This window comes from Pogoniulus pusillus, chromosome 35 (genome assembly GCF_015220805.1).
Source record: "Pogoniulus pusillus isolate bPogPus1 chromosome 35, bPogPus1.pri, whole genome shotgun sequence".
NCBI lineage: Eukaryota > Metazoa > Chordata > Aves > Piciformes > Lybiidae > Pogoniulus > Pogoniulus pusillus.
Genome location: NC_087298.1, coordinates 3,939,895 through 4,084,073, shown reverse-complemented (window position 1 = coordinate 4,084,073; position 144,179 = coordinate 3,939,895). Strand labels below are relative to the sequence as shown.

The 144,179-nt window shown below is 44.7% G+C and overlaps 1 long non-coding RNA gene across 1 annotated transcript; it reads left to right on the top strand.

Moving 5' to 3' along the window:
* The first annotated feature begins 67,458 nt into the window (after positions 1 to 67,458).
* LOC135190209 (uncharacterized) lies at positions 67,459 to 139,192 on the top strand. The gene is made up of 3 exons (XR_010308455.1): positions 67,459 to 68,054; positions 137,938 to 138,093; positions 138,485 to 139,192. It is a non-coding gene; the product is annotated as an uncharacterized LOC135190209 (long non-coding RNA).
* Positions 139,193 to 144,179: the final 4,987 nt, after the last annotated feature.

Here is a 144,179-nt window from a genome sequence, read left to right as displayed (position 1 = left end):
ACATTTGCAACAGATTTGTATAAACAGAGCTTGGTTTTCCCTGTACCTGCTACAGTTCACTGATTGCCCTTTAACCTGGCTCTCAGCTTGCACTAGGGATGTCAAGTAAGCAACACTGCTTGGCACCAGGCAAAGGCTTGGTCCATCAAGCCCTTCCTGAACAAGCTTCTTGTTTGTACATCATAACTACCTACCTGCTCGGTCAGAAATATGAAGTACCTGAAGAATTTACAGTTTCTTATCATGCATAAACTTCCCTCTCCCTTTGGAGATGTAAATGTTTGATACCTTCCAGCATCTCAACTCTGTACTGGGCTCAGAAGAGAACATTTCTGGATAATGCTGTCATATTTCCTAAAGCAAAACAAGTAATTCAGAGCAGCAGATAAATTAATTCACTCAGGAAGTTGAACTGTGTCTTGATTTCCACACAGCAACATGTACCAGTATGAGCCCAGGGATTAAGTGACTGCATCCAGCATTCCTTGCTGGGAATAACAAAGTGATTTCTTGGGTATCGCTTTAACTTTCCTTCCTCAGAGCCACATACTGAAGATTTTGCTGTGAAGCAAATCTCTGTGATTCTGAGTTTGAAACAGAGCTTACAGAACAGAAACAAGTTTCAACCAGAAGTCAGCAGATGGAAGATGTATTTCCACATATGTGCCAAATGACTGGGAAGAAGCCAGGAAAAGCAGGTGTATCTCTTTTCATGAGCATTCAAGCAAATGATAACCACACTCAGGAACCAAAGCAGTGCTGCACATGGACGCAGCTGATGCCTGCAGAGTGTCACAAGCTGAGGTTGTGACCTCCCTGTATTGCTAGAAACAAACATTTATTTGATCTTCTGGAAGTTAAGCTCCAGAAAATCATTGGAAATCAGGGATGTTGGTTAAGTTTAATGTCATGTTTCTGTCCCACTTAAAGCTTCCTTGGCTGTATAATGTAACTATTTGCTCCTTGTTTCGAGTTCTGTGATTTAAAGAACATATTCCATCTTTCATCCCAGAGGTAAGTGAACTGCAATGGAAAGATCCTTTCTTTCCACATCTCGAGCAGAGGGTGAAAAGATCAGGATAGACACTAGCAACACTGGGACTGCTGGGTAAGGAAACAGGAACTTGCTCTTTGCTCACAAAATATGTGCAGCAGTATGGCACATTTCAGTTCTGCTTCAATCCTGTGTTGCAGCCATCTGGGAGAGCTAAGGCAATGCAAGTTCAAGCTGTGAGTACTCTCCTCTGCGACTCATCTGCTGGTGAACGGTGCCAACACCACCGGAGGGCTCTAGGGGGAGATTTTTGCATACATCCATCAAGAACTAGCTCAGAAAGGATGCCCCCATGCTACTGAAAACAGCTGGAGTGCTAACTACCATCATCATGCAGCAGCTGAGCACCGAAACAGACCCTTTGAAGCCTTCCTGATCCACCTCACAGCAGAGCCAGCTGTAAGCAGCAGCCCAGAGCACAGCAGAAGCATCCAAAGGCCACTGCAAGGCTTCAGTCACAGCAGGGAGCATGGTGTGGATGCATCATTGGGTACAAATAAGCCACGTTAAGAGACTACAATGACAGACCTGTAGCTGTTCTGGAGGCAAAACAGTTTCAGGCACTGGGTACAAATAAGCCATGTTAAGAGACTACAACAACAGACCTGTAGCTGTTCTGGAGGCAAAACAGTCCCAGGCATTTCCAGTGGTTTTGCAAGCAGTTTGTAATCATTCTGATCAGAAGCAAGCAGAGTGAAACATGAACAATGGTCAGTGGCAGAGGCTATGCTGAATGCAAGGGTGCTTGCAGACTTTCATTTATGATCCAGAAACAAAACTAGAAGTCACTGCTGATGAAAACGTTCAGGGAACAAAGTTTGTGACAGCACCATAGGTCTGCAGTGCAAAGCCTATCACAGTCATATCCCTGCTTACTACAGGGGGGCTGCACTAGATGACCTTTAAAAGGTCCTTCCCAACCCAAGCCATTCTATTGTTCTATAATACCCAACGGAGACACAAAGATTTGAGTGAGAATGAACTAGGACTGTCCATTACTTGATGTTGAGTGCTACTGAGCACAATGCAGATGGAAATAGAGTTCCTTTGTTTGTGAAAAGAATTTGTGGGGAAAGAATTTAGGGGTGTTTTCTGAGGATACAACCTGTCCAAGGGGTGGTTATTTCCTGGACATGTATGTTGGGCAATGCAGGAAGGTGGTAAGATCAAGTGTGTTCTACAGAGGATTTTTGATTTGGACTGAGACAATTTGAGTTTAAACTATGCACAAGTTGTTATTGAGTCTCTTTCAGACAGTTGATGTCATCTGAGAAGTCCCAGTCAATGAGGAAAGCTGGGTCCAGGATCTGAGTGACAGATGGGTTTGAAGAAGAGCACTGGAAAGATGCACGATTTGGATGGCACTGTTCACTATAGAGAGTCTGTTTCTAGTTAGATGAGTAGTGAGATGAGCAGGAATTAGGGGATTGAATAAGGAGTGGAATGTCCCAGGTTGAGAATTATAGGGTTAAAAAAAAGAAAATCTTCTGGGGACTAGGAGATTGTTATTCAATCCCATAATTCTGCTATCTCTTTTTAAACTCACAACAAGACCAACTCATTCTGCTTTCCTCCTCTTCCTGCCCTGGGTCTGGTGGGAGTCACTTTATTGGGAAGAATATGTAAGCAGTAGGCCTGTTTTGGGGCTTCCAGAGGCTTGTCTTGGCCTCTTGGATGGTGGAGACATTGGGGTGGGGGGGATTGGAGCATTAAGGAGTACAGATTTAGTTTTTGGGTTGGGGGAAAATTCAAGTGAGTTTGCCAGGAATGTGGCAATTGCTTTGTAATGTCTCTCTCTCTATCCCTTTCCAAATATAATTCTGTGGTTTCTCTCCAATTTCATTTGAGAGATTCATTTCTGTCATCTCTTAACAACCACAACAATATGGATGCCTCAAAGGGCAAGGTTGGCATAGTAGAACATCAATCTGCCAGACAACAGTGACAGGCAAAAGCTGCAGAGACCATGAAGCCTCCAGATCACTATGTGACCTCTGATAATGCTTCAGAAGACTTTTGGAATGGGAAATAGGAAAATACTCTCATTTGTGTAGACATACCAGTTCTGGGCCCCCCAGTTTAGGAGGGACATTGAGATGCTTGAGCATGTCCAGAGAAGGGCAACAAGGCTGGGGAGAGGCCTTGAGCACAGCCCTACGAGGAGAGGCTGAGGGAGCTGGGATTGGTGAGCCTGGAGAAGAGTAGGCTCAGGGGAGACCTTATTGCTGTCTACAACTACCTGAGGGGTGGTTGTGGCCAGGAGGAGGTTGCTCTCTTCTCTCAGGTGGCCAGCACCAGAACAAGAGGACACAGCCTCAGGCTGTGCCAGGGGAAATTTAGGCTGGAGGTGAGGAGAAAGTTCTTCCCTGAGAGAGTCATTGGACACTGGAATGGGCTGCCCGGGGAGGTGGTGGAGTCACCGTCCCTGGGGCTGTTCAAGGCAGGACTGGACGTGGCACTTGGTGCCATGGTCTGGCCTTGAGCTCTGTGCTAAAGGGTTGGACTTGATGATCTATGAGGTCTCTTCCAACCTTGGTGATACTGTGATACCTTCATTCTGTTGTTAAAATAAGTGAGCAGCACCAAGGTTAATGAAGCTTTGGTAAAAAAAGGTTACCCTGACAAGTAGCTTAAGCATTCATAGAATCAGACCACAAGGATTATCCAGTTCCAACCCCCCTGCCATGGCCAGGGACACCTCACACTAGATCACGCTGTCTAGAGCCTCATCCAGCCTGGCCTTAAACACCTTATTGGATGGGGCTTCCACCACCTCCCTGGGCAACCCATTCCAGAGTCTCACCACCTTCATGGTGATGAGCTTCCCACTATTGCTGAGATAACCTGAGGCATTTCCTGGAGGTGTCCACCCTGCAGCCAGCTGATGCTTCTGGATTTCTTCCCTACAGACCTTGAAGCTGCTGTGCAGATACAGCTAAACACCAGGGTTAGGCTGAAGTCTCACTGAACAGTGGCCGGTCACAGCACATAGCAGATCTGGCAAAGAGCCTTTTAGACCACATGGCTTTGCAGTGTCCCACTCTCAGGTCTCTCTTGTGGATGCAAACTGCTTCTGCAAGCATGCTGAACTACCAAGTGACATCTAAAGTGATTTCATACTTTGCCTAGAACATTGCTGCAGTGTGACCCACAGTTGAAGTTATTCCTTTTCCCCAGGAACTATGGGTCAGGATCTGTCTCCAGACTGGTGAAAAATTGTGCACTTCATGGCAGCTACTGCCTTGCTCTACACAAGACCACAACATGACTCTCACAAACCCAATGAGGAGAGGCTGAGGGAGCTGGGGTTGTTTAGCCTGGAGAAGACTCAGGGCAGACCTCATTGCTGTCTACAACTACCTGAAGGGACATTGTAGCCAGGTGGGGGGTGGGCTCTTCTCCCAGGCAACCAGCAATAGAACAAGGGGACACAGTCTCAAGTTGTGCCGGGGTAGGTATAGGCTGGATGTTGGGAGGAAGTTGTTGGCAGAGAGAGTGATTGGCATTGGAATGGGCTGCCCAGGGAGGTGGTGGAGGCACTGTCCCTTGAAGTCTTCAAGAAAAGACTCGGTGTCATGGTCTAGTTGACTGGCTAGGGCTGGGTGCTAGGTTGGCCTGGATGATCTTGGAGGTCTCTTCCAACCTGGTTGATTCTATGAAAGACTTGCAATGGGCGTGAAAGAAAAAGAAGAGCTGACAGTGCAGCCCAGCAGCATCTCTCCCCTCATGGGACCAGTTCTCATGCTCATCAGCACAGCCTGCAACACAACCCTTAGTCCTGCCCTGGAGCATATGATCTTTCCTCTGTAGTTCTCTCCCTCAAGCTCTCATCACAAACACCAGCCTTAAAAGCTATTTTGCACAAAGACATTTTAAAACTCATCTACTTCTGCCTCCTTCCCTGCTACACCCATAACACTGCCTGACCCCTCACCCCTACACAATCAGGCTGCTGCTCAAACTGTGTCATAAAGCTGGATGATGTCACTTAACACAGACCCACTAACTTACAGCAGGGTTAAAGCTGGAGTCAGCAAATTACCTCATTTTAACAGATTATCTGCCTTCAACCTCAGGGTAGTCCAAAGAGACTGCAGGAGCTCTGTTTAGAAGATAAAGATGGGTAATTACAGAATGCAGTTATTCCAGCCAGAGGTCTTCTATCAGGGGCAAGAGCTGTCTGGTTGTGGGAGCCTGCAGAGAAAATGTGCTTCTCCTACTTCACTGTGGGTGGCAGAAATACCCTTGGCATGTCTGAAGTAACCTGAAGTTTGAAAAATGCTGAATTTTGCACTTGGATGCATCTGCTGCAAGATCACCAGAGGCTACTGGTTCACAGATACTGAGGCTGCCTCATATCTGCTCCTGTAGAACAATCTCCCTGGGAAAACTGAGACATAAGAAGAGGAGAGGGCAGCCTGCATTTGGGAGCTTCCCTCATACAGCAGTGGTGGCACTTAATAGCCCATGTTCCACGTTATTGGTTTCCACTGCAATGTACTGGGACTAAAAATGGTAAGGATGTTGGGTGGAAGTTGAGGCACAGGAGGTTCCATGGGAGCTTGGGGAAGATTTTTTTTTTTACCCTGGGAGGGTGACAGAGCACTGGAACAGGCTGCCCAGGGAGGTTGTGGAGTCTCCCTCTGTGGAGATAGTCAAGAACTGTTTGGATGCATTCCAGCGTGGTCTGCTCTGGCATAAGGGCTGGACCAGATGATTTTTTGAGGTCCCTTCCAACCCCTGACATTCTATCAAAAAGTAAAGCAAGCAAAAAACCACAACCTATTATCTTATTTGTACAATGGCTGTATCTATTTTAACTCAATGTGCAGCTCTTCAGCAGCAGGGCAAAGACAGGACCTAGAGTTTTCTCCTTTTATCATGCAAGAAATGAGAGCTGTGCTCTGGGAAGAGCAAAGGACATCCCCTGGCTTGAGAGGAAACAGCCAGAAAAGCCACCCTTACTAGTCTACCTGGACTTCAGCAAGGCCTTTGACACTGTCTGTCATAGCAAACTCCTGGCCAAGCTGGCAGCCTTTGGCTTGGACAGAGGCACTCTCTGCTGGGTTAGGAACTGGCTGGATGGCCAGGCCCAGAGAGTGGTGGTGAATGGTGCCACATCCAGCTGGCAGCTGTCACTAGTGCTGTGCCTCAGGGATCCATGCTGGGCCCACTCCTGTTTAATCACTTCACTGATGGTCTGGATGAGGGGACTGAGTCCACCATCAATAAGTTTGCAGACAACACGAAGTTGGGAGCAAGTGTGGATCTGTCAGAGGGCAGGAGGGCTTTGCAGAGGGACCTAGACAGGCTGGATGGGTGGTCACAGTCCGATGCTATGAGTTTTAACAAGGCCAAGTGCCAGGTTTTGCACTTTGGTCACAACAACCCCATGCAGTGCTATGGGCTGGGGACAGGGTGGCTGAAGAGCAGCCAGGCAGAGAGGGACCTGAGAGTGCTGGCTGACAGCTGAACATTAACCTGCAGTGTGCTCAAGTGGCCAAGAGGGCAAATGGCGTCCTGGCCTATGTCAGGAGCAGTGTGGACAGCAGGAGCAGGGAAGTCCTTCTGCCCCTGCACTCAGCACTGGCCAGGCCACACCTTAAGTACTGTGTCCAGTTCTGGGCTCCTCAATTTAAGAAAGATATTGAGGTGCTTGAAGGTGTCCAGAGAAGGGCAGCAAAGCTGGGGAGGGTCCTGGAGCACAGCCCTGTGAGGAGAGGTTGAGGGAGCTGGGGGTGTGCAGCCTGGAGAAGAGGAGGCTCAGGGCAGACCTCAGTGCTGTCTACAAGTACCTGAAAGGAGGCTGTAGCCAGGTAAGGTTGGTCTCTTTTCTCAGACACCCAGGGACAGAACAAGGGAGACACAGTCTCAAGTTGTGCCAGGGCAGGTTCAGGCTGGATGTTAGGAAGAAGTTCTTCCCAGAGAGAGAGCTTGGCATTGGAATAGGCTGCCTGGGGTGGAGGCACCATCCCTGGAGGTGTTCAGAAAGAGGCTGGATGAGGCACTTAGAGCTGTAATTTAGTTAGAAGGGGTAGGTGACCAGTTGGACTGCATGATCTCAGAGGTCTCTTCCAACCCTGGCTATTTCTGTGAAATCCTGCAGGACTAACACATTGTTATCTGCAGGAGGAGAACAGGGACAGATTTTAACTCATGGTCAGCAAAAATAAAACCCAACACATTTTTGCAGTTTGGCACATCAAATGCCTAAAAAGACAACTGAGTTTCTAACAGAGGAATGTCCTTTGAATTTGCTACCATGCAAGTAAAGGTATTTTTAGTTAGCTTCCATTTTGTAAATCACTCCACTCATTGCCTCCTGAACCAAAACAGAAAGAAATTAAGACTCTCTACTCACCTTTAATATCAATATTGAGGCTAAGCAGCACTGATTAATCATTCCTAAACCACCAAAAATGAACAGATCTCTCCTACTTGGAAAACGACCAAGGGATGGCTGAAGGAGATGTGCTTAACCTCTTCTCCTGGTCTGACTTTTGAGCCCTCCATTTCTTTTTAATCACTCCTTGCTCATTTAAGCCTTTACTACACTGTGGTGTCTGAAAGCATGGCCATGAATAGCCAGATTCTTATTATCGAAAGGAGGTCATCATCTCCCTGTTGTGGTCACAAAGATAAAGATCTTTAAGAAAACAGTTACAGGTTCAGTTTCAGACTTGGGCTTGAATTGAATGAACTGGGAGTGCAGAGAGGTCCTGGCCAAAGTCAACCAAGACAAGGAGGGGAGGAATGCAAGAGAAACTGGAAAAAATTAGTTGGATGGAGCTGAGAGTTCAGAACGTACCAGGGATGCAAAGACTGGGATCATTTATACATCAGAAAGCTTCAATTTCATCCTTTTCTGCCCATTTCAAGACCAACATCAGCACCAAAGAGCTTTAAGTGAACCACCTTATTTTGAGTACATGCCACACCAGTGCCCAGATTTCAAGTTGCTCCACTTCTGAGAACTGCCCACCAGGCTTTGGGCCATAATGGCACAAAGAAAGACTACAGCCACTGCCCTGTCAGCATACTCTCATCTTTGAGATATTGCCAGCACCTACACACAGCATTTCTTGGAAGCAAAACTGACCACAGCACAACTACATGTACCCAAGACTGTCATTACAGAAATCCACCAGCACCCTGCTGGCAACTAAGAGCACAAACCAAACAATCACAGGCTTTCATTACAAACAGAGGGTTTTGATGAGGCATGAAAATCGACTGATTTCTGCAGAGGTAGAAGCTAAAGATAGGCCTGACCAAACCAACCAAATCAGCAGTGCTGGGTTAGCTCCCTCCATAGAGAGACATCATGGGAAATGGGATGAGAGAGTGGTTAAGGAGGTCTCAGTCACTTCTGATCTACCTCTCTCAGAAACCACTCATATTCCAAAAGCCTCTAAGAAAGACTTCCTGTGGAATGCTTTGCACTTGAACAGTGGAGGACCTCACTGTCACCAGCTCCAGACAGCTCCAGTCCCTGTGAAAGCAAGCCTCAGCAGCAGCCCCTCACCAAGAAAGAAGTGGAAGAGGGCAGTGGAAAAAAGTTGCCTATAGAAGGCCTAAGATAGACTAAAATAGTAACAGTCTTACTGTAAAAGAGAATGGAAAGGAAAATCTGCAAGTCAAAGAGAGAATTGAGGCATATAAATAGAGAAGGCAGATGTGAATGAGTCACTGCTCACAGAGAAATCAGTGCTCTGCCTTTTCTTTGAGTCACTGGCACATCCTGCGGCAGCTCTGACCTCTTGACACGAGCTGGATTTAACAATTCATTACTCAGTCTTCCAGCCATTTAAAAGCTCCGTGAAGAATTGAAGCCCATGACATCATCTCTTGTTCATGCTCTTCCCTACCTGAAATGCACGCTGCCTGCTGGCAGGGAGTTAGCCCTTGTGTACGAGCTGAAAGGAATAGAGCTTGTAAGATGACAGGTTTTGGGATCACAGATAAGGATGCCCCTGCTTGCATCCCTTGGTAGGCACCCTGGGACTGTAGCTCTTCAGGTTTAATACAGACCCAACATCACTTCAGCAGCAGAAGAGTTGTCTAGGCTGGAAAAGCCTCCAAAAAAAGTGTGAAGTTCTTGTCAGCTCCACCAAAAATTACCAGGTCCTCACTGTAAGGCTCCTGCAGTAGCTCAATAAAGCCCTTAAAAGATACATACAAACAGGCATCCAGAGGTGCTCTGCTGTCCAGTTGTGAAGCTGAAGGGATGACAAGAGGAAAGAAGTGCTAGGAGACAACAGGAAACTTCACCAAGTGCTTACTAACTCCAGGCATGGTGGGCTAGCCTAGCAGAGTTTGGTGCTAAACCCTTGATTCCCTTCACCTATGGACTGAAGTTTTGTGTCTGTAGAGTATTTGAGTGGGCTTTTATTTTTTCCCAGGATCATTTCAGGCTGCAGGGTGAATTCTGTACAACATGTGGAGCACAGAACACACTGTAGATAGTGATGAATAAACAAGCATTTGAAGAATGCAGTTAGAATAACTTATTGAAATCATATGGTATTTTCAGATTGTGTATTTCCAGGCCAGCTTCCATCAGCTCTGCTCCCTTATTTTTTGGTCTGGTTATCAGAGGCCATCTCAGAGTTCCTCTGCTTGCCAGACTTCTGCGTGAGCATTCCACTCCACAGCTTGCTATAAAGGACAGTCAGTCCCAGGGCATCTTTGGGTCACAACTTTGCATTTAACCTCAGACCAATGTAATTTTACTTCCAGTGTTTTTTTTTTTCCTACTCTGCAATCACTCTTAGCTGCTTTCCCAAGGACCATGATGCAGTTATGTGAATTAGAAATTGCCTCTCCCAGACAAGGACAGGTGGTCATGGTCCTACAGTACTACTACCTCTCATGTTGCCATCATTCCTGACTGCAGGGAAGAGGCACTGAGCATTACATCAGAATCAGTACTGCATCCTGAATGTAGATTCCAAATTTAGGACCATCTCCATCCCAGAAGTAGCTCCAATGCTTGTACAAAACAAGTAGTGGACATCATAAGGAATTAGGATGGCAGAGAAAAGAATTCATTTTTTCTTGAGGTCTGTATGAAGCCAATAACAAGCTGTGGGACAGCCAAAAGGTATGTTTGCTGCTAGGACATGAGATGGACACGTGCTTTGGAAAGGAGAGGGCTTCCATCTCTCAAAACTTGCCAAAATAAAGCATTTCTGGCATGAACTGGTCAATGTTGCTTTGTCCAGTGAAGAAGCAATGGCTCCTTCCTGTCCTACAGGATGGTCTGCTTATGGAGAAGCACTGGGACAAAGCAAACATGACTTTAAAAAGTGAAATGGAAGGGCAGCCACTTAAAAGCCATGCTGCAATTCAGCAAGGCTTGGACCAGCTGGAAAGTTGGGCAGAGCTGAACCTCATGAAGTTCAAGGACAAGTGTGGAGTCTTGCACCTGAGGAGGAATAACCTTCTGCACCAGTCCAGGTGAGGGGTTGAGCTGCTGGAAAGCAGTTCTACAGAGAAGGACCTGGGAGTGCTGGTGGACAAGTTCACCATGAGCCAGCAATGTGCCCTCATGGCCAAAACCATCTATGGTCTCCTGGGGTGCAGTAAGAAGATTGTGACCAGCAGCCGAGAGAGCTTCTCCTGCTCCTCCAGTGTTGGGCTCCCCAGTTCAAGAGCAACAGTGATTCACTGGAGACAGTCTAACAGAGGGGCACCAGGATGATTAGGGGACTAGAACATTTCTCTTATGAGAGGCTGAGACACCTGGGCCTGCCTAGCCTGGAAAAGATCAGAGGGGATGAGGATGGGGTTGGGCTCTTTCCATTGGTGGCCTGTAATAGAACAAGGGCAGATGAGCACAAACTAGAACATAGGAGGTTTGTGCTGGTTTGAGGCTAACTGGAATATTTTAATGAGAAGAATTAGATTATAGGCTGTGAAAAGGAAATAGTGGTGATGTCTACTTCACTCACAGGCTTGCTGAGATGTATAAAAACAAGAACACAAACACAGATAAGATAGTGAGAGTGTCTGTGTCACAGTCAGTGCCTGTGCTTTTCTCCCTCTGTAACCAAACTAATTCTGCTTCTAACTTCCCTTGCCAATCCTCCAAACTCACCTTATACACAAGGTATACTCTGGGGTAAGTTAGAGGGGTGGAAAGAAGGTGGAAGGGTGATTGGGAGTCCCTCCTGGGGACTGATTTCCAGAAGGGCTGTTGTGTTTCTGTACTACCTTTACCTTGTATATTGCTGTCTATAGCTGTAGATATTGCAAATATCTGCTTGGATATTGTGCTAAGCTGTAAATATAAAGCTTCATCCCTTAACTTCCAGCCAGCTGAGTCTAGCCTGGGCAGTTTCCTAAGTGTGAGGGACAGGTAACTCCCAAACCATCACAAGGTTTCAAGGTTGAACATAAAGAAGAGCTATTTTACTGTGAGTGTGCCAGAACCCAGGAGTAGGATGACCAGAGAGGCTGTGGAGTCTACTTTGGAGACTTTCAAAACCTGCCTGGTTGTGTTTCTGTGCCACCTGCTCTAGGCATAGCTTCATTGGCAGGGAGGTTGGTCTAGATGATCTCCAAAGGTCCCTTCCAAACCCCACCATTCTGTCCTTCTATGACTTGTTTCTTACACACCATCTGTCCATCCACTCAAACTAGACAAGGCTGCCAAACACACTATCCAGGGGACTCCTAGAATGAAAGGACAATAATGAATTCTTTTTTCCCCCAACCTGAAACCCAATTATAAGTTTAGGAGTACTGCTCCATTAGGAGGATGAAGGTCTCTTGTGGGACATCTTGGGCAAAGATTGTTGGACACTTAGCATGGAATGCAATGTTACGATTGCTAGTTCAGAAAAATTTAGGGGGAAGATGGAGATACTCTGTGATAGAGTCTAGAAGAAGAAACTATGAGGCAGAGGTTGAGCAAAATAGGTTCTTTCCATCTCAGAGCTGCACCCAGACTAGTTCTGGCACTTTGATTACATGAACAATTTAACCCAGAGAAAAGGGTCTTCTCCCAACAGACTCTTTCAAGCAGAGAAAGTGAATTGTTTTTGAATGTTAGCACTTAGTTACTGCCTCCTACAAACTGACAAACATCAGCCCAGACTTGTAATTGCTCTCAAACTTTAGCCAATTGCCACAGGGAAGGGGTTGGAAGACCATAAATACTGGCTGACAAAATCATGGAATGCTTTCAAGCTCCTACGCACAGGAACACATTGGGTAAGATCTCCCTGTGACTTGGTTCTGACTAGAAACTGGTTTTGTTCCCATTATTCAAGCTATTCACAGCCTTGGCCACTGAAACAAACAGAAAGGTTAGAAATCTTGCAAACAACCAAAAAGCAAACATCTCCTGAGGTCTCTGGGGACTCAGACAAGTTTGGTCAGCTTGCTCACAATCCATAGACTCAGCCTCTGCAGACTCTAGAGCTGACTGGACATGGGCACTCACTGTGGTCAGCAGGAACCAGAAGGTAGGCATCATGTAACAGATGTGACAGTCAAACACTTGCATTTAAACATCTAACAATGTAGATACGAAATAAACTAGACAAAAAAGGGCAGAGGAAGGACTGAAAGACAAATCAAGCTGAGATACAGTTTCCCCTAAAGGTACCAAAGAAATTTCCCCATGGGATAGGAGCTCTACCTAGGTCTCAACTCTACCTCCAGTCTACACTACCTCAAGTACCTCAAGTCTACACTACCTCCAGTCTCATGAAGTATAGTTTTGCATATAAATATGGAGATGCTGTGGATGCTCCCTCCCTGGAGGTGTTCAAGGTCAGGCTGGAAGAGGCCTTGAGTGACCTGTTCTAGTGGGAGTTGTCCATGCCTATGGTGAGTGGTTGGAACTGGATGATCTTTGAGGTCCTTTCCAATCTAAACCATTCTATGAAGCTAAGTGACCCATAAAGAAAGCCTCGTGTAAGTCTGCTGTTATCAGATGTACTAAGCTGCAAGCAGAAATTATCCTACCAGACCACAACAGCTTCTGCACCAAACTGGCAACTCAAAGTTACAGGTTTCACCACAGGTCAAACTGCTTGTAGAGTTGGATATGTTGGATGCTGAAATGCAAGCATAAGCAAACTAAAAGGTCTTTGCATCTAAGTGTATCCATTGCCTCTTGTCACGTGGAAAAGACAAGGGGCAAAGAGTACAAGTTACTGCTGGGGATATTCTGACTGGAATCCAGAATTTTTCATAGTTAGACACTGGAATAACTCCCTAAGGGAAGCAGTGGAGTTCCCCACACTGGTCAGTCTTAAGACTCAGCTTGACAATGCTCTGGGCCAGCTCACTTCAACTACACCATCACCTGGAAAGGTTGGAGCAGGTGACCCTTGAGGTCCTTTCCAACCTGGCATTCTGCGATTCAGTGAAGGGTTGCTGGAATGTGTGGTTGTAAAAGCAGCTTAGCATACACCAAGGCTGTGATTTGGTAAGCAGTATGTGCATGTTCAAGCACTCCCTGGAAACAATTCTCCATCACTATTATCTCCCACAAATACACACTCTCTGTGGAAGGAACAGACTGCAGGAGGGACAAGCAGCGAGACAATTTTCCCTTCTAAGTAACTACACAGACTCTGTATTTGAAGGCAATTTATTTGCTGAACAGGAATAAGCCAAAGGTCTATGTTGTGCTGTTTGTGGGAAAATGTCCAAGTCAGCTCAAACACCTTAATAACACTCCCAGGAAAAAAACAAAATCGTATTTGTTATTAATTTCTGCAGTAGAGGTGACCTCTAGGCCAGCATGGAACTGTGCCTCTCATGCTGGGCAATCGTTTAGTAACACCTAGTGACCCACCCCTGCTGCAAACAGGCAGAGCTTTTCATCTCCAGGACTGGTCCCATACCTTTGAGGTCACCCAAGTGCAAAGCCAACAAAACAGTTTCCTGGCATTGGTGCTGTGGCCTTGCCTTTGAACTGGGGAGTGCCTGAGGGCACTCAGCGGTGAGCCACAGATGTGGCCGAAAGCGGTGACCTCCATCTCTGCTCTGCCCACAGCTGAACTGCTGTTTCAGTTCAAGCAGAGCTCTGGTAAACTTGAGTTTGGTTTAAGGTTAGCAGTGAGACATTCAACCACAGCAACTGCTAAGTTATTAAATAGGTTATTTGCTTCACTGTTACAAAGCAGAACATCTCTAGTCCGGTCTTGTCTAATTGTGATTCCTACTGACTGGCAGCTGTAAACCCAACAATAAACAGGTTCCTTGAACAGCTCTTCAGGCTTTGCTCTCCCACCCTATGTTTTCCTTTCAGTTTTCCATGGCCACCACTATCTTTTAGTCATTATGAGTGATTATTGCTTTCCAGAAAGAAGTCAAAACTCCAGAAGTGCTAAGCACTGTAGAAAGAGGTTGGCTTGTGGTTAGAGGTCCAGGAATAGAGAATCCACAGAACAGACAGCAAAGCGACATGAATGTTATTGCAGAGGTAAGCAGATGGCTGGCATTAGATACATGGAACCAGACATTTCAAGGCACAGAACCATAGTCAGTACATTTACCTTTCTACCTATTTGTTTTGATAACCAATGTCTGCAAACTGACTACTGAGATGACTCAGTGCCTGCCCTTTGCTGGTTAAGGCAGAAACCTCAAAGCAGCTCATTCATCTGCCACTTGGAAGTGGACACTTAAGTGAGCATTAGTTCAACCTTCTGAGGCCATTCATAAAGTGCATGACCAACGTGACCCCTCCAGTACACAAATACCTTCCTTGAGAAGCATCAGACTTAGTTTGTTCTCTCACATCATTGCAAAAGGAGGAATATTTGGGATACACCAGCAATAGTCAAAGCAAAACCTGTAGATGTGACTCCTTACATGAGCTGTCACTGAGCATGGCAATTGGGAATAGTCCAAGCCATCTTAAACACTAATAGCCAAGAAAAAACAAACTGCCTTGCCATGTCACAGGACACTTCATAAGAACTCTTCTTATCCATAAGCCTTTGCAGATGAAGTGATTTGCTTCTCCTCCCTTCACCAGTCCTCCAGCTGACTGTCCATGTATCCAAGTCATCCTTTCGGAGCAAGGCCTTCTAAAACTACTACAAAGGGAATGAGCAAAATACCACAAGACAAAGATGGCAGAGAGGTCTCTGGAATCAGGGGCAAACACAGCAGGACAGCAGAAGCCACGAGAAGCCTTTTTGTGTATCAGTGCCAGATCACTCCATACCCTTTCTGAGTTTCCACCCCTCAGGAAGCAGAACCATTGGGAAGTAGTAACACACTCCTGCCAGAAGAAAACTAACATTAAGAAGGCAGATACAAGCTCAAGACATGTCTCCTTCTGTCCTTCCTCTCAGCAGCTCTAACAAGAAGCAGATGATTCCTGTGCTTAGCCAGGTTACCTCCTTCAAAGCTGCTGACTTTCATCTAGCTCTGCCATGACCACACACTATCCCCCTAACTCCAAGTTACTTCATGCAGGTTAAACAAAGCAAACCTGTCCTGTACCAAATCAGTGCTGTACAACAATAGAAGCTGGAAGACTTCTACTTCATTTCTAGGAAGACTCACATGATACACGAGGAGGGATTTGCTGGAAAAGAAAAGATGATCTCATCGCTCTGGCAACAGGCTATAGACTTCAGCTGGATGTCAGCTTAGTGTGCTTGGTGACAGAAGTCTTTTCAGCAAGGTGGTCACTCTGTGTGCTCCTTGTGTGACCCAGGTCCCAAGAGCCTGATATACTGAAGTGCTAAGTACTGACAGTTGCAGCTGAACTCAGTGGGAGCTGGGAACAAATAAAGTTCTCTATACTGCAAAGTGCTCTGAAAAAAAATCAGCCATTGCACCCAGAAGTTAGAGGTTACTTACACTCTGTGTCTCTTCCCTGCCCATTAGTCCCATCACATCCAACCATCATGTAAATGAATACAAGAGGGTTCTGTGGTAGCTAAAATGTTATAGTGGGTGCAACAGGGAAAAAAAAGCCAATCTGAAAAACTCAGAAGAGTCTTGACAATTATCCAGCAAATAAAGCATGCTACTGATCTAAACAAGAAGAACAGTTACTCATCCTCATCATGAGAAACTCTGAGACACAAGGGAAAAGTCATGGTCTTTGAAACCACTATAGTGTGTGTATTTATAAAGAGACTAAATTCAGGTTACTTCAAAACTATGATTCTGACTTTTCCCAGCTTCAGAAGGTTTGCCCTTGCAACCTGAAATACATAAAACAACTCAGATGGCATTAATGGCTATAGTAGCTATAGAGGTGCTAAATCTTGAGCAACTCTTGCAGCTCCTAGCTTTTGCATTTAACAAAAAGGAAATCCATCTCAATGGCTCTCTCTAGATTTCAAAACAAGTTTTGCTGAAAAAAAGCCACCACAATACAAATTTCCTCAGGCATAGTGGGAAGAGGAGAAAGATGCCGATCAGGGCAGAGAAGGTAAAGTGGGTTTTAAGCCAGGAGGCTGCAGTTTGATTCATTACTCTGTCACAGAATTTGTGTAGCCTTCTGAAAGCCTTTTGTTCATTTGATATTTTGAGATCCCAGGGCTACAGCTGAAGGTGCAGTCTGTAACCTCCAGAACCCACCTCCTCTCCCTCCCCACAGCTTAGGTCATTGAATGGCATTATCAGGATACACTCTCTCAGGTTTCAGAGTGGTAACCACCTTTGAAAAGCCTCTCTACTCTTGACAAACCAAGGCAAGGAGCCACAGAATGTGTGATTATTTTTAGTCAATCATCAGAGAACTCCAAGATGTAGGGCGGCTGAGTGCAATGTCTGGAGCGTCAACCTCACATTTCTCATTGCTCTGCACAAGACTAACCTCCCTGGTCAGGGCACACAAGAGCTTAATATCCAGTCACATTCAGAAAGGGTGGCTTTTGTGTTTCCTCTCTTTCTGATCAATCTGGAACCTACACTCACACCTTGTCAGTCTGTAAAGAGCCACATTCAAGTTGAGAACTCAAACTTCTCAATGTCTAAGATGAAGATCTGTAGCAAAGGCAAGAGCCACTACAGCTCACATACCCACACAATTCTTTTTCTCCCAGTGCACCCTCATCTATAACTACTTTTCTGTGTAGTAAACTGTGATTGGTCTCTTACTTGAAATTCTAATCTTTGACAGATTCATGCACATATCTGAAATGACCATCACTAAGAGACAAAGCAATGGCATGAAGACAAGCATATTAAGCCTAATTATTTCTGGTAACACTCTCACTTCAAATAGATATTAATAGTTCACCAGCCCTACTTAGCTTTCCAAAAGCAGAATTGCAAAACACTTCCTTACCAAGATCAAGGCCTCTGACCTCAGATCACTGCATCCCCAGACAAATTCCATGATGTCAGTGCAAGCAAGTCTTCTTAACAGGGCTCCAGGGAGTGATTTCTGGGCTGGTACTTTCCATTGGAAGTACCCTCTCTTTTCTCTCAAGACCTAGGGAAAACACATCTTGCCTTTCTCCCTCACACAGAGTTAAGAAAGCTCATCAAAATATTCATGAAGCACAAGAGGTTTGTTAGTTACATCACTTGCCAATTGTTTCTGTTTTAATTTGTTGCTTTGTATGCAGAACCAAAATGAAATATAACCCCCAAATACAAACATTCATTTTCTGTGCTGGCAGAGCTCTTTTCTCATGCCTGCAACAGCTGACTGACCTACTTTTATTTGCTGATGTCTCTCTGCTTCCATGGTAGGAGGCACAACCTGATATTAGCACTGTGTAGAAAGGGGTAGCTGTCTGCATAACTAACCTGACCTGGGTTATCTGTGAACAGATACAATACAGAAGCCAACAACAACATGACAATGTAAAACCCTGGTTCATAGATCTAATGATTGGCTTGGGCTGGAAGGAACCTTAAAGATCATCCAGTTCCAACTCTCCTGCCACAGGCAGGGACTCCTCCTACTAAAGCAGGTTGCCCAAGGCCTGATCCAACCTGACCTTGATACATCTCCAGGGAGGGGGCATCCACAACCTCCCTGGGCAACCTGTTCCAGTGTCTCACCACTCTCACTAACAAATTTCTTCCTACTCTCCAGTCTAAACTTGCCCTCCACAAGGTTCAATCCATTCCCTCTCATCCTGTCACTACAACCCTTTGTAATGAGTCCCTTTCCAGCTTTCTTGTAGCCCACTTCAGGTACCAGCATGCTGCTCCCTGAAGCCTTCTCTTCCTCAGGCTTAACAGCCCAAACTCTCCCAGCCACAGGGAACATTCTCTACCCCTCTGATGACCTTCATGGTCTCCTCCAGACCTGTTCCAACAGTTCCATGTCCCTATTATGATAGATGTCCCAGAACTGGATGCAGCATTTTAGATGGGGCCTCACCAAAACAAAGTAGATAAATGTAGGAAGGGAAGAAGACATCACTTTAACTAGAGTCTGCATCATCTCCTTGATGATTTGAAAACCTTCCTGCTTCACCACAGCACGAATCAGCTCTTAGCAGCTGTTGCCAATGTAATGTCTTCTAGTCACTGATTCCAGAGGCTACTCATGTTTAGTTTAAAAGGATGAAGCACACAGCATCTCCAGTACTAGCTGGGAAGTAGCTTAGCTACCCTAGTTTTCCTCTTACACATCCATAGACCCCCTACAGCCTTTGTATTAGACTTCAGGATTTGGTGTAACTAGAACAATCACAAGGACACTACACAGAGGAAAACTCATCTTTTCATCCCTCAGATGTAGCACAAGGTAAATCTAACAAGGAACAAACAGAGAGGCAGAACATTATTCATGTGGTAGATGGTGCTAACAAAGAAGCTGAAGTAGTAAAGAAGTGGGCAAGTCTGGCAAATGAACTCTATACTTGTCACATCCTGATCTTTCTCACACACTCTTCTACTTGGAAGCATTTTTTTGCTCAGCCTTGTGATGAAGGAAGAGACCATTTTCTTTGTTGGCAACAAGTTCACTGACTTCTGTGAGTTTATGCAGGGAGTGAGTTTGGATCAGTTTGTGGAAAACGCACAGCTTACCCTGAGTAAATATTATAAAGTGGTTGGCAGGAAGGAATTCCCTCTGAAAGGCACTGGAAACATGGTGCATCTAGGAAGGGGATTTCAAACCTGGCAAAATAACCCACAGTAAACACTCACTTGTGCCAGACTTTATGCAATCGACTCAGTAGGACAAACAAAAGTGAACTGGATTTGGTTTCCCCATAGCTTTAGTTTCATCTTGAGCAGCCCAGTATGTCTTCAAAATGCAGCAAGTTGCATCCCACTCCTCTTGTTTCAAGAACAAAAATTCCAGGGCTAGTGAAGGGTTCTGTTGAACAGACTCTCTCTGACCCTACTGTGGTATGCAGTTACCTTTATCACGCCTGAAGTGCTGCTGCTGACAAAGATTAGTATTTGGCTCTTGGAGATTCCCCATCCCTGAGCCTTTACTGCAGCCTGGACTATTCCTGGTTTCTGTGAATTATCCAGACCAAAAAATATTACCCTTGTTAGAGTGGAACTGAAGAGGTGCTGATAAGGGCATAGACAGTGACATATTTACAAATTCTATTTCAGGGTTTCCTTCAAAGACATCATTGATATGTCTACATGCACTCAAAATGGACATGAATTTGTAATGAAGTCTTCCTGCAGACTGGCTCTGTGAACTGCCACACAGCTCAGCCACAGCTGGACATTAAGCAATTGCCATTGACCTCAGATGGTATCAAAGCCCTTCCTCAAGTCAGCCCTTTGGTACATCATCTCCAAACACCCCAAGATCCAATGTCCCCTTAGTCCTCTTGAAATGAATAATCAAACCATTACATGTTCAGTTCATCACTGCCTGGTAACAGGCTGTTAAATGCAGAACTCTCAGGTTAGGAAGAAATCTGATTTTGCTTTCTGGCATCAGAACTTATTTAAAGCTTTAAATATAACAGAACTTAAAAGTCTGACACAGCTTGTGGTACCTCTGCCCCATGGAGGTGAACACCAGCAGAATGCAGTACAGCACACAGCTCATCCTAAAATTCCTAAATGCTTAATGTTTCTGCAAGCCCCTCCTCCCCATAATATTCTGGGACGGGGAAACAGGCTTGATTTGCATGATAAGGAATTGCTACAAGCACCTAGAAAATTGGATATGCTTAGATTTCCACATGACTGTCAAACTGCAATGATATCTCTTCAATGCTCACCACAACCACCAAAGCTAGAAAGAGAAAAGCTCACTGGGTAGATTATTGCATGATAAAAGAAAAAGGAGTAGGTACAGCTCAGAGAGAAGCATGGAAGCTTTGAAACTCTTTTGCATTTCTTTTGGGACAAGAGGTGAAAACTTCAGACATTCACATGCAATATGAATTACCAAGATTTGTAACAACCTATTGCTGAGGAGAAAGGAGAGGCTTTCCTTCTTAGCCCCACCTCCTTTCTGCATTTTCATAGAATCATAAAACCAACCAGGTTGGAAGAGATCTCCAAGCTCATCCACTCCAACCTAGCACCCAGCCCTATCCACTCAACTAGACCATGGCATTAAGTGCTTCATCCACTTTTGAACACCTCCAGGGACAGCAACTCCACTACCTCCCTGGGCAGCCCATTCCAATGCCAATCACTCTCTCTGCCAACAACTTCCTCCTAACATCCAGCCTAGACCTCCCCTGGCACAACTTGAGACTGTGTCTTTGTTCTGTTGCTGGTTGCATGGCAGAAGAGACCAACCTGACTTGGCTACAGCCTCCCTTCAGGTAGTTGTAGACAGCAATGAGGTCATTCCTCATCTTGAGATGAGGGAAACCTGCAGCAGCAAGATTTCAGAGAGAGGCTTCCATTGCTTCCAGAAGGTGTCAATTTCCAGATGACTGAAAAGATTTAAGAACTCTGATGACTTGTCCTAGCTCCTCCTCTGTTTAGGGATGTTTTAAGATGCCTTCACATCATTACAGAACTCTTCAATTAATTAGGATAAGCCCACACATGTTTGCACTGGGGAGCCAATAGCTAACTTGGCTATTTCACTGCTTGTGTTGATCATTTTGTAAGCTTTTATGTCTGCTTGATGACTTTCACTTCTTGGTGCACTGGACAAGTATGAGTGTGGTCCTTAACATGATCCAATAGAGAAATAAGATACTTAAAGAACTTCAGCTGCTTTCATCTTGAAAAACATTAATTTTTAAAGATATTAAGATTTTTTGGCTAAACATTTAATGCCTATTTTGGCAGATTACAGATGAAAGAAAAAAAAAATGCTTTAGATAGAACTACAGTCTTTTCCAACCTTAATTCTCCTAAAATCATCAAGTCCTACCACCAACCCAACACCACCATGCCCACTAAACAATGTTCTCCAGTGCTATGTCTGCATGATTATTTAACACCTCCAAGGTCAGCTACTCCACCACCTCCCTGGGCAGCTGCTCCAATGCTTGATCACTTCTGCAGGAAAAAAACTTTTCCTAATATCCAACCTAAACCTCCCCTGACACAACTTGAGCCCATGTCTTCTTTTCCTATTGCTAGTTCCTTCAGAGAAGGCACCAACCCCCAACCTCACTCCAACCTCCTTCCAGGTAGCTGTAGAGAGCAATGAGGTCTCCTCTCAGCCTTCTCTTCTCCAAGCTAAACAATCTCAGGTCCCTCAGACATGTCTTGTAAGACCTGTTCTCCAGATCCTTCATCCTCTGTTCCCTTCCTCAAAGGAAAACATTCCCTCTAGAACATTACAGGAATGGGTTCACAGAACAATAGCTTAGTCACACTGCTTATACATGCTGGATACACAACATCTCCCATAGAAGGGAGCTTCCCAGCTGGCTACTGGCAGCCAGGGATGTGTTTTCCTCCACTGTCACATACACATCGTTCTAGAGTTCCTAATCTTGGAAAGTCTCTCGTGTACTACTCCTCCCACACAGTTTTCCCTTTATCCACTTGGTTTCCATTTGGTAACCCAGCTCCAGCAAAGACATCCTGGTTTGCAGGAAAACAACTGCTACTCAATTGCTTCCCTTTAGGCAAAAACAATTCTTTAGAAACCTGTTTGCTTCTACCTTATTAATTTTTCCATGGCATGGTAATGGTCTGGTAACCTGAGAAACAAAGGGGCCTCTCTTGTGCACAAACACTCTGACAGTGCTCTACAGCAAGGAGTCACCAGTGGAAGTGCTGTGTCCACATGCAGAGGCTCAGCTTCCACAGGAACACACTGACTTGATTCCTCTTCTGTCTGGAGTCAAGTGAGGCACGTTCCAGTTCAAATAATCACTTCAGAAAATCCCTGAAACTCTGGGCTTTCTGGAAGAGTTTTGGAACACCCCCAAAGGCAGAGGGATTTTGCAAAGCATTCCAATGCTCATATGAAAATAATTTGAGGGCAATACAATGAAAGTCACTCTAGGGATTACCAGTCCTCCAGCAAAGAATTCCTTCTGCTTTGCATTTCTTGGATAAAAGGTTTCCAAAGTAGGAAAGTATTATAATCTCATTTCAGGGTTATTTGTTCTGAGTGATACTCACTGACAGGTGAGGTAAGTGCTATGTGCTCTGCTCACAAGTATGTAATAGAGAATTGGCTTCCATTTCTCCCAATGTATACTTCCTTCCACTGCTTCTTCCTTCTCTCTCCATGTGTCTCTACTTAGCAAGCTAAACATCAACCCCCCTGGTTCTCCCTTCAAAGAGGAGTAGGGTAAATCAGGAATAACCCCAGTGAAATCACTGTCTTAAGCCAGTTTAAGCTGAGAATAAGGCCTGAAAAACCAGTAGTGAGCTTTTCTGTCTCAGGGTGAACACAGAGGGCATGTGATACACTGCTGGGTCTGACAGGCTCTTTTCATTGCAAGTCATTGACACCAAAAAATCAGATTCACAGACTGCATCAGGTTCAAAGGGACCCTCAAAGTTGTGCTAGCTTGAGCCTAGCTGGATAATTTGGTGAGAAGAATCAGACCACAGGCTGTGAAAAGGAAATGAAGGTGATGTCTGCTTCACTCACAGGCTTGCTGAGGATGTATAAAAACAAGAACACAAACATAGATAACACAGTTTTCTCTCTGGCTTTGGGCTGCACTTCTCTAACCTGCTGTCTGTGTGACTAATCCTTCTGCTGCCTAACCCCCCTGGCCAACTCTCCAAGCTCACCTTGAATGTAAGTCAAAGTCTGAGGTAAGATAGAGGGGTGGGAAGAAGGTGGAAAGGTGGTTGGGAGTCCCTCCTGGGGACTCTGGTTTCTGGGAGGGCTGGTGTGTTCCTGTATTAATTTTTAACTTGTGTATTTTTGTCTATAGTTGTAGATGTTATAAATATCTGCTTGTACATTGTGCTAGGCTGTAAATATAGCTTCATTTCTTTGATTTCCAGCTCAGCTGAGCCTAGTCTGGGTGATTTTCTTAAGGGGGGGAGGGGGCAGGTAACACCCAAACCATCACAAAATGTCACCCTGTCCAGCCCCTAAGCAGTCAGCAAAAGCATCTCCAACTTCATCAGGCTGCCCAGGGCCACATCAAGTCTGATCCTGAATGATCTTCATGTCTTCCTCAACCACACATGCCTGGGCAACCTCTTCCTGTATTTCGCTGCTCTCATTGTAAAGAGCTTTGTCCTTGCATCCAAAAAAATCAGACCCCAACTTTTGCCACCCATACACACACGCACAAGGAATACCTTCATCTGCCTGTGTAAGACTCTTCCTGTCCAACTAGAGAGATCTGTATACAAATTAACCCAGAAACACTAACAAAAGGAGACATCTCAGTGAATTTGTTGCAGGCAAACAACATATGAACATTGAAATGAGCCAACACATCTTTGGTAGCCTATCTGAAATGAATTGTTTGGTTCACTGCATTTTCTAAGTATCTGTTTAGATCATCCACAGCAAGAATGTGCAAAACAGACAGAAATGGGCACAGGCCCATCAGCTCAGGACTTTTCTTGTCATTTCAGCTATGATTTTGAAAACCAGTCCACTCTGGCAAAACCAATCCATTCTGTATAAAAATCTGTTCAGCAGAAAGGGATTTCTTCCACAGCAAGCCCTGCCACTCTCACACAAGCCAACTGCATATCACAGAGTGACCTTCAGCACAGGAGTGATTGCTCTTTCCTCCCGATGTACTAAGAGGGGAGAATGTTTAAGCAGTATGTGGGAGATAACTGAGGCTAAATAATGATTAGTTCCTAGACTAGACCATGCCTGGTCTTTCTGCCAAGTGCCTTATCTAAAATAATTATTCTTTTTGAGGAAAAGACCAACATATCATGTTTTTTGGTTTCTAATCTATTGTTTGTCTCATTCTTTCCTGGATGCTAAATAATGACCTCATCTACTCTGTGGTGAAAGGAGAAAACTTAGCGGCTTTCATTTCAGTTCTGTTCTCAGACTTTTTATCTCCATTTCAGCAGTCCAAATAGCAGAGCTTTGGCTCCTTAGGGCAATGCATGAAACAAGAGGCCAGGCATGGGTGCTTGAAGGAGGTTCCAGCTTTCACACAGGTGTTCCACCTTAACAGTTGATTATACAAATGAGAGGTGAAAATGACCTGCTGCTTTGTGGCTAAAGAAATCAGGTCTTAACTGCACTGTCTGGCCTGTGGACACTTTCATGTAAGCAGAAAACAAGACAAAAAACAACAGAACAGTTAACTTCCCCTGGAAAATAAACTCTTCCAAGATACTAAAGGAAACAAGATTTAAAACACAGCCTGTCCCCAGTGGTTCCCAACTCACTGAAAGTGATAGCTCCCTGTTCAGAGCTTTTCTCTTCTCATCCAAACCTCTCCAAGCAGCATATACCCAGAAGCAGCACTTAATTCCACAACCCACCAGACCCTTTTGGAACTTGGGTCATGGTACCTACCAAGAGAAATTGCTTCAGAGAACACAGCTGGCAGAAACAACTATCAAGAGGCAGAGGTAAGCTGCCTTCAAAGTGTAACCTGAGTTCTTATGATGTAACCAAAAGTCTACCCTGGCTCCTGAAACTCATGAAACACTTCATCCTCAGAGTGTTGAGACATGACACACATTATCCAAAGCCTCATTTAATCAGCTTAGAAACCTGAATCGGGCTAAGAGTAAAACCAGCTCCCACCAATCCACTCTCCAGAGTTTTTGCTTTCTAAGCAAACCAGAAGAGTTACTCCCCAATACTCTGTAATCACACAAGAAGCTTTTATCAAACACACACTTTCACAGGTGCACTTCTCAGTGGTAAACACACTAGTGTCAGTCCTCCCATTTCACTGGCCATTTCTTTAGACACTGTAGGTCACTCAGAACTTACCTTCAAAGGCTCTCCATCCTGTTCCAGGGCAGCTTAGCAGCACGCAGCCAGGAGGAATCACTCGTGAAGACTGGCTCCCTGCTACTGCAAGCAAATCCATAATGGAGTCTCTTTCAGAAGTTCATGTCCAATGAGCTCATGAATGTACTGATATAGATATCCAAATTTTTCTACAGTCTCCTCTGTCAGGGCATAGCAATGCCAACTGCTTCCAAAGGGACAAGGAGGCAGAAGAAACACCAAAGCCAGAAAAGCAGAAGCCCCACCAGCAAGGCGAGCAGGACAAGGCAGGGGTTGGTGGCTCAGCCACAAGTCCTAATCACCACACAAATTCAGCCACGAATCGGGTTCAGAGCCAAGTCAGGAGCAAGCACACATCAAGAATAGGTTTAGCAACGATGAAGGTCAGATAGAGCCCAGGAATCACAGAGAAGTCCATAGGAAAAAAACCTGACGGCAGCTACAGAGAAGAAACCCCACAGCACAGCCTTCCCGAGAAGCAAAAGGCTGCGACTGAGCTTGAACAAATCCCCTCCTGAGCACGTGAGCAGGGTGGGAGCCCCAGGTGAGGCTGGGGAGGGTTGTTAAGGCGACTACAGGTGAGGCTTGTTAGGGCTGTTAAGGCCATTACAGGGGAGGCTTGCTAGGGCTGCTAAGGCTATTACAGGTGGGGCTAGTTAGGGTCGTTAAGGCTATCAGCACCCACAGGCGGCTCACACGCTCACAATTCACATGTATATATCCTTCTCTTTAGTTCTGTTTTTCTTCTTTGCTATGGTAGTCTACAGTGCTTCTGGAGGGGATGTTGCTTTGGTAAGACCTTCTCAAACCCACAGACAGATCTTACATTAAGAACTGAAAGGGGCCAAAACCAGACACTAGCTGATCTTGGCAGGGAATAGCCATGGTGCTGGTGGCCTAACACCATCACACTTTGCTTCCTGGGCTGGAAGGCTCAAGTCCAAGCCAGTCAGTGCAGCACAGGTGTAGGTGGCTGTGCTGCCTGCAGCCTTTGAAGCAACCCAGGCCCAGGCTTTTGGATACCTTAGTTCAAAGACAGGACATGTCCTGGGGCCTGCTGAGGATCAGCTGCAGCATTGCTGAGTTGCTTTGCTCAGTGAGCAGGTCACTGCCTGCCTCCTAAGCACCCGTTTACACATAGGCAGTGACTCACAGGCATCCTGTTTGCTTTCAAAGGCATCCCTCTTGTGCAGGGCAATGGAAGGAAGGCAGTGAGGTTCAGTAATGTGAAAGGAGCACCACAGTGGAGCTTTTCCCAGCTTGTGTGAGAAATAACTTGACCTTCTGGTGGGGTTAGTATGTTGATAACGTTACTATGCAATCCATACACTAAATGAAACACAACAGCATCTTGCACTATGCCAGAGCAGAAGTCAAGCCACCACATCTGCACAGGCTCATGTTTCCTCAGTACTGACAGGAGTAGGCCCTCTGTATGTGCTGAAGAGCAAAGGTGACTGCAATGGACTTTGTTTACAAAACAGCCCATGGAAGCAGCGTAACCAAGTCCCATTGAATCCTCATGGAATTTAGGAGCCTAATTCCCTGATGCTTTTTTGAGGACACCAAACATTAACAAATTATGTGAGATGACAGCAGCAGCATTCTTAAGCAGTGAGTATTCCCTCTATGGCTTTCTATTCTCCCAGATAGCTTTTGTCTAGGACTTATCCATGCTGTAATTCACTCGTGGATTTCCCTCTGGAACAAAATACTTAATTAGCATTTTGCATTCTTAAACCCCCTAGAATGAATGTTTAGATTATTTAAATCCAATCCCTAAAACAATCCAGAAAGAACAGAAAGCCCACAAAGAAAGGGCATTTGTAACCAGGACTCACAAAGCAGACCATCTGAAGGTGCTAGCTCAGACTGTGCCTAGTGGTCCTCCACCATCTGGGACAAGCCAATACCTTTCCTTAGTGCTGCAGCACTCCATGACACATTTCTTCAAGGCAGTGGTTAATGGTTAATCAAGTTCTCCTGAACACATACAAAGAAACTGCAATCATAGAATGTTAGGGCTTGGAAGGTAGAGATCATGAAGTCCAACCCTCCCTGCCAAAGCAGGATGACTCGAGGCAGGTCACACAGGAACACATTCAGGCAGGTTTTGAATGTCTCCAGAGCAGGAGACTCCACAACCTCTCTTGGCAGCCTGCTCCAGGGCTCCAGCACCCTCACACTACAGAAGTTCCTCCTCATGCTGAGGTGCAGCTTCCTGTGCTCCAGCTTATGACCATTGTTTCTTGTCCTATAACTGGGCCTCACTGTACAGAGCCTGGCATCTACACCTTGCAACAGGCAACTAGTAACAGAACAAGGGACATAGCCTCAAGTTGTGCCAGGGGAAGTACAGGCTGGATGTTAGGAGGAGGCTCTTGCCAGAGAGAGTGATTGGCATTGGAATGGGCTGCCCAGGGAGGTGGTGGATATTCATAGAATTATAGAACCAAGCAGGTTGGAAGAGACCTTCAAACTCATCCAGTCCAACCTATCCCCCAGCCCTATCCAATCAACCAGACCATGGCACTAAGTGCCTCATCCAGGCTTTTCCTGAAGACCCCCAGGGATGGTGACTCCACCACCTCCCTGGGCAGCCCATTCCAATGCCAATCACTCTGTTAAGAACTTCCTCCTCTTGGAGGTCTCTTCCAACCTGGTTGATTCTATGATTCTATGACCTTGACACCCACCCCTCAGGTATTGATAGACATTAGTAAGATCTCCTCTCAGCCTTCTCTTCTCAAGACTGAACGGCCCAAATTCTCTCAGTCTTTTTCAAGTCCTTTAGCCACCCTTATAGCTCTCCATTGCTCTCCTTCCAGTAGATCCCTGTCTCTCTTGAACTGAGGAGTCCAAAACTGGGCACAGGATTTCAGGTTTAGTCTCATCAAGGCAGAGTAGAGGGAGAGGAGAAGCTTCCTAGACCCACTGGACTTTTCTTGATGCACCCCAGGATAGCACAGGCCCACCTTTAGTTTTCACACTGCAGATCCAGCTGAACATACCTCTCCAATCTGTGTCACTATGAATGGTAGAATTTTCCAGATGAGGAAAATATAGATTGCACCACTGCAAATACAGATTTAGTCTACTGTGCTGTGACAAGTTCCTGAGAAATCCCTTGCTCAAGGCTGCCTGACAGTGCCAAGGTTGCAGTGCTGTCTGCTGCTGTGCTTTTTCTGGACAGCCCAGGAAGGTCTCGCCTACACCCAGCCTGCTCACTGCACCCACCACATTCCTTCTGTGTCCATACAACGCCTTCTGAAGCCACACACTGACCTGGCTGAAAAGCTCCTGAAACAAAAATAAGTTATTTTTAGTCAAGATCACTTCAGCAATCTTGTTCAGAACCACGTGTGGACAGTCGCCTCGGTGTTACCAAAGGCAAGTAAACTGCAGCATGTGATTTGAAATGCCTTCAAGGAGCTTTCCTGCCAGAGAAGATGTGTCTGGTTAGTCCTTTTCCAGGAATCAATGGGAAATGGTGTCCTGTCTTTCTGCCCTGATGTCTCCTTGCTGTTTGTTCAAACCACTAAACAAATGACCTGCTCTCCCTACTGAAAACCAGAATGAAAAGTGCAAATGCTGATCACTTTTCTGAACTTGCAGCCTGTTGTGTCAGTCAGCTTTGTAGAATGTCTCAGGTGCTGTTCTGGATTCATTTTATATGTTGGGTTTATTTCAAACCCTAGAGAGAAGGATAGAAACCCCATAGCTAAGTGCTACAAAAGAGGGTCAGGGTGAGTTTCTGCTCTTCCAAAGCTTTTATCCACAAACTCCATGAAGATTCATTCTGCAGTACTTAATAATGCCTGATGGTTCCTAAGCACTTCTACCAAAAGCCAATTCTTCTGTTATGACTCAAGTTCCAGTCAGACTTTTAGATGCCTTTGAAAGAGCACTGAGTTAACCCAATTAACCCAGAGAAGTTTTTTTGGGGGACAATGAGGCACATTCAGCACTTTTATAATTTCATCTTGGCTCCTTCTTAACCTGACCTTGTGCACATAAAGACTCTATATATTAGATGATGGATGGTCCACAGGCCTTGTCAAAGCTTGTGCATCATTCACAACCCATTATTTCTGAAGTGCTGCTAGCAAGCAAACTCAAACAATCTTTTTTTCCCAAGCTGTCCTTTCACCCATTGCCTTGGCAAGCTCTAAGTGCAGAGAAAGCTGAAAGCCTCTTCAGTTAAAATGACAAGTTCCAAATGGATTTTCAGCTCTTTATTTCAGTGTGAAGATTCCCTTCTCCTGGGTTTTATTTTTCATCTCTTTTCTCCTTTTCCTGAGAGAATTTGTGGTGCCCAGATGGTTTTTAAATTGAAACGAATTTCCTCTCCCTGCTCTGTCTCCCTTTAATTCTCCCCTCCTTTTGAACACACTGGGATAGTCACAAGCAATAGCTAAGAGCTAAAACCAGGAGGCAGCAGTCTCCTGGATGGAAATGAGCATGAGCCAAGGCACCCAGTTTAATGGTGGGGGAGAGGCCTCTGCTCTCAGACACCAGGAGGACGCCAAATAATGAAGTCAGCAGTTGTATAGATGCCTTGGGTTTGAGGCCATGTTCAAGATACCAGATCAACTAGAAGTTTTTTTCAAGTCTCCTCAGAAGTGGACTGAGTAGTGCTTCTTGTACTGTCTAGATCCAATCTGACTGGACTGGCATCCTGCCTGTCACTTAGGAGACTCTTGCTATTGTTACAGCATTTTTTTTCCTTTCCACAATGAAATTCAATGTTTTTTTTAATGTCTATTTTTAATGAAGAAGAGTGATTTCACTGGACTCCAGGAGCAAAAGATGGTTCACCTAACCCTAAATCACTTTTGTCAGGGAGAGAAGTATTGGCCCACTTGGAGAATAATTATAGAATCAGTCAGGATTGGAAGGGACCACAAGGAGCAGCCAGTTCCAACCCCCCTGCCATGGACAGGGACACCCTACCCTAGAGCAGGCTGCACACAGCCTCAGCCAGCCTGGCCTTAAACACCTCCAGCCATGGGGCCTCAACCACCTCCCTGGGCAACCCATTCCAGCCTCTCACCACTCTCATGCTCAACAACTTCCTCCTCATGTCCAGCCTGAATCTCCTCACCTCCAGCTTTGCTCCATTCCCCCCAGTCCTGTCACTCCCTGAGAGCCTCAAAAGTCCCTCCCCAGCTTTTCTGTAGGCCCCCTTCAGATCCTGGAAGGCCACAAGGTCATCTGGGAGCCTCCTCTTCTCCAGAATGAACAACTCAAACTCTTTCACTCTGTCCTCCTGTTCTGAAGCTGTCTAGGCAAGGTCACACCAGAAGTAACCGTTTGAACCAGGAATTTAACACTGTGCTCTTGGGTTGCAGCCACTTCAGATGTTTCCTTTGTTCTGATGAAATGGAGAATCTCCTACTCATTTCTAAGAATTCTAATCTTAGGTTCTATAGAAAATACATTCTGACCTTTTTATTACCCACACTAAGACATCATTACTGACCACTGGAAGTTCTTAGAGCTGTGCTAGCAAAGTTGCCTTTCCTAAAGCAGCGACGCACACTTGTCAGGAGAATGAGGGCTTCCTAGCTGCACAAGAGTGAGGGAACTTTTTAAAGGAAGGCAAATTTGCAGTTTCACCCTGAGGCTAAACAATCAGAGGTAGACAACCAGCAGCTTGGATTTACAGCATTGAGTCACTCAGGAAGAAGTCTGCACCTTGCAGCTTTTTTCTGAAGGGTTAAATGTGAGTGGGACTCCTGAGGGCTACTCTTCTACAAGATGAATGTTAAAGGAAATTTTGATGCAGATCAGAGAGCCAGTTCAGCTCTGTTCCCATTACATCAGTAGTTCCCAGTCTCACATTATGACTATGCAGAGAAAGACTCTGTCACAAACACTTCCCTTGCACTTCCCTTTAAGGAACAGGCAGTGCATCTATACAGAGCTGCTGCTGTTCATAATGCTGAGGCAAGCAAAACTGTGAGGAGAAATTCACCCAACTTTGCTACCTGTTCTCCTGATTGGCTGTCACAGGTTTCACTGAGACAGTGAATTATATCTCAGGCTTTCTGCTTGCTGCTGCTGCTTGCCTCTGGGAGGGAGTGTGACCTCTGGGAGCTCCTTATATCCAGCAGCTCAGGCACAGTTTTGTTTCTGCTGTATCACAGATGCTCTGCTCCTACTGGTCACAGTAGAACAGTTGCCAAGGTTGGTACCATGGCTATGCTACCTGTTTTGATGTTTCAGCTGTAGTCTTGGTCATATGCTCAGGACTGTCAGGTTCAGGACTGATAAAAGATCGAGGTGCAAACCTGGCAAGGTTCCCCCATCCCAAGAAGCACAAACAACCTGCACAGACCTGGCAAACTGCCGTGGCAGCTTATGGTACTGCTGTCACCTATTCCCTCCTGGTTCTGTGCCACACAGCAGGTCAACTTCTACCTTAAAAGTAGTGGAAGAAGGCAGACAATCAGGAGCAGTATGAATCTGTGAACCAGAGGAATGTCCTTTTGGAGGATAATAACACACTGAGCAAATTCTTCCTTTTCTCTTGCCAGTTTCAATTTGAAACATCAAATGTTATTGGCAGACACAGAAAGACAGTCAAGGTAAATAAGATTGTTATGCTTTGGGAAATTAACTTGCTGATGTACCACCCATGGAGGAGAAAAATCAAGCTATTCTTCTTAGTCCTGACTGAAATAAGGTTAAAGGAATGTTTTTAACACTCCCATAATCTAATACGTGAACAAATGTACAGATGCTGCATTCGAAAGAGCTGTAACAAAGTAACCGTATTGCTGTTGGCTGGAAAATCGCCAAGGTGTTCACTGCCCTGAAAACAGAAGACTGAAATATACACATATGGAATTAAACTAAAGAGTTATGTCTCCCAGAGGCAGGTATCAGCAAAAGGAACCCCTAGGAGGCACAAATAATGAACACATTGCCTGTAAGAGAAGTGTTTATTTCTCCTTCCAGTAGGAGACTATTTCATAACAGAGATCATGAGAATCTGATATTCCTCCCAACATTTTGAGAGGCTTACTGATGCTCCCCAGAGGACTGCCTGTCTGCAAGGAGGCTACTCGGTAAGGGCAGCAGGTAGTGTCTCAGGCAGCTGCATCTGTAACTGGGTGGGCTGGCTAGGAGCTGGCAAATTTGAAAAAATGCTGATTGAAGAATGTACTGGAAAGCAAAATAACCAAGGGAAAAGCATGGCTAGGAAAAGATGGGAATAAGGTGACTCGCTAGAGAAAGGTCACAGCAAAGTACACAGCAGAAGTTTCCAGAAAGTCCAGAGGAGTAAAAGTATTTAGCACAGAGCTGCCTAAAGAGTGAAGTTTTCCTGTCCACCACAATGCATCCTCCCCAGACAAAAGTGAAGCTGAGGGCTTAGTAGAGCTGTTTCAGGTAGCCCTGATAAAGCAAAGTAGCAAGTGGAATGGTATGCTATCTTGGCAACGTCTTACTGAGCTCAGGGCACCTCTGCATGCCACTGCACTCAGCTCATAAACCTAAAGTGTATCTCAGCACACAATGTAACTCCAGCCTCAGGAAATCTCTCTGTAGTCAACACAGGTTGTGGCTGAGCTGCTATACGGAAGAGGGCAAGTTCCAAGGCTTAAGCACTGGAGGTTACAGTGAGTAACACGCAGCTTTTGGCTCTCTACAGGCACAATCCTGTGTGTGCCACCTAGCAGTCTTCAGGGTAACATCCAGACTCAGTTCTGGGAAGAACAAGTTGCAGGGCTTATTAGGTAACATAATCAAGAGTACACCAGGCTGGGTTCCTTACCTTACACTGCTCCAAGAGACTTTCCACTCTCAGGAATTCCCAGCATGCATTCATGGCACATCCCTCCCAAGACATGCAGCATTCTTATGTTCATATTATGGAAACACCATTTTGATAGGCTAGGAAAGAGTTCTCCCACTGCTTCCAGCAACTTGAACTGAAAAAAAAAAAAAAAACAAAACAGAAAGAATGACCTAGTAACTGTGTGTTCAGAGCCATATGCACATGCACCAGAAATCCCAGCTCTGTGAACATAGCCAGCCTGTCTTCTTTGGCATCTGCACAAGCAAAGCTGCCTATGGTTTGTTTAGCAAGCAAGAACAGGCACAAACTCCAGGAGCTTTCAATCATACAGGAGGAATCATAAATCTTTGTTTAAAGAAATGCCCAGAAGAAAAGACTCTACCCACCAGCAGGCTTCTTGCCTGCAAGAAATGGTTTCTGATACCTCTGTTTCATGGCAACTTGGAATCCAACTTTACACTTACATTAGTGGTATGTGGTTATGCTTTAAGATGGACTTAGAATATCCAGCAGCCTATAGCTGTTAACAGAGACACAGGATGTGCACATCCCCAAGCAGGCACATCCCAGGCTCACACAATGACCCTGAAATTCCATTAGGAGCAGCTTAATGCATTGTCGAGAAGCACAGGGAGAGCAATGTTCTTTACACATGTGAAGTAGATGCTAGAAAAGCAACATCTATGTGGGATGAAAAAAAGAGAGAACAAAACCTCTTTGAATAGATATGAAACAGCTAATAATAGCAGTATTAGATCACAGGAAAGAACATTTATGATATCAGAAACCACCAAGACATCTGTTTATTTTAATATTAAAGAAGATCTCTCCTAAAGGACATGTGCTGCAAGGACTCCCAGGCCAACTTCAACCAGAAAGGCAGCAGGCTGCAGGATAGAGTTACTCAACCACAGATTGCCTGCAGACAGTGAGTCAGACTGCAGAGATCCCTACTCAGCAGCCCCTGTCACAGCCAGTCAGATCCTGAGCTGCAGTCTGGCCATGCAGGTGGGACACATTCAGAGTCTGTATAGACTGGTTATGTCTGGGTTGTGACCTAGGCAGACCATGGAGCTATCAAAACTGATTTTGAAGCCAGAATCTTTCTTGCTCATGCCAACTGAGGATGACTGGATGATAATTGTAGCTTATTGTGCTGCAAGCTGGCCCGTGGTGATAACTGTTAGTGGTACCCATACAGATTCATGTGGTACTGCGATATGAAGTGCTGAGGTTTAGTTAGAGTGATCAGAGGGGATCTGGCAGAGTGTAAAGTCACACCCAAGCTTATGTTATGTTAATCACAGAATCACAGAATGGTTTGAGTTGGAAGACACCTCCAAAGTTCATCTAGTTCAACCCCTCTGCAGTGTGCAGGGACATCCTCCATTAAATCAGGTTGCCCAGAGCTCTGTTGAGCCTGATCTGGAATACATCCAAGGATAGGACCTCAACTACCTCCCTAGGCAAGTTGTTCCAGTGATCCATCACCTTCATGGTAAAGATTTTCCTCCTAATATCCAATCTAAATCTCTAATTTCAAACCTCATCCTATGACTGCAGGCCTTTTTAAACAGCCCCTCTCCAATCTTCTTGTAGGCCCCCTGAGGTACTGGAAGGTCATTATTAAGTTCCCTTGGAGTCTTCTCTAGGTTCACAATCCCAGCTGCCTCAGCCTGTGCTCATCAGAGAGGTGTTCCAGCCCCCTGATCATTTCCATGGCCCTTCTCTAGACCCACTCTATCAGGTCCCTGTCCTTCTTGTGTTGAATGTCCACATTCCTCTGATCTCTTCACCTAGCAAAAGCCAAAGGCAATTCCTGGTATGACTTCACTTCGGCCAGGCTGTTCCATGAATGAATTTAGCCTATGACCTACCACAGATGCTGGTGCAAACACTTCCTTCAGATGCATAAATACAACTCCTGCTAAAGCCCTCAAATCATGGATATTTTAACAAGCTGGTAAGAGAAGAATTTAAAAGTCAGCCCTTAAATATAAACTTGCTTGTGCAGGCAGTGAACTGTTTCCATGGGCACATGGCCAGCTGAAGTGTAATCCATGCAGCTCTGAATGTGCAAGACTTGCATAGCACAGGGACAGTGACTTTGTGCTTCAAGCATACATTGATTGCAAGCTGTAGCCAGAAAGAGGTTTCTTTATATGAGATATTTTAAAAACATCTTTCTCATGATCCCAAACAAGAAAATAAAGAGAGAGAGAAAACCAGTGGCAGTATCAATTATTGTTCAGCCCCTGGACATTTCAGAACTGCCGTGGTCACACTCATGCTGTGATGCAGACTGACTCAACATGAGCAGCTCCTGCTCTGGTTCCCAGCAAAGCTCCATAAGCAGCTGTGGATGGAAAAGGAAGAACATTACCAGTAAGTTTTGATACTCTGTATGCATGAACTGGAGTAGGAAGGAAATATTTATCAGGGAGATAGAAAAGAGTAGTGGGGCTGCTGTTCTGTTCTGCTGTTACTGAGCTTTCATTTTAGAATCACTGAATGTCAGAGGCTGGAAGGAACCTTGAAAGCTCAACCAGCCCAACCCCTCTGCCAGGGCAGGATCACCTATACCAGATCACAAAGGAACACATTCGGGTGGGTTTTGAATATCTCCAGAGAGGGAGACTCCACAAGCTCCCTGGGCAGCCTGTTCTAATGTTCTGTCACCTTTACAAAACAGTTAATTAAAGCAAAATCTACTGAAAGTACAGCTTAGGAGTTGCTCTCTGAAAACTGGGAAATTTTGCTTTGGAAGGAAGAGGCACAAAGACAAGAGGACACCACACAGCAGATGTCAGTCAAGTTGGTTAATACACTTGGATACCATGGCATGAGTGTGATACAGGAAGGTCTATCATCAACAGATCATCTGCTTTGGTTGTCTCCACACAGCAGATGGGCAGAATGAGGCTCAATGTTCATAGAATCATAGAACTGTTAGCGCTGGAAGGCACCTCAAGGATCATCTAGCTCCAACCCCCTGCCATGGATAGGGACACCTCACACTAGATAGGTTGCTCAGAGCCATATCCAGCCTGGCCTTAAAAACATCCAGGAATGAGGCTTCCACCATGGTCCTGAGCAACCTGTTCCACTCTCACAGTGAAGAACTTCTTCCTAACATCTAATCTGAACCCACCCACTTCTAGTTTTGCTCCATTGCCACTAGTCCTATCACTACCTGACAACCTAACAAGTCCCTCCCCAGCTTTCCTGTAGCCCCTTTCAGACACTGGAAGGCCACAATAAGGTCTCCTCGGGGCCTTCTCCACTCCAGACTGAACAGTCCCAACTCTCTCAGTCTGTCTCCATAGCAGAGCAGCTCCAGCCCTCTGATCATCCTTCTGGCCCTTCTCTGGACACATTCCATCATGTCCAGATCCTTCTTGTAGCAGGGGCTCCAGAACTGGATGCAGTACTCTAAGTGGGGTCTCACCAGGGTGGAGCAGAGGGGAAGAATCCCCTCCCTTGACCTGCTGGCCACATTTTTCTTGATGCAGATCAGAGCACAACTTGCTCTCTGAGCTGCAAGTACACACTGGTGGCTAATGCTGAGTAGCATTTGATTTCAGGTTGTTAATGTTTTGGATTCTAGAAAGATATTCAGTTTCATAGGAGAGAATAGACAGATCATAACCAGCTGTGATGAGATGTGTGAGGCTGAAGTTTCAAAAAGTAATTTTTAATTAAAAAAATGTTGTTAAGATCCTCAGAATTTCCCTGTAGACCACACTGGATAAATAATCAGAGCTCTCCAGCACAAGCCTGAGAATTTACATAGCACTTCTGATGTGGCCAGTATCCAGGATTGGCATTATTTTACAGATAGGACCCTTTTGTCAGGTACTTATTTTATTTATCAAAACACTCTGTAATGTGCTGAGAGCAAGAGGTCTCTTTCAACCTGGTTGGTTCTATGATTCTATATGTTGAGACACTGGAAGGTGTCCAGAGAAGGGCAACAAAGCTGGTGAAAGGCCTGGAACACAAACCCTATGAGGAGAGGATGAGGGAGCTGGGGGTGTACAGCCTGCAGAAGAGGAGGTTCAGGGCAGACCTCATTGCTGTCTACAACTACCTGAAGGGAGGCTGTAGCCAGGTGGGGTTGGGCTCTGCTGCCAGGCAACCAGGGCCAGAAGAAGGGGACACAGTCTCAAGTTGTGCCAGGGCAGGTTCAGGCTGGATGTCAGGAGGAAGTTGTTGGCAGAGAGTGATTGGCATTGGAATGAGCTGCCCAGGGAGGTGGTGGAGTCATTGTCCCTGGAGGTGTTCAAGAAAAGCCTGGATGAGGCATTTAGTGCCATGGTCTGGTTGACTGGATAGGGCTGGATGCTAGGTTGGACTGGCTGAGCTTGGAGGTCTCTTCCAACCTGGTTGGTTCTATGATTCTATGAATCAACTTAGGTCACAAAGGGAACAGATGTGCTCATGAAGTCTTAGCATGCATCCATTTTTCTCCTGTGTAGAAAGAATCCAACTAAGTTTATGCTTTCTACTGGGCAAACTTCTAAGTTTTCCAATTGGTCATCTTAAATAAGCAGCTGGGGGTTGGTTGTTTGGGGGATTTGGTTTGGTTTTATTCAGAAGCTTGAAGAACTTGATTTCAAAGGACAGGCACTTTCTTCAGGTGTCTGTGTGGGTTTGAATACAAAAGTCTTACTAATTTATCACTGTCAACTCCCTATAATCTCTTTTTAGACTGTGAGAGCTCAAAAACTGTTCTAGCATAGAGTTTTAAATTAACAATTCATTTTTTTTTCTGCAGCACCACTCACCATAGGTACATTTAAGCCCATCCACTGTATTAAGGCGTTGGCAGATGTGAAGATCAAAGTGATCAGTTAGGAAACAGTGCTGGGACCAGTGCTGTTTAACATCTTTGTCAGTGACATGGATAGAGGAATCAAGTGCACCCTCTGCAAGTTTGCAGATGACACCAAGCTGCATGGCATAGTCAACTTGCTAGGGGGCAAGGATGCCGTCCAGAGGGACCTGGACAGGCTGCAGAGGTGAGCCTGGGCCACCCTCATCATGGAATTAAACAAGGCCAAGCATAAGGTCCTGCAACTGGGTCAGTGCAATCCCAAGCACAACTCCAGGCTGGGTGGGGAATGGCTCAGAGTAGCCCTGAGGAAAAGGACCTAGGGGTCTGGGTTGATGAAAAGCTCTACATGAGCCTGCAGTGTGAGTGCAGCCCAGACACCAACTAAGTGCTGGGCTGCAGCAAGAGCAGTGTGGGCAGCAGGGCAAGGGAGGGGATTCTGCCCCTTACTCTTGTCAGACCCCACCCGGAGTACTGTGTGCAGTTCTCGTCGTCCCCAACACAAGGAGGACATGGAACTGTTGGAGTGAGTCCAGAGGAGGCCATGAAGATGCTCAGAGGGCTGCAGCAGCTCTGCTATGAGGACAGGCTGAGAGAGTTGGGGCTCTGCATCCTGGAGAAGAGAAGGCTTTGAGGAGACCTTATAGTGGCCTTTTAGTATCTGAAGGGACCTACAGGAAGGCTGGGGAGGGACTACTGACAAGGTCTTGTAATGACAGGATAAGGAGTAATGGGTTTAAACTGGAAGAGGGGAGATTGAAACTAGATGTTCTTTCCAGTGAAGGTGGTGAGACACTGGCACAGGTTGTCCAGCGAGGTTGTGGATGCTCCCTCCCTGGAGGTGTGCAAGGCCAGGCTGGATGAGGCCTTGAGCAACCTGTTCTAGTGGGAGGTGTCCCTGCCTATGGCAGAGGGTTGGAACTGGATGAGCTTTGAGGCCCCTTCCAACTTAAACCATTTTATGATTCTATGAGAATTATGAAGAAGGTGACCAACACACTGAACTCTGTGGCACTGACCCAGGCTGGTCAGGTACTGGGAACTGGGTTCCTGTATGGGGCTTAGGTACTGAGTCTTGACCAGCCTGCTGCTGGTTCTTGATCAGAGCCAGCCCAGCTGCTGATACTTTGCACTGCACTGCTCAGTGTATCTGCAGAGAATTTCTAGTATACTGCAGAGGTTTTTTACCTTTTATGGTTTGTTTTCTCTAAAGTAGGTAACACTGGAAGAATCCTGAAGGTTTTGACTTCAGAAATCAAAGTCATTATCACAACTTTCACCATTATGGTGGCTTGTAGGTTGGGATGAAGAAAGAGGACACTTCCACTGAGCCTACAGCACTTCTTCCTGAAGAACAGGCATAACCAGCTGAATGTACTGCAGATTTCAGGTGCAACATCCCACAGAGGGCTGCCAAGCCAACACTTGGTGTTATCAAACATAAACGTATCATTCCCATTTAGAATGAAATGAAAACTTTGCTCTCTCTGTCTGGTCACTACAGATTATCATCTCCCATAATTGGAACAGATTGCCCAGAAAAGCTGTGGAAGCTCCAAGCCTGGATTGTTCAAAGCCAGGCAGGATGGGGCCATGAAGAGGCTGGTCTGGTGGAAGATGGGCAGGGGGTTGGAACTAGATGATCTTTAAGGTCCCTTCCAACCCAAACCATTCTATTATTCTTTATCAGGAGTAACAGCTCAGAAACCACAGATGTGTTAAGTGTCTGGGCTATGTTTTATTATTCTAGTTCCCTGGTGATGCTGACATCCCTGGCATTGTAAAAGACTTTACCAAGACAAAATAACATATCCCATGAGTGTTAAAAAACAAATCCACTCATTCACCTCCAAAAATTCCCCCAGATAGAACATGTTTTACTTTAAATGGGATACTTAAGGCAGCAGTGAAATTACTGTGCAGTGGGCCGACAGCACTCAGTATGTCTCTGTGAAAGGTGCAGTACCATTTTTATTTGCTGAAATAAGCTAAATCAAACACCTTGCTGCATTCACAGTTCTGTGATAGATGAGCTGCTAGGACAGCATTCAGCTCTCTGGTACAGAAAGACTCACAAACAACACATCATTAAAATTCAAAGGGAAGCCACTGTGAAGCGTATCCATCTATTGCATAATCACATCCCCAGAAAGAGCTGTTTGTTATCTTGGAGCCTAGAACCACCTGAAATAAAGGCAGGTATGCCAAAAGGTCTCAGATGCAGAATGATATCACAGGATTTCTTAGAAGCTCCTTTAACATGCTGAGCCTGCCCTCACTCACATTGATAAAAGACATTGAACGTATTACAAAGGATAAAAGCCTTGTCTTGGAAGGCCAAAAGTCATGGTAACTGCAGGGAAGGCTGAAGAATGAAGCTGCTTTGAACCTACTGGGAAAAAAGTCAAAAAAGAAAATCTGTTGATAAAGTATTGGGTAAGAAATGCATGAGAAGGAGAGAGCCTAAGGGTAGAGAAAACAAGCTGCAAGGAAATACCTCTGCATAAAGTTTATAGAGGGTTACAGAGGGTTTTAACTAGCAGAAAATGTGATTCAGTTGCTCTCAAGCATAAATAGACCCTGTTCCTCTGACTTCAGGGAGCTCCTGCCATAGTATCTGGGTTTAATAAATAAAAATGAGGTGAAAATACCCTGGCTTCACTCATGTTAATAGGATTCTTTATATTGAGTTGTCCTAGGAGCCAGAATTTCGCTTGAAGGTTTCTTGTATTTGCATTGACCAACAGAAAGGGAAAGCTGAGAGCAGAGTTCATGATTCGAGTATCCTATAGCCAGACAGGAATCATCCACTTCCTTTGCAGCACTGGCAGGCAAGCTTGGAAAGGAGATGCTGGGACAGAGCTAAGGAACACTGTATTTTACTTATTGTCTAAACAGGTATCAGATCCTTTGGGACTCATTGCCATGTAGGGCACAACTGAGGTCCCATCCCTGGAGGCATTCAAGATCAGCCTTGATGAGGCCTTGGGCATTCTGGTATAGCTGGAGGTGTCCCTGCTGAGTGCAGGGGGATTGGACAAGATGACCTTTGAGGGTTTCTTCCAACCCAAAACAATCTGCAAATCTGTGTATCCCCCAGCTGCCATGCCATAAAACCAAAGCTACACTGCCCTCACGACTGCAGGCGCAGAAGAGGCTTCTAAAGCTTTGGCTATAAAAAAGGCACTTTCCACTGCAAAAAGGCTTATTGTAGCAGGAATTAAAAGGAGAAAAGAACTGAATGAGAATGTAGTAAACAAGCAAGAGCACACAGCAGGTTTGTCATAGCAATCTGAAGCAACTTGGAGCAAGCTCTAAGCAGGACTCACATGCAGTGCTCTGGGACACAGAGCTGCAAGAGCACAAAGAGCAGAAAAGCAGGGTGATTTTCTAAAAACACATGACAAAACATTGCCTTTTATTTGCCTGCCAGCTTCACTAACTTCCCAAAGCACTTCTTAACTAGCCCGGCTTGATCAAGTGTTTCCCAGCATCAAACACTACCTCTCTAGACATCCAAGATCGTCCAAGATCTTATGCACAGAACAAGAATATCTCCCAGAACTACCATAAGCCTAAAAGTAACTATGGTTGTTTATAATGCTGCAGTGTAAGTGGATACAAAGGAACAGATCCACAGGCAACTCTCCCACTTCCCAGTCCTAGGATGCCTCGTTCACCTCACAGCAGTTCATTATACTGTTTATGTAACAGTTATCTTCTGCAGAAGCTGTTCAAGATGCTGCCTGAAAAAGCAGCGAGTGCCCAGGCTGCTTCTGGATATGTGATACTGCCCAGCACAGCAGGGCTGCTGTGAGTGACCACTACAGCAGATTTAATCAAAAACTCCAGGCTAGCATAGAAAACAGCCAAAAGGACTGCTCCCAACTGCAGTCACCAAGTTTGACAGGCCAAGCTTTGTTACCAAGTCTTTTTTGTCTTTCCAGGCTGGTAAAGAGATTTTCAAGCTACAGTCAGGAATTACTGAGAGAACTCAAACACAAGGAGGTAACGGAGATATGGGCTAAGAGAAGAGGATGGCAAGTAGTTTTGTGTTAAAGAAGAGGTTGTTTTGCATTGGTATCTTGAGTACAAAACCAAATGGCCTTCAGATGTGGCTTTACAAATTACAGTATCAGTAGAAGAGTCTCTTAAATGTTAAGTTTTCCCTCAAGATTCAAATGAGCATTCAAGCTGGCTCCATTCCTTCCACTCACATCCAAGCTGAAATGTCAGCTCAAACTCTATTTACAGTCCCTCACTTAAGACTTTCCTATGGCAATGTCAAAGCAACATTGGAATTTCCATTTCATCAGTTCAAAAAAACCCTCAAAACCCAACTCCAAGCTTTGGATATATTGGATGCAGGGATTAAAACTGTGCATTGTTTACATGTCTCCTGCTTGTTTTGTCTAAACTAAAAGGATTTGTTCTGTGGATGCTTCTGATATGTGTAATATCTAAGCTATAACATAACACAACAGGACTTAGAGCATTGCACTCCTGGCTAAACAGGGAAGTCTCAGCTGACTGGAGAATGGCAAACATGACACACATCTTGCAGATGGGCCAGAAGGAGGACCTGGACAACTACAGACCTGTCAGCCTGACCTCAGTGCCAGGAAAGTTCATGGAGCAGATCATCCTGAGTGCCATTATGCAGCATGTGTTGCATGGGTGATCAGGCCCAGTCAGCATGGGTTCTGTTTGACCAACCTGATCTCCTGCTACAAGAAGGTGACCTGCTTAGTGGATGAAGCTGTAGATGTTGTTTACCTGAACTTCAGTAAAATATTTGCCAACTTCAATTAAAAGTAACTCATTCACTTCCAGTGCATGCATCTAAGAAGTGGGGATGACACCAAGAGAGGTGTAAAAAAGCCTGTGTCAGCTGATGTACCAGTGGATTTAAAGGTACTCCAGAGACTGTTGAATAGGGAAGACCAGGAATGCATACCCAGTTTGCTCTTTCTGGCTCATAGGTTCACTGCCTACAGTCACAGCTCCCTAAAGCAGACCTACCTTGCAGCTTGCTGAAGCGGTCCAAAATAAAGTCCAAAAGAGACTAAAACCAACATGGACAACTAGAAGTCCTTGCTTGCTTGCCCCTCCTCATTTCCCAGATCTCCTTTAGGGTACATTCATGCTACTTAGACCATTTTCAGGTATATTAGTGAGCCAGCAGTCAGCAGCCAGCTCTTCTTGCAGAACTTCATCTAGACAGTGCTGGAAAGCTTTAATGGGATTGCTTTGACTGGAATAGCATCACATCAAGTCTCTATTATCAAAGACCTTAGGCTTAGGCTTGTTACTGCTGAGTCTAAAACATGCTGTCTGCAAGTATTTCAGAGCAGTGAGAATTCAAGTATTACTTGCAAGCACAAGTATTTCAGAACAGGCAACACAGGCAAAGCAAAAGCCAGTTGGATTTAAAGTCTCCTGAATAGAACAGCATCTTATTTTATTTCTCTGCTGAGCTAAGGCTCCTTTTGCAACTTCAGGGCTTCCCTCACAGGCTGAATGATCAGACATCATATCTTGATCCATTTCTCTGTTCTTTCCTGTACTTCACTGTCATTTTGTATGAAGTGGAGAGCAAAAGAGGAAGGAAAAAAGAGAAACTAGAACTTCTTTAGATTACTTAGCCTACTCCTTTTTTTCTCTCCTTCCCTTGTTTCTGCACAAGGTTAACTCTCACCACTGAAGAGTTAGGGACCCTTTGGGGACGTCTAAGGAGCTTTGCAGAGCTGGGAAGCAGATGCCATCAAAACCAGACTCTGTTGCAGCAAGAAAAACTTTCAGCAGAGTGGGCTGACATAGCGTAGTACCTGGCACATTACTGTGCCTTGTGGAGTTTCCTCTTTCCTCTGCGTTGCCAAGGTTCTGAACTTCAAAACCCTATGATATGAAAGCCAACAACATGTTGTGTACACACAGTGCTACAGAGGACAAATCTCTCAGTACTACTTCAGGTCAGCTCAAACTGCCATCAAAGAGCTATTTCTAATTGCAGACACACAGGACTGATGCCTGACCATAACTGATGTTCTTTCCACCCCCTGCTGTTCCTCTCCTCTGCCTTCACATCTGTGGTATTATCTGGAACCGTGCACTTGCACCATGCTGTGATAAAAGGTTAACACAGTAAGTGACTGGCAAAGCCACTTCACTGGCAACATCTGATGTGTGAGTCATTCTTGCTATAGGAGCCACTTCCTTTAAAGTGGAGAGATGAGAAATCTAATAGAGAAATAAGGAACCACTCACTGAGCTTTCCATAAATAATGTTTCCTCCTCGTTTTGTTTCACCAACTGATTTGCACTCCTTGCTTTCTCCCTTTGCTGCCTAAGTTCCCAGTTCCTGGTCCTAGTGATTTGTCAATGAGCAGCGTGAGTCACACCAAGCCCAGACAAACAGCAGCAATGGGGAAGCTTCTCCTGCTCCAGACTGGAAGATTTTATTCCCTGGCTTTAAAACTCAGTGCAATTAGAAGGGGAAAGGGGGGAAAAAAGCTGTTCCAAACATGATGTCAGTGTTTCCACTACTTCATAGGGAAACCATGTCCCACTCTTATTTTAAAGATGATATATTAGTGCTTATTTTCCTGTCAGTCTTGTGTGTGTGAGGAAAGGGGAGGCAAAAGGGATAAGGATTTACTGGCTTCTTTTACCTAACTATGAAAATACCAAGAGCCTGCATCAGCTGAGAAGTGGGAAGCAGCTGGAACGTATCTGGAGAGAATGCAGCAGCCAAGCAAGCTCCATAATGAAAAGCTCCCTGCACTGAAGAGATCCTGACTGGGCTCAAACTCTGCAGTTCTCAGGCAGCCCTTCTAACTTCCTAAAGCATGACAAGAAATGGGTCTGTATTCAGAGGTCAGTCAAGGGTTAAAAGTACATTACACAGGTGCAGAATGATTATTAGTACAGACTACTCATTCAGAGTACACCAAAGCACTGCAGCACCTTCAGTTCCCCGTGGCTGCTAACACTAAGGGGAACCACAGAAGCCAAGGCTGATCAAAAAGAAGATCCAACAAACCCAAGGACAATTGGTCTGCTCAACCTGAAACCTCTTCTGAGTCCCAGTTGTGTAAGTGACCAGATGCTACTCCTTGTCACCACCATCTTCAACCACACACTGCTCTTCCCACCACTTCTCTCATCCTGTGGCTCCAGAGCAGTGTTCCATTATGTTCTGTTTTGGTATGTGTATTTGTGTAGCACCTGCCTCATGAATGGCACTTTGGCTACATCCAAGGGAAAGCAACTAGATGCATGGATAATGCCCTCTGCTCTGGTTCTGTGTTGGGCACATATGCTATGAGCAAAGTGCAGAAGTGCAAATACGCATCAGCTCCAGTAATGCCCAGGCAAAGACAGAAGTGCCTGCAGTGTCACCTTTCTGAACACTTTCCTGCCCTTCTCTCTGTGAACAGAACATGATGCTTCAGTTCCTGCCCCCATCTCTTCCTTCTCATCATGCAAGGTTCACCAAGAAATATCACAGAATCACAGGGTGTTAGGAGTTGGAAGGGACCTCTGGAGATCTTCAAGCACATCACAGAATGCATTGGATTGGAAAGGACCTTAGAAATCATCTACTCCAACCTCCCTGTCATGGGCAGGGACACCTCTCAACTAGACTCAGCTGCTCAAGGCCTCATCCAACTTGGCCTTGAATGCACCCAGGGAGGAGGCATCCACAGCCTCCCTGGGCAGCCTATTTCCAACTCTCACCACCATCATAGTGATGAACTTCTTCCTAAGACTCAGTCTAAGCCTACTCTTCCTCAGCTTAAAACTATTTAAGATCCAGTCTAAACATCCTCTCCCTCAGCTTAAAACCCTTCACCCTTGTACTACTGCTAGACAGCCTCATGGAAAATCCCTCTCCAGCCTTCCTCTAAGATCCCATTGAAAGACAGCTCTAAGGTCTCTCTGGGGCCTTGTCTTCTCCAGGTGGAACAGCCCCAGCTCCCTCAGTCTATGCTCATAGCAGATATATGATAGATATATACAAATATGGGTTATTTTTTACAGAGTCAGGGAATTAAATCCATTTTCAGCTAGACCCTGTCTGCCCCATTCCATTAAATACCATTCCTCAGACATCAGAAACAAGAAGAGAAGGCTAAAGCCTCTCACAAACATACACACCAAATAGCAATTGGTGTTTAGGAATTTCACACTTACAGGTTGTTTCTCCTCATTTTGACAATGACTTTGCTTCCTTACATGTAATCAATAAACATCAAATCTCTCTTTCTTTTCAAAATGGCTTCTGAAGTCAGAAGTGATGTGCTGACATCCATGGCAGCAACTGTGTGGCCTTGCCCACTGCAGGAGGAGTGAGTGCCACAGATGATTTTCACTTTATGCTGCTGTAAATTACGAAGCCCTGAAAGACTGTCAGAGAATGAGACACAAGTCCTTGCAATGTAATAATGCCTCCACAGCCATTTCAGTGACAGCACACTAGAGGAAAAGACCAGGGAAGAGGAGGGAAATGCCTTTCCCACCAGCAGCTGGATTCAAACACTACCTGTGGCTCAGTCTAGCTGATTCAGCTTTCTCTTGTGGTTACAGTGAAGTAACCCTGGCTAAGACAGTGCACAGGGGACATTAAGCCACTTGCTCAGAAAATTCAATCAGGCACAATATGATCCATTGTCCTCTCCTTGCTTTGTACTAAGGAAAATCAAAACCAGCTCCTGGCAGAGGTAAAAGGGTAGAGCTCGAGCACGTAGCCATCATCATCACTCCAGCCTCACAAGAGAATGCCAGAGTGACCATGGAAAGCAGCTGCATTCCTGGACTTGTGGTAAAGGCAGGGATCTGCCTGTGGGATGCAGTACTCTTCCCAAGCTGAGCTGCCATGTCACTCAGCTTCTCCAGGCTAAACCTGTCTCTAGGAAGAGAGCCAAGCTCAGGAGCTTCAAACTCTTCAAACAGGGATCCTGTCTTACAGGAGTCTAAACCTGTACTAGTACATTGGCTCTACTCTCATTTTCAGTCAACAGGTATCCCATGGCAACTGCTGCAGTGCCACAGTTCCATTAAGACAGTTCTCTATACTCACTTAGCTCTCCTCATAAATAATAGTTTAGTATATCCTGAGGAGAAAACCAATCTCAAGTAAGTTTTAGCAGATCTGCCAGGAAGGCCAATCAAAGTGCAAGACTGAGCAGAAAGAATGAGAATCACAGAATCAGTCAGGGCTGGAAGGGTCCACAAGGGTCATCCAGTTCCACCCCGCCCCTGCCACAGACAAGGACACCTCACACTAGATCAGGCTGTCTAAAGCCTCATCCAGCCTGGCCTTAAACATCTCTAGGAATGGGGTTTCCACCACCTTCCTGAGCAACGTGTTCCAGGCTCTCACCACCCTCATGGTGATAAACGTCTTCCTAACATCCGGTCTGAATCTACCCATTTCTAGATTTGTTCCATTCTCCCCAGTCCTATCACTACCTGACAGCCCAAAATCCCTCCCCAGCTTTCTTGTAGGCCCCCTTAAGATACTGATAGGTCACAATATGGTCATCTCGGAGCCTTCTCCTCTCCAAACTGAACAGCCTCAACTTCCTCAGTCTCTCCTCATAGGAGAGGTGCTCCAGCCCTCTGATCATCCTCATAGACTTGCTGGCACTTGAATAGGGAAGATGGGACATGGGTCAAGGAAGCTCTTCCAGGACACATGGAGCACAGTGGAAGCAGTAAAAAGGAAGGTGGAGAAGAAACATGAAAAAAAGAAGAGAGAAAGTGATAAGGGGACACAAGGTTATTAATGAATTCCAAACACCAAACCTCTCATGTTTTCTCCTTTCCAGCATCTATTTCATTAACCCCTTTTTTCTCTACCACTCTTAATTTAATTACCTCCAAACAATGGGTTTTACAAGAACTGCAAAGACTCATCATCTGGAACACTGTAGGAACTCTAGTTATTTCATTCTGTATCACTTCTTACCCAGGATAAGTTTGGAGTTTGTTTCTATTGGTTTATTTCCAAAAGATCTGCAGTGTGAAAGAACAGCTTACAGAACACAGGAACTGCTGGGCACAGAAGATGGGCATTAAACTTCAGTGGGATCTGAATGCTTAACCACGTGCTCAGTTCAGATTCTCTGATCCTGGTGTGGGAACTGTTGTATTCCCAGTTCCTCATCATTCGCATTGGTTTTCACCAGGAAATCTATTTTCTGTCATACATACATAAATACATATGTTTGCTTGTGACTGCTGCCTCTGATCCTACATCCTCTGCATTACATCTTCCATATTCTTGAGAGCACTCCAAGTCTCTGTGGCTCATCAGACACTCAAATCTTCAAACCAATCTGTGGGAAGCTGGTTGTGCATGAGGGCAAACACGTTCATTAGCAGAACTCTTGTAGAATCAGTAACGCCAGACCAGCTCCACGCAGGAGTGTGTAATTAGTCCAGATAACATACTGGAAGCTATTTCCCTGGCACTTTGGGAGGTTTTGAAAGGCATAACAAAGTTATAAAGCATGAGAAGACAAAGATGAAGTGCTGGTTTGAATTATCAAATTCACTCTCCTTGAGAGTGCGTACAAGAGAATGGCAACACATGAAGAAACAAGAACCAGCTGAGCTCAAACAAAACTCAAATCCTGTCTTTTCACTTCACAGTGGTGATTACACAACTGCCCTGTTATATAAAGAGGCCGACTGTGCTGCCTGCAAATAATCAAGTTAAAAACCTTGAAGGTCTAGAGCTGTAAACATCCTCCCCATTGGGATCCCAAGACTTTTCTGAAAGAAGCATGGATCTCATTATACTAAAAATATCCAATGTGATTAGATTTTGTTATGGGTGACATCTTTGCCAAATCTACTTTATAAACCTTCTTTTGTTTTTAATGATAACTAAAAGTCCCAAAATACCATTCTGGTAAACATTATTGCTTTCAGAAGGATGGGCATCACAGTGAAAGCCTTTTTATCCTGAATTAGGGCAACTTCATTTTTTGCAATTGTTAGAGACTTTCCATTATTTGATGTTTTTCCCTGTGAAATGAACAAAACAAGCCCTGTCCAGCTTCCTCTGACTCTTTACAAGAGTTCCATGAAAGAAAGTAGACAAAGTTTAGTAGTCAAAAGAAAGCCTTCTGTTTTCATCTCCTTTATTGCACTCCAGAAGTTTGCCCAAAGCAAAAACATGGCTGCAAAACATTGCATTCAGGCAGCTAAACGCAGCCCTTGCATAGTGTGACCTCAGTGCATTTATATTCAAATTACCCTGGAGAGGGCTTAAATCCATACAAGTGCTTTAAGACATCAAAAGAAGTAGTGTTTTGATTTCCTAGATGCAACATCATGACTCTGACCCTGCAGACTGCTGATATTCAAATAAATGAAAACATGCCCCTGTAACAGCTGGCCTTAATTTGATAGCTTTTCTTTAAGGACAACCTCCAAATCCTTAAACGGTCCTAGTGGTAAGGAAGCCCTTCACAATCTTTAACACTGCCTGAGTGTCCAAAAGCAATACACCACACCGGTGTGTGCAGATCTGAAGCTGAGAGGTGATACCTTACTGAAGCATGAATTCCTTTAATCTTATCCCTATACACTAGACCTCCTCACCACCCTTCTGATCAGCTGGAATCTGCAATAAGGTGCCTATGTTTTTGTGCAGAGGAGCACTAAAGCACACCACAGACACTCTTGGAGGTCTCAGCAAGCTCGGCAGCTACATTCTGGAAAACTGAGCTTCAACTCAGGCATGGTCATGAAATCACTACTGCCACCAGCTCAGAAAGCAACGAGTTAACCCTCAAAAGGTTTTCTTTACTTCTAGTTAAAATCAGCAGCAACTGTAAGGATGCCTAAAGAGCTTTTAGTCCTTACACAGCCAGTTTAAAAACCAAAGAAGACTGCAGAACAGCAAGAAATCACTGAAATCACAAGAAATCACAGCAGCATTCTCAGTCCTCAATATTCTCTGCTCTAAAATGAGGAAAAGCAGACTTAAAATCCGGCCTGCCCCCCTGCTTTCTTTGTCCAGAGCTTGTTAGACTCTTGCTGATCTGATCCATGATCCTAGGTTTGCTGCTGAAAGCCAAATCCAGGCTTTTGAGATTTGCAGAGTTCCCCTAAATGCAGGCATAAATAGAGCTTTCAAAAACCTGCAGTAAGGCTCAGTGAAGGAGCAAAGCCCAGACTGCCATAAATCTCAGCAAATGTGTTTGGTTCGGATGAGCCGAAAGCGGCTTCAACGCTGAGCCAAATCTGTTTAATCTGGAAGTGATGCTGGAAATCTCATAAAGTCAGGCTTTCTTGAAAGATTTGCAGTACTTCCTCGTTTTCATGTGGGTAGAAATTACTATAAGAAAAATGTCTTTTCGTGCTATTTCAGTCCTTCAGCTTTACATTTAGGCCAAAATCAGAGCGGCTTTAATTTTCTGTTCAATAAGCTCCACGCAGGCTGTAAAAAGAGGGCTGCAATTAGCTTTGGGTTGGTTATGTCAAGATTTGTTCCATAATCCCAAATACAATACTCACATGCCCTTGGACTTTTTTACTTATTAATCAACCATGTTTCCATTTTACCAGCAAGTTTTAACTGGTATGGCCAAGGCAGTTCCCACTCTTGCCAGGATAATGCCCACAAACAAATCTTAGACTCCCAGCCTCACAAGGGACTCCTGTTCCTGTGTTTCCATCATGTCATTCAGCCACCTCTGAGGATCAGCCTGATCCACAAACAGCTCAAGGGCAGTCACTCTTCCCACAGTACAAACCTCTTGTTCAGCAGCATGATTGCCTTGTGGCTCTGACATAAATACTCTCAAACCCAGTATCTAAAGGGGACCTACATGAAGACTAGGGAGGGACTGTTTAGAAGGGCTTGTGGTGATAGGACGAGGGCCAATGGTTTGAAACTGGAGCAGGGGAGATTTAGGCTGGACATTAGGAGGAAGTTCTTTACAATGAGGGTGGTGCAATACTGGAACAGGTTGCCCAGGGATAGAATAGAACCATAGAATCATAGAATGGTTTAGGTTGGAAGTGACCTCAAGGATCATCCAGTTCCAACCCCCCACAATACGCAGGGACACTTCCCAGTAGATTAGGTCACTCAAGGCCTCATCCAACTTGGCCTTGAATACCTCCAGCAAGGGAGCAGCCACAACCTCGCTGGGCAAGCTGTGCCAGTGTCTCGCCACCCTCACTGCAAACAACTTCTTCCTAACATCCAGTTTAAATCTCCCTTTTTTTCATTTTACAAAATCATGTCAGAGGCTGGAAGGAACCTTGAAAGCTCAACCAGTCCAACCCCCCTACCAGAGCAGGACCACCTATACCAGATTACAGAGGAACACATCCAGGTGGGTTTTGAGTATCTCCAGAGAGGGAGTATCCACAACCTCCCTGGGCAACCCATTCCAGTGTTTTACCGTGCTCACTATAAAGGATGTGGTGGAAGACATTCAAGGCCAAACTTGATGAGGCCCTGATCAACCTAATCTAATTAAAGATGTCACTGTTTACTGCAAGGGGGCTGAAGAAGATGACCTTTGAGGATTCCTCCCAACCTGATGCATTCTGTAATTCTGTGAAGTGCAGTTCTCTGATGTTGACTTCAGCAGATCTGCCCCAGATACCTGCTAATGAAAAAGAGTTGCTGCTGCTTCTGCAGAGTCCAAAACCTGAGTGGCAGCAGCAAGTCCTGCCAATTCCAGATCTAACTCTAGAAAAGCTGCATTTTCCAACCCCACCAAAAGAAGTGCTTGTCACATTAGTCACAGATGTGGTCTCTCACCATATGAGGAGGCAGGATGACACAGGGAAAAGCCAACATTAATATTTACACAAACCAAACCAGGCCAGAATCTGACCAAGTGAGACAGTATGGCTCTGAGTCCTGCAGCAGAGACCAGGCAATGAGAGCACAGCTTAGCCAGCAGCTCAAGGGCTCCAGGGGTGATTGCTCCTGAGCCTGAATGGCTGGTTTGAACCCTGGAGCACAGTATAGCAATAGTGAAAGGAGTCTGGCAATGTGCCAGACCAAATACTTAGGTGTCAATAATAGTACAACATCACAAATAACACCTGGAACTAGTCTTCAACCACCAGAACCTGCTGCTCCCTTGTGGCCTGCTCCCAATTCACATCTCCCCTGTACCATGGCAATGGGATGAGGGGGGAAGATGAAATGATAAAATCCTAGAATCATAGAAAGGTTTAGGTTGGAAGGGACCTCAAGGATCATCCAGTTCCAAACAGCTGCCATAGGCAGGGACACCTCCCACTAGAACAGATCGCACAAGGCCTCACCCAACCTGGCCTTGAACACCTCCAGGAAGGGAGCAGCCACAAATTCCCTGGGCAACCTGGGCCAGTGTCTCACCACCCTCACTGCAAAGAACTTCTTCCTAGCATCTAGCTTAAATCTCCCCTCTGCCAGTTTAAACTCATTACTCCTCATCCTGTCATTAGGAGACCTTGTCAATAGTCCCTCTCCAGTCCTCCCATAGTCCATTTCACATACTGGAAGGCTACACTCAGGTCTCCTTGAAGCCTTCTCTTTTCCAGGTTGCAGAGCCCCAACTCTCATAGCCTGAACTCATAGCAGAGCTGCTGCAGCCCTCTGAGCTTGTGGGCCTTCTCTGGACTTACTCCAACAGTTCCATGTCCTTCTTGTGTGGGGGGCTCCAGAACTGCACACAGTACTGCAGTTGTGGTCTCAAGAGAGCAGAGTAAAGGGGCATAATCACTTCCCTTGCCCTGCTGCCCACTCTGCTCTTGCTGCATCCCAGCACATGGTTGCTGTCTGGGCTGTGCACTCACACTGCTGGCTCATGTTGAGCTTTTCATCAACCAAGATCCCTAGGTCCTTTCAGACTATTCTCCCGTGTTCTCACTACAGAAAAGACATTGAGGTATTGGAGCAGGCTCAGAGAAAGGCAACAAAGCTGGTGAAGGACCTAAAGAAGAGGTCCTATGAGGAGCGACTGAAGGAACTGGGGTTGTTTAGCCTGGAGGAAAGGAGGCTCAGGGGATACTTCACTGCTCTCTACAACTCTCTGGAAGGACCTTTAGAGCAAGGTGAGGTTTTGTCTTCTCAAGTATCAAGTGACAGAACAAGAGGAAATGGAGACAGTTTGCACCAAGGGAGATCTAGGTTGGATATTAGAAGAAACTTCTTCACTGAAAGGGTTCTCAAACACTGGAATAGGCTCCGCAGGGAGGTGGCTGAATCATCATCCCTGGAGGTGTTTAAAAGATGAGTAGCTGTGACACTGTGGGCCATGGTTTGGCAGCAGCCTTGGAAGAGTTAGGTTAATGGTTGGTCAGTGACCTAAAAGGTCTTTTCCAGCCTACATGAGTCTATGACACAACTCCCTCTCTGGAGTGGGGTAGATACTCCCTGCATACAGTCTCAAAAGGGAAGTGTCAGATATGGTCATGTAAAGAGGCTTCTCCTACAGTGTGGTGCAGGAAGACAGAGAATAATCCTCCCTGCTCTCACTGTCACTCCATGAGTATAGGCTGCATTCACATTCTTGCAAATGTTTTCCCTCTGAAAATGCAAAGTTCAGGCAAATCCAAAGGTATCTTCTGCCATACAGAAGCATTGTGCTGTTGGGAACTTCTCTTTGTTAACAACAGATCTATGCTAATAAAGGCCCATATCAGAAGCATGTCCATAAAATCATAGAATGCTTTGGGTTGGAAGATGATCCAGATCCAACTCACCTGCCATGGGCAGGGACACCTTCCACCAGCCCAGGCTGGTCAAGGCCTCATCCAATCTGGCCTTGGACACCTCCAGAGAGGGCACATCCACAATTTCCCTGGGCAACCTGTTCCAGTGACTCACCCCCTTCGCTGTACAAAATTTCTTACTAATATCCAGTATTAATCTACCCATAATGTTGCCTACTTAAGCATGAATAATCACATATAGGAGAGAATACTTTGGAGACAAAACTGAGAGGTTGCATAAGTTTCTTAAAAACAAATCATCAAAAAGAAAACACTTTATCCTGAGAAACTAAAGGATATCCATAGGATATTCTGGGGATTACAACAGTATTTGCAACTAGAAGTGACAGAGCCATTATCCCTCTGGCCTAGAGGAAAATAAACTACACTGAGCTGATTCAACAGAAAGGAAGGAGTCTAGAAGTAAATCCACAGGAGTGAAAATCTAGAATTTCCCAAGGGCCAAGATACTGGCAGAGAACATCACAAAAATCCTGCCTTTGGTGCCAAAGGAATACTTCAGTTAATGAAACACCCAGCTTGGAAAAACCTGGTAGGTTTTGGAAAAGATGCCTAAAAAGATATGTCCCTTCTAGCAATACTTCCAATTCAAATAAAATAAAATATCTTTACTGAGCAGGAGACCATTTCCCAGTGGAAAGGCATTTACCCATCCCAGAGGAGTCCTGGAGATGAATCCAGAAAAGAGTGCAAACAAGTGACTGAGAACCAGGGGGAGTTTCGTCTGGCAAAGGAAGAGCTGAAAGAATGTGATAGGAATGCTTCAGGTTCCAGACAGGTTGGACTGGAACAGGCCACAGAGAAATGAAGGAAATGTGGATAAATGAGGAAGAAGAAACTTACATTTTAGGAAGTCTTAGCAGAAGATTAAAAACCTGTTTCAGATGAAAATGGAAAGGCAAGGGAAGGGAGATGTCCTAGCATTTATCCTGTTCTCTAGCATGTCACTTGGTGCAGAACGTTTGGAGTCATTCATGACTCCATCATTCATGAGTATAAATACAAGGGAGAGAGTTATGCAAAAACAGGTTTTTGGCACAGGAACTTAATCTTGATGAAATGAAATTCAACAGCCTTGTCCAAAGCTTTCCTCAATAAATAGTCATAAGCTGGGCAGTAGTATCTTAAGGTTGGAAATAAGAAGGATTTTAACCATCATAGGTAAGTTTTTGAAGTAGCCTCCTCATAGGAATAGTGAGACTCAGTCTTGATTTGAAAATCCATCTTGATGCATTTCTGAACACTATTATGATATGGATGCCTGACAGAGCCAGACACTGGACATGACCTACACAGACCTTTCCAGCCCTTTTCCCTTGTAGTTCGTCCAGGAGCATCATATCAGTCAGTTGATGCCTAGGTTCACTGAAGCACAAGCTGCACTGCTAACTTCCCAGCTCCCCATCCCAAAGCAATTTCATATCCCCTAGCAGCATGAAAAGCCAAAGCATTTGTACAGAAATGCACCAGCTCTTCCTTCATGTTTGGACTACAGCATCCTACAGCCTGTGGTCCAACAGCCAGTGCAGCTTTGTTTGAAACCCTCAATAAAGCAAACCTCAGCAGCACTTTGGAAAGGTTTCCCTGAAAGGAAGGGTTGAGTTTCAGATGTTACATTATTTCCACAGCTACATTTCAATTGCCACTCTGCAAAGGTCAGAAATGTTTAGTTTGACAGCCTTGCTCCTGCCCATCCCAGAAACTAGGATGATTGTAAAGTTTGGATCCATATACCCCTTTGAGATCCAACATTCCCCAAAAGGATTCTAGTGGAAGCTAAGTGCCTCATCAAAACCATGCATAAACAAACCATGCTTTGCTTTTCTAGAGTGTTTTTACCATGATGAGGCAGAGAATTTTTCTCTTAGTTGGGTAGATTTTAGAATCTTTGGCATATTTTCCTCCACTACCACTTCAATCTCATCAAGAAGTTAACAAAAGCACCAGATTTCAGCTCCTAGCAAGACCCTGCAGTTGATTCTCCAGGACAAAAACCTTGGTCAGGCAGCTATCATTTCTTTACATTGTGGCTAAGTAAGTAGCCAGACCTTCCACCACAGTGACATGCAACAAATAAAGCAAACTGCAACTGGGCTTCCTGAGACTATGAGAAGCAAAGGGAAGCGACAGCTGCTCACCAACCTTACTCTCATGGCTGAAAATGTCTCCTTTGCCGAGTGGTTGCCTAGGGCAGACATAAACAACACACTCACTTGTCCCAACACACAAGTGGGGCGTACCCAAAACAGTCTTAAGGACCAGGATTCAGAAACAGTGTCCTCATCAGTGAGCATTAACCACTTGGGCTCATACTGGTTTTTGTATATTCCCAGTGCTGCAGAACTGAGCTCAACTCTTGTCTTGTCCATGACACAGAATATTTCAGAAGTTCTTTGCTTTAAAGAATAATGCCATGAGAACAGCTCAGTTAGTCTCCTATTTTGTGAACATGAACAAATGAGTAGCTCCACTAAAGCCAGCAGCTCCAGTGGCAGAGAGCTGCCAGCTGACTCTTACAAATAGACCATCAAGCCTCAGCTCAGAAAGCTTGAAAAGCAATCAATACAAAGACACAAACCAGTATTTTGCATAAAACCATCAACGAGCCATGACCACAATCCTTTTTTATGGCCTTAACAGCTTTGCTCACACCACACATACAGTTTGGCCCTGAGATCATTCTCAGAGCTTACCCATCAGACAGCTCAGTCCTAAGCCTCACCAGCCTCAGAGCCTTACATCCTGAACACTTTTGCAGCTTCCTCCGCCATGCCTTTCAAGTGGATCATACATACAGATGGGGCCAAATCTGCTGTAGCCCAAATCCATGCCATTCTCTAAGCCTGTTACTGGTGCTCTTAGCCAATGCTACTGTCAGGCCAGTAGCCAGTTATGCCTGGTGGAAGGAAAAGGGATTCTCTTTCCTGTTCTCTTGGTCCCACAAGGCTTCAGGTCATCCCAAGGTAGCTGATATTTTGGTGGAATGTTGTCAGTGGCTCATCCTGCAAGATCAAAACCTCACTCACTGGAAATGCATGTATAATCAAAGTCCTTTTAAAGCCTAAGGTTGGATTTGCTGCATGAAGATGACCAGCAAGTGATAGGATGAAGGTCTAGTCTGTTTCTCTTCAGTAAAATACTGTTTTTATTCACCAGCATGAAAAAACCCACATGGGACTTGTTTAGATTCCAACACTGTTCTAAGCCTGAAGAGAACTGGAGAGAAAACACTCACATGCTTCCCTCTGAGATATAAGACCCTCATCTATATCAGGAGAAAAAAAAATAAAGGGAACTGAGTATACACCAAAAGTTGGAAGGAAACACAAAACACTGTCTCTGCAAAAAATGGGATATATGTCAATAATGTAAAGAAGTTTTTGCTGTTACAAACGATTTTGTTAGAGTGAATCCTTCTGGTTAAGAGGGGCAATATTGAAAAGGAAAGCCACATAGGGATGTTCATCATAATATCCCACTGATTTGAAAGGATCAGATTTTCTCCCCTACAGATCTGGTACTGGCATTAATTACCCACATTTCCAAGAAATGTTGGACTCTTCTGTTCTTCAAATTCTCCAGTGACAGCAATTTCACACACCCCATGGTAATTCAGTGCCTTGGTCTCCTTAGAACATCTTTTATAACATAATCCCTAAAATTTCCTTCCTTGTAATTTAAATCTTTCACTACTATTCTTATTTGTACTGCACATGGAGAACAGTTTAATCTCTTGCAGCTAGCTTTTACGTATTTAAGAACATGATGTCTCTTTCAGTTGTCTCCACGTTTAATAAACTCTGTTCTTGCAGTCACACACCAAAGGTCATAGCTGTTTTAAAACCTTTTGATCATTCTTGTTTTTCTTCTCTAGGGTTCCTCCAATTCCTCTTCATCTTTTCTCAAGTGCATTGCCATTCCTGAAGTCCTGCCCAGCAGGAAACAAGAAACCCAGGATATGGGAGATCTGAAGACAGGCAGCAATGGGACATATAAAGCCTCAGAACAAAGCTCTAATATCAGGAAGATGTTTGCTCACAGCACTTCTCATTCTTCTACAACCTCAAACCTTCAGAATCATGAAGGAAAAGCTCAGGGTACTTATCTTATCTTATCTTATCTTATCTTATCTTATCTTATCTTATCTTATCTTATGTTTGCTCATTCATTGAGTCAAATTTCTTTAACCAGAGCCCCATTCTGTGAGCTTAAGTTCTTTTGAAGTCAACAGCAGATGCGACCGGGCTAAGCCAATCTTTCGCTTTTGGAAGCAAGTGTGTCCCGTTATCATTTCCTCTCCTCTCCACTTCTCCCTGTTTAACAATGCAATTAGTCTTTTCCAGTTCCTATTTCCTTAAAAAAATCCAAACAGATGATAAGGGCAGAAAACACAGATTTCCTTTGTTATAATTTGAGGGAGAAAAGGCAAAATATGATGCACAACACAGCATTTGGAATTACAAGCAAGAAGGATGAGTGTGACTGACGAAGACATGAGACACAAACAAAAAGGAACATGAAACAGGCATAGGGCAACTGATGTGATCAATTGTTTTTTACTCATTTTTATGAGATTTAGGCAACCAAAAAAGCTACTAGGTCAAAATCCACTATGTATATATAGAGCAAATATCAGCAGATTTCAGAGGTGAAACAAAATGCTAAGGGACTGCACTGCAACCACAGAATGAGTTTCCTCTCATTACTTCTTATTAGTTTGCTCCTGAAAATAAACTGTTCTTCTGAGGAGGAGGCAGATGAAGATTAGACAATGGAAAATGAGAAGTTGTTTAGGGAGGAGGAAATTGTAGGCATCATTTCACAGTAGCAACTTATCCATTTACATGAGAAAGGTCAGTTAAATTGGATGGCATTACCACATGGTCTGTTGGAGAGCAAGCCCTCTCACATTTAAGCATCACATCAACCACACCGAGCCTGCATCAGGAAAGAGAAGAAGGGGCAGAAAAACATACTCTTCACATCAATTTCTGCTTTCCTTCTGCTAGAGCCATTCACAGGCATACCATTTGCAGGCTGAGAGCTGATTTTGTTTGGTTTTTAGCATAGCAATTATTTAGTAGAAAAGAGTTCCATTTAACGTGACTAGGACTGTTGAGCGGAGTGTATGTATGCACACAACCTGCTGAAGGAATGTTATTTACAGAGGAGGGTCAATGTAAACCCTCGTGTAAGCTCTGGTGATCTAGTCATTCACCTTAGCTAACTGAGCAGCCTAAACATAGCCATCTCCAGCAGCATGAGCTGTCTCTGAGCTCCCTCTGCAACACTCCTCATTTCTAACTTTCCATCTAATGCTTCCAAAATGTGATCTATTGACTGCAACGGCAACAACTGTTTTCAGTTTTTTTCTGAGTCATAGAGTGAAACCTGCCTTCAACCTAGCCAGTTGAATCACTTTTTTTTTTTCCTTCCTTTTCTCTGTGCCTGCACCCTGACCACAGAAGTCCTTTCCAAGCTTTTCTCCTAGGCATGCTCAGTGCCAGTTTTACTGGGCTCCTGTTCACAACCTCAAGCCAGCGCAAGGTCACTCAAAGTGCTCTGCTTTTTCTCCCGTGCTTCTGTTTGCCTAAGCTGCTGAACAAAAAGCCCAACACAATACAGCAACAGATTTTAATATCTTCTCCCCTTCAGCTTTTCAGAGGTGCATTTCAGCTTGTCCTATGCTGGAACATAGGTGAGGAAAAGAGCCACAGTTTGCCAGCCTTGGTCCTGAGCTTGGCAAGCAACAGTTTTCTATAGCACCCTCCCTAACTCCCCCATGTACCTGGGCTTTATATTTTGTGTTAGAAACAGTCAACAAACAACTGTATCCTGCAAGGAAATAGAAGATTGATTTGCATGTGGGATTATCTAATTAGATCTTACAGAACTGATATAATAAATCCTTCACATCCCTGGGTATAAGGCAGCAGAACATTAAACCAATTATATGTAGGCATATTCATTACATATACATCAGAAAAAAACTAACTGTCAATAATGAGGTGCTGAAAAACCACAGTAATAAAGAGGACAGGCTGATACAAACTCTTTGATGGAAATATGAGGGGATTCATCAGTTCCAAATGAGATGCCATTTACACATAAATGGCAGCAGCAGTAATTCCCACTAGAAACTAACAGCTCTCACCTCCTCCTTTCTTCTACAGTACCATCACACCACTTATTACTTCAGCTGTGCATCGCAGATCAAAGGGACCTCCATTACAGTGTGCGTGGTTGAAACTCAGGTGAAGGAAAGGCATGTCCTCACACACAGCAAGACAGGTACAAAGGCTTCCCCGGTGACCCATCCAGGGAATCCTATCATGCTTTTTTCCTCCTCCCAGAGAAAACAGCAAAATAACAGTTCAGTCCCAAAGAGGCTAATCCAAGACTAGCCCAGCCCAACCTTGAGGCACCACTCAAGCAAGGCAAAGCCTTGCAGCCCCAGGGGAATTCCTGTGAGTATCATCCCCCACCCCACCATGGCACAGATACAGCAAGGTGAAGCTCTTCTGCACACAAAGAGCCAAATAAGGAGCTCTGTGGTGTTCTACCCTGCTAGCTCTGCACAGAAAGGCTGCCTCTCATCCTGCCCATCTTCCTGCAGCAGTTTCTCATGGAGCCTCTGCACATCCTCACACACATGGGAGCCCTGCAATGGGAATCCTGTCTGCTCCCAGGGGTGCCCATAGCAAAAGGAGTTGGGTAATACACCAGGGAAGCTTGGTATTTGAACCTAGATCCAACTGCTGTGTTTTGCTTAAGCTGTAGATGCTTTTCATGAGCAGATAATAAAGTGCTCTGTACCAGAGAGTAGAAGGCTAGAGATAAAGATTTACCCAAGTCATCCTCACAACTTGGAGTAAATGGGAAAAGGATTTTGGAAGAGGTGGGAGAAAAGATGCTTTTCTGGAAAATAAAGAGCCATTTGGATTAATCTCTTAAGTTGTTTCAAGTAATGGAGTCAAATGGAGCCAGTGATGTGAATGCTGAGGTGGAAGCTCTAAGGAGAGCAAGCCTCGTGAAGGCACCCTGCCATACTTTCTCATACTACTCCTTTGCCTTTCATCTTCTACAAGACGAGAACTTAAGGATTCTCTTCCTTTCCCTCAGCAGCCTGCTGCGTATCAGACCTTTAACATGTTCACAGCCATTTGAATGCGTCCCTGGAATACAAAACTCCTAGCACATACATAGGTCACCTGTGCATGCATGCACACTCCTGACACAGACATCACATGCAGAGACAAGGCAGCCTTGGGTATGAGTATCTGTAGCTCACCCTGGCCCTGAGATCGAGCATTTCATGCTTGTAAGATGTGCTGTCCTAAGAGGCCTAGGATATCTCACAAGCATGAAATGCACCTCCAGACATTACAGACCTAATCAGCATTTACATTTCCTTGGGAAGTCCAAAATATTTGGTTCTGGATGTTTTGCGCAGCCAATGGGACCTTGCAGGAGTTCTGTGTGCAGGTAGGTCTAGCTTTTTGTTTTTCTCATGCTGCCCTGGCTGGTTAATGTTTATTTGCTATCAACTTCAGCATCCTCGAAAATCTTCTGCATTAAAACCCTCCAGCTTTAAATATAACTTTATTTATGACTTACACAGAATGTAATTAAACCAAAAGTGGGATCCTGCAGATAAATATAAGCCAAAAAAATGTTGCTATAAACATGCTGTGGGGTTCCTGCCTGCCAAGCTGCTTTATTTGCACACTGGGATTCATAAACCCAGATGTACAGTAAAGATGCACATAAAAGCAAACTTCACAGAGTGAGATGTGGATCTCTGTGATATCAAACAGGGATCCTTAACAAGAGGTGTACCTTTATCTAAACACTTGAAAAGGACAAATGAAACCACTGTACCCCCTCCAATTATTTCTTAATGCTGGATAAGATAGGGCAAAAAATCTGCTGTTTTGTTTTACCCTATGGTTATCTAAATGCCCTTTCTGCCCCGTAAGGACATCCTCACTGCCTACCTGAAGTAGTGTTCAAGATAACAGATCACTTTATTCAAGTGCTTGTTTCTTCTTTGACAGTAAGACAAGTCAGACACTCCACTTAGACTAAATACCTAACTTATAGGCAACAAACTGACACACCTTTTGTGTCAAACATCTGTAGTTCAGGGTTTAAGCATCTTTAGAGAACGTGTCCTGCCTGAGGTAGTATCATAGAATCAACCAGGTTGGAAGAGACCTCCAAGATCATCCAGTCCAACCTATCCCCCAGCCCTATCCAGTCAACTAGACCACAGCACTAAGTGCCCCATCCAGTCTTTTCTTCATCACCTCCAGAGACGATGACTCCACCACCTCCCTGGGCAGCCCATTCCAATGTCAATCACTCTCTCTGGCAACAACCTCCTCCTAATATCCAGCCTAGACCTCCCCTGGCACAACTTCAGACTGTGTATCTTCATTCTGTTGCTGGTTGCCTGGGAGAAGAGAACAACCCCCACCTGGATACAACCTCCCTTCAGGTAGTTGTAGACAGCACTAAGGCCTGCCCTGAGCCTTCTCTCCTCCAGGCTGCACACCCCCAGATCCCTCAGTCTCTCCTCAAAGGGCTTACATTCCAGTCCCCTCACCAGCTTCATCACCATTCTCTGGACATGTTCCAGTATCTCAACATCTCTCTTGAACTGAGAAGCCCAGAACTGGACACAGTACTCAAGGTGTGGCCTGACCAGTGCTAAGCACTGGAGAAAAATAACCTCCCCTGCCCTACTGAACACACTGCTTCTGATACAGGCCAGGATGCCATTGGCTTTCTTGGCTATGAACAGCTTGTGTAAGATACACAGCTAGTGTAAACCAAATGAACATGCAAATGTAGCAATGAGCAAGCATAGAACAAGAGTCCAAATTTTGCAAAAATACCCATGATCAGATTATGGGGAATTAAACTGTAGAGCTGCAACAATTTTTAATGATAATAATGACTGTGCTTATGTTAAGATTCTCCACCTTCCTGTATGCTGTATGTGAATCTGCAAGGGGAACAAATGAGCAGTAAGGGGAATGAATGAGCTAAAACCTTATCCTGAAACAGAAGAAAAGATAACAGAGGCACTTGAACCTCCTGAAATGCAACGGGACAACACATTTTGGATAGGCCTGGGTGATAGGTTGGACTGGATGATCTTGGAGGTGTCTTCCAACCTGGTTGATTCTACAATTTCACAGCTTTTCTTCCAGATGTTCCCATATGAGTACAATCATGTGGACAGGTAAGTTTAAAGAACAGAGATAGCTAAGAGAGGACTTATGAAGTATTTGCAAGCTTTATCTTTTAAAGTCCAGCCTCTGATTCAAAAGGTTATTCTGTAGAGTTTCATGCCAAAGACGATCTTGAAGTCATAGGAGTCAGACAGTTCAGTTTGCATAAAAGCCTGGCCAAGACCTGGCTAAAAGTGGTAGGCAAATAGCATGAAGTAGGGGTGCCCTTAGTTTGGAAAAAAAAAAACCCAACCAATTCTAGAATGCATTTTCTTTCCTTAGATGTTTTACTTTTGGTCTTACTGTTCTGAGTAAAGCACAAATGAAAACTCTGCAAAGTGTTGCTAGTCTGCAATTACAGAAGAGTACATTTCACTGATGGTCCACAGAGCCAGCTTGGTGATAAAAAACAATTATCACCAATTTCCTCAGGCTACCCCTAGAACACCCCAGGGGAGAAATGCAGAAAGATTTCAGTCCCAAACATAATTTTTCATGTGAATTAGCTTTGTTTAGTTCCTGCCCACTGTTGGGTTTGCTCACTTATTTTGAGCAATTTGTAAGAAAATCCTTTCAACCATTTTTCAGTCTGAAGAAACATATTCATTGCCACATACTTCCCCCACACAAATATCTTGTAAACATCTGGGACTTTTAACCACAAATCTTGGCCGGGCAGAAGCCTTGTCAGGGGTGTTTGGAGACATTAGACATTGCTACAGTGAGTCAGTGTTGCTTTGCCCAAGCATTAAAAATTAATCACAAGATTGCCTTAAGTTCCTACATTTATTTTTTTGTTTGTTTGTTTTAGCTTCTGAAATTTTAGGATTCATGTAATCAAGATTTTCTCTAGAGCTATAATCCCTAAAATCAGTGAAGGAAAAAAAGATGTTTATGCTCAAATACCATGCTGAAACACTTGGGGCTGTAATGCAAAACTCAAATACTGGATATGTGTTCAGTTAAGAGAGCTGGAAAGAAGAATTCAGTTGGTGGAAGTTAAAAACCAAGCGAAGTGATGAACTTTAGAGCACCATTTATGCCACATATCCAGAAGTTTGACCATTTATTTAGTGGTTTAGTGTGGATGCATTTCTTGCTGACAGAGGACATGATTCAATAAACATCAGCAACCCGTGCTGCGAAGAGTGTCCTTGAGCCCATCTTGGAGGCAGGAACTAAGGCGGTGAAACAAACCCCCACGTCCAGCTGCAAGGGGGCAGGATCTGCTGGCCGCAGGAGGCTGACCCTATAAATGTTTTCTCTAAGCTTTAAACCTATCTGTTCCTTACACACAGTCTTAGCCTATCTGTGCCTTCCACATGTACCAATCTTAAAGTTAGCTGTGCACACCTCTGCCAATTTTGGCATAAAAGATGCTGTATCACTGCAATAAAGGGAGCATGACTTTAACCACACTGGTGTCTGTAGTGTGACTCTGGACATGATTTCCATCAACATTTTAGTAATAACCTGTCACACCCATTTAGCCACACAGACCATACTTAAAGCTTTTGAAGGACAGCAGGAAGAGTTACAGGAAATCCTTCTGCACGAAAAACAGTGCAGGGTTTGTATCTAGCCAGGACAAGGACACTTGGCAACACCATAAAGGGTCCCTCTACTAGCAAGGGAAAAATGCAGTAATAATTATGTTGGCACAGTTGCAGCACAGAGAGGATTCCAGCAGAAATGACATTTTCATAATCACTCAGATAAATGTTTTTTTCAGATAACAAGAAAACTTTTCTTGCTATCTCCTGCAAGTCATAAACTCAACTATTTTTTCACTGTCTTCCTTTCTAATTAGTGATTTAGGAGGAAAAGGCTTTAAGAGGATTTAAATTTTCTATTTGCAATGGTTGAGCTGAACAAGTGTTTGCTCCATGAAGTTGATTAAATGACACCAATAGTAGAAAACAAAAGCATTTTCAGGGATACTGAAGCTCTCTTCCAATGTACTTTTGAATTTAGAAGGTTAGCTGGTAACAGGAGGTAAGGAAAAACCTTTGCAAATATGAAAATGATGTTATGATTTTTTCCCCCAATTTGATTTGCTTGATTTTCTAAATGACATTTCCTGTGTCTTCTGTTTGAAAACTGATGTATGCTAACTCAAAAGCAATATAAAGTGAATTTTCTTGGGCTAGAGGTAATTAGAAGGTTGGCTGGTAACAGGAAGTAGGGAAAAACCTTTGCAAAGATGAAAATGATGTTCTGAGTTTTCCCCTCGATTTGATTTGCTTGCTTTTCTAAATGACATTTTCTGTGTCTTCTGGTATGAAAACTGATGTATGCTAACTCAAAAACAATACAAAGTGAATTTTCTTGGCCTAATGGTAAGAATCATACAGCCACAGAATTGCCTTGGCTGGAAAAGACCTCTACGATCATCAAGTCCAGCCATCAACCTAAGATCACCATGGCCATTAAATCATGTGCTGAAGTACCACGTCTACATGTTTTTTGACCACCACCAGGGATGGTGACTCCACAGCTTTCCTGGGCAGCCTGTTCCAATGCCTGACCACTCTTTCAGTACAGATTTTTTTCCCTAATATCTAAACTTTCCCTGATGCAATTTCAGAGTGTTTTCTTTTTCTCATTCTACCACGTGATACTAGGAAGAGACCAATCTCCAACTCAATGCAACCTCCTATGAGAAATAAACACCCTAACCATTCTTTTTCTTATCTTTCTCACCTTCTGAACATCAATTAAAACAAAACACGTTTAAAATTACCTCTTCTTCAGTTATGCCTAGAAAACTCTGCCCCATCTTTTGTGCCCCTGATAGTTATAGTTGCATTCGTGCTCTCTTCTGGAGAGCACATGTTCAAGACTGTGTTTGAGAAGCAAGGAGATTCCTGTTGTTTCCCACTAGGAAAGTGCTGATACTCCCTGCCTCCCAGTAAGTCTGCGCACAACCTGTTAAGCCAGAGCACAGTCCACAAAATGTCCCTTACCTCTCAAAAAGAGATGACCTTGTGCTTGCACACAGCGCAGTAGATGCATCAGGGGAGGAGTATGGAGGCTGAGCATGGAGGCTAAGCCTGAGGCAGAGCTGCAGACTAGCACCCTACAGCATTGCTGGGATGCCCAGGGTGGCTGGTCAGGGCTGCTGAGGGCTGCTCTGGGTGGGGTCTGGCACAGTTTAATGGCTGCTGGGCATGAGGGGCTGCCCAGGGGGCAGAGTCAAGGCAGCCACAGTGCACACCAAGCCCAAGGTCCACTGCCCATGGAGAAGCCAAGCAGTTTCCAGGGACCTGGGGACAGTCTGAAGCCATGCCTGGTATATAGAGGCAGAAGGGAAGCCTGCTGGGGTAAGCTGTGCAGCTCAGGTGAGTTTGGTGATCAGCTGAGTTGTGCATCCCCTGGTTTATACATCAGTCCCTTAGCATCATCAGTTCCTGTCGTTTCTTCCTCGTGCTGTTCTGTTAGATCTTTCCTTCTCTCCCTCCTTGGGGTTTTACCTTCTCCCATTTCTCCTCACATCCCGCTGGTGAGGTGGTTTCAGTGAGGGCCATGCAAGACTCAGCTGCCAGCTGGGCCTGAACCACAACACGGCCTTTGGCTCTGGATCTTGGATGCACTTTGTGCCTGTGCTGTCGTCTTCTTCCCAGAACCCTGGCCTTGTTTCCTTCTGTTCCCGACCGAGCTCTGCCGAGTAGCTGACCTCGGCTGCTCCCTGATAAAGGGTTTTTTGGGTGCATTCAGGGACTTCTCTAAGGTGATCGCTGAGACCAGCCTCCAGAGCCGGCACCGCCGCCTCGGCCGCTCGGCGAGGCACACAGACGCGGCAGGCCGAGGCGCCCTGTGGCCTGTAACCGCTGAGATCAGCCTCCAGCGCCGGCACCGCCGCCTCGGCCGCTCGGCGAGGCACACAGACGCGGCAGGCCGAGGCGCCCTGTGGCCTGTAACCGCTGAGATCAGCCTCCAGCGCCGGCACCGCCGCCTCGGCCGCTCGGCGAGGCACACAGACGCGGCAGGCCGAGGCGCCCTGTGGCCTGTAACCGCTGAGACCAGACTCCAGAGCCGGCACCGCCGCCTCGGCCGCTCGGCGAGGCACACAGCCGCGGCAGGCCGAGGCGCCCTGGGGCTGTTTCCTTTGTCCTTCCCGACCGGCAGCAGGCGCCCGCGCGCTGCCCCTCAGCCTCCCGCGAGAGCGCAGCGGCGCGCGGGCGGTGACGCAGCCTCCGCGCGCTCTTTAAGCGCCCCCAGAGAGCGCCGCGGGGCCGGGGCTGGGCGCGGCTGGAAGGGCGCGGGCGGGCGGGCAGGCAGGCAGGCAGGCAGGCGGGCGGGCAGGCGGGCGGGCGGGCAGGCAGGCAGGCCGGCCGGCCAGGCAGGCAGGCAGGCCGGCCGGCCGGCCAGGCGGCCTCTGTCGCTGAGGAGGTCACCCTCAGTGAGGGAGCGATGGGCTCTGCCCAGCAGCGCGGGCAGGCCAAGCAGGCTTGGTGGCCTCTGTCGCTGAGGAGGTCACCCTCAAGTGTGGGAGCGATGGGCTCTGTCCATCAGCGCGGGCAGGCCAGGCCAGGCGGCCTCTGTCGCTGAGGAGGTCACCCTCAGTGTGGGAGCGATGGGCTCTGCCCAGCAGCGCGGGCAGGCCAAGCAGGCTTGGCAGCCTCTGTCGCTGAGGAGGTCACCCTCAGTGCGGGTGTGGTGGTCTCTGCCCAGCAGACGGTGATAGCTTCCTCACATGCTGCCCCCAGACTGTGCTTGAGGGAAGGCCTGCAAGCACTCAAGCATCCGGCTGCAGAGCAGGCTCAACTGTGATAGAAATGCTGAAGGGCAGCACAAGAGCTCACCTGTGAGAGATGTGCCTGGGTAGAGCTGCTTATCTGATGGGTAACAGGTGAGCAGGGTGAGAAGCATCAGGGAGTCAGAGATAGATTGGTGCGGTCACAGCCTGCCTTCCCCACAGCAGACTTGGTAGTCAGAGCTCACAGTGAGAGAAAATGGAAACAGGTTCCTGTTTGGTGCAGCAGGCAACTCTTCCTCACAGCCTCTCCCACATCTCTGCTTCTACATAAGAGGCAGTGGATGCTGAAGTACACTGGAAGAATGGCAAAGATGGAAATGCTCCCAAGCAGCTACCAGAGGTAAGGGAGTCAGCATCATGTACCAAAGTTCCCTCCACCAGGAAGAAGAAAATGGTTGTCGTTGATGGTGCTGGTTTCCCTGGAATGGGAAGACAGAAATGGGAAGTAGAAAGCAGTCCCCGTGATCCAGGAGGAAATGATCAAGACCCAACCCCTAATATCCGGTGATCTTATTGTGTCACACCATCCAAGGGTACTTAAGGAGCTGGCAGATGTGCCCACCAAGCCACTCACCATTGTTTGTCAATGGTCCTGAGTAATCAGGGAGGTCACAGTTGATTGGAGACTTGCAAATGTGGCACCCATCTACAAGAAAGGCTGGAAGCATGAGCTGGGAACTACCAGCCTGTCAGCCTGTCCTTGGTGCCAGGCAAGGTTATGGAGCAGGTCATCCTGAGTGCCTTCACACTGTGCTGACAGGGCAACCTGGTGATTGCACCCAGTGAGCTGGGGTTTATGAAAGGCAGCTCCTGACTGACCTGATCTTCTGTGATGGGTGACTCCCCCAGCAGGTGAGGGAAGTGCTATGGGTGTTGTCAGCCTGGACTTCAATAAAGCCTTTGGCACTATCTCCCACAGCATTCTTCAGAAACTCCTAGCACAAGGCTTTGGTAAGTGTACTCTGCACTGGGTAAAAAGCTAACTGGATGGCCAGGCCCAAAGATTGGTGGGAATGGAGTTATATTTTCTAGTGCCCAGTTACTGGTGGTGTTCTCCCAGGGTTCAGTATTAGAGTCTGTCCTTTTAATATCTTTAACAGTGATGTGGATGAGGAGATTGAATGCAGGTGACACAAAGCTGTGTGACTGTGTTGGTCTGCTAAAGGTTAGGAAAGCTTTGCACAGGACCTGGACAGCTTAGGCCAATGCACCAAGGTTAATTGTATGAAGTTCAGCCAAGCCAAGTGCCAAGTCCTCCAGCTGGGTCACAAGAGCCCCATGGTAATTTACCAACTTGGGGATGTGTGACTGGAAAGCTGTGACTCAAGGGTATTCAGTTAACTGAATATAAGTCAGCAGTGTGCCCAAATAGCCAAGAAAGCCAATGACATTCTGGCCTGTATTAGAAACTTGGTGGCCAGCAGGAACAGGGAGGTGATCATCCCACTCTACTCAGCACTGGTGAGGCCACATCTCAAGTACCATGTTCAGTTCTGTGGCTCTCGCTATAGGAAGGACTTTGAGGAGCTGGAGTGTATCCAGAGAAGGGCAACAAGGCTCCTGAAGGCTCTGGAGCACCTGCCCTATAAGGAGTGTCTGAGGGAGCTGGGGATGTTCCACCTGGAGAAGAGGAGGCTGAAGGGAGACCTTATTTCTCTCTACAACTATCTGAAGGGAAGTTGGAGCAAGGAGCGGGCCAGACTCTTCTTGGTGTCAAGCAACAGGACTAGAGGAAATGGTTTCAAGCTGCAACAGAGGAGGTTTAGGCTGGATATTTGGAAATACTTCTCCACTGAAAGAGTTGTCAAGCATCAGAATGGTCTGCCCAGAGCAGTGCTGGAGTTGCCATCTCTGGAGGTGTCCAAGTGCCATGAGGACCTAGTGCTTGGGGACACGGTGTAGTGTTGGCCCTTCAGTGCCAGGTTGAGAGTTGGACTGGATGACCTTTGAGGTCTCTTCCAGCCAGAGGTGCTCTGTGATGTTCTGTATTTTGAAGCTGCATAAGCATTACAGTGTCCATCACAGTGTTATGGTGCATTCAATGTGGCTGTTGCTTATGCAAAGCAACTTCTAAGGCATTTTATTTTTCCTCTCTGGAGACTTGAAGATGTTTTTATATGCTGCTCCTTTCTGCCTGTATTCTTCTTTTTCATTCCTTCCACATGACATGAGACAGTAGATGGGAATATGCAGCCAGATAATAGTAATTTATTACTGATCTGTCAGAGTTGTTCAAAAGTCTTTCCAGCCAGTACTATAAATTCAGCATTTCTGGTTTCTCCTTGCCTGAGTGATCTGAGGACACTACTGAAGGAAGGCAATGCCACGTCTAAATTTGCTGTGAATATTTATGCAGAATGTACTGGCAGATAACCTATAAAGAAGTATTTTTCTCTTACCAGATAGGATTGGCTTAATCAGTCACTTCTAGGTGATAATTACTGCTGGAAGTTTTCTGCATTGTCTTCCTCCAAGTCAGTCTCCTTATTTCCTTTGTTTATCTTGGACTCTGTGAATGTGTTTCCTCCTTCTTTGGGAATATACAGTAGAAACTTTACTCCTCTTTATTTTTGCTTTCTGTGCCTGCTCTCTCCTATGTTTGATTGTGTTGGGTGAAATGAGTTTGGAACATCACTTAGCTATTTAGTTTTCAAGAGAGCAGCCAGAAAGAAAGGGACCTGGGGGTACTGGTAGATAGTAACTGAAGATGCGCCAGCAGTGTGCTCAGGTGGCTAAGAGAGCCAATGGCATCCTGGCCAGTATTGGAAACAGTGTGGCCAGAAGGACAAGGGAGGTTATTCTTCTGTGCTCAGCACTGGTCAGGCCACACCTTGAGTGCTATGTCCAGTTCTGGGCTGCTCAATTCAAGAGAGATGTTGAGGTGCTGGAAGGTGTCCAGAGAAGTGCAGCAAGGCTGTGGAGGGGCCCAGAGCACAGTCCTGTGAGGAGAGGCTGAGGGAGCTGGGGATGTGCAGCCTGGAGAAGAGGAGGCTCAGGGCAGACCACATTGCTGTCTACAACTACCTGAAGGGAGGTTGTAGCCAGGTGGGGTTGGTCTCTTCTGCCAGGCACCCAGCAACAGAACAAGGGGACACAGTCTCAAGTTGTGCCGGAGGAGGTATAGGCAGGATGTTAGGAGGAAGTTCTTGACATGGAGAGTGATTGGCATCGGAATGGACTGCTCAGGGAGGTGCCACCACCAGAAAAGACTGGCTGAGGCACTTAGTGCCATGGCCTAGTTGATTGGCCAGGGCTGGGTGCTAGGTTGGACTGGATGATGATCTCGGATGTCTCTTCCAACCTGGTTGATTCTGTGATACTTCCCCAGATATATCAGGGCATTGCTTACAACCAAACAGGGATGGTGTACATGTGTGTCTGTGGGTGTTAAAAGCTGGGAGCTACTGTTATATATGCTGCTTTTACTCCTGGGCAGAGGGAATCCTCTGCTAACTTTTTTTTTGCATCAGACAGAACTCAGCTTAGGCCTCTACCTCCTTTGGATCCTACACCAAATTCTGGCTAGTTTGGTGGAGAGGCCAAGAGCATCTGTCACATTGGTGATGTAGAATAAAGGAAGGGCATGTGCATGCTGTACTGTACCATGAGGTCTCATTCTTACCTTCAGAAAAAAACTCCTCTCCTTTTACAAAAGAGGGAGGTTACAACTGGATGCCAGCTTTCACTAGGAAAGAACCACATAGAATCATAGAATCAACTAGGTTGGAAGAGACCTCCAAGCTCATCCAGTCCAACCTAGCACCCAGCCCTATTCAGTCAACCAGATCATGGCACTAAGTGCTTCATCCAGGCTTTTCTTGAAGACCTCAAGGGACGGTGCCTCCACCACCTCCCTGGGCAGCCCATTCCTATGGGAAATCACTCTCTCAGAAACCTAGAACTTCCAATCTTGCCTGTTTGCCTCTTTTCATCAAAACAACATGAAGGAGCACCTGGAGGCAGAACCTGTACCAAGTCAGTGTGCTGTGCTAGATGCATGAGGGTATTCTTGCCTTTCTCACTACCTGTATAGGTACAGAGTGTAGTTCAGCAGATTCTTGTTATCCTTCTTCAGTAATTAGTTTTGCCAGTTGTGCTGAATCCTATTTCATCAGGCAGATGGTTGTACTGCTGTTTGTTTGTGTAAAATGAACTACAGTAGTGCATTAATACATCTGAATGTGACTCAGTCACATCTTGAGCTCTAAAGCCATAGTACTGTTACTAATATATAGGAAAAAAATACCAGTGGGCTTCCTGTTTCAGAGAACATTTTTCCACAGCCTGTTTGGCTGTCTTTCTGCTCACCTTAAACAGTGGATTACTCCAGCAGGTAACGTAACCACTTTCCTTAGCCATGAATTGGCAACTGGTTTCAAAGTAGAATAGCCCATTAGTTTTCATCTGCACCATTTTTGGGGTATGAGCAGCTACCTGGTTTTGTATTAAAACTCTACTAACTTGCATTTCATCTTTTGGGGCATTCTGAAGAGGTGGCAGAGGGTACAGTGGGTTCTGCTTCCTTGTGCTATGCTGTCATCAGATAACTTGAGGTCAGCACTCTGGTGCTTGTTCTCAGAACTTACCACCTAAGGTCAGCTTTTGAATGGTGACTTTCCAAGACAGCCTTGTGCTGTTGGAAATGTTGCCAGCTATAGCAGAGGCAGAGTGAATGCTTGCAACTTTGGATTCCATATTTCCATATTTTTACAGCTCCCTGTTGGGTAAAATTAATGCCATATTTGACATCACTTAAATAGGGGCAATGAAATGAGAAACAATGCTCATTTTCATGGAATTTGATCTTGACGTAACCCAGCATCAAAGCTGAGTTCTACTGCATTTAGAACATCAACTTCAGCTGGTAGTCAGTAGGATAGGCCCTGAAGTACTTGAAGTACTCTTGAAAGAATCTACAGAGCAAGCATCTGTGAGCTATTTGCTCCTTTCCATTTTACAAGGCAGCCAAATGTAAAGCTTTGGGATTTTTGCTTCAAAATCTTGGTGTCCTCAGCTCTGAATTGAATGGGTCTGGTGGTGATAGATGAATCACAATCTGTAGTTAACAGTGAACTGCAGAAGGGAAAATCAAGTCTTATGTGCTGACTGCCTGGGGTAATTTTCCTAGTCTTTATCTGGCAGAGGGAGGGCACTTGTCTGCTTTGCTGTAGCTCAGTGGGGAATAGGCCTGAGGATGTGCTTTCCCCAAAGCATAAATATCTTCCTTCTGGTCTTCCTATTAGACCTAAACCAAGCCTTCAGTGCCACAGCAGTTGCCAATCAGTCTGTGACATTTATGTTGTGGTGACTCTAGCTCTGAATGATCTTTGTTTTCAGTTCAAAGAGTGATGCTCACTGCTGTGAGGATTACTACTGAGAGTGTGAAGCACTGAAAATAGTAACAGAACTATTTCAAGGGAGGGCAGGATCTTCATACAACTTTTACAGCACTACAAAGGAAGGATAAAACAGATGCAAAATGTTCTGTCTGGTAGCATTCTGCATAAGTGTTAAATGAGAGTGTGTATGCAAGGTGACAGACTGCAGCATCTGTGCTGTAAATGCACTGAAATTCAATGTGCTCTAGCATTATTATAGATACTCAGACTGCAAGGAGTGAAGTTAATATCCATAGATGTGTGGTGCTCTGTGAATAGATCCAAATCAGAGCCAGGTATTGCATATTAATAGAGCACAGGCAGTTGAAAATCCATCTCAAAGAGAGAACTGGTTTGGTATACTCCTTTTATATCTCATTGTACCCTGCACCCAAGCAAGACAGCACTGTTTAAAAGGCAAACCAAACAGCCTTATAATAAAAAGATGTTGATGCTAATGATCTCATTTGCTTTGGACAGTTCAAGTTGGAGAACACTACTTTGGTAATACACTGGTTGTGGCCTTGAGTCCTGGACTCTGTGCTGACTTGTATGAAGCATTCTCAGAATTGTGGTTGCACCTTGCCCTTGCACATCTGTAGCTATGGTAGCATGTGTGCTTGCTCCCTCACTGGATAAGCTAGCCATGAAGTCCTCAAGCCAAATAGGGAAGAAATGTTTTCTTGTGTTGAAAGCTTGGTGACCCTACATCTTGTCAAGTATCTCAAGACAGGACCTGAAACAGGGATGTGTGTAGTAGGAGCCCTCCAGTCTACCTGGCAGAGGATTGTTAATGAGAACAGGGTTGTCTCTGACACTCATTTTGGAGGAAGTACTAATTTTGCAAAGATGACTCCATTTCTATCAAAATCTGCAGTTCCAGAAGTATGTCCTGGAATAAGCACAGGAATAGCCTCCTTCAGAAAGAATAAGCACAGGAATAACCTCCTTCAGAGAAAAAAAAATGCTCTTGTGTTCTTCTAGCTGCAGGAGGATCTGATCATTCTCTGTGTGTGGTGAGAGAACTTGCTTATGATGAGACAAGTTCAAACAGTGTCTTTCTCCAAGGAGGAAATCTTTGTCTTTAGCCTTTAGATCAGTGTTCGCCTCCACTGCTACAGAAGCTATGCTTACTTGATTTCAGGGGTGAGGAGACAGAGCAAGGGGATGTCATTGAGAGCCTCTGGGATTCCTGCTCAGACATAGTCTATCTAATATTTACCACAGAATTCTTTGGTAAAATGTGAAGAGCTCTTGTCTCTTTGTTCTAGACCCCATGCTGAGCCTTTCTTGAGGATCCCTTGGATTTGTGTATTAATTTCAATTACACTGTGGTTTTCTTCGGAGAACTGAATGACAGTCTCACTAGGGTATCATCCCTATCAATTAAAACTGGGAGGGGGTGCAGCAAAAACAGAGATCTTTTAACTTAGTGGCAGTGTCAGAAATCACAACTTGTATTCAATTAAAAGAAATTTATTAGGCAGAATATAGTGCAGAGTGATGTTACAGATGTCATAGAAGCTGGATGGGGTATAGGATCATGGAATGATAGACCAGTTTGGGTTGGAAGGGACCTTTTAAGGTCATCTAGTCTAACCTTGCCACAGTGAGAACCGACATCAACTAAATCAGGTAGACAGGATCTGTGTGGAAGGGTGTGCCTTGGAAAATCCTGCCTTTTATTGCCAAGAGGGGTGTGTAGTGTTTCAGAGCCTCCCAGGAGGAGCACACTGTCTTCTTTGGGACCTGTATTGTTAAAGCGATGTGTTGGAGGTCTATTAATTTGAGTGATGTTTCTTTGTTTCTTTTCATTATGTTGGCAATTTTGGCACAACAAAAGCCCACAAGCAACTGATTTTTTTTTTTCCTTTAAATATAAACATGAGAAGGTGGAAAAGATTGTTTTCCAGGCTGTGGTTTCTCATGCTCATCCAAGTACAATGCTTGCCCATGCTGTCCTTGGAGCAATACTCTAGGACACTCAGTGCTGCTGGCTGAAATGCAGGAGGGTTCAGCCATATGCTGGCTTCTCTGTTTGAGAGAGATGCTAAGGATAGGTTTGCTATCATCTCTCTCTGTTGAGAGGTTCCTCCTGTTGCGGAGTTAGGGATGCATGTATGCCCATTCCAGGGAAGAGGGTTTGCACATGTGCATGAGTCAAAACACCAGACTGGTCCTTCATTGAAGATCTCTGGTTTGAGGCTTAGTATGGCAGCTGAAAGACTGATGCTGGCAACAAACCCACTCACTTCTTATGGGAAAACTAATAAAAAGCTGCTTTCTGCTGAAAGTAAAAGCTAAGGTGCCAGAAGGCAGCAGGGTGGTAAGTTGCTGAACTTTACAAGAAGTCTTGCAAAGATGCTTGTTCATGTGAGATCAACTTTTGCCATTTGTCTGCTGAGAAGAACTGAAGAAACTTATCTCAGAAGTTCAGAGAATCATTTAAAGTTTATTCCAGAAAAAAAAAAAGAGTAATGTTTAATCACTGCGTGTCCCAGCTCTCTCCTACCTTTTGTTGATAATATTCCTCATTTGCTTTGTCTCTTTTCCCCATAGTGCATCTCTGTCCTCCCACAACCATGTACACAAATGACTGTGCAGCTGTGAGCTTTCCTTCTGCCTGTGATTCACTGAGCTGTCACACAACTAACTCAAGAACTCTTTAGCTGAGGGACCATTTGTCAGTGTTCATCAGAAACTCACCCTCATGTCTAGGGGAACACATCACCTCACCCAAGATGGTCTGGTGGGAATATGAAGGATAGTAGCCAAGATGATATTTGCAGGTGCTTATGTGTCCCAGCTGCATGATTTGTGAGGGTTTTGGGTAGGATTATGTCTTAGCACAGCTGGGAAGGCTTACTGTTGACTCGGAACCAATGCAAATTCACCTAATCCCAGCTGATTCTGCATAAATTTTGTAACTAATTGCATTAATCAGTTAAATTTTGGGTAGCTTATGTCTACATCTGGCATGTATGTGAATATGAGTGGTGCTGGAGAAACCATTGAAATCAAAGCATCTGAAGTGGAAAAATTATTATTGGTTTCATCTATTAGGTACTCAGGCTTGAATGCATTCCATTTTCACAGAATCACAGACTGTCTTTGGTTGGAGGAGACCTTCAAGATCATCTAGTCCACCCTTCCAGCACTGCAAGGTCACCACTAGAACATGTCCCCAAGCACCAGGTCCTCGCATTGTTTAAATATCTTCAGGAATGGCAACTCCTCCATTGCCCTGGGCAGACTATTCCAGTGTTAGATAACCTAACAAGTGAAGAGGTTTGGTGGCTGTATTCTTCATTGATCTGTGCCTGGGAGCTTTGTGGTGATGTTTTTTGGGGCTTTTGGCAGAGCTGCAATCAGCATATTCAATGTATTTGCAGTTGAGAAGATCACTACTCAAAATGTTATATTTGCCAGTAGGGAACTGGCTACGAAAACCAGATTTATGTCTGACCAGATTACGTCTGGCTCTGTAATGGGGAGTTTTGGCCAGTTACTAATGGAAAGGTATAGAGGGTAAGTCAGTAACAGCGAGGCACATCTTGTTTCAGTGGAGGTCAAGTTCAAGAGAACAAGTTTGGAGTTGTTGACTGCTTTCATTTCACTTAGTCTTTCTGGGAGTTGGTCCTCTGTTTTTTGTCATGATGCTTTCCTCAAATGAGAGAAACAGCAAATCAAACTGGAGAGCCAAATCATTCCTCAAATGAGAGAAACAGCAAGTGACCCAGGGTGGATTTCCAGGAGCAGGTATTTGGCATGGACTACAGTAGCAACTGGCTGCAGGAGGTGGTACTCTCATTCTTTCTTTAATTGACTTTGTAAGATTCAGTGGAAAATTAGACTGAAGGTTCTGTCTGCACCCTCTTGCAGCCTTTCTATATTGGACTGTATAAGAGAATCCTAACTGAGAGAGAGGAAAAAAAGATCGAAAGTTTTAACTTCCCAGTCTAATAGAAATAAATACTGCCTATGTAAACAGGGGAAAATAATGAGGCTCCCTTCCCCTTTCCCCAAAGATGTCATCCTGAGATGCACTGTTGCTGTGTTTGTTTCCATACAATATAAATGCTTTGACCCAGAGAGAGGAAAATCCCTTCCTCATGTCAATGACCTCAATCATTGCTGCTCCAAGAGTTCCCCTCATGATCTCTTGACTCTCAGTAAGAGCTTTGTGCACAGCAAGGCCAATTAATCCCTCTTCCATCCTATCTGCTCTCTTTTTCATGGCCTTGTCTCTTACATTCCTAGTGGACCTACAAGGAGCAGCCAGTGCCACTGTCTGCCTGTGCATACTGGGATGGAATTGGCAACTGATGCACGGTGCTCCTACAAGGAGCTGTGCCAGGAATTGGTGTGATAGATGAATAGGACTCACTTGTGTTGTGCTGGAATTTGAAGATCATCCACAAGAAAAGGGCCTGTGTCTGGTGGTGTCCTGACCTCATAACTTAAATAGGGTAATCATGAACATACCACAGTGCAAAGAGGATAGATAGCTTGTTCTAAATAACCTTCTGCCTGTACTGTTATAGAGTCTCTCTTCTGATGCTGTGCCTGGTTTCAGAAAGAAAAAATATTATCATGAGAGCTTTGGTCAGCTTAATAAAACTGATTTGACTTCAAAAGTGTTGAGGTTTTGATGGAAAGGCAGATGGGCTGCATGTGGTCTCTGAGGATTCCTGTGCTCTTTTGTTCCTCCTGAATAACAGCTGATGGACAATTTGCTTTTTGTAGTTCAGCCTGGTCTATAAGGCACTGTCCTGGGTTGCACATCTTTTGACCTGTCAAACTCTGCCTCTGCCCTCAGAGAGAATGCTCAATTTCTGTTTGTTTTCTGGCTAGAATCAGTTAGAGTTCAGAAGCCAATAACATCTCTGAGTATTTAGAAAACTCAAGTGTTGTGGTGTTGTGCAGGGTTGAAGCTATGTAAATGGCCTCATTGGCCTCCTAGGATTTTTTTGCTGAAGAGTGCATGTCTGATTTTGTGCAGTTGCTGTAGAATAACCCACCAGGAGGTCAGCTCTTGACAGAGCACTTACCAGAATCTGTGTCCTCTCCCTCCCAAGCAGTGGAAGGTTGCCTGGATTTCAGAGAAAGCCAAGGATGTCTGCTGAGTTTGTGTAGTGGGTAAATAGAGCTGTAGAAAAATGAGTGTCAGAACATGCCATCTAGTGAAGGAGAGGGCTGCTCACCATCCTTGTGTGCTCTTGGCAAGCACAAGATTGATGAGGCGAACTCACATTTGGCTGTGGAAAGGCTGATGCTACTTCTCTGTACTTTGAGTTGCCTTTCAGCTGTGCCTGAGTGCTGCACATACCCAGGATACTTGTGGAATGTCACAGCCACCTGGGTCTCCCTTCAACTTGCTTGTTCAGTCAACAACATCCATGTGTGCTGTCTTTGTTTTGGAGAGAAGATTCTAGTGCAGGAATAAAGCACCCTATCATGTGCCCAGTCTTCAGTTTTCACTGGCGTGAATGAGATCTTTTCCATCTGGTTTGATGCTTGTGCAGATCTGCGAATGTGCCAGCAGCTGCTGCTTTGACCACTCACCGTTTGGGAGTGTTGCAGAGACCAAGGGCATGTGCTGCTCCACAGGAAGTACTCACTGAGCTTCTCCACCCATGGCAAGTAATCAAAGGTTGTTAGTGGAAAAAAGGCTTTGAACTAGAAACTCTGGATTAGTGAGTGGTGAAAGACTTGTTTTTTCCATCTATCTAACCTGGCAGGATTTTCAGATGGACTGCAATCCCCAAACACATCAGAGCTTGAATGTGGCAAGTATCTCACTTCTGAAAGGTGTCTTCCTCTGTTTTTCTGTCTTCAGATGATGCTTTCTTCCCTCCTTGAAGTGGAGAAACTGTCCTTCAGTGAAGGTGTTACTAACCCTGGGCTGACTTATTTTTATCAGCAGGTGGAGCCCTCAATTTCCCAGCTTCCTACAAATTAACATTCAAAAGCTTGGATTAAGTTTGTGCAGCACAAAACTGAGATTTCAGCTGAGGTTGGGAGTTTAATCAGTGGTAGACTGCAAGCTTCGGAGAATCAGGTCTGAGGCTTTGAGCTGTGTGCTAGGCTTCTGCTGTGGGTGAGAGTTCTTGGCTGAAGCATCACAGCTGAACCAAGTGAATGAATGACACTAAGGAGCAAGGTGAATATGGGAGAAAGGCTATCCTTTGTGGATCTCAAGTCAAAATCTGAAGCAACAAATTTAAATGAAAGGATGTAATGCTAAGAACAGCTGAGAGTCTGGGTTGAAGTTTTTGTCCTTGAAGTAGTTGTATTAGGAACTTGAGTTGTGCTGCTATCTGCTTGAAACTTGAGGTTCTTGAGGTCTCCTTTAATGGAAATTCTTAAATGAGAGACAAGTGGAAATAAGTTAACTTTGTAATGTGTGATGGGAACTGTATCTACTAGAGTAGGTTATGTCAGTATCGGTTCCCTGGTGGATTCAGAGGCCTTTTCATTGGTTTTGATTGTTTTGTGCACTTAAATGTGAGTCTTGAAAACCAGGACTGGAAAAAACCTTTTGCATCAGAGATGTTCAGAGGGAACTGGAAGGACAGCTTTTTTCAGGCAGGCTGGTTCCCTATTTTCTTGTGAAGTGAGCACCAGAGAGAAATAGGCTTTTGGTGTTTCAGTGTTTCTAGTTCCAGCCTGGAGTGGATGGAGGAAACATATCTGCACTTCAGTAACGTTGAGAACTGTCTCAAAGCACACAACTCAGTGTAGTAGATCAGAATTGCAACAAGTTCATCCTATAGCTTGTGGAATATGCCAAAAGCAATGCTTTCTACATTGTCCCAGACCAAGGAGAGGCATTCTGGAGGCGCTGTTTTTGTTACTGGTTTCTCACACTGTTATGGTTTGGGTGTTCTCCACCCCCCCCCCCCCACTTTAGAAATCACCCAGACTAGACTCAGCCATCACTGGAAATATGAATGAAGCTATTTATTTACAGCTAGCACAAGATACAAGCAGATAGTTACAGTATATACAGAAATATACAAGGTAAAGGTAATACAGAAACACAACTCCCCTCCCAGAAACCTGAGTTCCCAGGAGGGGCTCTCAACCACCCCTTCACCTTCCCCCTGCCCCTCTCAACCTTACCCCAGTCCCAAGGAAGAATAGAGGTCCGGCCAAGAGGTTAGAAGCAAAGGTGTGTTAGTCCAAATGGAGGGTGAGGCTAGAGAGTAAGATGCTGCTCAGCCAGCAGCCCAAGCCAGAGTGAGAGAAAATGGTGAGAGTGTTATCTAATGTTTTCATTTCTTGTTCCCATACTCCTCAGCAAGACTGCGAGCGAAGGAGACATCACCACTGTTTTCCTTTCACAGTCTGTAATCTAGTTCTTCTCACCCAAACATTCTACCCTGCTTCAAACTAGCACACACACCTATGTTTCCTTAGGAGGCAATGTAAACACAGCTTGATCAATACCTGATTTATTACCCTAGAAATAGCACTGGAGAACTGGCACTGAATCAAATGTGGCTGGAGAGAAGGGTTTGTTTGTGCTTGACACAAGTGAAATAATACATATATGTATGAAACAACAGGGAGAGGAGGGCTGGGGTTTCCATTAGCCAACTTGATATTTTTAAGGAGCTGTGTCTGGCAGGTCCATTTGCTGCTGTTGGAACTTTCAGGAACTCTTAGTAAAACTGTTAAAAGATCCCAGTGCTCTGACCCTGGAGCACACAGCCTAAGGAACTGGAGTTCTTTTGCTGTTGCAAATAACTCATCCCCATCATCTTGCTGAGGGAGAAGTGGGAATAGCTGTAACAGCATGAAGGGAATTCCAGAGATCTGTTTCTTACCCTCCTGAATTTGGTCAAGGATGTTGATGGTAATGTGTAAACAGGATTGGCTGAGAACTGGTAACATTCTCAGTGTGTGACCCAAGTCCTTAGGTTCCAAAAGGATGTGGCCAAGAGTGCCTAGGTGAAATGGGAGCAGGACAACTCTGTCATAGTTACTTATGAAATGATTAAAATGCTCCTGTGTGTTTCAAGCTTCTGAAAAATCATCCCTGGATTCTTTACAGCTAATGCTTTTAGGAATGAGACCACCTGTCACTACAGAATGGTGTCAGCATCTGAGGACAACTGGCATAAGTCAGGTGGTCATTGCAGTTTTGGGTAAGAAGGTTTGGTTGTATCTGTTTTGTAACAATCTGGTGCAACTCACTAGGAAGTGATGCAATGAAAGTGTTTGATGGATTACATGGGACCTGGCTCCGGGGTACTGTGACTAGTTGTGTCAAAGGAGTGTATTTCTGTGGAAGCTGGTCTTAGGAAGATGTAAAATGATCAGGTGTGGTTCCAAACCAAAGTTGGGTTATGGTTGGAGTGAATGACCTTAAAGGTCTTTCCCAGCCATTGTGATTTTAAGGACACTGTGCTTCCATTAGTAGTCCAGGGAATGCTTGGCAGTATGCATTAGAATCACATACTTGAACTGAAAACAAGGGAAAGGGGAGTGGATTGATGCAAGCTGAAGATAAAGGAACACTTGTTTTTCTTTCTCTGTCTTGAAAACTGTATAGTTCTAGAGCAATCTGCCTTTACAGGCTCACAGGATATTAGGGGCTGGAAGGGACCCAAAGACATCATCCAGTCCAACCCCCTGCTAAAGCAGGACCACACAATCTAGCACAGATCAGAGGAACGCATCCAGACAAGCCTCGAAAGTCTGCAGGGAAGGAGACTCCACAGCCTCTCTGGGCAGCCTGTGCCAGTGCTTTGGGACCCTTACAGTAAAGAAGTTCTCCCTTGTGTTGAGGTGGAATCTCCTGTGCTGCAGCTTCCATCCATTGTTCCTTGTCCTGTCCTGTGGAGCAAGTGAGCAGAGCCTGTTGCCCCTCTCCTGACACCCAGCCCTCAGATAGTTATAAACATTTATTAGATCCTCTCAGTCTTCTCTTCTCCAGACTAAAAAGTCCCAGCTCCTTCAGCCTCTCCTCATAAGCCATGCCCTCCAGTCCCCTCATCATCCTCGTAGCCCTCTGCTGGACCTTCTCCAGCAGATCCCTGTCCCTCTTCAACTGGGAAACACAAACTGAAGGCAGTATTCAAGATGAGGTTTCACCAGGGCAGAGTAGAGGGAAAGAAGAACCTCCCTTGACCTGCTGGACACACTCTTCTTAATATATGCCAAGATCCCCTTGGCCTTCTTGGCCACAAGGGCACATTACTGTGCCATGCTTAATTTGTTATCCACCAGGACCCCCAGGTCCCTCTCCACAGGGCTGGTTTCCAGCAGTCACCTCCCAGCCTGCACTGGTGCAGTTTATTATTCCTCCCCAGGCACAGGACTCTGCACTTGGCCTTGTTGAACCTCATTTTGTTCCTCTGTCCATGTCTCGCTGGATGGCCGCACAGCCTTCAGCTGTATCAGTCAAGCCTCCCAGTTTGGTGTCATCGGCAGACTTTGTCTGTCTGTCCCCTCATCAATGTCATTGATGAAGATATTGAACAGGACTGGCTCCAGCACTGATCTATGGGAGACTCCACTAGTTAAAGCTCTCCAGTTCTTGAAGGATTGGCAGAAATAAGCAAAGAGTTTACTGGAAAAATTCAATGCCAAAGAAAACAATCATCAGGTCTCCTGATCTGGTGATGAGCAGACTGTCTAGGCTGTTGCTGTAGTGTTTAAGATGCAGGACTCGGACTGTGGAATTAGTTTATCAGTTACTTGCCAGTGTACGTCACTGCTGGTGTGACCCAAGTGCCCCAGGCTACTTCACACTTTCTAGATACATCCTTAATATAAATTCAGGCAAAACGAGCTACACTCGTAAAATATCTGGTTCAAACTAACAGATACAGCTCAGGTTTTGGCTGCCACATCCACAGTATTTATGCTACTGGACATTTTGTTTGGTTGATGGCCCTTTTTTGATTCCTTTTTTAATCAGATGAACTGAAAATGAGTGGCATGTGTGTGCCTTGGTGTAAATAAGCAATGCCTGACTTCTCCTTGGTAATGCTTCATACAGCTCTGAGTGGTTCAAGGAAATGCTGATGTGTGTGCCCCAACAGGAAGTAAACACCTATCAAAGGGAGAAACAAGCTACTTAATCACACTTAGTGCAGTTTTAGATAGAAAACCTCAAGAAAAGGCTCTTTACCATGTGCAACGTTTGGTATTAAGGGTAATGACCTCCTAGGAGGGGCAGGCTAGCATTCTGAGAAGCTGTAGGAGTGAGACAAAAAATACTTCTGTGGAAATCAAAATGTTTACAAAGATAATCCACTTCTGAGCAGCCTGTTCTGCAGAACAGAAGGCACAGTAATCCAACACCAGCGTGAGACAGGGAGGTTGAATAGCAAGGTTAGGTATGGAGTGGAGGAGCCAGGCTGTGGAGCTGGCTTACAAACAGCATCAAACTGGATGAATTCCTGGTGGTGAAAACAGTTTGAACTTGGGAGAGAACTGGGGGGGGGAATACTACAAGGGCTTGCATCTTGCTCTTCTTATGTGCTTGTAGCTTCACCTGTGAGCATGGCACAGGTTTAACTAACTGCTCACTTGCATACCTGGAAGTCCCTTTTGTATGATCCTTCTGCCTCTGCTTCTTGAGCTTGACTTGCTAATATTTCAGCAGCTCCAGCAGTGCCTAATTGGCCACTTCCCTTGAACAGTGCTTCTCTGAAGGAGCCCAGGTGTTTGGATTTTGTGATGGCTTTCCAAATTTATCTTTTGCTGACTCTGTGCTTTTTCCAAAGAAGTTGTTCACGGTATACATTGGGTTGGAAAGGACCCTCAAAGGTCATCTTGTCCAACTCCCTTGCAGTGAGCAGGGACATCTCCAACCAGATCGGGTTGCTCAGGGCTGACTGAGGATCTTTCAAACAAAGCAAGTATTTGCTGGGAAGCTAACACCCAGTCCGTCTGGAAGACTGACCTGACAGAAAGCCCTGGGATTTGCTGGTATCTCTTGTGTCAGTTTATTAAGTGCCTAATAAGCTGCACAAGTTCCAAGCAGTTCCTGGGTACCTTTGACCTTCCTGGTTTGCTTGCACATGACTTGGAGTATATAAAGTTGATCATAGGCTTTTCTTTTTCCTGCCCAGCCCCTTCAGTTCAGTTCCTTTTCAAATCCAGTCTTCAAATAGGATATTGGCCAAAAAAAGCATTAAAAGCCCTAAGTATCCCCATAGGCTGTTGTTTTCTAGTGAACAGCTTACAACTTGCTATTGTTTCCCCCTAGCTAGATGCACCTTTAGCCTGAAGCAAATGTGCCAATTCTGCTTGTGGTGTTACTTTGGCAAAGACTGTAAAAAATCCATATTTAAAGATCCTGTTATTCTGGTAAACTGCATTTATTTGTTTTTTAATCTGGTTGCAGATTTGCAGTTTAAGATGATGGTCCAGACAACAGGTAACTTTATTGCAGAAAGCATCATCTTCTTGCAAGCTGATGTAGTGAAAACCTGATCCCAGGGAGCACTTCTATGCTCCATTGTCATCCAAACCCCTGAAGTGCTGGATGTTGTGGAAGAGGTCCATATGCCTTAATTACTGGAATTGTATTTAGTAGCTAATAAAATAGAATTATTTTGAAGGAAAGTAGACTTTCAGAGCAGCACATCCATAGCCCTCTTGTACCAGGGGCTCCAGAATTGAATGCAGCACTCCAGGTGGGGTCTCAACAGTGCAGACTAGAGCGAGAGGATCACTTCCCTTGCCCTGCTGCCTACACCGCTTTTGCTGCAACCCAGGATCTGTTTGGCTTTCTGGGCTGCATTCATAGAATGGTTTGGTTTGAAAAGTACCTTAAAGCTCATCTAGCTCCAACACCCCTGCTATAGGCAGGGACACCTCCCACTAGACCAGGCTACTCAAAGCCACATCCAACCTGGCCTCGAATACCACCAGGGAGGGAGCATTTGTAACCTTCCCGGGGCAACCCGTGCCAGTGTCTCACTACCCTCACTGGAACTAATTTCTTCCTAATCTCCAGTCTAAATCTGCCCTCCTCAAGCTTCAATCCGTTGAGCTACGCTGACTGGTAGAACGTGAATGTAAGAACTTCTGAAGGCTTCTGTACAAGGGGTTGATTCTTAGGAGAAGGAAATTTAGATGAGAACGGTAACCGAGTGCCTGCCCTCACGGTACAAGCTGTTTCCTCCTGAGATCCCACAACAGCAGGTGGCGTCAGCAGAGTGCGCCGAGAGCTGGGCAGCGCTGCCCGGAGCCGCGGGGGTGCGGCTGGTGGGTAGTGGGGAGCAGGGCGGTGCTTTGGGCACGCGTGTGGTGTACACCCGGGAACTGATAGTATGGTACAGTCGATAGCACTAATGCAGCTGCAGAGATAGCAAACCTTTCACTTACAAACTCAGTTTTCTTTGTGCTCTGCCTGTTGAGCTGCTCAAAGTTACGCTGTGAGCAAGGAGGGATGCAGAGGAAGAACCTGCCTTAGCTACAGGTCCGAAGTAGCTGATAGTGTTAGATGTGTCATTGCTCCGTTTCAACAAACAGGGCAAAAAGCCTGCCTCATCAAGCACGGTTTTCTTTCCTTTTCAGTGCACTCTCACTTGTTTTGTCTTTGGGGTTTTGTTTGTTTTTAAAACTGGACTGCGCAGAGCCTTTGAGTTGCACAAAGCATTTCCAGCCTCCAGCTGCAGAATACTCTGTTGCAGTCATGCCTCAGTGAAAAGCAGTAAATGTTATTAAAATAGAAACAAAATATTTTAAAGTGTATAATAAAAATATACTTAAAAAGCAATCGTTATTAAGAGCAGCTTAAGAAGCTTTTCTTTAAAAGAAACTCTTCCTTATTGAAGGTTTTTTTTAATGTATAATGGCTGAAACTCTTCTCCAGGTCTGAAATTTAATTCAATTGTTAGTGCATTTTAATCTACTTTTATACTCTAAGCTAAAACTTTGGACTCTAAAGCTAAATTATTGGACAGAAAGCAGTGAGATAAGAGTCTAGGACTATCTGTGTTCCATTACACAGCTGGTCCCTTCAGAGAAACACAAGCAATTGCTTTAATATTTGTCATTTTGTGGTGAGTGTTGGAAACTCCTCTGCAGAGCCTGGATGATTAGAGGCCTCATTGATCATCATCTGTGCACCTCTTGTCTTTGTAGGGGTTATCTGTGCTTATGCTTTTAAGTTTATGAATTCACAGCTCAATAGCTTGGGCCGGGATGGCTGACAGTCCTTATGTGAAAGCAGGGTAAAATTATACAACAGTAGAAAAGATAATACACTTCTCAAGTATTCCATATTCAAGTCTAGTCTTCTGTCATACCCTGGGCACCTTAATGTCCCAGACTCTTCTGAATACAAAAAGAGTTGGCTTTCAGTGACCAGTGACTGCTGGCTGCATGCTCAGAGTGCTTTAAGCAAACTTCATACAAATCTCTGGAGTAGTCCAGCTCTGTTGGGTGTGACTGCTTGAGAGTTGAGCTGCCCTCATGCAATGGGATGTGTGCTGAAGTGATTCTTCAGGCCAGAGGAACTGATGTGTGCTGTGGTCATTAAACACTTTCAAGGCAAACACTCCTGCACAAAGGTATTGCTCAGGACTTTGCCTTGCATTTAGTAAGGAGCAGCTGTGGAGATGTCTGTCCAAGTCTGTTCTGATTGTTACCTTTTTAACCTTTGGTCCTCATGGCTACAATTCTCTGTTTAAGTTTCTAGTCTTTTTAAAAGTTGAGAGCTTTAGATACTGTACTTGTCTGGTCACCTGTCTAAGTGCAAGTGCTGTTCCTCTCCTTATGCTCTGCAATGGTACCATTCTTTCACAAGCAACACTTTAATAGACCAATAGACTGCAATTGCAGCTTTTCTGCTGTGTTTTAGACACACTGGTGTAATCTAGATGTAAATCATGTTCAGAAGAAGTGCTTTCTGCTTTCTTTTTCAAAGAAAGTGCACTCAAGTGCATCTATCTCTCCTTCCTTCTGTTGGTGACACTTGCTTACCTGTTCCCAAGTACTTCAGGTTTCCATGCCACCTCTTTTCCTCTGCTGTTGGGGACACATGGGCTTTTTGTGAGCTGTTGCAGAAGCAAGCAAAGCTTTATGAAGGAGAAACAGCATTTGACAAAGCTAAAGTAGGCAGAACAAATTGATGCTGTTGATCAAAGATCTTGCAATTTCTAGGACAAATACAAAGACAAATCCTGGTTTCATTCCAAAATAAGGAAAGTCACCCAGCTGTCTGGGAGGAGTTCAGTTTTTTCTCCCACCTTCCCAAGTTGTTTAGGATCTATCAGTGCTAAAGACACCAAACACTTTTCTTTGTCACAGAAGCCTTGCCTGACCATGCTGCCCTTGTGCTTCTGAACAGTATCTCTGTTTGCTTTCAGAGCATCTTCAAAATAAGTCTGCCTTGTTCAATATGTTGGAGTTGGCTGTCTGAATAGCAGCTAAATCAAAAACATAGCTGATGATTTGGGCAGATATGAGCTGCATGGGATTCTTGCCAGCATTATACTTGCTTTTGTCTTTATGAAAAGTAGTCCTGGAAGATGCAGGCTTGCAGCCAGTAAGATCCTGACAAAGGCATTGTTTTTATATAGGGTTGGGGTTTTATTTTAGAGACCTTATTTTTCTAATCAGTGAGCTTCATGAGTTATTTCAGGCCATGACATGTTGCTTGCTTGTTGAACAGAGGCACAGCATGGTAGTGTTTTGAAATAAAATAGCTTGTTTCTGGCCCCTGCAGATTTTTTTTTTGTAACTGGATTCAAGTGACTGAAACTGCAGTGTCCACTTTGGACGATCCTCCTTCATGCCTGTGCACAGCTGTGGTAGATGTTCTGATGGATTGGTGGATGTGAGTGCCCATTATGGGAGCACTGTGTGGGCTGCTTGGGATCTTGATATGGGGAAAGGTGAGACTCCCAGTAGGAACAATTGCTTGCTGTCTTATCAGCAGGAGTTTCTACATTGTTTAGCACTCTCTGGGAAAACAAAAGCATGAAGCTTGAGGAGAGCATAGTTAAACTAGAGATTAGGAAGACATTTTTTATAGTAATGGTGGTGAGACACTGGAACTGGTTGCCCAGGGAGGTTATGGATGCCCCCTCCATGGAGGTGTTCAAGGCAAGGTTGGATGTGGCTTTGAGCATCCTGGTCTATTGGAAGGTGTCCCTGTCCACGCCAAGGGATTTGGAACTGGATGATCTTTAAGGTCCCTTTCAACCTAAACTATTCTACGAGTCTATGAAGTATTTTAGGGGTCTCCTATCAACAACTTTAGCACATGAGTGGTTTTAGGCACAGGAGCAGTCTTAAAGTATTCAATATGATTATCATCTGAACTTGGAGAAAGTGTGACTGCTACAGGGGACTTCAGTGACTTGAAGCTGAGCCATTATTTTGTCTGTATGTCTCATGGGATTACGGGTGAGCATCTGCCTTAGTTTTATGTTGATGGAACTGGAAAGAGCATTTAGTAGCTGTAAGACATTAAATATTGGAGCTTTTAAGCTTAACATTAATAGGAAATGTATAAAAGATTAAGACAAATGAACCTGTGAGTCAGGTTTGTCTTGCTGGGTCAAATTACAACTCCAGCAGTAAGAAAGCAGAGCTGATAGAATCATAGAATCAACCACGTTGGAAGAGACCTCCAAGATCATGCAGTCCAACCTATCCCCCAGCCCTATCCAGTCAACCAGACCATGGCACTAAGTGCCTCATCCACTCTTTTCTTGAACACCTCCAGGGACGGTGCCTCCACCACCTCCCTGGGCAGCCCATTCCAATGGGAAATCACTCTCTCTGTGAAGAACTTCCTCCTAACATCCAGCCTATACTTTCCCCAGCACAACTTGAGACTGTAGCTTGCTGAGGCAGAGTAATGGGTGGACTAATTCACAGCCTTGGCAGAGAGCTTGTTGAACAGATTGTGGACACAGTGCTGTAGTTCTCGGGGCTCGCACACAAAAAAGAAAGGCAAGGCAGGCAACCCTACACTAGGAATTTAAGGTGGCAAGAAGCTTTTCTTTAAAGCAAAGTAGGAGTGAAGTAAGGTGGGAGTAGGCAAGAGAAGGAGGTGCATTTACTAGCAGCTCACTTTGTCACTGTCTTGGAGAGGGCTAGGTAGGGAAGTTCTTTCTATATATGGATAGAATTTGGAGATTTTTTTTTCCTGTGTTGCAAAGGCCTGTAAGAGCAGCCTCATCACCAGCTCTCTTCTTAGGGACTGTCATGACCCATACCATTCCCAAAGGCTCATGTTTCCATACAGACAATTCAAAAACTTCTCAGTGTAATTAATCTGTTCCATTTAACAACTGTGGTGTTCTGCTTTCCTTTACCTTACAAGGCAAACAGGCCTAAGCAGTACTGGGAAGAAAGTTTTTTTTTTTTATGGACAGATGGGCTCTAAAACTGCCATCTACCCAAGAGAGCAAGGGCATGCTTGACTAGCCAAGAGGGCTGATGTCAAAATTACATGCTCGCTAGACCCAACAGATGGTTGACAACATCTACTTTTATGTAATCTTTCCTATTCCCTGCAGTGGTTTTGCTGTTCTCAGGATAACAGGCTGTCCTTGCTTTTCATCACCTTCATGAGGCATCTTGCCTGTTCTGCCTGCCTGGGACACTGGGAATGGCTGATTTATGTGCCTGAGCAGAGTTTCTTGGTTTGCTGTGTCAGGCTCAGCTCTGTACTGCTGTAGCTGCATGGCTGGTGTGGCTGGCAGGAAACTGGCCTGCTGAGGATGAAGACAGAGCCATATTTTTGGCCAACAACCATCAGGGATATGAGAGATGTTATTTAAAATGATGCTGGTGGTGCCTTCCCTTAGCTGGATTTAAGTATTTCTATGAGTTCATATAGCAAGATGCACAAGGATTAGTCAGTGTTTTTATCACGTGTCAGGTCAACAGCAGAGTAGGGAAGAGAGGAGATTTAGGTTTTTATCTGTATTTGTACTCTTCTCCCATCAATGCTGAACTGTTGTTGACCCTGCTGCCTCCCAGCTGGATGTCTCTGCTCATCTGATCCTGACAGCAAATAGGGCAAGGAACTGCAGGATAGAGCCCAAGCTAATAAGCTAGGTAAGCTATGCTGCCTCAGGCTCTTCCTCTCTGAACTTCACCTGCAAACTTACTGTGCCTTTTGGTCGAGGAGCTAAGAGCTCAGTGAAGGCATTTTCTCACCTATTTGTCATTTTTGTTTGTCTTAAACCGTTCTAAAGCCTGTTTCTTTAGTTGAAGGTTGCAATCTGAAGTACTGCAGTATTGCACTTCTGGTGAAGCTGCAACAAGGTTTTCATAGCACTTCTGTGTTATATGTCCAATTGCTTCACTGTCCAGCATCAGCCCAGGTAATGCATGTGTCTGGTGTCAGCACTCCTGGATAAAATTCATCCCTACTTCAACCTCCTCCCTTCTTCACTTCCTCCTTTTTCAAACCAGTAATATTTGGATGGTAACTCTAGCCTCAGGGCTTGTATGAATTCATTAAAGGGCTTGCCTTTTGAATTGGAATTAGTACTTTGTTAAAGCTGTTTGTGATCTGGGTCATGAACCATCTAATCGCAGGCCTGTGTACATCTGGGCTGTGCTAATTAAAGCTGCCTGCCCTGGAGCACAGAAACACAGGCATCAGCTCGGTGCACAGAGCAGCTCTTCAGATCTGACCTCTAGTTTCTGTGCTGAATGCTGATTGCCATCAGACAAACCTCCAGAGTAGGAGCACGTGTCTGCATGTAGGGTAATTTCCTATAGCCCAGTATTCCTCCTCTTACCCCCTCAAGGTGATTTCCTTTGCAGCTTTTTTCTCTCATAAGAGGCAAGTTTGATAGTCTCTAGTTCCTTGCCAAGAGCTTGTTTGGAATAGAGCTTCAATCTAGGGATGGAAACTCTGCATTTTCTAGTCCTGTAGATCTGTGCCAGTTCCTTCAAATGCTGTGTTCCTGATTGCATTCAGTAGGGGCTACAGCACAGGATTTCTGCTTTTTAAGTGCACTTTACTGCTTGCCAAGCCTAAGTTCCTTATTGTTGCAAAAACCTGGTCTGCTTGCCACAGGAACATGGTCAAGGCCCCACAGATCAACGTGATCAAATGCCACATGGACTCCAGATGATTGAACGTGAATTATGCCAGAGACCTTTATTGATCATTTTGGCTCTCAATATATCCCTCAGGGCATAGGGCACACGCCTACACATTAGCATAATTAGTCAAGGACTGCCCACTCCATCATCATTAACCACACCTTGTTTTCCTCATTAATGGGGTGTTCGTTGTCTATCCCTTCTGAGATAAGGTAGCCAGCAGCTGGTGAGAACCAAGATCAGCACCCACCTGTTATTATGCTTTTTCACTCCCCACATCCTTCTTCACTTTGCATTCCCACACCGTATTAATGCAAAAGTATAGCAGAAATCAAAGGTGCTTGTCAGAAGCTCTGGTCCCCTGTTTTTTCTGCTGAATCGTGGTCAGAAGAGAAAAGTGGACAGTACATCTGTCTTGCTAAGGCATAAATCCTGCCAGGCCCTTTAACCCTTGCTCTCTTGTTGCAGGTTGGGGAGTAGATGAGCAAACAACGCAGGGTTTGGCCCCAGCAAAGCCTTGAGGGCTAGGGGTTTAACACCACGTGTCAGGTGTCTTGTGCTGCCCCTCAACATGCCTTTGTAGTGGCAGGAGGCACAAAGCTTTGAATCCGTTGGCCAGAACAATGATGCTGGTGCCTGTTGGCCAGTTTCATTTTCAAAGTGCTGTATTTAATGAGGAGTGATTTAGAAACAGCCTTTCTGTGCTGAGCCTTTCTGTACTGACCCTCCACCGGCAGCAGCACCTCATTCACAACTTGTTAACTGGGAATCACAGCAGCTACGTTTATGTAGCTTGCACTAGCTCAGCAGCAGCAACTCAGTTCTTCTCTCCTTCTCTCTGCCTGGAATATTCTGTATTTTACCTTGGGATCATCATTGTGAATTTTGGAAGTGTCTTTGTACAGGAGACTTACTCAGGGACCAAAGTGTCGTGAGTGCATCTGCTGGAGTTAGTGCTAAGACTCCATAAGCATAGTTAGAATTTTCCTGGGTTTGTGTGCCTATTTTCCAAGTTCTGATTGATTAAACTGTTTAGTTCTGGTTTTATAAATACCCTTTTGTGTAACTACTTCCTGTTGACTGAAAATCCAAAGAATATCTGGGAAGTTTTTAAATATTAATAATAGAAATTTATATTAATACATAAATTAATATTCATAATTGACACTCTTATTAATTTCTAACACAACAGCTAGAAATCTTGGAGTTGCTGAAGGTGCATGGGTTTGTTGTTTCCAATGTTGGCATCTACTCTCAAGCTCTTTATACTTTTCTGAGGAGCCTCACTGTAAAGCTGGGCTCCTTAGAGGGGTCATCACCAAAGGACTAGTTTGAACTGCTCAGATTGTTATAGACTCACCAATTGCTGTTACAAAGTGTGTGCTGAATGCTCAAAAAGATGATCAGGATGGTTTTCTGATAGTAAACCTGAGGCTGATTTTATGGCCTGCTCTGGCACACAGACAGATATTAACCATGAATCCTTGTTTATTGCCAGCAAGTAAGATTTACTTATTGCAGGCAGGAACTTGCTGTAATGCAGCACAGTAAGTGGGCAATAGGGGTGAAACTGGTTAGGCTGCACCCCAATCACTTATGCTAACCTGGGCTGCACAGGTTCTTCAGGTGAAAATTGAGCTTTTAAGTGAACTTTGCAAAATGGATTAGTGATACTCTAGAGCAAGATCCTTCTAAGCAATCTATGACTGTAGGAGGGGAGATTTAGACTGGAGATTAGAAAGAAATTCTGTACTGTGAGGGTGGTGAGACACTGGAACAGATTGCCCGTGGAGGTAGTGGATGCCTCATCCACAACAAGTGTTAAGGTCAGGTTGGGTGAAGACTTGATCAGTCTGCGCTGTTGGAAGTTGTCCCTGTCTATGGAAGGGGAGTTGGAACTAGATGATCTCTCTGGTCTTTTCCAACCCAGTCCAGTCCATGGTTTGAGATGCTCACTGGCTCTGGCAATAACTCCCAACTCTGCAGTAGGCTTTTATGTATAAGTAATGTAGGAAGCAGCATTTGGAATGTTGACACTGCATAGCCCCTTGAAATAGCCTCATTTTAGGGGAGTGAATTACAGATTGCAGTCTTGTGGTAGTGTAGCTTACACAAGTTAGGAGATGTTTTACCATCCGCAGGGTCCTGATTAAGTCCGTCTCAGCTACCATACTTAGTAGCACCACTGTCAGCATGACACTACCTGCTGAGGTTTCAGGTCCTGAACATCCAAAAGCATCTGACATGAGACATGCAGGATTTCTGGAAAGAACAGACTGCTCAAAGGGAAAAAATGGGTTTTAGGAGTTGCTCAGATATGAAAGAAGTAAAGGGGCTGGGTGCTTGGGCAGTTTCAGCTTCCTGGCTCATGATGCCTTGAAGTGTTTGAGTTGTACAAATAACTTTGTTGTGGCTTATTCCTGAAGTAAAATGCAAATCCTTTGGGATCAGTCTGTTCTTGATAGGCAACCTGACTTTAGTGTAGTGCCTTGTTTGGCGTCAGCTCTCCAGAACAGTAGAACAGATCAATGTTTCACAGGAAAAATAGACTTGTCCACAGCTACTCCCACAGCTTGGCATTTATCTAGAAGTTATTGTGGTTGGCCTGGGCTGCTTTTCTTTTTGCATGGAAAATATAATCCAGGTCTAGTTATCAACAGCAAGTCTACTGTCCAAAGCAAAGACATCTTAAGTCCCTATATGGTATGAGTCTTGGCAGCAGTTTACTTTGATTAAATACAAATCAACCAGGAGGTTTTTTTTCCCCTTTCTCAGCATCTCTTTTGGCAAAGCCTTCAGCTGTGGTTAGCGTTGGAGAGCCTGGCTGGTGTTTCAAGCTGAAAAGAATGCCCACCGTGGGTTATGGTGAATAGCTCTATTCATAAGTCATCCTGCCTTCCCCCTTTCTCCCTCCAGCAATGTGCTTGAAGCCTCCAGGAAACTTGTGCAGCCTTGGGTATAACGCAGAGAGTGGTAGGGAGAAGAGCACAGGACAATCTGTCCTGAAGGACGGAAGCAGCACGTAGCTGGTGCTCATGAAGCTCATCAGAAAAGGAGCCCATACATCTCCTTCCTATTTCCTTCTTCACCATAACCCTGCTAGTCACCTTCTCCAAGGTCTGATTCTTTCCACTCATGCAGTCTGCTGGCTCAGATTTCTGTCCTAGCAGGCTTCCTATACGTGTAAGGAAAAGTCTCATCCCCTTCCTTGGACACAGAGGCAATAATCTGGGTAGCTGAGGAAAGTGCCTGCTGTGTGCCTCTTGTTACTCTTCTTGGCTCAGCAAGGGCTGCTGATCTTGGCTTTAGGAAAGGACTTCTCTAAGGATTTTTGTATTGAAAGAGATTCTTATCTGTTTTATGGTGTCATGAAAATTGAGTTCTGGAAATCTAGGCAAATTTGAAAGCTACTCTGTCTCTTCTTGTTTATTTTATTAGTAGAGAAGAAAATGTGAGACACAGGAGGGAAAGCAAACAGAAGGTGAAAGAGGAAAGGTTATACATGAGTAGACAAAAATTTTAAGAGGTAAAAATGGAAGGCAAACTTCCTGAAACTAACTTTTATTGAATGATGTAACTGTCAGTCCTGAAAAGTACTTTCATGGTTTTCATTTTCAGACCAACTTTTTTTTGACTGGTAAAACAGTACTAACTGTGATGGAGACCTTGCCTAGTCAACTGTTACTCGCTCCATTCATACTGTTCTTCTGTGTCCTTGTCCTCATCCACTAAGATATGTTCATTTCTGTCAGGAAGTAGCTTTACTCTGCCATACAGCTGCAACCAGTTTTTCAGTTCATTGCACTTTCAGCAAGTGCAGTCTTTCATCATGATGCTTTCCAAGGAACTGTGGAGAGATGAGTATTCTCTTGATTTGTTAAGGCTTTGAACTATTTGTTTATAACTTGTGTTTCCATGGGAATTTATGCTTGAAGTATCCATCTAGTTGAGTTCCCACAAAACAAAACATCTAAATTTAGGATAATTCTTCCCTTCTCTCTATTTAACTTCCCCTCCCTCCTTTTAATCATTTGCTCCTCAAATGTGTAGGTGACCAAAAATGAGAGTCACAGAATCATAGAACCTTAGACATAGGGAGGGACCTCCAGAGATCATAGAGTCCAGGGCTCTGTAACCCTCACTGTAGAACAAGTTTCTCCTCATGTTGAGGTGAAACCCTCTAGGTTCTAATCTGTAGCTGTTGCTTCTTGTCTTATTGCTGTGGACCACCAAAAAGAGATTGGCCTCATCCACTTAACACCAACCTCTCAGGTATTTATACACATATATGAGATCTCAGTCTTCTCTTCTCCAGATTAAACAGCCCCAGAGCTCTCAGTCTCTCTTCATAGGGGAGATGCTCAAGTCCCCCAGTCATCCTCATCGCTCTCCACTGGGGTCTTTCCAGCAGAGTTCACTTTGTCCCTCCCCAGGGAAGTAACTTCAGTATTTGAGATTGAAGATTTATTCAAAACAAAAAGTTAATTCATTAATAACACTATGTAAAATAGAGGGACTATGTAAAATTGAGGGACTAGCACAATGTACTAAATCTTAACTAATCTGTTTGAAAGAGAGAGTTGGATCCATGCAACCAAAGCAGAACTTGCTATCCTGTGTCTCATGGAAGAAATTTGGCTACTGGACAGTCCTCAAAATACCGCACACCTAAAAGAATGGTCTCTTCTAAGCGGTAGGGAGGTCATCCTGCCACCTTCTCCTTCCTAGGACCATATTATGGGCACCAGTACAACTGCATAAGGCTTCTTGGGATAGTCGCTATGCTTTCGAATAACAGAGGTGTCAGTAGTGCACAATGGACTCACCTGGAATGTTGAAGGAGCTGTGCTAGCTAAAAGGTATTCACCTGGAACTCCAAGCAGAAAATAAGCCACTTTTAATGGTCAGGGTTCAGTTAGTAAAACAAGCTTCACAGGAGCTGTAAAGTTTGTACTGGCAGTGTCATGTGCCAAGTAAGGTAGATGATGTTTAAAAAATAACAAATGAGACAAAATTGTAAACTTGATCAACTTCTTGATGTTGTAGTTGTCAGCTGAGAGTTCATTTGGCTTATGCAGCTGTACCTTGTGAAGGTACTTACAGCATCTGTGTCCTGTGTCGCGAAGGAAGAAAGCTCTTGTGCAGGCTTCTGGTCAAGGTATCAATTTCCCTGATGTCTGACTAGTAATATAAAGCTTCCTGGTGCTCTGCAGTGCTGTAACTGTGTCTTGGATACTAGCAGAGCATCCAAAAGGCTTCTTTAGGTAATTGTCCACAGCTGCTGACTGATGGGGAAATCCTACCTGCTGTTGCCAGTAGAGATCCTCTCCTCTTTGATAGAGAATGCCATGGTGCCCAGGTTGTCGTCCAGTACGGCAATGCTGATACTAACATCATGACCTTATTGTGACCTCTCAGTATCCGAAGGGGACCTGCAAGAAATCTGGGGAGGGACTTTTTTAGGCTATAAGGTAGTGACAGGACTAGAGGGAATGGAACAAAGCTGGAGGTGGGGAGATTCAGACTGGATGTGCAGAGTAAGTTCTTCAGCATGAAAGTGGTGAGAGCCAGGAATGGGTTTTTCAGGGAGATGGTTGAGGCCCCATTCCTGAGGTGTTTAAGGCCAGGATGCATGAGGCTGTGGCCAGCCTAATCTAGGGTAGGGTGTCCCTGCCTATGGCAGGGGGGGTTGGAACTACCTGATCCTTGTGGTCCCTTTCAACCCTGACTGATTCTATGACCTGTCATACCAAGTACAGCAGCCCGTCACAGAGCACATGCACAGCACCCACTGCCTTCTCATTCTGCCTGCTGAACTGCACTGTTCAGAGCTTGCTTGACATCCTGGTGACAGTGACACTGGAGCCAGGGTGAAGCTCAGAGCCGTGTTATAGTAATCACTGTCATATGTCTAACAGGAGTCTATCCTTCTCTTGAGGGGTTTCACAATGTGAGGGGAAGGTACCCATACAGAGGGCTTGAAACTAGATGATCTTTGAAGTTCTTTCCAATGCAAATCATTTTATGATTAAGAGAAGCCTGGATTGCTGCATGCCTGGTACGATACTTACAGAGTGACCCCTCTGTGTGTGTATTTAAACAGACAGATGCATTCTGTCACCCAGCTCCTTTCCTAATGGTGTCTTCACACTCAGGCAAGGACAGATGTGGAAGACATCAATAACTGTCTTTTGAGGCTGGATGCGGTTTGCTGACCATTCAGAGTAAAAGCACAGGAGACTTGACCAGTACCCCAGGCACACTGCAGTTATTCTCCCAAGCTTGTCAGTGGCTGCAGTAGTCTCTTATTTTCACAGTTTAGAAGTGTGAACCAACATCCCCTGGGCAAGGGCTTAATGAATCCTCAGCTCCTGCCTTCTAGGAAGTTGTTCATGATGTACAAAAGCAGATTCAGTGTCAGCAGCCACTGTAATTAGAAAGCTTGAAGATGTCCTCCCTGTTTACTCTGAAGACAACCAATTGTTTTTACTCTTATTGATGTCTTTCTCTTTCACCTTGAAACATTGTGGGCAGTTCGACTGCTGTTGGGCACTTAGCAGTTGCACATTTCAAGTGCAAAGGGTTTTCCATACTCTTCCTGGTGTTTCCCTGCTGCCATTACTGTATGTAAAACCAGAAGCATTCAGTGAATGTCTGAAGTCCAAAGTCAAGTTAATTTTTAAAAGCCTTATAAATGTGATAGTGAACTCCAGACTGGTGCCAAGGATTGCTTATCTCTGCCTTGAGCTTTAATCACTGCTTTTCCATCTGCTTTTATCCCTTTCCTAGAGGTTCTTGGAAATGTGAAGTTTGTAATACACCAGACTCTAAACATTCCTCTGTATGCACACTGAACTGGCCTAATAAAATGCAGTCTTTCTCCTTTGAGCCATCTTTTATGGTGGAAACTGTCACATTTTTGAGCCTTGCACCTGGTCCTGTAAAATGTTGCTGAACTCTCATGCTACTGATAACTATTTGTTTTGTCTAAAGGGCAGAATCTGTGCTGAGCAGCCGGTGTTACCAGAGGAGAGAATTCCCTTGAGGTATCACTTTCTACACCATAGGCTAGGTGCTGGCTGCTTCTCTCTGGGCTTTCCAACAGACTAGAAACCCAGGGCCTAATTCTCTGAGCAGGTAGAGTGGGGCTCTCAGTCACCTTGCAGTGTCCTCTACCCTTTGTTCCTTCCAATATTATTTCTTAGGAGAAGAGAGAATATCTGTGTGGTTTTGCTGGCTATGGAATTTGCTGGCCAGTGAACAGCTGGACGTGAAATGTAGAAATCCTGAAATGAGACCAGAACCTGGGAGTTGCATAACCTAAAGTTGGAGAAGCAGAAAAGCTGGGATGACAAAAGTCACTGTGGGCCAGAAGTTAAACTGGTCAGTGGATGAACTTTAAGGCAAGGCTTGGATCAGCTCATATGGCCAAAGGTAGCAGAAGCAGTTGGGCACTGTTGAAAGAAAAGTTGTTTGGTTAACATAGTGGAAGCTTCATGAGGTGAAAGTCAGTAAGGAAATAAGAAACCAGTGGGGAATATTGTATGTGATGGTGGCTCTGTTCAGTTCCATTTGTTTTCACTGTTTCATCAGTGTTGCCCTCAAAACCTTGGCTGTTATCCAAGAAGGAAAGCTAAAAGTGATGGGAGGACCTTTCAAAACACTGTGAAACAAAGCTGTTAGTACCCCAATGTTATCACAGATGACAGGTTAGCAAAAACAATTTTCAAGTGTGTGGGGCCTTTTTTTGTGTGGATTTCTAAGCCTGCTTTGAGAAGTCTCAAGTCCTTAGTACATGATGTCATCCCTTCTAGACTGCTTTAGGGCTGTGGTGGTACCAAGGATATCTGTGGCCAGTTATAAATCTTAGTAGTTGTTGCTCCTCCTGGAACTGTAGAAGATAGAGATAAATGGTTTCCCTTCCACAAAGGATCCCTTCTCTGCCAAAATTCTTGCTGTCTGCTTGGTCACCACTCATTATGGAAAAACTGCTTATCTGTTTTACAGGAGCTTTCCATATATAGATCTACACTTTAGCCCTGCTCTCTTCCAAATCTTTGCATTAGCTCTAATTTAGCTTAGTACATCTGGGAGTAAAAACTCTGCTCCTTAAATGAGAGGAAGGGTTTGAAGATCCTACTGATCTGTAGTTGCATTGCACTTGGCATTCTTACAGTTTATACCCACATAGCTTGAGTCTGTACCTGCTCATTCTGTAAGTGTAGATGTAGGCCACTTGGTTACCCAGGTTGGAGACTCATCCAAAAAAAAAGGGTGCAGAAGGTCACATTCCAGCTTAATTGGAGATGAATCAGATCTGTGTTGCTTAGAGTCTGTTGCTTAGAGTCAGCTTAAGTAGGCATTCAAAACAGCTCTGTACAAGCTGAAGGATACTTTGGGCTTCAGATGAGAACTGAATTTTGTCTTTACCTTTGTGATTCCACTTCTCAAACAGCTGCCTCTGTGTTGAACAGGAGGAACTTTCAAATCCATCTTAAGTCTCTGGGTAGTTGAATGCTTTCTCTGGGAATTGATTGCTGTTTCCATCCTGCCTAAAGGTTTACACTCTAACAGCAGAATGTTATCTCTCCTGAAGATGGACTCAGCTCCAGCCACTTTTACTGGCAGTAGGACTTGAGGTCCAATCACCCATATCTGATATACCTCCCAGTCTCTGATAGATTCCAGAAATACTTGTTCTTGAGATAAGAACTTATCTAGAGCTGTTACCTCCGTGCACATTTCTGCTGTGCCCTGGGCCTAAAATTCTTGACTGTAATTTTGGAAGGAAAATCACCCTTCTCAACTGAGGCTTGTTCTTAGATTTCATTGTAGTTTGCAAGATTTCTTCCATGTGCCAGCAGTACTAAACCTGTCAGAGTTGAAGGAGCATCTGGATGATGCTCTTAGTCATATGTTTGTATTAGGTAGCCCTGCAAGGAGCAGAGTTGGACTTAATGATCTTTATAGTTCCCTTCCAGCTTGAGATATTCTATGATAATGCCTCTTCTGAGCCAAAAGAGGCCTTTGCACCTACCAGCAATAGAAGATATGTCTACAGCATGGCCTCAGGTAGAAGTATGCAGCAGTTCCAGGTGCTGGGCTCAACTGGGCTGAGAGGTTCTGTCCCAGGTGACTTTTTCTCCAAAGAGCACACTAACTGCTCTTGTCTTGTGCAGCTAAGAACTGAGATCATGCATTTCAGGCAAGTCTGGGGAAGCTGTTTCTGAAGCTGTGTTTCCTTCTGCAATATATGCTTAAGCCACAGAGTGTAGCCCTTGTCTCTAAGCAGAAGTCTGGAGTTAGGCTTATTCTCAGAGCAGGTACAGCACAAGTGTCTATGTGCTATTCTGAAACACAAAAGCTGTGTGTTTGCAAGGAGAGAGAACAAATCCCCTTGTCCTTCTGGGGTGAATGAAGAAGCAACACTGTCTGTGGGCTGAAAGTCATAAGGAAGGAAAGAAGTCACCAAATAGATGAATAATAACTGCTGATCAATTTAAAATGCACATACAACAATTCAGAGTGAGGCTTGATGAGGGCTCTGAGCAACCTGATCTAGTTGGGGATGGCTCTGCTTACTGCAGGGCGCTGGACTAGATGACCTTTAGAGGTCCCTTCCAGCACTACATTATTTGATTCTCTGGAACCTGGGACAGTCTGGCTACAATGGGTTCAAGTGTGGCAGCTCCTGCTATGAAGCAGATTGAACATGGAGGTAACTTGATTTCTATTGCCAAATTCTGCCTCTTGCAAATGGTGACAAATCCTGGGTTAACAGAGCTACAAGAGATAAGGCCAGGTGTCCCTTTTTGTTCTGGTTAGAGTGAGCAGAACTTATCCCTGTGTAGATGGTCACAGGTGCCTGTCATGCAGTGGAGTTTAAAGCACAGATCCTTGGTTTAAGTGCCTTGTGTGAAACCCTGGAACTGGTGACAATAAAGCTCCAGTTTTCTGCTGTACCAGAGCTGTGTTGTGGTCCCAGCTTGAAGAGCTACAGCCAGTGTGTCTTTGTTACTTTTGGCTGTTCACTCAGATCAGCTCAAAATAATTGTATCATCTAAAGTCATGTTTAGGCAGCCATGTCTATATAACATCTAAATTTGGCCCAAGGAAATGTTCTTTTGTTTGTTTCATCATGAGTTTTGAAGAGGCTGGACAAAAGAATGCTCCATAAATAAACAAACTGCCCTATTGTAATTCAGCCTTACTGCTGCTCTTCAACTTAGAAGCTGAGCAGTGAACTCTTTTTTTGTCTTGATTCCACTGGAAACATGCTTGTCACTTGTGGGTGTGCTGGAAGTATGTGGTTATGGACTTCTGAACCAAACTGATGTGCAGAGTGTGCATGAACTGTACAGCTGGAGGCCTGGCCAGCAAAGGCAAATAGAACTGCTGATTGCTGTTGGAATGGAAATGCCCAGTGAGAAGGCTGTCATTAAATCATGTCTGGCAAGAGAAATGGCGTCATGGGTGGCTTTGGGAGCTGCCCCTGGAGGACATGGTGATGATTAAAGAAGTATAAACTTGCCAGCCAAAGCTGGGGAGCTGGACTAATGTATGATCTATCTTCCAATGCTGACCAAATCCTCAGGAAAACCTAAATTGCTACTGAGCACCAAGGAGTAGTTCTTTAGTTTGGCCAGACTTGTGTGTGTTCAGCTTAGCAAAATTATGACTGTGCACTGAGTGATTTGTGCACTCTTCTTGTCAAGCCTTTTCTTTGCAGGGGCCAATGCCTGAAATGAAGACAAAAGAAAGGCTTTACACAGCAATAGGGAGATCTTGGAAGAGGTCAGACAGAGAAGGTGCATGTTGCAGGCTCTGTGATTCCCTCTTACTCCTGTATGGAACCTCCTAACTTCTTTTTTTCAAGTATTACTTTTGAAGGCACCTGATTTCTAGATACTGTAGGCGAGATGCTGACTTCACCTCCTGGAGTGTTGAGGGAGTGGTTCTGCTGCTTATTTGGATGTTGTGTTCCAAAGGTTATTCACCATCTTTGCTAAGAAATTCTAACTTATTTTCCTGGCTTAATATTTAGCTGTCAGTTCTTTATATGCTTTTGCCTCATAGTAGCTTAAAAGCCTTGTAACATCTGCTAGATTTACTTCTCAAAGGTCCTGGCATTCAAGTGCTTGGAAGGACTCTGTTGCAGAGTCAGTGCTCTCAGAGAACAGCTTTATTCCAAGGAGATGATCTGAGGAAGAAAATCTGCTTTTGGATTCTATTCATGAGTCTTTGTGTCTGGTGCATGTCAGGGCTTGGGAGGGACAGGGCAAGGCAAGAATGCTTCCCAGTTAAATTTCTTTGCAAAATTGAGTGGAATAGGTGAAGAATTTGTTCCGAGGAGCTTGGATATTTCCTACTACTCTGAATTGTTGTGGAAAAATACCTACGGCTGCTAAACAGCTGCTGCCCTGACAACAGGGGAACAGAGTCCTTGGTCTGCATTCAAGCTGTATCATGCAGGGGTTGAGAGGGACAGGGCTAAATGATTGTCTTCATGTACTTTTACTTTCCATTTACTCGTTGCTGGTTTTACACAGTAGGTTATTGTTGCTTTGAGTCCTTTTCCATGTGTTTTACAGTTTGCTTACATGACTGTGTTTCAGCAATAACATCTGAAACTGAGCTTTTCATGGCAGCCCTGGCATCATGCAAGCATTTGCCTTCCTATGCTGTGTTCTGCTTCCTAGCAAGTGGTTGTGTGCACAGAAAGGAAGAGATGGTTTGGCCTTGGTGCTTTTGCTGAGGTGGATGTTCAAGTTATGCAAATGAGGCAGTGTGCTTGCACCAGGGAAATGCTGATCTGGAAATAACAATAGGTGTTTAGTACTAACAATGTGTGCTGCTAAAGCAGAAGGAATGTCTAGCTAGGGAAAATACTGTCAGAAAGTGCTGAAACAGCACTGCAAAGGCGTAGAGGAGACTGAGTGGCCTTGTAGTGATGATGAGTTGACCTACTTTGCACTTTTCTTGCATTCAGTAAATCTCTCAGTACCCTGAGAAGTCACCTGGCAATGCCTTCTTGTGCTCTTCATTTTCAGCTCCTGTAAATTGTAATAATCACTGGATACCACTCATACTGCTGTGAACTGATCACACTGCCATGATTGGGTGAGAATTAATTTGCATAATTCCGTTACACACAGCTCCTTTCTCTTCCTCTCACTTTCCATTCTTGCTGCAATTTCACTGTTTAAATATAGATCAGTGTGCCTTGCACTGTCTGCGAGGCAAGAGAGGCTACAGTTAGCCTCAGCACACTAGTCTGAGGAAGTTATGAGATGTGTTTTTGAATGTATTCAGTCTAGGAAATAAGAGTAGGTCTTGTGTGTAAGCCTAGGACTGCTGGATACAAATTTGCCTTAAAGCGATTTCTCACTTCAGGTTGGAATTGTGGATGGGAGTGAGTGGAGAACAGGACAGAGACAGGTTTCTTGCCGCTATTTGTTGGAGAGCCCATTGTGGGGTGACTCTCAGAAGCTTGCCACCATGCTCCTGGTGCTACTTGCTCTGACTCAGGTGGCATTTAGTACAACCATGTAACACTGAGATCCTTTGTTTCCTGCTTTGTCATCTTTTCAGACCCAGACATCCTGTCCTAAGAGTTCTAGGGGATGGAGCTTTTGTCCCACTGTTTGGAAAAAAACCATATTTGATATCAAACAGTGACAAACAATAAAGGATTTCTTGAGAGCCAGGCCTCTGAGAAACTACTGCCTTGTGAAATTGCCCCTTTCTGCCCAGTGCAGGTCTCTCCATGCTTTGTACACTGCTGCAGACTCTTCCTGCCTGCTACCAAGTCTTGAAACAATGAGAACCAAATCAGTACCCAGCACCTTCATATGTTCACAGACAGTTGTTTATTCAGAGTGCACATCTTGGAGACTAACCAGGGTTTATCTTAGGTCTTGTGGTTTGTTTTTCTTTCTTTTGGGGTGAAAAAAGAGGAAAAGGGACTTTGCTTAGGGATAGCAGGCTCTTGAAAATTAATCCAATGGCTCTATTTTGGTGTGCTGTCACTTCTGCTGTGTTTAAAGTGTCATTGTGTTACATGACTAATAGCTCTGCAATGGCTTCCCCTTTCATCTTCCTTCCAGTGGTAGCTCTGTGTACACAGCACAGTGTGTATCTTGGAAATGTTTTCTGCTGTTTGCATTATTTAAATAGAAATATGGTGCTGCAATGAGAAGGCTACAGAGGTGAGGAGATCTTTGCTTACTTTCTGAATGTACATTAACAACATCAGGCTGGTCCTGGGCCAAATACTGTCTTCTGCCTGGGACAGTTGTACTCTAAAAGTGTGCACTTGCAGCCCAGAGAGCCAACTGTATCCTGAACTTCATCAAAAGAAGTGTGGCCAGCAGGTCAAGGGAGGTGATTCTCCCCTCTCTGCTTCATTCTGGTGAGACCCTACCTGGAGTACTGCATCCAGTTCTGGAACTCCTGTTAAAAGAAAGATCTGGACATGCTGGGACATATCCAGAGAAGGGCCATTAGGATGATCAGAGGTCTGGAGAACCTCTGCAGTGTGGACTGAGAGAGTTGGGGCTGTTCAGTCTGTAGAGGAGAAGGCTCCAAGGAGACCTTCTTGTGGCCTTCCAGTATCTGAAGGGGGGGCTACAAGCAAGCTGGTGAGGGACTTTTTAGAGTGTCAGGTAGTGATAGGACTGGGAGGAATAGAGCAAAACTAGGAGTGGGTAGATTCAGATTGGATATTAGGAAGAAGCTCATCACCATGAGGATGGTGAGATGCTGGAACAGGTTGCCTAGGGGTGTGGTGGAAGCCTCATTCCTGAAGGTGTTCAAGGCCAGGCTGCATGTGCCTCTGAGCACCTGATCTAGTGTGAGGTGTCCCTGCCCATGGCAGGAGGTTGGATGATCCTTGAGGTCTCTTCCAGCCCTGACCTTTCTATGATTCTGTAGTGAGACTTTTGGTTTGCACTTTCTCCTGTGCACACATCTGCCATAACAGCAGCCCTGTTATGCCTAAAACTTCACTTTTTCCTGTCTTCTAGCTGTCTGCATCTACACCATAAATCAAAAGCTATCACTAAAGGCAGTGGAGTAACACAGTACCATCTTGTTTTCTTTACTAAAGTTCCTACAAAGGAATAAGAAACTGTTGTGGGTTTTTTTGTGACAGTCTGTGTATTTGGTCTCTCAAACCAGATCTTCTCTGGTCATTACTGACACTGGAAACATGGTAACATTCTGTCACTGTATCTTAGTTTAGGTCTAAAAGCCTGAGATTTGAACCATCCAACCTCACCCATGCAAACTGAGAAATGATAGTCAGGTGAGGAGTGCCAGACAGCAGGAGAGCAACCACTTGTCACTTCTCTTTCCTAATTGTTTTATCATATGGCTGTGAGTGTGGCCTGGGTTTTTAGCTTCTGTTCTATTGAGGAGGAAAAAAAATGAAATACGTGGAAGAAGTAAAGCTCCTCATATAACATGGGTCTAATCTCCAATATACACACATCTGATGTGAGTAGCATGTGCTTAGAGTTGGGATATCACATTTATCCTCTTATCTGTGCTATTTCCCCTTATCTGTGCTCTTTTGTCCTTATCTGTGCTATGAACCTCACTGAGGTAGTGCCCCAATGATTTTACCTCCCATGCTCTGGTTGGTTTGTTTGGAAAGGACTATTCTCATTTCCTGAAGCCCACTCTGTTGCTACTCTGACTTCCAGTGACCACAAACTCGAGTAGTAATCAAATACAAAAGTAGTTGCTTCAAGTATACCCTGCTGCTGGGTAGAAAGTGATGTAACACAACAGGTTCCTGTGCAGCCCAGCTTAGATACTAAAGTATGCCAGAAGGAGGGGGAGGAAGGACAAGTGCCTTAGGAAATGTGCAGTTCATGGTCAGCCCTGACCTCTTTCAGAGGTGCACACTGTTGTTTATGATGTCTCAGAGCTAGTCTGAGTGCCAGGGTGCCCTGGCTGAGGCTAATGCAAGGTTGTTATCAGTAGTTTGCCTTTGCCTTGCCTCAGATATGAGGAATTGATGCTTAGGGGTACCAAATGGGTAAAAACATACACATGGCCTTTTTGCAGCTGCCCTTTTGCACTGTAGAACTTTTGCATTTTGTAGAAGAAAGGAGGATTCCTTGGATGTGTTTTTCTCTTCCTTTAGACAAAATCCAGTGGTCCGATGCTGAGAATCATCCTATCAAAGAACAGCATCTACATATTACAGTGGCATGGTGGGAGGAGAGGTGGAGAGGCAGAATGGTGGAAAACAGTCTTCAAAGAATATCAGCTGCATTTCAGATCAGGAGGCAACCCATGTAACATGCAAAAGCAATGAATTCTGATAGCTTGTAATATGTTTTTAAACATTTCCATCACCCCTCTGTTTTCAGGCACAGCTTGGCAATAAATCAAAGTAAAAGCAAACACATGCATCCCAGCTAGCCATTATGCTGCAATAGAAATTAAACACTGAAAGAGAAGAGGGAAAAAAAAAGGACAGTTTACATCAGTGAGGTTAAGGAACAGGCAGACAAAACATTCAGCAGCAGTGGAATACATCCTGCTTTCATTTTTGGCCTGCTCACAAGCCAGCACTAGAAATGGAAACTTTCTGATTGCAGTAGCCAGCTACAGGACAAGTGAGCTGCATAGCCTGTCTGCATTGCTTCATGGGTGAGAGATCTGCTGGGAAAGTGGTGGTACTCAGAAGAGTTTTTGTAATTCAGCCTTCATAAAGCTTCTGGAGAAGCCACTTGTTGACTGAGGCTTGCTTTACTGCTCATTTGAGGGAGCAAGTATCAGTGTATTTCTCCTTTGTTTTCTGCCTATTGCTTTACTAGACCTCACCTGATGCTAATCAGAGCTTAATGCTATAGGAATGTTATCTCCTGCATGGCTTTAGAAGTGTTTCAGGTTTGCACTTGTCCCATGGTTTGATACAGTTTAGTAGAGAAGGTCAGTTCTATGTGGCCCTTTAGGATCAGCTACAACACTGCAAGTCAGAGGGAACCTCTGACGCTGTAACTGAAGACTTTGTGAAGGTTGAAAAGTCACCATGAACTTTCTGTACACTGTCCTGTGCTGAAAACATTTTTTCTTTGATAGTCACCTCCAACGTGATCCATCTTCATTATTTCAGCTTTTGGATCTTCAGTAGCTCAATGGTCTTTCCTGTTCCTTAGGCTAGATTCATGAATCAGTTGAATATCCTTTTTCTTGATTACATAAGTTGGCAACAGGTAGTGAAGAGGAACAGCCAAATCATATTTTTGGTTTTCTTTCATTTACTTTACCAACCTGATGTGATAGCCTTTTGAGGACAGTGTAATGAGACAGTCCTGACCACAACATGCTTGCAGCATAGATGGGCTAGGCAGAATGCAGAGGAAACTTCAGTGACCTCCTAAAAGCAATTCATCAGGCTAAAACTGGCCTAAGCCAGGTCATCAGAGCTTCTGTTCACTATGACATTGAGAGTCTGCCATTAGATATTCTTAGAGCCCTGCCAGAGCCCTAGCAGGTTCAACAGCATTACTGTGCTTGTGCTTTCTCTAGCCATTCCATGGCCAGAGGAGATGCCTTGCCTTACAAGGACAGCTGAACAGGGTCCCTTTGTCCTTGCTGTCATAGTCAGTAGACCATCTTCATACAAAACTCTTTTCAGTGAATTCAAATCCCTCCTGATTTCCTCCTGCTAACAAAGCTGTGAATCTCCTTTAAAGGTTTCATCCCAAAGTCTCTGTGCTGAACCTTCACTGCTCAGCATCACCTGAGGCATCGGTGCTGACTTCATGTGAAAGGCAGTCCCTTGTTCTATTGCAAATGGAGTTTTAGGTTGATGAAAGCTTTAGTACCTCGACTGGAAAGCATAACACTTAGGAGGCTTTCAGCCACAGCCTGCACTATATTTAGAATGTTTTAAATCACTCTGAGCTCTAGATTAGAGTGTGTGTATCTCTATATGTGTGTGTTTGTTCTTTATTGTGGAAGGCTGGTCAACAGGGATTTTGTGGTTGTGTTGGGCAACAATGAAGTAAATTAGAGTGCATTTTGAGGAAATGGCAAGGAAAGAAACAAGAGGGGAAGAAATGGAGGAGGTTAGAGAGTTACTGAGAATAAAATGCTAATCCTTCTTCCCCTACTGCTCTTGCAAAGCTCAGCCTTTACCTCACAAAGGTGGAAGACCACCAATAGAAAGAGAATCACTGAAATTAGACCAAACCCTACAGTTGTTACTGAAACACGTTAAAACTCAGGAGAATGTTCAGACCCCCCCTTGAAGGTTCTAAGCAGTTGCCTTTGTGACTCACCTAGAAAGATTCCCCCATTGTCCTGTACTTTCCAGCCTGCCAGACAGAGAAGTACTTTGCAGGCTCTAAGTGTGTATGCCTATGTATCTACATGTGCCATGGCAACAGCATTTGTAATGCTTTAAGGGTTTCCACGTCAGGCCTCTAGATTAAGTGCAGTACTCTGTAGTGACAAAGAAATACCAGAGCTATCCACAGCATTATCAGCTCTCAGGATTCAGTTTTAAGTCACACAGTTTTGGAAACTTGATTTCCTTTTCTGAAGTCTTGGAGTTCGGCTTTGTGTAATTAGGTGAGAGGGTGAGAATTTTATTCTTCTTTCCAGTCTTACAATTTTTCAGCCACGTTCCCTCCTTTGGGGATAAGGAGCATGAAGTGATTTCCCTTTCTGCCAAGCCTAGATATCTGAGTGGACAATTCCAAGTTAGCATGTATCTGTGTTTGTCTTTATAGTCAGTCTGGTCCACTTCTTAACTGGAAGTAAACAAACCACCACTGCACATCCATAAGCAGCACTGCAGCGTCCCCTGCAAGCCTTGCCAAGGGAAGAGTGCAACACCAGGTCACTGAGGAAGAACATGTTCTGCTAAGAAGGTATGCAGTGGAGCAAGCACGTAGGTGTTTGAGGAAGTAAGTGTGTTGGTTTGAGGCGAACTAGAAGACTTTAATGAGAATTTTCCAGGATTAGGGAGGGTTGTGGGGAAAACCAGGCAGAGTTCAAAATTCAGTCTGGATCTGAGTCTGTTGTGATGTGATTCATTCCTATGAAAGTCACTGCTGAAGGTGTAGAGAATGGAGGAATTCTGTGCCAAGCTGTTGACCAGGGAGCTTACTTCTAAGTGTCTCTCTGCTTTCTCTTACCAGCCCAGAGCTGGTTCAGCCAATTTTGGAAAGTGCCTTACTATATATTATAAGTAATAAGGACTCTTTGTGCACTGCTATGAGTGCAGAAGTTCATAGATCCATGGATTCTTAGAGCAGTTTAGACTGGAAGGGACCTCAAAGATCATAGAGTTCCAACCTCTTTGTCATGAGCAGCAGCACCTTCCACTAGACCAAACTGCTCTTGGCCTCATCCAAGCTGGCCTTCACAGCCTCCCTGGAGAACCTTGTTCCAGTGTCTCACCAGCCTCAGTGTAACATATTTCTTCCTAACATCCAGTCTAAATCCACTCTCAAGCTTCAATCCATTCTGATTTGTGCCATCACTACAAGCCCTTGTAAAAAGTCCCTTCTTGGCTTTCTTCTGGCCCACTTCAGGTAGTGGAAGGCTGCTCTAGGGTCTTCCCAGAGCCTTCTCTTTTCCAGGCTGAACAGTCCCAACTCCCTCAGCCTGTCCTTATAGGGAATGTGCTCCCACCTCTACAGAGGATTTGCAGGCATCTCACTGTGCAAGCTTTGAGCATCCTGAAGTAAATGTGTCTGAGGAAATGAAGACCATGTAATTAAATACAACTTTAAATTGACAGGTAATTAAGTGTCAGCAACATTAATTACAGCAGACACAAATTAAAACATCGTCTTCTGATGTATAGTGGCAAGGCCTTAGCCAAATACGTTTCAGGATTTGATTTTTTTGTGTACTTTGGTGCAAGTTTTGCTGTAATAATTTATTTCCTATGTACTGCTACTGAGCTTGGCTTCTTGCATGGAAAACAGTGACAAACTCTTGCCTCAGACATACATAGTCAGACAATTAGGAGAAAGAAAGAGGGAGGGGAAGGTGAAGAAAGAAAAAGGTGTGCTGAGCCCTGCAGCTTTCCTATCCTGCATGTATAATGTCTCTTTCCTTAGCAACGGCACAATTTACACCCATACAGCCTCTGAAATCTGCTTGCATTTGTTAAGGTATCACCTCTGCTGAAGGTTGCTTTAGAAATTAATAATTTGCTGCTTTCTGTTTGTTCTGTGCATGCCAAAGGGTTGAGTCAGAGCTGTGCAGTCAGGTTCCCCTCGCCTGGTTCTGATTAGAGGCTGAGAGATGGAGCAGAGAGCCTGGAATGGCTCCAACTGGATTCCATGGTGTCTCACCTTCAGTGTAGTTAAAAATCCCAGACCTGGTGGTGTAGTTTATTGCAGTAGGCTTTCTCCTTATCCTTGGAGCTATAGAAAGCATAGTTTTCTACTTTAAATTTCTACTCTATATTTAAGGTGAGAGATAAAATTAATAACCATGATTCTTTTTGGAGCTAATTAGTTTATTTATCTGGAATTCTATCACTAATTACTTTAGCACCCCATACTACTGCTACTTATAAAGTAGTGATTTGCATCACTTCATTCATGGGCACTCTTTATACTTCTATCTTTAAGATCACCCTTAGAATCAGGGAATAGTTTGGGTTGGAGATGACCTTTAAGATCATTGAGTCCAGCCATTCTCTGACATTGCTAAGCCATGTCCTTCAAAGGCAGTTGGTTTTGGATCAGGTGTTACCACTGTTGTTCCTAGCAGTGAAATGATCTGCTCTTGAAGGAAGAAGGTGTGTACTGAAGAAGTTGATGTCACCTAATTTCTCCCCTAAAATCACGTTTATTCTTGTGATTTTTTTTTTATATATATATGCAACTCATCAAACTAACCCAGTGTGATTGCAGACTGAAGCTCTTGCAGCAGAAAACCAGCAAGGAAAAAATGTCCTGTCTATCTGTTCTGCCTAGAAGGTTTCCTTTCATTCTCAGTATGTTTGAACTCTAATGTAAGTAGGCTCAGGAACCTCACAAATGCTGGGAAAGCATTTTTAGCACAGGAGTTCATTTGTGTATAGTAACTCTGAAGATTCATATAGCCTTTGTGTTTCGAGTTTAAAAGTCCCTCACTGTTAGAGGCAAACCAGAAGCTGTGTTTAAGTCAAAACTGTAGAGCAGATCGTGGCAGCCTGTGAGCAACACTTTTCTTGCTGATGCTATTAACCAGTTCAATCGGCTTTTACTGTTCAACCAGTGCTGATCTGCTCTTTGGACATAACTGAGGAAAGCACTTTTGTGCATTCCCAGCCTTCTGTCTTTCAGCTGAATTCCTTGCATGCTTGAACTGGATACGTGCTTGGAAGTCTTGCTCAGCTGGGACTCTAATCTTGACTTTTATCTTTTCATACAAGAACTTTTCTGTGAACATTTCTATGCTGACAAGCTTTAGATGGAAGGAATGGGCTACGTGTTAATGCACATGCTGATGACTTGGGAGAATTCCTGTGAGCCTGCACAAGACCAAAGGCAGTGTTTGTGATGTACCAGATGTGAATGTCCTATAGAGTAAGCTTGTTTGAGTCATAGAATGTTAGGAGATTGAAAGGGTCCTCCACATAAGGAGTCCAATGCCCCTGCCAAAGCAGGATCACCTAGGGCAGGTCACACAGATACACCCTTAGATGAGTCTTGAAAGTATCCAGGGAAGGAGGTGCCACAACCTCTCTGGGCATCCTGTTTCAGAGCTCTGTCACCCTTACAGTACAGAAGTTTTACCTCATTTTGAGGTGGAACTTCTTGTGTTGATCACTCCTCTTCCCATCACAGGGCACTACTGAAAAGAGCCTGGCTCCTTCTTGATGACCGTCCTTCAGATATTTGTGAATGTTAATGAGATCCCCTCTCAGTCTTATCTTCTCCAGGCTAACCAGCCCCAGTCTTTCCTCATCAGACATGTTGCAGTCCCTTCATCACTCTCCTGGTCTCTGTTGGACTCTGTCCAGTAGTTCCCTGACTCTCTTGAACTGGAGAGCCTGGACACAATACTCTGGATGTGGTCTCAGTAGGGCAGAGTAGAAGGGGAGAAGAACCTCCCTTAACAAGCTGAACACACTGTCCTTAATGCATGCCAGTGCACCTCTGTTAATGCATCCCTCAAAATTCTGGGCCCTGATAGCTTTGGCTACCTGGAAATCTACAAGCTCAGAATTCTGTCTGAAGGGTTTCAGTTGGTGAACTGATTTCAGGTTCTTACCTAATTTTATTCATCCACTTCTCATATGCACAGCTTCTCAAGACCAGGCTGCACATAATTGTAAAGCTAAGCATGACCATAGTTCCTGTTCCAACTCACATATTTAAATGCACAAGTCTTTGGTTTGTAACAAATATTGCTACAGCAAACAAATCCAAATCTTCATTAGTAGGGCCTCATAGTATTAGAGGCATTGGCATTCAAATAACACAGCTGGGTAGCTTATATAGTCTGTCCTGGTAGGGCATAAATCCTGCTGGTTTAGCCCTTACTCCCCTCCTCCTGTTGCAGGTCCTGGAAGTTGAGTCAGATGAACAAAGCCTTGAGGGCTAGGGGCTTAGCACCACGTGTCAGGGGTTTTGTGCTGCCCTTCAGCCTGCCTCTGTGGTCAAAGGAGGCACGAAGCATTGAATTCATTGGCCAGAGCAATGGTGCTAGTTCTTATTGGCCAGTTTGATTTTCAAACTGAAGTATTTAAAGGGGGGTGATTTAGAAACTGCCTTTCTACAGTGAGCCTATCTTCCTTTCCTTATTTGTGGCTTGTTAACCAGGAATGAAGGAGGCCAGGTGTATACAGCTAGCACTAGCAGCTCAGCAGCATCTCTTCCTTCTTCCTGGACTAGTTTGTATTTTACCCTGGGATCGTTATTGCAAGTTTGAAAGCATCTTTGGTACAGGAGACTTACTCAGGGACCAAAAGCATCATGAACACATCTGCTGGAGTGAATGCCAAGACTGCATAAACATAGTTAGATTTTTTTTCCTGTTCCAAGTTCTGATTGTTTAAACTGTTTAATTCTGTGCAATTGCTTCCTGATGACCAAAAATCCAAAGAATCTTGGGAATTTCCCTGAATTTTGGATATTAATCTGCTATGAAATATGAATATTATTTTTGTATTATTAATTTCCAGTACACAGTCACAGAGGGCTTTTCCAGCTGAAATAATTCTAAGATCATCAAGCCCAACAGTCAACCTAATGCCACCATGGCCATGAAATCATGTCCCAAAGTCCAGATACTACTTGAACACTTCCCCGGTGGTGACTCCACCACCTCCTTGGACAGCCTGTTCCAATGTCTGACCACTCTTCACTTGTGTGTTCTTATAGTGCATGCTTGAATGATTGCATTGATAATGTCTGAAAGGAAATGTGCAGCTGGATTTGGAAGCCAGTGCATTACTGTGCCAGTTTATTCCTCAAGAGAACTTGGGTATTGGTAACTCACCTTGACCTGAGTTTCCAGAGAAATGCATGGTAGAGTTCTTTGGGCTGTTTGTCTTTACAGACAGCATTGATTTGAAGGCCTTCTTAATGCAAGAAACTGCACTAGATGCTTCTGTGACAGCTGGAGAGGAGCCATGCTTCTGGTGTTCCAACAGTGGGTTTTGTTGGGGTTTAATACTTCTCCCTACAGCCTCTGTGTTTTGGTCCAGCTGTTGCACTTTTCATACAGTATCTGGACCAAAGCCTCTTGAAACTGATGGAAAGACTCCCAATGATTTAAGTAGGCTTTGGATAACCCCACTTTTCAGGAGAGCACCTCCTTGTATTGGTTGTCATTCTCTTCTCTCATTCCTGGCTGCACAAACAACAAGGTCATCTGAAGTCTGTATTTTATTGGAGGATGTGCTTAGCACATGGAACTCTATTCAGCCAGGTCACTGACTCCCTTTTGCATGCTGAAACACATGAGAGAAGTAGGACACTCTTGAACGTGACTGAAAAGGTGATGTGCGTAGGATCCTATGGCTGATGTCAGATTTCTCTGGGTTTAAAAGTCAGCCAGACTTTGCAAGGGAAACTTCTATGCACTCCATCATGAATGGAGGAGCAGTGTGCATTAGCTTTGTTAATTTACTGATGCTCCAAGGGATTCTCTCTGCAGAGCAAGTGACATTGAGTCATGTTGAACTGCTAGAAAGAAATCTTTCATAGATCTGTAAGATGTTGAGATTAAAAGGATGAATTTCTATTGAACTATATTCAGAATTTCTGCTGGTGACTTTGGGTTAGAATTTCACCTTGAAAACAGACACATCTCTTCAATCCCTGTATACTTTCAGTCACAGCACTAACTTTTGATAGGCCAAGGATGGCCCTGCTGGGTGTTATCATATAGATACAGCCTACTCAAACCAGTGAATCACCAGAGAACAGCTATCCAGTCAGGGCATGTCTCAGGATTTAGATCCTTAGAATCAGATGTATCTGTTTTCCTTCCTGCATTATGGAAGTAGTTTTGGAGCCTGCTTTTCATCAGGCATGTGAAAAGGAGATATTCTACTTCAGAAAATTAAGTACAGACCTGCTGTCTTGTGACAGAAGTTTATGATGGTATGAACTGCAGAGATAGGAAGCTTTAGCAATTTAAGCCTACACCATGGGAGCATTGCTGAACTCCAGTCTACAACCTCAAGATCAGGATTCCTGAGTCCTTGATTCTCTTTGTCAGTAAGCAACCAACTAAAGTAAAAGTGCATGGGATTTCTTTTTATAGTGTGTAGAATTATTCTCTTTAAAAAAAGAAATACCTCAGAGTAGTTAAAATGAATAATAACATGCTTTTCTACCAATTTTGTTTTTAAAGCAGCTTGCTGTAGAACTCTATATAGAGATCATATCTGAGCACAAAGCTCTTTGCTACTTGCAGCCATCCATGACCATTTCACTGGAGCAGAAGACATAATAAATATCACAGTATCATCAGGGTTGGAAGAGACCTCACAGATCGTCGAGTCCAACCCTTTACCACAGTGCTTAAGGCTAGACCATGGCACCAAGTGCCACGTCCAACCTTGCCTTGAACAGCTCCAGGGATGGCGACTCCAGTATCACTCAATTCTTGTGGATTTAAAAAACAGCTAAAGAACAACCTTCTGCACTTGGAAAAAGCTGAGATGAAAGCCATCATTAACTGGTTTCTGGGGGCTAAGGCCCATATCTGGTTTCCTAGCAGCCATTAGGTTTAGAATCCTATGCTAATAGTAGTCTAAATTCTAATTCTAAGTTCAGAATGGATGCTGAATGTTGGTCCTATAGAAATATCTCATCACAACTTGAGGCAGAGAGATGAAAACAGAAGTTTGGGAGGGGAAATGGAATCATAGAATCAACCAGGTTGGAAGAGACCTCCAAGATTATCCAGTCCAACCTAGCACCCAGCCCTATGCACTCAACTAGACTATGGCACTAAGTGCCTCATCCAGTCTTTTCTTGAACACCTCCAGGAATGGTGACTCCACCACCTCCCTGGGCAGCCCATTCCAATGGCAAGTGGGGAGAAGAGCTCATCAACAGCCATGTTGATTTTTACAATGAGGAGAGAGAAGCTTTTTGAAATCCTGGGTAGTTTAATCAGAAGCTGCTGTGTAATAAATGTAGGTGTACAGTTTCCAAGGAGAATCATTACAGATGGCTGGAGTCAGATGCTAAAGGCTCTTGCCCTAGCTGCTGGAGGGGCTTTTTTCCTCAATGGAAAACAGCAACAGAAAAAGTGACACCCTTACCCCAAACCAGGAACAGGTGTTTATAGCTTTTTCTACTACAAAGTTATTTCTATGGCCACCTCTTGAGATGTCCCTGAGTTCTGAAGGCCTGTTCAAAAGCCCTATACAATATCAAACTGATCATAGTTTTCCACAGGCAATAGATTTTGGTAATTTTATAACCCTTTTGGCAAATGCAGCCTTGTCTGAGCAGCACAAATACTGCCTGAGTTAGGAGTTACACAGAGGACACTTATTTAAAGGAAGCCACAAGTACTTGGTGTGTGTGAGGTCCCAGAAGAGTATGTGGTTGTGGCCACAAATGTTATCTTTTAAAAGACTATTTTTCCCAGTCAAAACTAATTTGGAGTGAAGTAAACTGAGTGATTTGCAGCAGTGTAGATAAATCCCACAGAACTCCTCACTTCGGGGTGAGAAGCTACTGATGCTTATCAGAAAATAGTTGCTTTGATTTCCAGCTGGTATCGTTCCTGTGGAAAACAATTATTGTTGTTGGCTTTCCAGTTTCTTGCTGTGGGGTAGACCCTGATACAGTCTAGGAATTTGTTTGTGGGATTATCTGCCAAGTAATTAAAGTTGCAGAAAGGAGGATGGTGAGGGTTAATCATTTAGAGAAATTACATATCTCTATTTAGGGACAAGGTAATGTCTAACAGGTGTTGAGAAACCTAATTGGAAAAGATAGGGTGAAGAAACAACTTAGGTGCTGTACAGAGAGGTAGCTACTACTACTTCATGAAGGGAAGTAAAGGTACACAGGAAAAAAAAATCCTGACAGTAAAGATTTCTTTGAGGAAAAGACTTGAAGGGACCATTTTGGAAATCCCATCCATGGCAATGCAGAAAGCTAAGCTCAGGAGTTAACACCAAGAGCTCTGTGACTTGAGCTAGATAGTATGGTCCTGCTTTGGCAGAGGAGTTGGACTCGATGATCTCTTTGGGTCCCTTCCAACCCCTAACATCCTGTGATCCTGTAGTGATTACTTAAGAGAGGGCAAATTGCTTGTTTGAACATGAGTAAGGTCTTATATTTCCTCAAACGTTCTAAGGCAGTCAGATGTGCTGCTGAAGAGGATCTGAAGTAACCTGGTTAACTGCACTGAAAGCAACTTCTTTGTGTTCAGTCTGTTAGTGCCTTACTAGTGGGTGCAGTCAAATAGGAGGAAACAAAGTGCAGTCAGAGACGGTGACTTCAGATTACAGCAAAACCTGCAGGTCTTTCACTCTCTTAGTGAAATGTCTCTAGCACAGAGATCAAATAACTTGAAATACCACTGGCACACTGAGATAAAATTCATCCATTTGACTGCATGTACCATGCCATCTTCAACAGGGCTTTGATTCTTCACAGTACCTGCAGTTCTGACCTCCCAGCCTGGACTTTGTCTAACACATGCCCATCTCCATGTATCCTTTGCTGCAAAAAGTCTCAACCATTCAAAGTGTGGGAATGTCTAGGGTAGAGGGAGTTTGATAACTCCTCTTAAGAAATATCTTCCTCATCTCTGGGACGCTGATTCTAGTCCAAAGATTCAGATAAGTAACACAATATCTTTAGAGATTTGCAGCTGGTGCCACAGCAGCAGCATGTCAGAGGTGGGCCACAATCACTTGTCTTACCCATTTGAATCTGTACACATTTATACAGGTATGACTAGAAATAATGAGAAGCAATTGCTTTACAAAATGGTCTATCCTTGGAGAGGGAGAGGAGTCTGCTTCAAGGGCATCTCATAAGGAAAGCTTGTTTCCTTGGAACACTTCTGGTAGGCCCTGTTTGATGCTGGGGAATTTTGTTATTGCCCAATTTTTCATGCCATTGCAAGGATTAATTCTGTGGAGGCAGATGTCTGGGTAGTGCACTGATGAGAATACCAGCTGCTGGAGAAAGAATTTAATAAAGGTGGGGGCAAATGTAGTCTGTCAGATAACAGATGTCTTCATCACAGTTCTTAGCATGTGGTGACTGCAGCAGGAGGACGAGGTCTGGTCTCTTTGGAGGGGAAAATATAATGAGAATACCTATTCTGTTCTTGAGAGATTCTGATTTGAGTGGCTTAAGTCTCTCAGAGGGTTGCTATCTCTCAGGATCTACTTATTGCACATCAAGTTCCTGGAAGTTGTGTTGAGGAACCTTAAGGAACAGGAAAAAGAAATGGGAATCCTGTTCTCTTAGGTTGCTGGAACTATGTAGTGATGTGGATGAAGCTCATCTCAGAAGAAGAATCCACAAGCAAAAGAAATCTCTCAGCAGTATGGATGGACTGGTGGTTAAATGAGATCATATTGAAAGCAGGCTCTTCGTGTGATATAAGGACATATACAACCTAGCATAAAAGCAGGGTTCAGAGATGTTATCTGGACTTCAGAGGGTTTGGCTGGCAAACTGTGAAAGAATTAAGAACAAGCTGCTTTTTGCCTCTCTATTTTTATCTCTGTTTGCAGAAGTGAATTTTCCATGAGCTGTTTTTCAAGAACCTTTTTATTAAACCACAGTTTCTGTGGCGTTGAAGTGTTTGTGCTCAGTCAGCAGCTTGGTGCTTTCGCTGTGGTTAATATGAGTACATTTGAAAACTGCACAGAACATCTATTTGATATGACATTTCCATCCTTTATTTCTGAGTTTTGTTCCCCTTTAGTCAAACAGATGTTCTAAGTGTAGAGAAAAACTTTAAATGCTTGTCCCAACCTGGAATGAAAACAACGTAGGGCTTTAAGCTGCAGAATAAAAATGTTTGTTCTCAGTTAACTGAAATACTTGTGCAAAGATTCATTTAGGCTTTGGGTGAACTGGGTCACCTATCCCTACTTGTAGTGTTGTAGTGTGAACCATAGCCAAAAAGATGGGCAAGCACGTTGTAGTTTCTGCTTTCCTCATGCTAAAGGTGTCTCAAAACACAGAGACTGCTTCATTCATGTACTGGTGCTCAGATAATTCTTAAAGCTCCATCTTGAGTGCCACCTGTTAAAGCTGACAGATAATTTTCATGTTCAGAGTACAGTCACTTGTTGCCACTGGTTCCATTCTCTCAAATAAATGTACTCAGTGCCATGGTCTAGTTGATTGGTTAGGGCTGGGTGATAGGTTGGACTGGATGATCTTGGAGGTCTCTTCCAACCTGGTTGATTCTATGATACAGGACTGGGGCAAGATGGGTTTTTCAGATGCATTAGCTAATTTAGGATCCAGATGAAGCTTCTGACATGTAGGCTTTATTACTTCTGGTGATGATTTACAGAAATCCTTTTCTAGATATGACAGGAAAAAAACAACAGCTCTTTTCTTGTCTCAGCAGCTTGCTTTGTGGAGAGGATTTGGCACTATGTCTCCTTTTAAAACATGGTGTGTAAACTGGACACCAAGTTCTGGTACCTCGAAGCTCACTCTGCAGTGCAAATAAGCCAGGGGAAGCCACTGCACTCTTACTGTCCATAGTTCCAGCAGAACATGAGCCAGCATATGCCCAGGTAGCCTGGAAGACTAACAGCAACCTGGTCTGTATCAACAACAAAGTGGTCAGCAGGAGTAGAGCAGGGGTTACCTCATGTACTCAACACTGATGAGGCTGCACCTCAAATACTGGGTTCAGAACTGGGCCCCTCACTACACTGAAGTGCTGGAGCATGTCCAGAGAAGGTCAGTGAAGCTGATGAATAAGTCTAGTGAGGAGCAGTGTGGGGACGGGGGTAGTTTAATCTGGAGAAAAGGGGGGTGAGGAGAGACCTCACTGTTCTCTACAACCCCTGAAAGCAGTCTGGAGTGGTGTGGGGGTTGCTCTCTACACCAAAGTAACAAATGCTAGGACAAGAGGAAATGGCCTTAAGTTGCAGCAGAGGAGGAACAATGAAGAATAGTTTCTTCCTCAGAAGGGTTGTCAGGCCCTGACCGTGCTGCCCAGGGCAGCGGTGGAGTCCCCATGCCTGATTTCAAAGCCCTGTAGATGAGGTGCTGAAGGGTGCCATGGTCTAGCCTTGAGCTCTGTGGTAAAGGGTTGGACTCGATGATCTGTGAGGTCTCTTCCAACCCTGATGATACTATGATATATACTACTATGATAGGGTTTAGTGGTGCCCTGGCGGTGATGGGTTAACGCTTGGACTCCATCTTAAAGGTCTCCAACTGACACGGGTCTCTGCTTCTGTGTCCCAGCTGCTATCTCCGGGCCGTGGCTCCACGCTTCAGCACCACGGGGCGGGACAGCTCCTGGCGCAGCGCTGCTCCGTGCCCGGCCTGCTCCGCCCGCGGCTCCCCGCAGCCCCGGGGCCTTTGCGGAGCCTTCCCCACGGGCGGAGCTCAGCTCTCGCTGCTCGTGGCAGGATTTGGGGGTGCCGCAGTCACAGGCTCAACATGAACCTCTTGTCTGGCCGGAGAAACCTCGTTCTTGTTTCTCCTGATGTCAGCAGTAGCGCGTTAGGAGCAGATGTGAGAATTCAGAGTCAGAATCACAGAATGCAGCGGGTTGGGAGGGACCCTCCAAGGTCATCTCGTGGGTTGATTTAAATTAGTCTTGTGCCACTTAGGAGAAAGGGAGATAGGTGGGAGACTGTGTATTCTTCAGGGTGTAAAAGCTTGGTTTTGAAAGGGTTAACCTGTGGGGACATTTCACAGGCTCACAGGATATTAGAGGTTGGAAGGGACCCAAGGAGATCATCAAGTCCAACCCCCCTGCCAGAGCAGGACAATCCTATCTAACACAGATCACAGAGGAGCACATCCAGACAGGCCTTGAAAGGCTTTAGAGAAGGAAACTCCACAACCTCTCTGGGAAGCCTGTGCCAGTGCTCTGGGACCCTTATGGTAAAGAAGTTCCCCCTTGTGTTGAGGCAGAACCTCTTGCTGCAACTTACACCCAGTGCGCCTTGTCCTATCCCAGGGAGCAGTGAGCAGAGCCTGTCCCCCTCGCTCCTGGCAGCCCTCAGATACTTATATACATGTATCAAATCCCCTCTAAGTCTTCTTTTCTCTAGACTAAAAAGCCTGAGGTCCCTCAGCCTCTCCTCATAAGCCATGCCCTCTGGTCCACTAATCACCCTGGTAGCCCTCTGCTGGACCCTCTCCAGCAGATCCCTGTCGCTCTTCAGCTGGGGAGCCCAAAACTGAACACAGTGTTCAAGATGAGGTCTCACCAGGGCAGAGTAGAGAGAGAAAAGAACCTCCCTTGATCTGTTGGACACATTAATACACCCCAGGATCCCCTTGGCCTTCTTGGCCACAAGGGCACATTGCTATGCTATAGTTAACTTGCTAGCCACCAGGACCTCCAGGTCCCTCTCCACAGGGCTGCTTTCCAGCAGATCACCTCCCAGCCTGTACTGGTGGAGTTTATTATTCCTCCCCAATTAGTGTAGTACAGTTAGTTAATACATGCATGGGCTGGCATTCAGGGCTTATGCTCTGCTGGATCACACTGACTGTTTCAAAGAACTCTGTGTAGACAGCTGTGGAGTAATTTGAGGCAGTTCCTAAGTCAGTGTGCACTGGCTAATTTCTGAATGGACCCATGAGAAATTGAAACTTTTTTTTTAATACCAGCCCTGTAGCAAACCCTTCATTGTAGCTCTGAATATTCTTTGTATCCATGAGTCCAGCCCTTTTTTTGAAGCTCTTGCTGTGAATGGCAAATATAAAGGGTCTTTGTAGGAAAAAAAGGACTGGGATATGTAAAACTCTTTGGGTTGGAGGTGGAAGGACTTCAGCTTGCTCCTATGATAAATCCTTGCAGCATTTTGTGGTAGAATTCTTCAGCTCAGTGGCCTTGAGTGATGACCACCTGTGTTGAAACATAGACACTTCTGAGGGTTGAGCCTTCCATCAAGCAAAGAGCATCTGAGCACTGAGCTAGAGTTTGTCATAATTCTCTTGCTAATTAAGCTAATTATGCATTACATCTTTTTTTCCCTGTGCCTCCTAATTTATTAAAAGTCTGGTACTACAAACAAAACTGTATTGTTCCACTCTGCAGTTCCCCAGGCCCAGCTGGAGAGGCAGTTTGATGTTCAGTGTTCTCATCTCAGTGAAAATTTCCAGTCCTTCTCCATGTCTCACCCTTCCAATGCATCTGCTTCCTGCAGCACTGCTGTCCCAGCTTTCATGTGGTTGCTTCATGTGTGGCCTCTCTTGCATAACTACTTAGCCAAAAGCTTTTAATTCATTTTTAGGTATCATCCATGTCCTTATTTTGTAGAGAAATGGTGGGCTTCAGCTGGTTTTTCATTACATCAACCATTTTCTTTTTGTAGTCTTTAGCAGGAAATGGGAAATGTTTGCTGTGAAAATGAATCTTGACTTCAGGTCTTCATTTTTCTCTTGCATTCCAGGACACTCTGTTCCAAAATTCTGAGTTTTTGGTTCTCTTTTGTTAATATTAATCCTCGCCACATATGAGTTTCTTCTTATAACTACAAGAAAACTTGGTAATAGGCTTATTTCCTGTTTGCTGGGGAAAGAAACTAAACATGGCTACTGGTTTCAGCTGGCAACTTGTTGAAGGTAGATGCCACAGAATCATAGAATCAACCAGGTTGGAAGAGACCTCCAAGATCATCCAGTCTGACCAATCACCCAGTCCTGTCCAAACAACCAGACCATGGCACTAAGTGCCCCAGCCAGGCTTTTCTTGAACACCTCCAGGGATGGCAACTCCACCACCTCCCTGGGCAGCCCACTCCAATGCCAATCACTCTCCCTGACAACAACTTCCTCCTAACATCCAGCTTAGACCTCCCCTGGCACAACTTGAGACTGTGTCCCCTTGTTCTGTTGCTGGGTGCCTGGCAGAAGACACCAACCCCACCTGGCTACAGCCTCCCTTCAGGCAGTTGTAGACAGCAATGAGCTCTTCCCTGAGCCTCCTCTTCTGCAGGCTGCACACCCCCAGCTCCCTCAGCCTCTCCTCACAGGGCTGTGCTCCAGGCCTCTCATCAGCTTTGTCACCCTTTGTTGGACATGATCCAGTATCTCAACATCTTTCTTGAATGGAGGAGCCTATAACTGGACACAGTACTCAGGTGGGGCCTGATTCTTCTTGGAGAAGAATAACCTCCCTTGTCCTGCTGGCCACACTGTTCCTGATGCAGGCCAGGATGCCATTGGCTCTCTTGGCCACCTGAGCACACTGCTGGCTCATCTTCAGCTACTATCTACCAACACCCTCAGGTTCCTCTGTGTCTGGCTGACTGTTCCTTGTTACTGCAGCACCTGCAAACCTCTAGACTTCTAATAATTTTGTAGATAAGCTAATAAAATACATCTCTAGACTAGTATAGGAACAGCCAATATCTGTGTAGTTACTTCTCTTTGAGAAGTATTTCCTGAGCCTTACCATTGGCTTTGTCTTCTAAGGGTATAGAAGCTGTACAGAAGAAGACAAACCACTACCCCTTGCTCTGCTTACCTTTCTGTTGGTAATTGGTGTGTCCTGTCAAAGGCTTGAGTCCTGAATACACCATAACTGGTCAGACAGGAGGGTTATGGGCTCTCATTCAAGCACAGACAGAATGTAGGCAGTTGACCACTGAACAACAAGGCTGAGGGGCTTGGGAAGTGAACAGAAGAGCAGGCAGAGCAAAGGCAGCTGTAGAATTTTGAGGGTGAAGAGGCATTGAAGGGAGATGTCAGCACCAGCCAGTGGCGGTATTGCAGACTGCAGTTTTTACAAAGAAAATGTCATTTTGGATATGGTTTTATGCCTCAATCCCAATCAATGGGATTTTTACTTTTTTCCCTTAGACCTCTGAATGCAAATTTCTGGCTTGCCATTCCTCTAGAGTAGTGCTTGTATGCATGACAATGGAGAATCCAGCCTGACTTCTTTGTCTGCTTTGACATGAGTCTCACCAGGAACCATCTTTCTCACCCATTCTAGTCGTGACACATTCCTGTGTTTCATGGCTACAGTTCTTGGCTCTCTAGGTGTGTCCCAAGCCAAAGAATGGCTCTGGTACAAACACACGCTGCAGCCAGAGAAGGGAAGCTTTAATTAATATGCCTGAAGGAAAAATTCTTTGCTCCTGGAGGCTGGCAAGTAGGAAAGGAAATGAAATTTAGCTCGGGTTCTGTGTGGTTTCTTGTTTTTCATGCAGTAAGATACATTCAGGCCAGTGCGTGGTGTGCTGGCACTGGGGCTTTGCTGCCAGGTGAGAAGACCTTGGCAGATCAGGAACCTTCTGTGTTGCATTTGGCCACAGTAGCAGAAAATATAGTGTGCTCCAGGCAGAAAAAGGCTGACCAACAACTTTTGGTGTAAGCTGACTGAAGTCACTGGCATTAGGCACAGGATGAACTTGAAGCAAATTTAGAATATGTGAATTATTTGAGCTAGAACTTTCTGAACACTGAGTAAATGTCAATGTGTCAGCCCCATTCCCTCCTATGTTAGGCAAGTTTTATTTACTGGCTTCATTTCACTGACTGGAAAATTGAAATTTCAAGGGTTTCAACCTCAGTAATCTTGATATAAACTGGAACTAATTTGGGTTTTGTGGTGTTACTTCTCATTGGTGCTGATGTAGGTGAAATTTGAAAGCAGCTTTTGCTTTTTTTCCAGAGAGAACTGGGACAGCTTAGAGAAACAGATGAATCTCCACCAAACAATGGTCTGGTACCTGTTGATACTGGCAAACGTGCTCAAATTTCATTCAAAATGCAGAGTCTTATTCATTGTTGCTGTGCTTATCCTGCTGATTGAACCTCTGCCTGGGTGATTACTGTTTGCTGGCTTCAAAAGTTAGCAGGTCTATCAAAGCACCTGTCAGCAAATAGAAAGCTAGGCTCTAAGGAAAGTGTCTTGAATCTAAATCCAAAGCCTGATGGAATTTGCATTAGATTCTTTTTTTTTTTTTCAGCTGCATCAGCTGGGACTATATTGTGACTGCTTGACACTTACCATCCACTAATGCTGAATGGAATACTAATTGAGAGAGGTTTTAATAGAGATGTCAACCATTCAGAGAACAGCATTTGACAAATGCTGGCAAGTAGTTTTACTGTTATTTTATATGAAGCTCTGCATGTAGATAAATCCCAAGGTGCTTTACATTAATCTTTTTGGAGGAGGAATAAAGAATTGTGGAGTGTTCCTGCTTTTAATCATTTGAACCCCAATGACATTCTATCTGTCATGATAAAAGTCCACTTATGAGGTCTGCCAGGAGAAAGAAAAGCTCATCTTCGATGTGCAGGGTGTTGTGGAGCAGCCTCTTATTCCGTACTGCAGCCAGTTAGTTTCTGTTGAGTTCTTTTGTCTCTGTCATTGATTAATATATTCAATTTCTGCTTAGCATTAACAGTGGGTAAGGGGATGTGTGAATTTGTTTCAGAGGGCATTACATGAAACAACACCTAAGGTACAACACAGCCTCTCCTGCTTAAAAGCACAATACATAAACCACTAACATCAATTTAACCAGCAGCGCATCGGAAAGGGCTGGAAAAATAAAGCAGGCAACAGAACATCATCCACCACCCCCTGCAATTCAAATGTCACTTCTAATGAGAAACATACCTAGAGCCTTGTAAGATTACACCATTCAAGGCCAATAAATTAACAAGTTTTTCTATGTATAGCTGTGACTTGACCTGTAAAAATTCCAGTTAACCCAGAGGGAGTAGTGGGCTCGGCTGAATAAGGTGTTGCTGAGTGGTTTTCACTGAATGCAGGTCCAGGGCCCTGGAGATATTTAGAGGCTTAACTCGTTGTTTTGAATGGTCAAAAGGTGTTTAAGAACTTTCAGTTGTGGTGGTTGTTGCTTTGGAGGAAAGCTTAGCAGTGAACGCTGATGAAGACCTTAGTGAAGAAAGCAACAAGGGAATAGGTGAGAGCAGAGGGGAAACTCTCCAGTAGTTTTTTACCTGCTCTGACCCATCCAGTGGTTCTTGCTGGTACTTTATGTGCTTTCTACCATGCAGTTATATCAGAAGTCTTCAGCAGTAGTAGATTCCTACTTCCTACAGAGACAAGTAGAGAGAAGTAAATATTACTATGTGAAGCCACTTGTTTGAAGGAAAACTCAGATTGTGAAAATTAACATTTTATTAGTATCAGGAGGAAGCTGATTTGTTTCTATGCCTCTCCTGGGGGAAAAAAAGAAAGGGTTAATGCAGTAATACACATGGGTTTTATATCACTGACTGTGAAATGTAGGCAAAGCTTCATTTTGTAAGGTGCTGTTTATGCAACACACTCTTAAAACATCAAATCATGCCAGTTCCCTGGAGGTAATTACTATAAACATCAGCAACTCCCCTGTGTGGTGAACTTTCCTTTCCTGTAGTGATAATCAAAAGCTTTTCCAGCAGAGAACTGCTAGCTCAACATTATCTGTGCCTTGCTAGTTGAATATGTGTAACACTTAAATACTTAATTTGTCTCAGGTTTAGGATAAATTGATTTTTTTTTCCTTGGGGGCATCAAAGAAGTTTGGAAGATGAGTTTCTGGAACTTCTATTTTGTATTGAAATTAGTGTTGCAGTGCTTTAGAATTAAAGGATTTCTTTTCTGGTGGAGGTAGTTACAGCCATTGTGGGTTTGTATTTGATGTTTGGACAATCCCTAGGTGTGTTAAATCAGTACCACATTAGCTTAACTGACTTGATGTTGCATGATTAGATGAGATGTTGTGATCTCAGTCCAAGCATGATCTAGTACAATTGGAGGGCTGATATCATAAACTGCTTAGAAAGTCTGGCTTCATTAACTTATAGAACCTCACTCAGCTTTGAAGTGGAAACTACACTGAGGGTATAACTACACTGAGGGTATAGATAAGATCCCTGACAATGATCTGCTGAAGATGGGAAATCTGCTGGCCTCAAACACGACAGAAAACAAAGTGGGAGAAATCTGTGGTTAAATAAATAAGGGGGAAATTAAAATGCCAGATGAGACGTTATAGAGCTGTATCCTCTTGGCAGGGACAGCAGATTGAGCAAATCTTCTGCCATTAGCATTTGATCCTATAAATATTTAACTGGCAGCCCCCGTGGGAGGAAGGCAGAACTGCTTTCTGCAATGGCATTGTGCTCCAAAGATGCTGTGTAAGTTTTGTGTTAATGCTGCACTGCAGTTTGATCTTTTTGTGCCTCACTGATTTAAAATGACTTGCTGTAAGAAAAATGAATTCATCCCTTCTCTCCCCAAAGGTCAAGTTTTCAGAGCAACATTAAAAACAGAAATTAAGAATCCAAACTAAATAGCAGTGTTTGCAAGATGTGTGTTTCAGTAGTAATTCCAGTGTCATAGAATTCTACCAGCTTGTCAGCCACAGAAGTGTATGAAATGAGGATCAGAGATGAGTTGTAATAAGCACAGAATCTTCTTTCCCTGCTCATCTGTTCAGGTGGAGAGAGCCAAAGATATTTGTGTAACTTCTGATTGAGGAAAAAATTGTTGCTTTCAGAACAGTGTTTTGAGACTTCATTTTATGCTACAGTTTGGAATATAGCCCCCCACATTGTGAAAGACCAAACTTAGGAGGTGCTGATGAGAACAAGTCTTTGGGGTTACCTGCCAATGGCACTCTGGGCTGCATCAAAAGAAGCCTGACCAGTTGATGTGGATCAAGGGAGGTGATTCTGCCATTCCAGTCTGCTCTGGTGCCACCTCACCTGGAGTGCTGCATCCAGGTATTGGGCCCCCAATACAAGGACAGGGATCTATTGGAGTGGGTCTAGAGGAGACCATGAGGATAATCAGAGGGCTGGAGCACCTCTTCTACAAAGATTGGCTGAGAGAATTAGGGTGGTTCAGCCTAGAGAAGAGGAGGCTGTGGGGAGACAGAGCTGCATTTCAGTATCTGAAGAGGACCTACAGGAAGACTGGAGAGAGAGTGCTTAGAGAGAGTGCTTAGAAGGGCCTGTGGAGATAGGATGAGGGGCAATGGTTTGAAACTGAAGCAGGGTAGATTTATCTTGGACGTTAGGAGGAAGCTCTTCATAATGAGGGTGGTGGAATACTGGAAGAGGTTGCCCAGGGATGTGGCAGGGAGGCCCCATTCCTGGAGACATTCAACATCAGACTTGATGTGGCCCTGGGCAGCCTGATCTCATTGGAGATATTCCTGCTGACTACAGGGAGGTTGGACAAGATGATTTTCCAACCTAATGCAATCTGTGAATTTGTGGCTGGAATGCTGTGATTTAATAATCAGTGCATTCTGACCCCTGGACTCAAAGTCCACCCTCAACAATGCTTTTAGTTGAGAATATTTTTGTTTTCTTCTGTTTTTTTCTTTTTTTCCCTTTCACTCTACAAGTTCAGAGGTTCCAATAAAAAGTTTGCTGAAGTACATTACTTGGTAAGTTAATTGGTTTTTTGTTTGTTCAAATCCAGTTCTTTGGCAGCTACTGTTGCTTTATTATTTTCTCTCTAGAAACAGAGGGGATCAAGTTGTGCTGAAATAGCATCACAATAAAGTGAAACTTGTCTTTGACAACTCTCTCTTCACACGGTCAAAAGGCCTTTTCCTTCTTTCCTTATGGCCAAATTTGGCCTGGAAGAACACAATTACTTTTTGTTTTGCTGACTTGAGAGTTTTCTTGGATGTCATGTTTGACCTTGTTTACTCAGAAAGAGGAAGAAATCCCCAGTAAGTCTCCTTCACTCATTTCTGATGGACAATAGCTTCTGTGTGTCAGGAATTCCAGCTGAGGAGGATGGGCTGCGTCACTGACCTTCATACACTGCTGCAATTCTGGGAATTGCTGCCCATACACTGTTGAAGCAACAGGGCTTCTCTTATTCCATTGTTTGAATTTGGGAATGGAAGACTTAAAGGCTTTTATGCCTTCTGCAGAAAAAGTTTCCAACCAATTTAATTTTCTCAGTGACTTGGGATATAATATCAGGAGCAAATGTAAATGTGAACTGCTTTTAGAAGAATAGAGGGAAGTGGGGAATGAAGTTGTGTGGCTGAGCAGCTGAAGGGCTCTGCTGTGGAAGAGGCTAGGAATTTATTCACGGTCAACATTTATTCATGGGCAGAAATATGTATCTTCAGAAATGAAGGAGATAGAGAAGTAAATGGAGCTATTAAATTGAGAAAGGCACTGGCATGAGCAAAGCTATCTTCAAGGACTTGAAGTACAGAGTCCCTAAGGAATGGGGGAAAGCTGATGTAGAGGTCAAGAAGTGTAATGTGAAAAGAACAAACGTGCAAAAGCTTCAGCCAAGGTTGAAAGATAGGAGGGAGGAAAAAAAAGGCAAAACATAAGATCAGAAAGTCTCATAACTGTGCAATGAAGACTTAAGTACATGACCTGCAAATGTGAAGTTAATTAACTTAACACTGAGACTCAAACTCTTGAATTCTTATTACTAGGACAAAGTCCCAAGTGTTTTGTAGCTGAAGAGGAAGAGTCCCAAAGAGTGTCAGTAGAGCATGCTTGTTAAAATACTTATTGCCACTCAAGTTGGGGAAATCTCCTCAGCACTGATTTGTAGCATGGCTGTGGCTTGCCAGTGCAGCTGCTGATCTGTGAGTGCACTAACAATGGAGCTTTAAAAGTATCTTCGTTACAGACCCTCTGCAGGAGAGCTGGAGAGGAACTCTATACAAAGTCCTGTAGTGATAGGTAATGGATTCAGACTGGAAGAAACTCAGTTTAGGTTGGACACTGGGGACAGATTCTTCCCCATAAGGGTGGTGAGGCACTGGAACATGTTGCCCAAAAGGCAGGTTGGATGGAACGTGGAGCAATATGGAGGTGTCCTGGACCATGGTAGGGGTTTGGAACTAGATCATCTTTAAAGTCCCTTCCAACCCATAAACATTCCATGCTTCTGCAAGAGAGCATCCCATTGCATCGCAAGTGTCTGGCCACTTTATGAAGATGGTTTCTACTTCTGTGGACTAAGATACAGAACCAAAAGGAAAGGATGTGCAAAATGGGTACTGATTTTGAGTGTCTTTGGTTTAGATGATTATTTTAAGGTGAGTTTTCAGTTAGGTAATTTCTCCTGAAGATGCTGAGCCAAGTAAATAGCCTGAAATTACTACAGGCAGCAGGAGCTGAAGGGATACAGTTCAGACCTCCTCCACTAGCTCTGCCCTGCCCCCGTGGGGTTCCATGGTGCTGCTTAAAATGTTTCTCAGACTTTTAATGGTCCTCCAGAAATACCAATCTGTCTCCAGCACTGCACTCCCCTGGGGCACTGACTGATGGAAGTGTCATATTTAGCGAGAGGTCTGGTGTTTATTTGTGCTATTCTTCAGCGAGTTTCCTTTCACTCTTTCACTTGTTTTCTTAACTGCTTTCCAACTACTCCACTTAATGAGGAGGATTAATGCTTCTCCGTGTTAGAGCCTTCCCTTCCTTTGGGTTGTGTGCAATTAAAAATAGGCTGGCAAGAGAAAGGGGGTGGTCTTTACTGCTTAGACTATGGCATTAGCTATTCCAAACGCCAGGTACTGTGTGACAAGTAACTGAGTCTCTTTGTTCCCCATCTGTGAATTTGGGGATAATTATTCCCCTTTCCTCCCCTTTCTTTGCCTACCTTGTGTGCTGAGGCTTTGAGATCCTGGGAAGAGGTAGTCACTTCCAGTAGGTGTAAAAGCCCTTGAGAGGGATCTGTCATTTCTGCTGTACTGGCTATTACTTCTGCAAGAAATGTTGAAGGCTTCTGGCTTTGTATTTTCTTTTTTCTTTGTTTTTCTTTGTCTTTCCTTTTTCATTTGTTTTTTTTCCCCATTTTGTTCCTCCTTTGCCTTCATATTTAAGGAAACTCATCAATCTTCCTCATCCCACACACACCTGCTGTGCCTGGCAGCTATCAAACACTTTCAGCCTGCCACAAGCCATTTCTCCATGATGGTTCTCCATCAGTTTGTCAGCTTTTCTTTTCTGTTGTGTTTTCATCATCAGAAAGTTGCCTTTCCCCACTGTCATTGGTGTCTTCCTATTGTGGGGTGACTTCTCTTGTGAAGCTTTGCTTATGGCAGGGATTTGTGAGGTAGCTTCTGTCTATTTTGCACATCAATTTGCAACTTTTCATAGAATCATAGAATCAACCAGGTTGGAAGAGACGTCCAAGATCATCCAGTCCAACCTAGCACCCAGCCCTAGCCAGTCATCTACACCATGGCACTAAATGCCTCATCCAGGCTTTTCTTTCTTGAGGTGTTTACTCCAAGAGAACCATGCTAAGCTGCTAAACCAGGCTTATTTGTGTGTGTGGGGGGGCTTGTCATGACTGGGTTACCAAAGTCTAACTTCTCCATCACAAGGGCAGACAAATAGTCTTCACATTTCTCCTACTCTAAGTCTGCCTTGGCTGGAAGCTGTTCTACTTTTGGATGGCCAAAGGCATCGAATTGAGTAAGCTTTTGTGTATTGGAAATAGAAAAACTGCAGAGCCATTGTACCCAAAAGGTTATGCAGTAGTGTAAGTATTTCACACAGTGTTTGTGGCTGGGGACTCCAGTGCAGTGCCACACGTTTAAAGTAGAGTCTCCAGCAGCATGTTACAGTTCTTAGAAGAGCTGTGGAGGTCCTTTTTCCATCGCAGCCCAGACGTGAGGGGAATGGATTATACAAGACCTCTAATTACCTTTCCGTAAGCTTCAGAAAGACCTGTAACACTGCCCTGTGGCAAAAAGCTTTCTTTCTCTTTCTCTGCTCAATGGGTTATTGTGCTGTTCCCCTCCAGCTGCTTGCCATTCTGCAGAAGTGCTGCCTGGGAGGCGCTGGGTTTGCTTTTGATAACTGACACTTATTGCTTGAGACAGACAAGGGTGTAAATTCTCTCTCCCTTGGGAAAGGTGATGTTGGTGAAAAAAACACAAGCCAAGCTGCTGTCCATCACTGAAAGATGAGCTCATCTTTCCCCTTGGCATCGTGTGAAGCTGCAGGCTGTGGCACAGCAGCCCTGTTCTCTTGCCACCCAAAGTCAGAAGAGAGCAACTGCAGAGATTGCTTTGGCAACCGTCCTCACATCACTTGCAGTAATTTGCTCTGGTTCCTAGAGTGCTCTGGGCTAGTTTCTGAAGCTATGCTCTGTTTCACTCTGGACTCGCAATGCTGAACTAATGGGTTTCATACCCCAGGACAAGCTGGGAGGAAAGGAATGTTCTTCAGTCATGTTCTTCACTAGATTCTCAACTGCAAAAAGTGAGTTGAAATGGGTGCTTAATTTCTTGATGTTCTGCTGCTCACTGGCCTCTGGTGTCCATAGGATCTGAAGTAAGCTAAAGAATTGCATGAAGATTTAGAAACCAACCAACCCCCCAGACTTAGGCAGTTTGGTTAGTTATGTTTTGCCTGTTTTTTTGAAGCAAGGCCTCTGGCTTCTGATCTAAACCCTGTTCCTTAGCCAGTGCTGCACAATGCAGATCAATCTATTGTGATACAGGACAACAGCCTTGGGTGTTTTAAACTTGGAGTTGATTTCAAATTGAATCAACTAAAGAGATGAATGATGCAGGTAGAACTTGGCATTAGGGCTGCAATGTCATGGCCGAGAGGTGTTCCCTTCAGTTCTTGTGATTGATTTTCTGAATAGGAAATAAGGCAAGTGAAAAGTTACTTTTCAGTGTGTTCCCCTACTAAATCTGCTCATGGAATGAGATGAGAAGACAATAATAAGCAGTTGCCTATGAAACCTTCTGATAAAGATGAAAAGCATCTTCAGAGATACTTCTTCTTCATAGCAACAAGTTCTGCTGCTGGATCCCTTGCACTGTCTGAAGGTGGTGTGCTTTCTGTGCTCATCTTTGCCACACTCAGCATTGAGCTAAGAGTTAGGGGGCAAGAGGATAGGACCAGACTCTTTTTAGCGGTGCCTACTGACGGGGACAATGGGCACAAAGTGGAACCCAGGAGGTTCCATCTGAACCCATCCTGTGAGGGTGACAGAGTTCTGGAGAAGGCTGCCCAGGGAGGTTGTGGAGTCATCTTCTCTGCAGTGATTCCAAACCCATCTGGACATTACCATCCTAGGCAGCCTGCTGTGGGCGACCCCCCAGCAGAGGACTAGATGATTTCCAGAGGTCCCTTCCAAATCCTGTAATGCTGGGACTCTGGGTGGGGTTGTTTTTGTGTATGTGCATACATTCCTACTGTGTGTCACACACAATCACAGAACTTCAGAGGTTGAAAGCTCATCCAGTCCAAGCCCCCTGCCAAGCAGGATCCCCTAGGGTAGTTCACACAGGAATGCATCCAGGCAGGTCTTGAAAGTCTCCGGAGAAGGAGACTCCACAACTGCTCTGAGCAGCCTGCTCCAGGGCTCTGGCACCCTCTCTGTAAGGAAGTTTCTCCTCACATTGAGGTGAAACCTTCTCTTCCAGTTTGTAAACACTGAGCAATAAGGCTTAAAGGGGACTTTTTCCTAAGCAGAAACCAGATCATGGTGGTAAGGTGCTATGGATGGTAGATGTGGCATTTTTCTAACGAGGCTGTATCATCAGTGGCACTCCTCAGATATTTTTCCATCAAAACATTTTGTTGTTCTCTTAAACGATTGAAAAGCACTGTAAATACCTGTGTAGAAGTAGGTGGATCTTTTGCAATAGAACTTAACCTGAAGTATTTAAATTGGAAGATTTCAGCTCTCTAATTGAAGTTCCCATTTTTCTGGGGAAAGCAGACACCTTATTTGCAGGGAAAACCCTGGACAGTCTGAGATGGGATTAACTGTTGCATTTCTCAGGATGTTTCTGCTGAACAAAGTGTAAATCCTCATTCTGACTTCTGTGCCTTCCTAATGAGGACTAATTCCTTACTTTGTGTGCCCACAACTCGGGACATAACACAGCCACACACAAAACCTCTCAGAGGTTAATTTCAAATGGATGCTTTGCTGTTAAAATTCCTCTCACAGGAATGCTCATGATAAAAATACCAAAACAGTTCCCAGCTCAACATGCTAAAATAACTTTTTGGGAGCAGAGGTTTTCTAAACTAGACCAGCAAAACAATGCAGGGGGGGAGGGAACTGCAAAAAGAGGTGGTATGGATTTATTCACTGGCATGCATATTAGGTCAGTTAGTTGCAGGTCACTTCACAGCTCCAGTTTGAAGTGCAGTCTAACAAAGAGTTGCTACAAGTGAAGGTAAAACCCTTTCAAACTCTGCCCAGGACATTAGAACCAATTTATTGAGAGTGAAGACAGATAATTGCAAACTGAATTTGCCAGTGAAGGAATTGAATACAGAGCTGCTCTCAAGGACTTCTTTCTGCTGGTGAAAATAAGCTGGCCCAAGAATAAACTTTATTAGAGCACAATCAGGCGTAAGGACTGCACAGCTCCTGATGTGTTAGTGCTGTGGGGGAGCAGAGACATCACAGAATGCTTCCTGCTGGGAGAATTGTAGAAATCTGGTTTAGTTCCCGGTGGGGGAAAAATGGTCCAGGAGAAAATGTAGTCTGTGGGAGTCTCATGCTGAGATGTATTTTTACAAAATAGGACAATTGGCTTCTGCAATGTTTGGGGTGGGTTGTTGGATTTTTTTTCTGTATTTCATAGCAAACTTGCAATTGAAGGTTTTATTTTCAGGCCAGAGTTTACAGGAATAGTTTTCTTGTGATACAGGACAAAACTTTAGAAAGCACTTATCTGCTGTTAGTAGGTTCTGCACTTTGGCCACAACCACCCCATGCAGCACTACAGGCTGGGGACAGAGGGGCTGGAGAGCAGCCAGTCAGAGAGGGACCTGGGGGTACTGGTTGACAGCAGCTCAGCATGAGCCATCAGTGTGGCCAGGTGGCCAAGAAGGCCAATGGCATCCTGGCCTGGATCAGGAATAGTGTGGCCAGCAGGAGCAGAGAAGTCCTTCTGCCCCTGTACTCAGCACTGGTCAGTGCTGTGAGTGCTGTGTCCAGTTCTGGGCCCTTCACTTTGAGAAAGATGCTGGGGTGCTTGAACGAGTCCAGAGGAGGGCACCAAGGCTGGTGATGGCCTGGAGCACAGCCCTGTGAGGAGAGACAGAGGGAGCTGGGGGTGTGCAGCCTGCAGAAGAGGAGGCTCAAGGTAGACCTCCTTGCTTGCTACCTGAAGGGAGGCTGTAGTCAGTCTCTTCTCCCAGCCACCCAGTGATAGAACAATAGGACACAGTCTCAAGCTGTGCCAGGGCAGGTTCAGGATCGATGTTAGGAAGAAATTCTTCATGGAAAGAGAGATTGGGATGGAAATAGGCTGCCTGGAGAGGTGGTGGAGTCTCCATGCCTGGAGGTATTTAAGAGGAGGCTGCATGAGGCACTTAGTGCAATGGCTTAGTTAATTAGAAGGGTTAGGTGCTAGGTTGGACTCGATGATCCTAGAGGTCTTTTCCAACCTGGTTCATTCTGTGATTCTGTACTGTCATGGTGCAGCACCCTTCAAGGTAGCTCCTAGAAAAGCTTAGCCCACAGGACCCTTATGTGTTTTTCTCCCCAGCAGGCTGCTGGAAAGCTTGGGCTTAGAGGGTAAAGGAAGCTTACACATCTAGGTGGACATGCAAAGCTAAGTGGGAAGAACTATCTAACTTCTCAAGAATAGCTTTGACCCCTGCTGTAAGTGAATATGCAGGTGATTACTGATTTTGGATTCAAAATGTTTCTTAACATTGCTGCAGCAGAGCTGCAGACATTGTGCCCCTTCTTGTGTCACCCATAGTCAGTGTGAATCCCTGCTGAAGCCCTTTCAATTAGGTGTGACCCACTGGTTGGTAGGTTTTAGGGTTTCTATGACAAATCAGGCTTAAAGACACCTTTTAGAGCAATCTGAGACTTTCCAACTGAAGTGGCTGAGGTTAAGAGGAATAAGCTGTTTTATGCAGCACATGGATTAGGCCAACTTGAAGATCTAATTACAAAGCTAAGGAAACAGCTTTTGCTGTTCCCAGAGTACAAATGTTGCCTTTCCAATTGCCACATGTTCAAGTTGACATCAATCCCTGTAAAAGAATGCTGTGATGTGGAGTAAAATGGGAGATTTCTGCTGCCTAAGTTCTGCATTGCTTCAGGGAATCTGGCAGATCATGGCTTGCATGAGTCCACTAGATCCAGGAGGATACCTTCAGTTGTAAACAGGACAGCAAGATGAATCAGAGGGGTGGGTATTGACCATTGATGCCAGCTGCAGTGGCCTGGCCCAGCTCCCTGAACTGGAAGCTGAGAGAATGAGAGGAAATGAGGAAGGATCTGGGAGAAGGGTGTGGAGAAAGAACCGAGATGCTTTAGAAAGAAGAATAAAGCAAGATGCTTTAATTGAGGTCAGGATGGGTGAAACAGATGGATTGTCTCAGCAACTCTTTGCCTGTTTATCCTTGGCCCACATGTAGATACCCAACTAGCTGAATAAAATTGGTGGGTGTTTTTCAGGATTTCTCATTTCTCTCTGGAATTAAACCATGCCTTAATCCTATTTTACTACAAGTATTTGTGATCTAAGTGAAGAATAGCAGAGACTCGTAAAGGTGATGTTCAGACTCATGAGGTGGAGTTCCAAGCTTTTTCTCTAGCAGACCACTGGCTGTGGCTTTCAGTCAGCTCTGAGATTTTGACTTAGCTTTCTTATTTCCCTAAAAACCTTGTATGTCCTGCATCCAAGCAGGTACTGTGCATAGAATCAACCAGGTTGGAAGAGACCTTCAAGATCATCCAGGCCAGCCTAGCACCCAGCCCTATCCAGTCAACCAGACCATGGCACTAAGTGCCTCATCCAGACTTTTCCTGGAACACCTCCAGGGATGGTGACTCCACCACCTCCCTGGGCAGCCCATTCCAATGGCAAATCACTCTCTCTGGCAACAACTTCCTCCTAGCATCCAGCCTATACTTCCCCTGGCACAACTTGAGACTGTGTCCCCTTGCTCTCAAACTATCCACAGTTTCTTCCTGCTTGGAAAATGGAAGATTTTCAAGTGGAAAGGCATAGAATTACAGAATCATTTTGGTTGGAAGAGATCTGTAAGATCAAGTCCAGCTATTCTTTTACTCTACCAAGTCTGCTGCTAAACCATCAAAACTATCAAAGTCTCCTTAAAGGTGAACACATCTAATAGACCTTTGGGCTTCTGATATTCTCCAATTTCACTGAAATAAGTCTGAAAACAAAATGAAAGTAATTGGAGCAGTCTGGAAGTATAGTTGTGTTTGGGGAGATTGGGCTCGCAAATGCTAGGCAAGATAAATCTCTTTCAGAGTATCACAGTATTATCAGGGTTGGAAGAGACCTCACAGATCATCAAGTCCAACCCTTTACCACAGAGCTCAAGGCCAGACCATGGCACCAAGTGCCACGTCCAGTCCTGCCTTGAACAGCTCCAGGGACGGCGACTCCACCACCTCCCCGGGCAGCCCATTCCAGTGTCCAATGACTCTCTCAGGGAAGAACTTTCTCCTCACCTCCAGCCTAAATCTCCCCTGGCACAGCCTGAGGCTGTGTCCTCTTGTTCTGGTGCTGGCCACCTGAGAGAAGAGAGCAGCCTCGTCCTGGCCACAACCTCCCCTCAGGTAGTTGCAGACAGCAATAAGGTCTCCCCTGAGCCTCCTCTTCTCCAGGCTAACCAATCCCAGCTCCCTCAGCCTCTCCTCGTAGGGCTGTGCTCAAGGCCTCTCCCCAGCCTCGTCGCCCTTCTCTGGACACGCTCAAGCATCTCAATGTCCCTCCTAAACTGGGGGGCCCAGAACTGAACACAGTACTCAAGGTGTGGTCTAAATCTCTTTCTTTGCAGTGGCTGGCAGAGTGATTTCCCTGTGTACAGCCTTTCTCATGACAGAGGTGACTGTGGATGAGGAGAAGAAGGAAAAAAAGGCACCTTCAGTTTCCTGCCTGGCACAGGCTGAGCCTGTCAGCTCAAGAAGATGCAGGGGTGCTTGAGACAGTGGCTTATCCAGGCCCATTCACAGCTACAACTGGAATGTAAATAGCCTGAGCTCCTAAAACAAAATGTTATCTTGACTTGAATTTAATTCTCCATTTCAACCTTCCAAGCCCTCAGACCTCTGGTTTATGTTTTTGCTACTACAGCCCGTGGGGAAATCTATTTTGCTGTTCTTCCATTCTGTCTCTCAGCCCTATGGAATGTTTCTCCCGTCTTACTCTGTGGTCTGTCTCCCTTCCAGCCTCCACAGCAGCCCCAGGAAGAACAGGAGACTATTGGAGAAGCCACTACAAAGAGCTCACTGTGCAAGCCCCTCCAACAGCGTCCTGTTCCAAAGCAGAGCATCCCATCCATGGGGCAAAAGCTGCTGCATCTGCTCTGCAGAGCCCCACCAAAGGTCAGCTCCCTTCCCCACTGGCACTTTGCTTTCCTTTCTGTGTTTTTAGTGTTTCCCTCTATCACTGTTACCCAAGACCTTTTCTTCCACCTTCTTCAGAGGCCATAAAATCATTTTCTGTGGCCTCCATCAATTCATTTTCCTCTTGGGAAAATACTTCCCCATGGGAATCTGGAAATCTGCAGTAAGCTTTGTCTTTAAAACATTTTCTGTTCTTTATTTCCTCCCCTTTTTGTTCTCTTCTTAGAGCCCATTGAAGAGATAGATGTATATATATTCCAGCTGTTTGACTTAAGTGTATGGCACAGTTTAGTTCTTGCTTAATCCAGAATGTATTAAAGCATTCACTGGACCCTTTGTTTCCTGAAAACTGCTTTTGCATTGAAAACAGACAAAGAAAATAAGAGGCAGAGGAGGAGATCTGAAGGGCTTCCAAAAGAACACATTCTCTTGTAGCTGTAGATCTCAACTGGGATGTTCACTGGCCCTTGCAGAGGCTTTGCAGTACTCCTGAGTCCAGTGACCAGACTGAGGACTCCCTGAGGGTGTAATAGGAATGTCCACGATGGGCAGGGGAGCAGGCAAGAGAGGAGCAGTTCAGAGAAGACAGCTTAGACTTCTTCTGCATGCCTCAAAATGCTGACCTTGGCTTTGAAACTCTTTCATCTGCCCTGCTTGTGTTTCATCTCTTTACTTTGAATCCTTTGGCATGATTTGTTTTATCTGGATTTGATAATTTAGGTGTTTTTTTTTTAAAGCCATTCTGCAGGGTTAGATAAATTCAGTGAACATTTTAGTCACGTGAAATTTGATTGCTCTTCAAATAGCAAACAAGAACTGTGTTTGGTTTGGCAGCCTGAAGGGAAGGTCTTTAAGGATGTACTTGGTCAAAGTGCCATGAAGAAAAACATTTGTCCACGGAAGATGTATTTTCTGTTTCTCCTCAGGTGTCTGTGAATTGAATTTGTGTATTCTGTAGCAAAGCTCTGCTTGTCCAGCACACTGTAGCCCATTCAGGCTGACAGAATGGCCAAAGGGGTGGATATCATACTGCCTGGCTTTTCCTAATCCCCACTGATTAAACTCCAGATGTCAAATAGCAGGTGGTACCTTTAACTTACTCCTAAAGTTCAAGTTCACCAATTCTAATGTTTGCTCTTCCCTAACTGCAATAAAGCTCCGAGTTTGGTATGTTGACATAATTCAGCTTTTTAGCTTAGAGCAGTAAGAGATGTGAAGCTGAAAGGACAAAACTGAAACCGAGTTGGATTGTTTATGCAGCTACTGCCCTGGTTTAGTCTCTCCTTTACTATCTAAAAACATCTTGCAAATGAAATATCTTTCTAATGTCTGGATACTTAGGGCTTTCCTTGGGTATTTATAGCCCCCAGAGAGCAGCAGCCTTGAACAGACAGATGGAAATTACAGAAAGCTGCACTGGAGAAGGCGGGGGGAAACTGTTTTCTTGTTTCAGACTGAACTTTCTGACTAAACACTCATGAGGAGCCCTTAAAGCCATCTTTCAATTTTAACCAGTCCAGCATAGAGGGGAACTCCTTTTCTTTACAGTGGTAGCCAAATATTTTCATGGCACTTTAACCACTTCCCAGGAAAGAAACCTCTTCAGCAGAGCTTGTTTCCAGTGTGACTGTGTTGTGTTTGTGTTGTGCTTCCAGTCTGGGAACAAAATGCAAACAAGTCTGGAATTTAATCGATTCTAAAGAGCACAACTTGGGGACAGCTAAGAGACACCAAGTGGCAGCTTCTGTCTTCAACCAGGTCTGGTATTTTCTGTCCCATGGGGAGGGGGGAGGAACAGAACCTTGCTAAAGAATTAAGACTACTTTAGACCAAGATTTGTCAGCCATTTGATTTTTATCACCTCTGTAAAACCCTGATGAATGAAGTTGTGTAAAAGCAGATTACATTGATGTGCTGCCTCGTCGTGAGCTGCTGCTTGCATCCAAATGCACAAATGTTCTGCTCTCCTCTGTTGGTGCTGTCTCCTCTAATCTCTCTCAACTGTGTGCAAAGCACAGAGCAAAGTTTTGCTGCCTAGAAATCTCTGTCAGCTGGACCTTGGCAGGCTCCATATGGATCATGTCCAGTATGAGCATATCTGCTGTCTTCTGTGTGGCTGAGATGGGACATGAGGGGGTCATCTATGAAAAACCCAACTGCAGGTGATGTGGCAGGGACATAAAGTCCCAGAACCTCAGCATGATGGGAGTTGGAAGGGACCTCTGGGAATCATCCAGTCCAGCCCCACTGCTAATGCAGAGTCAGCCACAACAGCTTGCCCAGGATGACAATGTCCAGGTGGGTTTGGTATCTCTCCAGAGAAGGAGGCTCCACAACCTCTCTGGGCAGTCTGCTGCAGGGCTCCAGCACCCTCACAGGAAATGTTTCTTTTTTTCTTCATGGTCAGATGGAACCTTCTGGGTTCCAGTTTATCCATATTGCCCTTTGTCCTCTCACTGAGAAGAGTACCACTGTAAAGAGTTTTGCCACTGAACCTTTAGATAGTAGTAAGTTTTCAGAAGCTCCCCTCTGTCTGCTCTTCTCCAGGCTAAACAGCCCCAAGTATCTCAGCCTTTCCTCCTCAGAGAAATGTTCAGTCCCCTCAGTATCTCTGTAGCCTCTGCTGAGTTATGTCCAGTATTTTCTTGCCTCTCTTGAATGGGGAGCTCAGAGCTGGACGCAGTACTGCAGATGTGGCCTTATTAGAGCAGAGCAGAGGACCTGAACCTGCTGCCTACACTTCTTAATGCACTCCAGGATACCATTGGCCTGCTCCAGCAGAGCACATTCTTGGCTCATGGTGAACTTGTCCACCAGAACTCCAGGGTCCTTCTCCATGGAGCTGCTTTCCAGTCAAGCTGTAATGGTGCAGGGGAGTATCACAGGGATGCCTGTGATATGATTTGTGATCTTGCAAAGATCACCTCATTTTTTTAGAAGCTGTTAGAAGAGTCTGGTTTTCACCACTCTTGCTACTGCCCTGAGCTGTAAATTCACAGTATCACAGTATCCCAGTATTATCAGGATTGGAAGAGACCTCACAGATCATCAAGTCCAACCCTTTACCACAGAGCTCAAGGCCAGACCATGGCACCAAGTGCCACGTCCAGTCCTGCCTTGAACAGCTCCAGGGACAGCGACTCCACCACCTCCCCGGGCAGCCCATTCCAGTGTCCAATGACTCTCTCAGGGAAGAACTTTCTCCTCACCTCCAGCCTAAATTTCCCCTGGCACAGCTTGAGGCTGTGTCCTCTCGTTCTGGTGCTGGCCACCTGAGAGAAGAGAGCAACCTCCTCCTGGCCACAACCTCCCCTCAGGTAGCTGTAGACAGCAATGAGGTCTCCCCTGAGCCTCCTCCAGGCTAACCAATCCCAGCTCCCTCAGCCTCTCCTCGTAGGGCTGTGCTCAAGGCCTCTCCCCAGCCTCGTTGCCCTTCTCTGGACATGCTCAAGCATCTCAATGTCCCTCCTAAACTGGGGGGCCCAGAACTGTATTGACTTTGCAAGTGCTGTTTCCTCTTTTATCCATAGACAGATTTGTGTCCTTATGTTATGTCCTTAAACAACTGAACTCTCCTCTGGCCTTGCCTGATCCACACTGATTTACTGACACTGAGCGTGACGGAGGGATGGGTACAGAGCAGCAGCAATGTGGAGTATTTTGTGGCTTTTCCTGTCCATACTTTGGCTTAATTCACAGTAGATGTCTTAGGGAAGATTTTAATTTCCACTGAATGGGAGACATTCTTTCAAAGCCTTCCCTGTGCTGAAAATCTTTTAGCTTTTAGTAGTCTGCTTAGCTTCTGCTGTTAACACAAAACAATATTCTGAGCAGAGAGCTGAGGGAAAAGGTTGAATTCAGCCACATGTGCTGAATGCTTTCAAATGATACATGGGATTTCACAGCCCTTAAAGTGGAAAATTGTAGGGGTCTGTATAAGGGCTATTTCCTTCTACCCCTTGGTGAGATTTTGAAATAGAGAAATAGATCTGTCTGAAGAAATGCTGAGCCTGACCTTATGTTTTATGCACACGTTGGAGTGCCACTCGTGTATGACCTGGCCTCTGTCTAGGAGCTGTGCTGATGTGTCGACAAGCCTGGGCCTTTGGGGAGCAGGTAAAAGGGCCCTGTGATTGTTAGCCTGCACTAGGCTCGTGTCTAGCCAGCCTCAAATACACGCAGCTGTGTGTGGCTGCTTGCAAAGTGTCAGCCCTCAGTGAATGAAAGCAGAGAGGATGAGCACTGGTCCTGTGTGTGTCTAAGAGTCACAGTGCCACAGTGCTTCTCTCCATGCCTTTGCTGGGCTGTGCTTTACAGCCAGCTTATAACAAACTTCAGATAGGTAAAGAGATCAAAGGAAATCCTTCTGTTGTGACATGACTGCAACCTACTGGGATTAAAAGAGGATGGAAAGGAGTGGATCCCAGGTTTCAGCTATCCATTAATGAGGAAGTGTCACAATCTTGGCTTAAGGCTGTAGCCCAAGTTGTAACTTCACATGTTTTTGGCTCTGGAATCTGTCATTTGCTCTCTGAAGGAATGATTTAGATAGTGTTCAGCTGGTTGTTGGGAACTGAATCCTCTGCGAGGGTGAAAACATGAATATGGCAAACAACAAATGTCAGATCCTGCTGTAAAGATATTGGGTACCACAGTCTGCCCTCTGTTCTTCCATCTGTGAGTGAAGAGCTCTGGATCCCTTATTGAATGCTCAGCCCCCTGATTAACCACTGACTAATGTTCATCTGATAAAATCATTTAAACATAATCCCAAATGGAGAAGTTTGTAAATGATGGATTCACATTTTGGATTCAAGCATAAAGAAGGGGGCGGAATCATAGAAGGAGAGTTGTTGTTTTGATTCTGTTCTACTCATTTGCTTTAACCTCAAAACCAGTTGGCACAGAAAAAGGAATTCTCTACAGACTCTGGAAATAGCAAATCTGAATAAGCAGAATATTTTGCAAATGAGATAGCATAAGCACACAGAGCATCCCAGCAGTCATGCTCAGGGAAGAGGAACATCAGCAGTCACCTCCAAGGAATGAAGGCATTAATCTAGGAGCAGAAAACAAAGAGGGAACATTGAAGCAGACACCTAAACATGACTCATTACCCCATTTGTCTCAATTAACATACTGAGACAAAGGGCTGATTATCTCGGTAACGTTGGGTCAGGTTACACCCTACAGCTTGTGTCAAGGAGGAATTAGCCCTTCATCATGAAGGGGTATATAATGCCCTCCTTGGACTGTAGCTGAGTCATCAGTCAGGGAAGAGGAAATAAATCCTGAAGAGGAAAGTGGTGGTTAATTGATTAGAGCAAAGCAGCAAGAGCTCAGGGCTCATGGTCAACCTCTGGCTTCAGAATGACTCACTGAAATCCTGGGCAAGACCTCTGTGTGCCTCTGTTCCCAGGAAAGTAGCTAATCCCTGTCTGTCTCACAAGAAAGGCTGTCTTTGACGCTTGTTACCGAGCACAGTCTCCCAGCCATCACTGGAATGTGGATCTCCTCATTCCTGTTCCAAAACACCTGACTTAAGCTGCAAAATTAATGACTGCTCTGAGGTGCAGAGAAGAGAGATGGAAAAAAGGTGCAGATGACAGGAACATGAGAGAGGGGAGGGAGTGCTAATGCCAGGGAGGTAACAAGAGCGTGACCATTAGGGGCTTTTTCCTTTGTTTCACAGAATTAACCAGGATGGAAAAGATCTCTAGGATCATCTAGTCCAACCTAGCACCTAACCCTTCCAATTAACTAAGCCATGGCACTAGGTGCCTCATCCAGCCTAGATACACAGCCATAGACACAGAGGCTGCTAAACACGTTCTGCACAGAATAAATGTTTAATCAATGAGCCATTAATGTTGCAAAACATTAATGAATGTTGTTGACTTGTGATTTTCATAAGAAGCTTCTTCATTTCCAATTTTGGTTCTGTCTCCTAGAAACAGTAGGGGCAGAGATTTTTGAGCCTTAGTGGGTTTGGGGGTTCTTTTTGTTTAACAGAGATATTTTGTTTGTTTGTTTTCCTCATTTCTTGAGCTAAGAAGTGAGATGGT